Below are 144,179 nucleotides of genomic sequence, written 5' to 3'. Positions count from 1 at the left end.
TGGTTTTAGGCTATTAATTCGATAATATAAGGTTTATGATATGTTTTTACCATGATTTATAACATAATTATGCACGTTTAAATGTAAATTTATGAAAACCCCCAAATTAATTTTTAGGGTTACGGTTCATAAATTGAATGCTTTTATTCAACCTGACCAATGCTGGCAATTCTTGTGTCTGGAAGAGAGTGATTGATGGAAATTATGCATGTTTAATTGAAAATTTATCAAAACCCCCAATTTAATTTTTAACAATTAGTATTATTGATGCTGGGTGTTCTTTGATGTCTGCAAATTGTCCTCCTGTGCACCGAAACCTAGGTGTTTTGAATGTATTCATATGCTTATATATATATATATATATATATATATAAGGAAACTTGATTGTTGATGTTGTGTTTCTTTAATAAGATTGCTGTTTTATTTTTGTTTCTTCATTCATTATTTTTTTTCTTGCTGCTTTATTTGTTATATATATAATTAGCAGAATTGTGTAGTGAAAAAGGTTAGAATTCATGGTTTCAGCCTCCTTGCATGGTGATAAGTTAATTTCCCACATTAGCTATATATGCTGTCTGTTTTCATTTGATTGTCCTGTCTTGAGGTCAGCATGCATGATTTGGAAACTTTATTGATCACCAAATGGTTTTGGTGGCAGACTTTTAATTCAGTTCAGCTAAAAATGTTAGATGGTATCTAATTTCCTTAATTTAACTATTTTTTTATTTTATTTTTTTCAACTCAAAGGCATTCTAGATATAATAGGGAGTTTGGAACTGGCTATATAACTCATCTATATGTATGCTTCAGCTATTGAATTTTGGATAAAAATCTGTACTATTTACTCATTTTGTTACAGTACCTAATGCTTGCTTTGTTATTTGGCTTTTATTTGTTTTTTTTTTTTTTTTAATTTCTGGGTACTGACATGACTTTGTTCAATATGATGGCTTAGGTTTTTAAGCGTGGCATCAAGTTATCTTCCTCAATAATTAATCAGCCTTTGGGTTCTTCTTGGCACGAAAGCGGTGTGTTGCATTCTTACTATTATTTAATATGGTCTCCTTACTGCTTTGTCCTTTTGAGGTCTTGTGCTCTTATACTACATGTCATTTACATGGAACATCATTTAATGCATCCAGCTTCCTTTGTTCATGCAATTTTTCTACATGTCATTTACTGTTTTTATACAAACTGTTACCATTTTCTGCATCTGCTACCATTGTTAATTAGAGTTAAATATAATTTAGTCTATGCATTTTTTATGATTTTATAAGTTAGTCATTATCTTTTTGAAAACCATAAGTTAGTTCCTTGTTATAAATTAAATGTACACTAGTAGATTTATCAATGAATGTCTACTGGAATTTTGTTTGTTGAAGCTTATTTTAGAGTTATTTGTTATGACATTCCATTTCTGCAACTGACCTCATGTGTCAGTTATTAACTAAGAGGTGGACTTGTGTATTGTAGCTTCTTGGCAGGAGATCAAGTAGCATCCACTTATCGGCAATGTACAAAAGGAACTGCCACATTAGAGAACTACCCTTGATGGAACTCAATACAATCTCTTACTGTTAGACAGTGAAGGAATAAATGCCTATGATCAAACAGTAAGCGCATTTACCTTATCAAGATGAACTAATGATTGTTGTGCTGGTTTTATGTTTAACATTTCAAGAATTGATGAAATGGCTAGTAATAAATTTTATAAATTGAAGAATTTATTTTCTGTGATTCCTTCTTATTTATAATTTACACCATATCCTTTTTATATTCCCACACAGCTGCTGTTTGGATTATGCAGTAATTGTTGTTTTGGATTATCCTCTATCTATTTAATAAGCTTACTGAATACATGTACTAGAATAGTGTTATGAATCTACCAAGCAGCTTAGCACATTAATTACATGATATAATTGCATTTAGATATTGAAATCCTAGGCTAACAATGGCAAGTCTCGGTGTGGACATTCTAGAAAGGAAGCTATCTGTCAGGATTTTCCTTCTCTAAATTAAAAATATCTGTCTTGGAAGTCAGTAGTTTATACGAAGGATATTTACAATAAGCTGTGGGGGGGAACATTACAAGAGTAAATATCAGAGCAATAATTAAAAAAAATAAAAGAGTATTAGAAGAGTGGTTAATTAGAATGATTAAAACTAATTAAAAGTGAAAAGTTACAGAATATATAGCTAACAGATTATACAAGTGAGGTGAAGTAGTTTGCCAAGCATATAGGTTACATATTATTCTTGCTTCTAAAAGAAAAAGTAGGAGTTTGAATGCTTGTGATGGAAGAAATAAGACCAAACAAGATTCTTGATTAATTGATGCACATGCAACAATTAATAGCACCAGTCCCTTTTGCTTTATTTGTTGAGCCATCAAAGGACACTAGCTGTTAGTTCCTTGTTATTAAATTATCTGAAATTTTTCAGGTTAGATCTTAAATGAAAAAATATTTGTTATGAGAAGACAAGTGGCAAAAAAATATTAAAATTTCATACTTTAACTTGGATATGCTTTCTATTTTCATAGTTTAACTTGGATTTATATTTAAACATGTAAATTAACTATTAGTCTCTTGGATGAGGATTTGTTTTTGTATTAAAGAGTTCTACAGCTCTTTTGGCTTTTTTATAGTTACTATGTTGCATGAACTAAGTAGCAAATTGTTTGGAGCCAACTTATGTAATTGCAGAAACAATCGCATGTTTTTTAGCAGGTTTGTCTGTAATGATGCATGTAAAATGCACCAGCATTGTGCAATGGTTCATTATTTAGTCATTTATGTGTGAATGAAGCAAACTGATGCTGAAAATCTTTGCTTGCTTAGCCATTATCAGTGGATATAGGATCAGTTAACAAACTACAAGCAATCACATGGGCTTGTTAGAATTATTTGTGGAAAAGGCTAGGGTCAAGTGCTGTGAGGTCACTGGACTTGACCCTTTAAATTGTGAAATTGGAAATATTAGACACTCTTTTGCTGTTTTCGGTTCACAAGGTTGATGTTTACACTGTGAAGTCAGTTATAGCAAAGCACTAATTAGTATAGATCCATTTCCAATCACACAAAGGATAAAGGATTAGAGAGCAAAGCACTAATTTGTTTTAAAGAGTAGCAATTGTTATAACTTGATGAGTGTAACATACTGTTTATGTTTTTTATTTTTTCAGCAATATGAATGGCTTATTGGATCACAACATAATCAAATAGAGTTGGCTAAATCTGATTGGGTTGCAATAAGAAAACCTCCACCTTGTGCCATTGATTCTTGGGGCTTTGGTAAGTCTATTTTGCTCCATTTTTACATGGTAGCTTAATTATATGGTGCGTAATTTTTTTGTTGGGCATGTATATTGTAATCCTTTGAAGTTGTTGGAACTTTGCCTTTCATTGGGACAATATTGATAGTTTGTATAAGAAAACTAATGGAATGATTTTCTTTCATTAAATGTGATATTGAGTACAATCAAACTCTCAGAAACATGATTACACATTTAGGTGTGTAGTAAATAACAATACTTACATTACAATGATGGACAAGTTGATTCCTTTTACTATATGCACAACATAATTGATAAAATAAGAAAAAAGAAACCCCAGCAGTAAAAACAACTTGAAATCTGTTGAATTTGATATTGAATTCTGTTGATCGGATTTTGAGGGAGAGATGGGAGAAATGGGTGAGAGATATTGATGTTTGAAAGAAATGTTTAAATTGTTATTCAACACTTTGGAAAATGCAAAACCACTTTTAGGTGTTTTACGGAAAAGTAAGTATTCTTTAAATTCGGTGATTGCAATTATAATTACACGTGGAAAACATGTATACACACGCAAATTAAATAATGTCATGTGATTTTTAATTGAAATTATATTAAAATAAATTTTTTTAATTTTTTTAACATTGTTATATTAAAATTATTTAAAAATATAAAAAAATTAATTTGATATTTTAAAAAAATATATGTCATAATACAAAAACAAATCCTCATCCAAGAGACTAATAGTTAACATACATGTTTAACTATAAACTTTGATCACACAACAAAATATAAATAATAAGTATTTCATAGAAAGAGGTTTAACATAAATATATTCACACCTCCTTTACCTTAACCATAAATATTAACAATAATTATTGCTCGTCCTTGTAGAACCTGTAATCAACTAAATTGGATTGTGCCTTAAAGAATTTATAAAACAAATGTATTTATATTTTCATCCACCAATATTATAATTATTATTTAACTACGACATAAAAGATATATACAATGTATATGATAAGAGACAAAGATACAAATGTGAGTAACTATTGTAACTCATAATAAATTATGTTTTTTTTTAAATTGCATTTTAATCTTTTTAAAAAATTAAAAAAATTCTTTAATCTTGTATTACCTCGCATGTTTCTGATTTCATTTACCATTTCTTAGTTGAGCAAAAAAATATCTGAATAAAAATAAAAAGTTTGATGGATCCAATAAAAATAAAAGGATCCAAATTAAAAAAAAAAAAAAAACTATTTGAGGTGGTAACAAAAGTTAGAAAGAGCAATAAAAAAAATGAATTCCAAAACTATTATAAAGATAAATTTATTTAATATTTGTTCAACTAAATATTTTTTTTCTTTATCCTTTTATTCTGTATAAAATACTAACCGAACATAATCTAAAAGTCTACTTTTGTCACTAGTTAGAAAATATAAATGGAAATATAAAATACTAACCGAACATATTTTATTTTAAAAGATTGTTTAAGTACTAGTAGTTAAAGAAGTATGCTTATTTCAAAAAATACTTATTGGTGTTGTCATGTTAATTAGATTAACATGGATGATCGATCGTGGATGTATCGTCATCTTATGGATGGTCGCCTTCGTCCTGAATACATTATGGGTGTTAGAAGATTTATCAATTTTGCATTTTCAATTGATAAAAATATATATGGGGGAAAAATTAGATGTCCTTGTGTGAGGTGCAAAAATCAAAAGTTTTTAAAGGAAGATGATGTTTGTAAACATCTATTGACAAAAGGTTTTTTACCTTGTTATGAAAATTGGACTGTACATGGGGAGCCTTATGTCGTAGAACCAATATTGGCTGGACCTTCATTGATTGGAATGAGTCATGTTGTGAATGATGTTTGTCTAAAGAATCCATATAGGAATCTGGTTATGGATGCAATGGGGGTTGGTGATGCATTCTACAATGATAATGTGTCTAGTCCTGTGGTCGCAGGGGAAATTCCAAACCCGAAGGCAACTAAATTTTTTAAGCTTTTGAAAGCTGCAGAGGAGCCGTTGTGGGATGGGTGTACCAAGCAATCCAAATTATCTGCTTATGTACAATTGCTTAATATGAAGTCAACTTTAAATTTGACTCAGAATGCCTTCAACAATTTTATTGACTTTACAAAAAGTTGCATGCCTAATGATGAAAATTTGGTTTCAAATTTTTATGATGCCAAGAAATTTATGCGGCCACTTGGACTTGGTTATGAGAAATATGATGTGTGTCCTAATTACTGTATGCTGTACTATGGGGCAGATTCAATGAAAATAAATTGTGATTTTTGTGGAAGTTCACGATACAAACCTAGAAATCCAACTAGTAAAGGTTCCAATAAGGCGGAGAAGCAACTCCGATACTTTCCCTTGACACCAAGGCTTCAGAGACTGTTCATGTCTCCATATCATTCAAAAGATATGACATGGCATCATTTTCATAATTCTGATAATGGGGTTATGGTGCACCCATCTGATGGGGAGGCATGGAAGGGGTTTAATTGTGTCCACTTAAGCTTTGCATCAGATCCGAGAAATATTCGGTTAGGGTTGTGCACTGATGGGTTTTGTCCATTTGACATGTCTTCAAATACATACTCTTGTTGGCCAGTAATTGTGACTGTTTATAATTTGCCTCCGTGGAAGTGCATGACTAGACCATTCATGTTTTTGACAATGATGATTCCTGGGCCAAAGAATCCGGGTAAAAAGCTTGATGTTTTCCTAAGACCTTTGATTGATGAGTTAAAGAATTTGTGATATGTTGGTGTTGAAACATATGATGTATATAGAAAGGAAAATTTTCAATTAAGGGCAGCTTTAATGTGGACCATTAGTGACTTTCCAGCATATGGCATGTTATCGGGGTGGAGTACTCATGGAAATCTGTCTTGTCCTTATTGTATGGAGCATAGCAAGGCTTTTAGATTAAAAAATGGAGGGAAAACTACATTTTTTGATTGTCATCGACGATTCCTACCCATGAACCACCCATATAGATTTCAATCTGATAAGTTTTTGAAAGGAGTAATTGAAAGGCTCCCTCCTTTACCTCGTCCATCTGGTTTGGAAATGTTGAACGAAGTGTTGAAGTATACTGAGGGACATAATGGAGGGTCATCATATAATGATAAAATTCCTGGCTTTGGTGTTAAGCATAATTGGGTGAAAAAGAGCATTTCCTGGGAGCTTCCATATTGGCATACAAATTTGATTCGTCATAATCTTGATGTCATGCATATTGAGAAAAATGTCTTTGACAATATTTTTTATACAATAATGGATTGTCCGAATAGAAGCAAGGACAATTTAAAGGCTAGGTTGGATATTCAATTGTATTGTCATAAGCCAAATTTACATTTGCAACAAGATATGAGTGGTCGGGTTTTCAAACCTAAAGGCACTTATTGTCTACACAAGAAACAATAACAAGAAGTCTTGTCATGGATGAAGGAATTATCATTTCCTAATGGTTATGCTTCAAGCATTTCACGATGTGTGAAAGAGGCACAATGTAAGGTTTCGGGGATGAAGAGCCATGATTGTCATGTCTTCATTCAAAGACTTCTTCCAACCGCTTTCCGACCTTACTTACCTAGGCCACTGTGGGAGGCATTAACTGAACTGTCTGTATTTTTTTGAGATATTTGTTCAACAAATTTAAATGCCCAGCACATGGAGTTAATGCAGATGAATATTATTGAAATAATTTCCAAACTTGAAAGGATTTTTCCTCCATCCTTCTTTGACTCCATGGAACACTTGACGATACATCTACCTTACGAGGAAAAAGTTGGTGGACCAGTTCAATATCGATGGATATATCCATTTGAACGGTATGTTTCCATATTATGTTAATTTTATTAACTTTTTATTTTTTAAAAATAAACTAATTGACATAAATGATATAGGTATATGTTTTATCTGAAGAAGAAAGTGACCAATAAAGCTCAAGTTGAGGGTTCCATATGTGAAGCATACTTGATTGATGAAATTACCAATTTTGCATCTCATTATTTTGGTGATGACGTGCAAACAATTTGGAATCGAGTTCCACGGAATGATGATGGTGGCCTTAGAAGTGTAGATGGATGTCTCTCTATTTTTTCCTATACAGGGAAAAAATTATCCAAAAGATTTTATAAAAGGCAGTTGTCACATGCTGAAATGCAAATTGCACATAACTATGTGATATTCAATTGTCAAGAATTGAAGCCTTATTTAGAGTAAGTATGAAATATTATTTTGTACTAAATTTATAATAATTTATTATTAACTTTAACATTTTAAAATTTTAGGCAATGCCGACAAGAGCTAAAGTCACAACAACCACATGCGAGTGATGGTGAAATTGAAAAATTATGCGAAGCGATCTTTCCAAATTGGTTAAAAAATAATGTAAGTATTTTAATAAAATTAATTTATATTTTATGTCAATTAGCTACTTTAAAAATATTATTAATCTCTTTTAAATCATTATTTCTTATGGAGTTAACTATTATGCTAGGTGGAATACCAATCTAACGGAATTGAAAATCAGCTCTTTGGACTTGCTATGGGCCCTTCAACTTCAGTGAAATGTTATAATGAGTATTATGTGAATGGTTTTAAATTTCATACTCAACGTTATGGTCGTTTTAAAAAGACAATGAATAGTGGAGTTTGTGTGAAAGAAAGTTGCTATGATGATGATGAACGTGATTATTATGGAATGTTTAAAGAAGTTGTTTGGCTAAAATACTTGGGGAGTAAGTGCAAGTTATTTATGTTTAAATGTAATTGGTATGATACAAAACGAGGGATTAGAGTGCATCCTTTAAATGGTTTGGTTGAAATCAAGCATACATCTCGACTACACGGAAATGAAGATTTTGTGTTAGCACAACAATGTTAACAAGTCTACTATACATATCCACCTGGTAATAAATCATCTGAATGGTGGACGGTTATTAAGACAACTGCTAGAAGTCGTTATAATGTTGACATGGGTGAATTTATTGAAGATGCCAACAATGTGAGATCATTTGATGTTGATCAATCAGATGAGATTTCTCAACCATCTCTTGTCCTTCCTACTCAAACACTTGATGATCCAAATATACTTGTTGAATCATCTTATTATGAAGAAATCGGGTAACATGAATTGATTCAACTTGACATAAATTAGGGAAACAAAGATGATGAAGCAGAAGAAGAAGAAGAAGAAGAAGATGATGATGATGGTGATGGTGATGGTGATGGTGAAGAAGAAGAAGAAGATGATGATGATGATGAGGATGATTGTTATGGTGGTGATGGTTAGGAGTGATGATAATAATGAGTAGCACAAGTTAATTATATTTTGTAGTATATGTAATGAATTATCTTTATTATATGTATGGATGCTTTCATATTATTTGACAATATTTAGGCTTTCAATGTTTTTTTTTATTATTATTTTATTCAAGTGTGTGTTATGCATCACATTACATAAATCATTTTCATTGACCTTTGAAACCATTTATAACCTTTCAAGTATCAATCTTTAAATTGTGATTCTGATGTTATATTTTATTTTGTGATTCGTTTTCTTGCTTATAGGTGTTGAATCGTGAAAGAAAGGGTTTTTCCTACTCTATGTTTTGATTTGTAGGACCAAACATTAAGGTAAGCATACTCATAAATTTTGATTTCTGTTTAATTAGTTATTTAGAATTTTAATTTTTTTATTGTTTGTGTTAATTGGCTTTTGATAATATAAACTTCATGGCTGATTTTTGTCATTGCAAGGAATGCTTAATGAAATTGTCTTGATGTTGTTTACATATTTGGTTTTGTTACAGTAATTATTTTATTTGAAGTATAATATTTTTTGGAGTGATGGCTATTATTGTTATGTTGGATATATTCATATGATAATGTATATATTTTTTATGGTTTTTAGCATGCCTCGACGAGGATCCATATTAGATTCTAGGAGTGACAGGTCCACATCAAGGAGTGACAGGTCCACTTCATCCAAATCATTTCAAACTACATCAAGGCATAATAACAAATGATCCACAGTTCATCAACTTGTGTATCAGAACGCAAATGAGTATTATATACCTACTTTGGGGAGTACACATCCTCCTCAACATGATTATGGGAGGGTTGATGCATATCAATATTGTGAGGGATTTCGTTTTCAGGATTTGCTTCAAACTCAAGGAGGTTTCTCTCGAGATAACCAACTTGTTTATGGAGGACATAATTTATATGGGAGTCATGGGAGAGTTGATGGTGATGTTGATGATGTGAACATTAGAGATGAAGATGAAGGAGACGGTAGTAATGAGAGAGGTGTATGTGATGAGGATCAAGATGGTGTTCCATCATATCACGGTTCAACATCTTCTCCATATAATTATGATCAAATTGTTAAAAGGAAGGGTTTTGACACGTCAATAGATCCAATAACAAGAAAAAAAAAGCTTTGTTTGTATGGAACCACAAAGTAAGTTCAACTTTTTAATAACTAACTGATTAAGGTTATATTTTCAGGTATGAAAAAAATTACTTATTATTGTATAATTATTTGTTTAATATAAGTTTGTTATTATATATTTTCAGGTTCAATAATGCATCATGTGGACGTGCAATTGGAAATATTTTGAGGTCCAATTTTAAGGGAGCATGACACTTTTGGGAAAAAGTAGATTCAATGTGCAGGGATGAACTTTTTAGAGAGTTTAAGGTAAGAACCAACACTAATTGTCATAATATTCTTCTTAATTTTGATCACTTTAATGTAGCATTATGAAAATTATCAACTGAATAGCTATGACTGACTTGTGTTATAATTTGTTCTTATTTCTTGTTTACTCTTTAATATCATTTAATTTCTTTAGTTATTACATCATCTTGCAAATTCTGAACAAGATAACACAATATGATTAATTATTTGTATAATTTGAAATTTTATGCACTCTTTTTACTTGGTATATATATTATTTGGTAGAAAAAATATTCCTTTCCTAAGGAAGATGAGTCGATTGTTCGTAATATTTGGGAAGATAAGGCTAGGATAGCTTTGAATCAACAATTGACACGAGCTCGCAAGAAAGCCATGTCAAAAGAAAACACTACAAATATTATAGATTGCCTTGATAAAGGTCCTGCCTGGATAAACAATGATGATTGGAATCAAATAATCAAAGATGTTTGGTCCACCCCTGAATTTCAAAGGAGGTCTGAATCTGCTAGGAGGAATCGATTAACCCAAACAGATGGAAAAATAAGCACTCATTCTGGAGGAACAGTGTCATTTGCATCATATCAAGCTAACATGGTAAGGAATTTTTTTTTTATGCTTAAGATAATGAATTAAAATTTGTATATTTATCTTTTATAATATTTATTAATCTTGAAAGCAAGAGGAAGCTGGTGGAAAAGAACCTCCATGGGATGATGTCTTTTCAGCTTTGCATCAAAGTACTAAGCAGTCTGGTAGCTTCGTCGACAACAAGTCTAAAAAAGTGGTTGTATGTATTTTTATTTGATTATTTCTTAATATAACTTCAATATTATTTAACATTCAAATTAATTTATTGTTGCATGTATTTTATTTGTAGGAAAATTATAAAATGGAGATGATTTCAAAGTATGGAACTGATCGGGAAAATCATCCTTCATTTGATGGAGCAGCTTGGTGTGTGGCTTCAGGAGAAGTTACAAAGGGTAGGGTATATTGTGCACCTCGTATGCCAAAATCTATAGTTAGTACAAGCTCTTCATCACATTCCTATTCGGTGGAGTCATCATATCCCAGTTCATCGTATCGAGCATTGCAAAAGGAGATAAAGGATAAAGAAGAGGAGACAAAGAAAAAAGATGATTTTATTCTTGAAATGAAACGGCAGACGGATTCCATGAAAGAATATCTTGTGAACAATCTTGGATACCATGGTGGGATATCAAATATTGATCAAGGTATGCCACCACCTTTGACTCCATCAATACCGCCACATATGGCTCCTCAGATAATAACACCTATGGGTCCCACATCTCAACCAATTTATCGACCTACACCTCGACCTTTATATCCTGATCAATCTTGTGTTGATCCACAATATCATGGTTCGTCTTCGCAACCAGCACCATGATTGTATCTTTTGTTGTTTTTTTATTATTATTATTGTATTTGAACTTAATTGTATTAATGCAAGTTTAACTAAATTTTTATAATATGAATATTATTTTTATTCTTTTTTTATTAATTATATAATTATTATTAATATTAATTTATGTTGGTTATATATATTCTACAACTTTTAAAATATCCATAAATAATTAAATAAATTAATTAAAAATCATTTTAATAAATAAATAAAAATTTAATAATACAATCACCAACGGATTCTCCGTTGGTGATTGTAACTGATGCCCGAATCAGCAACGGATTCTCCATTGCTGATGCACGAATGAGCAATGGAGAATCCGTTGCTGATTCACAAAACTAGTAACAGAAAATCCGTTGCTTCAGTTAGCAACGGATTATCCGTTGTTAAAAAATCAGCAATGACAAATCTGCATCTGATTTTTGTCGTTGCTGATTCCGTTGCTAAATTGTTTTAGCAACGAATTTTAGTAGTATTTGCAACGGAATAGTCCATTGCTAATTACTACATTTTTTAGTAGTGTCGATTCTTCAAACCTTGAGAATCCCTGAGCTCGCAGCTGCATTTTGTGTGAGCGAGGAAAGGGTTAAGCGCGTCGATCGTTACGGCACAGCACGAGGCTGTTATATTGCCTTCAGCAACTGCAGCTCCACCAGATGAGGAGGAGCCGGTGGCCAAGTTTCGAGGCGCTAAATGTGATCAAGAGCTTTGGTATCGAAATGGTTATGGGTTTCGATTAGGGAAGAGTGAAGTGCAAAATAATGTTGGGGTGGTTTCACTTGCAGGCAAGCTAGAGTATCTTTTGGGGATAACTTTCATTTTTGCTTTTCTGAGTTCTTTTTTCTGCTTCGTTACTTTCAGAGTATGATATTGAGTTAATGAGTTTCACCCTAAGATGATTTAATTACATAGAAATTAAATACATGAATCGTTTCTAAAGTCATTAAGACTAATTTATTTATTTTTTCTTACAAACTAAAGGTAATATTATAGAGTTTGTAAGACTAATGTTATTGAGCTTTGTTCTTTTTATTTTTTATTTGGATTAATTTAAAAATTTAATAATTAAAACATAATATCTTAATAAACTTTAGTCATGTCAAAATAAGATGTTTCATAATTATATGAAAAACAAAGAGGTAATATATAGAGTCTATTAATGAAGTAAGATTAATAATTCATGAAATATGAATAACACTGGTACCAACCTTTGAATGAAACTCTTGCCAGTTAATTGCCAAACTCTATAATATTAGAGCTAATTGTAAGCTCTATATTATTATTTTTTCTTACAATTAGGGCTTGAGGAAATATTTAATAATTATTATTTTTTTAATAAAAACACTCCATTACAGAAAAAATGAGTAATTATAATAATAAGTATAAAAGAAGCGAACATACAACAAAAATAATCACTCCATTACAGACATGAACCGATGGAGTAATGAAACTGAAACAAAGAAAAAGTCTCTCCCTATATAAACACTGCGAAGCATCACGTTCACGTTGCTCGTTCTAGCTCTTGAGAAGGGCGTTTCATTGAGACAGAATGAATGAATATGAGCCACCAAGAAATCATTTCAGTGCTTCTTGCAGCCATTATTGTCTTCATAAATACACAACCTGCAATTCAAAACAGATCCTCAAAATTAGATGACACGACAGGATAAAACCAAGATAAAAGAAGAAAAATAAAATTATTAACAAATTAATGTCCGAAACAAAACTTACATGAATATAAAAAACATAATTTAATTTGTCTAGTAATATGGAGGAGGGGGTGGTGAGGGAGAAGGTGGTGGTGGGGACATGTAGTAGTAAGGAGGAGGGGGTGATGGAGATGGTGAAGGTGGGGATTTATATACACAAGGAGGAGGTGGTGATGGAGATGGTGGTAGTGGGGATTTATATACATAGGGAGGGGGTGGCGATGGAGATGGTGGTGGCAGCGAATTATAAACATAAGGTGGGGGTGGGGAAGGTGGAGATGGTGATGGAGGTGGTGGGGACTTGTAGACATAAGGTGGGGGTGGGGAAGGTGATGGTGGAGGTGGTGACTTATAGATGTATGGTGGTGGAGGAGATGGTGATGGGGGTGGTGGGGATATGTAGACATATGGAGGAGGTGGAGATGGTGATGGGGGTGGTGGAGACTTGTAGATATAGGGAGGCGGTGGTGATGGAGATGGTGGAGGAGACTTATAAATGTATGGAGGAGGGGGGGACGAAGGTGGAGGAGGTGGAGACTTGTACATATAAGGGGGAGGAGGTGAAGGTGACGGAGGTGGTGGGGACTTGTAGATGTATGGTGGGGGAGGTGATGGTGATGGAGGTGGAGGGGACTTGTAAACATACGGTGGAGGTGGGGAGGGTGATGGTGGAGGTGGTGACTTGTAGATGTATGGTGGTGGAGGTGAAGGTGATGGAGGTTGTGGGGATTTGTAAACATATGGTGGAGGTGGGGAAGGTGATGGTGGAGGTGGGGACTTATAGATGTATGGTGGTGGTGGAGATGGTGATGGTGGTGGTGGGGACTTGTAGACATAGGGAGGGGGTGGTGAAGGAGAACGTGGAAGAGGAGACTTATAAATGTACGGAGGAGGGGGGGAAGGAGATGGGGGAGGTGGAGATTTGTAAACATAAGGTGGAGGTGGAGATGGTGATAGAGGTGGTGGGGACTTGTACATATAAGGTGGAGGTGGTGGGGGAGATGGTGGAGGAGGAGACTTATAAATGTATGAGGGAGGGGGTGATGGAGATGGGGGAGGTGGAGACTTGTACATATAAGGGGGAGGAGGTGAAGGTGATGGAGGTGGTGGGGATTTGTAAACATATGTTAGAGGTGGGGAAGGTGATGGTGGAGGTGGTGACTTATAGATGTATGGGGGTGGTGGAGATGGTGATGGGGGTGGTGGTGACTTATAGATGTATGGGGGTGGTGGAGATGGTGATGGGGGTGGTGGGGACTTGTAAACATATGGTGGAGGTGGTGAAGGCGGTGGTGGAGGAGGAGACTTAAAAATGTAAGGGGGAGGGGGTGATGGTGATGGGGGAGGTGGGGACTTGTAGACATAAGGTGGAGGCGGGGAAGGTGATGGTGGGGGTGGTGATTTATAGATGTATGGTGGTGGTGGAGATGGTGATGGGGGTGGTGGGGACTTGTAGACATATGGTGGAGGTGGTGATGGAGATTGTGGAGGAGACTTATAAATGTATGGAGGAGGGAGGGAGGGAGGGAGATGGGGGAGGTGGAGATTTGTAAACATAAGGTGGAGTTGGAGATGGTAATGGAGGTGGTGGGGACTTGTAGACATATGGTGGAGGCAGGGAAGGTGATGGTGGGGGTGGTGACATATAGATGTATGGTGGTGGTGGAGATGGTGATGGGGGTGGTGGGGACTTGTAGACATATGGTGGAGGTGGTGATGGAGATTGTGGAGGAGACTTATAAATGTATGGAGGAGGGAGGGAGGGAGGGAGATGGGGGAGGTGGAGATTTGTAAACATAAGGTGGAGTTGGAGATGGTAATGGAGGTGGTGGGGACTTGTAGACATATGGTGGAGGCAGGGAAGGTGATGGTGGGGGTGGTGACATATAGATGTATGGTGGTGGTGGAGATGGTGATGGGGGTGGTGGGGACTTGTAGACATATGGTGGAGGTGGTGATGGAGATGGTGGAGGAGGAGACTTATAAATGTAAGGGGGAGGGGGTGATGGTGATGGGGGAGGTGGAGATTTGTAAACATAAGGTGGAGGTGGGGAAGGTGATGGCGGGGTTGGTGACTTATAGATATATGGTGATGGTGGAGATGGAGGTGGGTGTGGTGAGGACTTGTAGATATATGGTGGAGGTGGAGGTGGTGATGGTGGAGGAGAAGACTTATAAATGTATGGGGGAGGGGGTGATGGTGACAGGAGAGGTGGAGATTTGTAATAATATTCAGGAGGATAATATGGTAATATAGGTGGTAGCGGTGATGAATATTTGTAAAGGTCATCTTTATCAGCAGCTACTTGAGCAGCTATCAACCATAGTGCCAAGGCACACACTAGTTGAGGCCCAATGTTGGCCATGTTTGGAGAAATTGGCTACTCTTCAATTTCCACCACTATGGTCTGGAGATGGGAATCAATACAAAGTTTTCAGTTTTTATAGCTAAGGCCTCAACTACTACATATTTTTTTATTGTTTGATGTTTTCAACTAATTCTAACAAACCAAAAGTTAATACCATGTTCTCACGCTTCTGTCAACACCAGAAAAAAAAAAAAAAAAAAAAAAAAAAAAAAGGAAAACAGGTTTCCACTATATTACTGAGACGTGTTGCACATCTTCTGTAATGTATGGTTTACGAACAATTCCATTCAGTTTTACCAACAAAATGACGTGTTAGAGAAAATAAAAAAGGAAAAATCTGCTTCTTGAAACAAAAATAGTTGGCATATATCCTTGTCTCCCATCAGTAATGAGATCTTGTGCCAGCCATATCTAACATGTAATATTGCGAGTATTCTCATGTATATATATCCTAGTAATTAATTAATGCTAAGTTAAAGTACGTGTGGTGTCAAATTAAGCATCAGTATTTATATATTTTGGTCGATCAAACAATTCGGGACAAATGCATGGAACCTAGTTACATCATTGCAGAATCATTATCTAATTGATATTGTCAACAAATACTAATAAAAGGTGATATTCTAGTTTGTGTTCATTGAAGAGAAAGCATTCCTTCAGGTCCAGAAATTAATTCATGCGTACATGTTTTTATTTTATTTTGGTGGTTGGTGCGTTTCTAGAGTTGTAGGAAAAGGTCAGTGTTGTTGCTACCCAGTTTTTGAAAATGTTTTTTAAATTTTTTTAAAAAGAAGTGTTGCTACCCAATTTTTGACCCATATTTTGATAAATTTTTAGAAAAATCCAAAAATAGAGAAAAACAACAAAAATCCTAAAAAAATATGTTTTTTTAATATATTTTTGTCATTTTAGCATTTTCAACGTCGTCTAAAAAAGAATTTAAATTTTCAAAGGTCTTTCGAACGCGTTCAATTTTTCACGCGTCATTTTTAAAATAATTGATTTTCCTCATTGAGTCGACATTGATATTGCTCGTTTTCAAAAAATACAAAAAAAAATTAAGAAAAACCAAATTTACAAAAAAAAAAGAAGCTGAGGGACCAAATTTGGAAACCTAGCAATATTTTTGCCTATAAATACTGGTCTTCAGTACACACAAAAGGGAGGGGGCAATTTTGAAATATATAAAAAAAAACACAAAAAAGAAAACCCTAACCCTAAACCCATCTCTTTCAAAGCCAACAGCCACCCTCCCCGGTTTGGGATTTTTTGGAGACACAGCCGCCGCGCCCCCTCGATCAAAAAGAGAAAAACCCAACTCCCAGCCAACAAAAAAGCCAGTTGGCGGTCCTCTACCACTCTCGATCGCCTCCTCCCCTTGGCCATTTCGTTTTCCCTCTCCAGCCGCTTACCCAAAACCAAAATCGGTTCTCCTTCTCACAGTCGGCCACTCATTTTTTCCCTTTGGTCTTGCCAAAGAAAACCAGAGCCCTCATCTCCTTCCTCCTCTCGAGAAACAAACAGGCCAAACAGCTGCCCCCCTTGGTTCTGATTTTCTTCTCTAGCCAACCTACCGGTAGCCATCATAGGCTGCTACCATCGTCAGGGGTGAAGACCGTCCAGCAGCACACCCACAGAGCCATCAGCGCCGACCACATCGTCATCAAACAGCGCCGCCACAGATCCATCGTCGCCCTTTGCACACTGCAGTGCCTCCCGATCTGCCACCCGAAACAGAGGAGAAGAAGACAAACCCATAACAAACCGACCCGCCTGAAACAGAGAAGGGAGGAGGCAGAGAAGCGGAGCAGATCTGAAAAAGAAAAAAGCCAAAGCAGATTTCAAAGACAAAATGAAATAAAAACTAAAATCAACTGGTTGTTGCGGCTTTAGTTGTTTTTTTCAGGTAACCGCCGGCATAGGAAGACAGAGAAGAAGAAGACGTTTTTGAGCCACGGTTCTGCTCTTTTCATCGGCGGCGGCGCGTGAACCCAGCGCCGCTAGTGGCAGGGCGCGTGGAGAAGATGCGCCGCCTCTGTTCCCGTGCACTGTTCCTGCAGATTCCAGAAGCCTTTGGATGTTTTAGGGGCTGTTTTGTAATTTTAAATTGTTTTTTATTTTTTTTGTTTAGTAATGAATTTTTATTATTTGTAATGTGTATATAAAAGAAAAGAAAAGAAAAAAAGGAAAAAATATAGTAAAGTATGCGTGTGTTTGTATTTGTTTTATGGATGTTTTATTTATTTATGATAAAATTGTAAAGATTAAAGAAGAATTTAATATTTTGATTGGATCACGGTCAAGAATTATTAACTTATACGTAAGTTGTATTTCTAATATCCGATGAAAGGACAAAATTTTAAAACTTCTTTAACACGTCAAAGCCATGAAGCAGCTTACCTCAAGTAGGGTGCGTTAGGAGTGCTAATACCTTCCTTAACCACAACCAGTCCCTTACCCGCGAATCTCTGACAAGACCAGCTCATCCGGTCTCCTAGTAGCCTTCAATCAATTACTAGGTGGCGACTCCAACGAACCAATAAAAAAAAACGAGAAATGAAAAATCTCCAAGCCTATGCCGCGCGGATTTTGACATGCGACAAGGAGAAACAAATAGAAAAAAAAAAAACCCAATAGAAACCTAAAAAATATATGTTTTTGATGTATTTGCATCATTTTCAGCATCTTTTCTAAAGAATTTAAAACTTTTTAAAAAATTTACTTTCAACACGTTTAGTTGTTAATGTGTTTTTTAAGTCAATGATAAATGAGCAAAGGAACCAGAAGTGTAAAGGAAGAAAATAAAGGATCAAAGAAAATTTAGATTGCTTGGGAACCAAGCAATCGAGGGAAACATGACAAAAATCTTTATCTATAAATATGTTGTTATGCAAACACAAAAAGGAGGGAAGGTTTAGGAGAGAGGATAAAAAAACACTAACTGAAAAATACTAGAAAAAAACTCTATCTAGCTCACACACTTTCCAAAAAAAATACACTTAAAAAACCCTAAACCTATTTTTTTAGGCCAGCCGCCAGCAACCACTAGCAGTTCCTACCACAGACAAGAGATCTAGCTCTCCAAGCTCTCAATCATCCATCTAAGTGAGCTCACAAAACGTAGTATAAACTCATATGCACACAATCCCAACTTCAGCTCCTCCTCTCCCCCTGACAACACTTCCTCTAGTCCCTTATTCATCACCCAACCATAAAACCTCTCAACTGCCTTCCCTCACCCTTCCGACAAAGAGTAGCCCCCATCTCCTCCATAAACCCCCACAGTAAACACTCATCAACAAATGTTTGTACTCTTGCTTCATCGATTTCAAACAAAAAAAACCCTAGAAATCTCCTCCACAACTTCTACTAATTAAAGACCAATAGCGTCGTCTTCTTCTCCGAACAAGGCGTCTTGCACAATGTATCCTCACTGAAAAGCTAGTGAGTGGAACTAGTACCACCAGACCTCTCCTAAGCCAAAAAAAGCACTCTCCTCCATACCAAAACCAATGAGCTATCAACTACCCCTCTCAAACTGTAGCCTCCAACATGGCCAACAACCCATAGTGACCATCAAAACATCATACTATCTTCATAACAGACCCATAGTAGTTCATTATACCAACTATCTTTATTGGTGAATGTAGATGAAGCAATATCTTCATGGTCAAGGTGTTTTCCACTTTTTTATGGCTAAGTGCCATATCCACCCTCTCATGTTTCTGATAGTTCTGATGGTTTTTCTTTGAAAATCAACCCCTTTTTTTTTTTATTAGAAGCAATAGGATCAGCTTATTTTAAGCGCGTTACTCTCTTCTCTCTCCATAAACATCCTACATCTTGTGGTAAATTGTTAGACTTCTTCTTGTGTTTGGTGCACTCTTGAGAAAGCGCTTGCTTCTCCGTCGAATTCTCGTATTATGCAACTCCATGTGTCTTTTCAAGATCATCGGCAATGAGATGCTTTGGTTTACATACATGTAGCACGCCAAGTCATTATTTGATGAATTGGTTGCTACTGGCCGACCCCTTTCTCTTGAAGACTTCAACCTCTATATATTTCATGGTCTTCGTGGTGAGTTTAAAGACTTGGTAACTAGTCTTGTAACCAAGGCAATACTGTTGTTATATGCTGACCTTTACAACCATTTTCTTACTCATGAGTTTCTGCATAAGACCTCTCTTCAATCCTTAGCTGCAAATCCACCTCTGTTGCCTATATCATCTTTGTTGCCCTCTGCTCACCTTGCCCAGCAGCAGCACAACCCCCATTTTAGTCATCACAGAGGTCATTCTCGTAGCCATTGGTGCTCCGATAGCAACAAGTACAACAACTATTATAGGTCTAATTTTTGTGGTTCTCATTCCTCTACTCCCATGGGCTGGAAGCAGGGTCATTGCCAGCAGCCCAAACAGCCTGTTGCTGATGGGCAGTGGTTTCCTTACCGGTCCTTTGAGCAGAACATCAAGTGTTAGCTAAAGAGGGTTCGATAGTTTTCCTAGGTTCTAGGGCACCAAGGCCAAGCCCGTGGAGAAAATTCCTTCTACTGAAGGAGCAAGATAGACTACAGCAGCTAAAGAGAGTGGTGAAATTCCAACAACCACCTAATCAAGAGAAGCAAACAGCATGGTTGTTGTAACCCATTTTTGGGTCCCCACAAAAAATAAATAAATAAATAAATAAAGGAAGAAGATCGGAACGATGTCGTTTTGAACGACACTGTTCCTCTTTCTTCTTCCCCCCGAACGTGCATCAGGGGGAGAAGAAAACCTTTGTTTTTTTAAAAAATCTTCCCGCCTCTCTCTCCTCGCACCCACTGACCGACCCCATGACTTTGGACCACCGACCGAAGTCACTGGCCGACCAGCCGCCGCATGATTTGCTCCCAAGGCGCACTAGCAAAAGGACCAGCTCCTTTTTTCCCCCTATAAATAGAGAGCAAACAGAAAGAAAAGAGAGGACCCGAACAGAGGAGACAGAGGGGAAAAAAAGGAGAAAACCTGAAGAGAGAGAACGACCGGGAGAGAGGGAGAGTTATTTTTTAAAACTGAAAGGAGAGGCTTTTGCAAATTGAAAGGGGAGGGAAGTTTGAAACGATGAGAGGATGAGAGATACTGTGAGAGTGTAGAGAAGAGAGAAACCAAAACAGAGGGAGCCAGCGAAGAAGAAGCAGAGAAACAAGGTGACAGAAATGGAAAGAAGAAGCAACGACATAAGAGAGGAGGAAAAGTAACCACAGCCGGCTGCCGCGAGACCAACGCCACCTGGAGCACGAACACAGCGGCACTACCCACACCACCAGCTGCCATTGCCATCTCAGTCAACAACAGCCCCGTGAAAAGCAGGAGGAAACGAGAACAGAGCTGAAGAGAAAAATGCAAAGAAGAAGAGGAAGAAGGGCCGACCACCATCCAGGTCACTCCATAGGTCGCCACCACCAGCATCTCCACAAAGCTGCTGAAGAAAGAGAAGAACCTTGTTGATAGATGGAGAAAAGGAAATAAAGAGAAGAAGCAGCGCCAAAAGAGTAAGGAAGAGGAAGAGGAAGAGGAGCCGCAGCAACGCCACCACCAAACCAGCCACCAGCACCATTGTCAGCTCCTCTACCCAAGCTCATCGTCGCAGGTAACTCTTCCCCTTATCCCGTATTCGTCTTCTTGCATGCAGAACGTGCACTGTGCACGTTCTGCAAGTAAGAAATTAATTAGCTGGTTACTGTGCAGGTGCACAGTAATCAGCTAATTAATTCCCCGGTTACTATGCATGTCTAATTAATTAACAGGTACTGTGCAGGTGCACAGTATCCACCTAATTAATTAACTGGTTACTGTGCAGGTGCACAGTAACCAGTCCATGTTCATTTCGGGCTGGAATATCAGCCCAGCCCAGGTGGCTGGATTGTAGAAAGTAGGCTTGTTTTATTTCGGGCCTATTTTGGCCCATTCCCCTTTTGGGCCGGGTCTGGTGTAGTAAAAAAATTTAAATTTAAAAAAAAAACTTTCAAAAAATATGTGATTTTCCATAATTTTGTTACTGTATTTTGATCAATACCGGTTTGTATTTTTATACTGTAAATATACAAATTCGGTATTAAAATACCCGGTTTTCGTCAAAAAAAAGTTTATTAAAAAAAAAATGTTTTGTTTTCATGCATACGGCCTAGTCTCTCCAATATATATATAAATATTATAACATCGTATTTTCACACAACAAAGGAAATTTCAAAACAATATATGTATTAGCATGCATTTTGGCTTTAATAACCAGTTTATTCAAGCCATGAGAACTAGGCCAATATTTCAAAAATTCCAAAAAAATTATTGTGTTTTCTTTTAGTATTTGGGGTTACGATCTTATACGTAAGACGTATTCCGAATATTAAATTATGTTATTAACGTCAAAATTACCCATTAAGATAAGGATCTCCTTACCGAGAAGGACTTTTCTTGAACCATACCAACAACTAGGAAAACACGAAAAGACCTTAGGTTTTATCAGACAATAAAACAATGCAGCTTACCTTAGGTAGGGCGTATTTGGGGTGCTAATACCTTCCCTTTACGCAACCAGTCCCCGTACCCGATCTCTGAGGCCAATTAGGGTTCCTAGTGACCAAAATACTAGGTGGCGACTCCCATTCCATTTTCCACCCATAAAAGACAATATTTTCTTGTATCCCCATAGATATAGATAGATTTACATTGTAGATAAGAAAATGGAACAACTATATAATTTTCGCCGCGACGCCGCACACGTGCGACAATGGTGATGGAGGAATCTCTTGAATTCAATATTGGGACAAGAAAATAAGAAAAAAATGTGAAAATGGCAAATCCCCTGATTCATTCAATATCTATGATAGATGACCTAACTTTAAAAACAGCTATGGATGGATCACTACAATTGATGAGTCTTGAGTCAGATTTGATACTAATGTAAGGATAAAAACAAAGATAAAACAATTATCAAGGTTAGAGGATCCACTAATAATTTTAGAAATTAGTAAAGTATAAAATCATTATAAATTATTAACATGATCATATTAATTATCTTATTTTTGTAACACCATACTTGTAAATATCATCAGGCATTCATGTTGCTAACTTATGTTAGCAACAAATAAAGTTCCTCTCATAACAATGATGTCAGCCAAAGACTATGAAGGATCAAGCATTTGATGTACCAAGTATTATACAACACAAATCTAGATTAACCATTTAACAAGCAAGGTACTAAGAATTGATAAGATAAAAATGATAAGACAAGTTAATATCAATTTTTCTTGGATATAAGCATTGAAGTCCATATTAAGTTTATATTATACTTATTCTAACACTATTAGTGAAACATTTTCACCTTGACATAATAAACTTATCTAAACATCATGAAGAAGATAAACATGAATTAACAAGATAAGAACATGATTATGATATAAGTTAACTAAGTATATTAAAGGAAATAAAAAGCATAAACAATATATTAATATAACATGAAAGAAAACTTGAACATTACAAATAGAGAAAGCAAGAAAATGATCTTAATCTGAAAACAAAGATGCCTAAATAAATTGAAAATGCCTCTTTTATAGGCCAAAAAGAACTATTCATTTAGTAATTAAGTATTGAATTAGTGGCCAACTAATGACTTAGTGGACTTGGTGGTTTAGGTTTGGATTTGTTTTCTGGACAAAATGACATTTCTACAATCAAAATTTGGAAAAGTTATCTCCTTAAAGTTATAGGAATCTGTCTCAACTTTCCTCTAAAAGAAGAATGAGCTCATTTGGATTTCTAGAACTCGAGAAATGGACTGAACACTGAAAAGTATATGGCTGTAGGATAAATTCAAACTTCTCTTTTGATGCTAAGATTTGGACTCCAAAATGGCAGAATTAAGTCTTGGACTCTCATGAATGCTTTAGCCTATGTCTTAGCTTTCTATCCATATAAACCATACTTAAATCCAAGATCTACAGCTCCAAATATGACCCAATGACCGAATGGTGTTCCAGTTTGAATTGCACCAGCATTTCTTTTCTAAGCTTAGCCCTATCTTTGTCCTTTCACTTTCAATAGTTACTCACATCAATCAATCCTTTGAATTGTGAGATAGGACTGCATTTAAAATGAGCATTTACCATAAATTAAAGCTATCTTATATTATCAGACTTGTTATTATAAAACATACTTAAGTTAGGGAATTTAATGATACTTTAAGTGCAATATGATAATATAAAGCCTTAATAAAAATGCACTTTTAAGTACTAATCATATGACCTCTTATAAATTGGTTGATACTCTTATCTCTACTTCCAAAGTCACCATTCTACTAGATCCATTGTTTTCTAACCCTACGCGGTTTCGTCAAATTATGGGTGCTTTTTAATATATCACCTTTACAAGACCAAATATCCGCTTTGTTGTTAATAGAGTCTGCCAATTTATGCATACTCCTACATATTCTTATTGGGGTGTCTTTAAACTCATTCTGCATTATCTACGAGGTACGACCACCTATGGCTTACATATCACTCATAGTTCCTTCTTTGCTATAGACAGCTTTACAAATGCATATTGGGCAGGTAATATTGATGATTGCAAGTCTACAAGTGGTTATCTTGTCTTCTTTAGTCAGACACTGGTTTTATGGAAATCAAGCAAGCAACGCACTGGTTTTATTGAATTTTATCGTTCATTATTGGATTAATGGTAGTTTAATTTTGGCATTTTCTATCATATAATAAAATAAAATAAAATAATTTGACCTAATGGAGTCCTTAACCTAAATCATAGGTTGACTGATTGACTAAATATCCATATAAAAAATGCGGATTTTGTTTTTGGTAAAACATGTAGATATAAAGCCGAATCACAAATGCTTTTGATCCTCTCACCTTGATCTGATATTTCTCGCGAGAACTCAACTTGGTTTAACCAAACATGAGCTAGCAAATCCACAACTCTGCATGACTAACACTTGTTTCCCTCTAATCTCTCTTTCATCCCCTTTAGAAACCCAACCTTTCTACCCATGTTGAGGCACCAAGCAAGTGTAAATTTCACCTGCAATACAAAGCACAAGAAAAGCTAGCTAGCTAGCTTATTGAGAAAACTAACACGATTAGAAAAGGAAATAGAGTTATCCTTCTGTTGTTGCTTCTTGTGCTTTATTATAAGGTCATTATGGCAGTAGGGTTTCATAGAGAAGAAAAGGAAAACTGAAGAGGAGAGAGGGAAGAAATGAAGAGAGATAAGGAAGAGGACTAGTTCTTGTTGCAGGATTCAAAGTGTTAGTTATTAAACTTGTTTACCATGATTAAGTGTATTAAAGTTAGTACAATGAATGATCATCCACATCAGAAATATTATGAATCTAGAAATACTATGAATCTAGTAATACTATGAATCTAGAGTAAGTATTGAAGAGTCTAATATTAATGAAGTACTTTGAAGATTGTAAAAGACATTTTATAATCTCTATATATATTGTATGGATTTGCTAATGAAAGGTGTGAGAGTACCATTATTTAGTGTATTGTATTCCACCAAAATCGTGTGAGTACTAACAATTCTCAGAGGAAGAATTTGGTATAGACACTAAATAATGGTAGATCATTCAGAAATCAAAAATCTCATAGAGCACGAAATAAAAAAATTTAATTTCAGAGGCCATGGTTGAAGTAGAGGAAGAAGTCATCGAGGATATTCAAATTAGAGGAATAATAATGCAAATGTACAATGTTATAATTGTAAATAGTATGGTCATTTTGCTTCAGATTGTTCACAATACAAATTTGAAGACAAGAATGTCAACTTTGCTGAGAAAGAAATTGATTTTGAAGAGCCTGCATTATTGTTGGCTTGTGAAAAATTTGATGGCAACAACTCCAGCACCTAGTATCTAGATACAAGAGCATCAAATCATATGTGTGGTATGAAGGAAGCATTTGCTGATATCAATGAAAGTTATAGAGGTAACATTACCTTTAGAGATCTTTCTCAAAGACCAGTGAAGGAAGAGGCAGAATTCTTATTAAACTTAAGAATGGTGAGAAGAAGTTCATTGTCGCACCCCCAAAAAAAATCCGGCGCGCGGCATCGGCTGGCGATTTTCCGTTCTGTTTTGCTGATTTGGTTCGTTAGAGTCGCCACCTAGTAATTCATTGAGGGCTACTAGGAAACCTGATATACTGGTCTTGTCAGAGATCGCGAGTAAGAGACTGGTTGTGGTTAGGGAAGGTATTAGCACCCCTAACGCACCCTACCTGAGGTAAGCTGCTTCGTGGACTTGATGTGTTAAAGAAGTTTTAAAAATTTTGTTCTTTCATCGAATTTTAGAAAATACAACTTACATGTAAGTTCATGATTCTTTATCCGTGATCAAATCAAAATATTAAATTCTTCTTTATTCTTGCAATTTTATCATAATAAAAAAACATTCATCAACAAAAATACACAATTCTAAGGCTTTGATAAATCAGTTATTACTTTTCCAGACTATATGTAGATACATGTTCTACATTTCCATGGAAAATTCAACATGATTTTTATCTGTCCTTTAGATATTTGTGCATATAAATTAAATTATATGTACATAAAAAAAAAAACAAAATAAATAAATATATATATATACACATATAATAAATAGCTTGGGCTGGACTCAGCCGGCCGCATGGGCTGGGCTGGTGTTCCAGCCCTCTGGTAACAGGGCTGGACTCAGCCCAGCCGCATGGGCTGGGCTGATGTTCCGGCCCAAAAAATGCAACAGGGCTGGACTCAGCCCAGCCGCATGGGCTGGGCTGATGTTCCAGCCCGCCCAAAACAAAAAAAAACATTTAAATTCCTTTTTTTTTTTTATTCAATAACATACATAAAAAAAAATACAAACACACACCTCTTTTTCTATTATTATTTTTTCTTTTCTTTTCTTTTCTTTTTCTTTTACATCCATATTTATAAAATACAAATAAAAATTCAAAACCAAATAAAAAAATACATCAAACAAATTTTAAATTACAAAACAGCCCCTAAACAATCTAGAAATTACAGGGATAGCCTTCAGCAGCCGGAACAGTGTCCAACAAATTTTCTGGGCGCAGGAACAGTGGCAACGCGTGGATCTCACGCACAACCGCCACTGGCGGCGCGTGGTCCAAAACAACCCGAAACAGGGGGGGTCTGCAACGACCTCCTCCCCCTTTCTTTCCTCGCCAGAGGTGACCTGCAATAACAACAGAAAAACCCAACAAAGCAGTTGATTTTAATTTTTGTTCTTTGTTTTCAATTTATTTCTCTTCCTCTTCGTTTCGGGTCTGCTTCACTCTTTGCTGTTCAGTTTCGTTATTCTGCCATTTTTCTTCCGGCTGATCTGGTGGTTGTGGAAGGAGTATTGGAGGCGGTGGCTGCCGATCTGTGGACGGCGCTGCTGCGGGCCGCCGCTGGAGAAACGGCTGGAGGAGGGGAGATTGTCTCGCGGTGTGGCTGAGCTGGGTTCTTCAATCGTGGGGAGATCGGTGGCGGTGCTGAGGAGATCGCCTGCAGATCGGTGGCTTGGTGGAAGGGAGATCAGCGGTGAGGGGCGGCGTCTCGGTGTGCTGGAGGAGCTCGGCCGCCGCTGTGATGGGCTCTGTTCGTTGACCGGCTGCTGCTGATGAGATCAGAGGAGAAGAAAACGCTGCTCTTGGTTTATCCGGTGAGGGAGAGGAAAACAGCGGTGTGGGTCGGCTGAGAGAAAGAAAGAAAAAAAAAATATATGGCCAGGAGGGAGATGGAGGAACTGGGGTGTTGGCTGTGCTGGGTTATTGTTGCTTGTGGTCTGATGAAGAGAGTGAGGGGCTGCTGGTTCGGTGGCTGCGATGGGTAAAGTGGAGGTCTGGTGGAGGTGGGGTCTTCGGGAGGCTGAGGAAGAAAAGAAAAAATGGCTTTGGAGGGGGGTCTCGGCTGTGTTTTGGCCGGTTCAGGGAGAAGAAGAAAATTCAAAAGGTGAGGGACTCCGTGGGTCTCTGCCCACTGCTCTCGGGACCCCCGAAAAAAATTGACAAATACCCCCCATCTTCAAATCGCTGGGGATGAGAAGAAATAGGGGCTCTCCTCATGAGGAGGGGCCTCCATGTCGGCTAGAAACAAGGAAAAGAAGACCATGGGTGGGGGGCTAAGTCCCTAATTTTCAGCTAAAAGAGAGGGATTAAATGGTATTGGGCCAGGGGGAGCGGCTGCTTTCGGGTGAAGAGAAAAAAAAAGTTCTTAGGTTGCCTCCCCCTCTAATATTCAAAACTCCCTGCAAAAATATTATTTGGGTCTCAAAATTGGTCTCTTAACTTTTTTTTTTTTTTTTTGTAAAATTTGATTTTTCTTGTTTTTTTGTATTTTTTTGAAAACGAGCAATATCAACATCGACTCGATGAGGAAAATCAATGATTTTAAAAATGACGCGTGAAAAGTCGAACGCGTTCGAAAAAACAATTGAAAATTAAAATTTTTTTTGAAGACGTTGAAAATGCTAAAAACATTCCAAATATATTAAAAACATATTTTTTTGGATTTTTTTTGTTTTTCACTATTTTTGGATTTTTTGAAAAATTTATTAAAAAGATGGGTCAAAAATTGGGTAACAACAGATGCCCCCTCTTTACAATGCTTACGAAGCAAAACTCCTCAATGTTTTGCATAGTAAGCTTTGTAAAGAAAAGAAAAAGAAAATGATCTTATTATTTTGGGCGACATGCCCCTTTTGAAGAAAAGTGGTCTATTTTCAGGGGCGACCGGCCCACACAAACACACTGGTCTACTTTCACGGGCGACCTGCCCACACATACTTAAAGTGGTCTATTTTCAGGAGCGACCTGCCCACACACTCACACTGGTCTACTTTCACGGGCGACCTGCCCTTTTAATTGGGTTTACCTGAGATCCCATCTGGCGATCTAACAAGAACAAAAGTTGGTGTGTAGCTCGGTTAAACTAAAATCCCATCTAGTGATTCCCTTTAACCAAAGCTAAATTCTTCGTGGCTAGGCTAAACTGAGATCTCTTCGCCAATCCCCTTTAACCAGAGCCAAAATCTTTGTGGTTGGGCTGAACTGAGATCCCTTCGTCGATCCCCTTCAACCAGAACCAAAATCCTTTTCAATTAGGTTAAACTGAGATCCCTTCATCGATCCCCTTTAACCATAACCAAGGTGTGTGTGGTTGGGCTGAACTGAGATCCCTTCGCCGATCCCCTTCAACCAGAACCAAAATCCTTTCCAATTAGGTTAAACTGAGATCCCTTCGCCGATCCCCTTTAACCATAACCAAGGTGTGTGTGGTTGGGCTGAACTGAGATCCCTTCGCCAATCCCTTTCAACCAGAACCAAAATCCTTTCCAATTAGGTTAAACTGAGATCCCTTCGCCGATCCCCTTTAACCATAACCAAGGTGTGTGTGGTTGGGCTGAACTGAGATCCCTTCACCGATCCCCTTCAACCAGAACCAAAATCCTTTCCAATTAGGTTAAACTGAGATCCCTTCGTCGATCCCCTTTAACCATAACCAAGGTGTGTGTGGTTGGGCTGAACTGAGATCCCTTCACTGATCCCCTTCAACCAGAACCAAAATCCTTTCCAATTAGGTTAAACTGAGATCCCTTCGTCGATCCCCTTTAACCATAACCCAGGAATGTGTAGGGTTGGGCTAGACTGAGATTCCTTTCGGCAATCCCCTCTAACCAGAACCAAAATCCTGTGTGTGGTTGGGATAGACTGAGATTCCTTTCGGCAATCCCCTCTAACCAGAACCAAAATCATGTGTGTGGTTGGGATAGACTGAGATTCCTTTCGGCAATCCCCTCTAACCAGAACCAAAATCCTGTGTGTGGTTGGGATAGACTGAGATTCCATTCGGCAATCCCCTCTACCCAGAACCAAAATCCTGTGTGTGGTTAGGATAGACTGAGATTCCTTTCGGCCATCCCCTCTAACCAGAACCCAAATCCTTTCCAATTAGGTTAAACTGAGATCCCTTCGCCGATCCCCTTTAACCATAACCAAGGAATGTGTGTAGCTCGGTCAACCTGAAACCCCTTCTGGCGATTCCCTTTAACCAAAGCTACATGAGATCCCATCTGGCGACCTCATTCAACTGGAACAAAAGAATGTGTAAAAAGTGGTCTTATTATAATGGGTGACCTACCCAGATGGAAAGAATGTGAAAAGTGCGGTCTCATTGTCATGGGTGACCTACCCGGATGGAAAAAATGTGAAAAGCGTGGTCTCATTGTCATGGGTGACCAACCCAAATGGAAGATGTGATATGAAAAGTGTGAAAAATAGGACTTACCTGGCGAAGTCTTTGAGGGAATGACAGAAGAAGGGCTGGAAAACTTGGTGCTTCCTGATAATTCTCGATCATAGGGTTTGAAAACTCGGTGTTTCCTGACTGCAAGGGTTGAAAACTCAAGGCTTCCCGGTTGCAAGGTTGATCTATTCATTTCTTTGGGATTTTCCTAATGGTAGGGTTCATCCCATCTTCCCCTTTTATTCCATGATCAAAACCGATTCTTTATTATCACCACCACAATGCTTCTTTCTCTTTCCACCATCTTGCTGGACCTCATTAAGGATTTTCCTGTAACAATTCAAAAATATGTGCAAATGGTTTTTTTTTTTTTTTTTTTTTTTTTTTGAGGTTAGATGATATGCATGCATCCTTACCTGATTTGAAATATAGGTCCCCCCCTCTTTGATGCTCCATCGTCATAGGGTGCCTTTGTTTGTATCCCAAAGCTTTCTTTGTTCTTCCGATGTATTGGCTCATTCATGTGCTAGCCATCCACTCAGCTGTAAATGCAGTGCCCATCCCGGGCTGTCTTTGACAATTACTGCTTGCATCATTTATCAAGCTTGACCCTGCCCCCAAGTGTGGTACTGCTTGATTCATCATGAAGGATTTTCTCTCCTGGCTTCTTCTGAGAATTATCCTCTGATTGATTGTGTGCATCATGCCAATACCCATCAAGATTGTTAATCAGTCATAAACTTGCCTCTAGTTGAAACAGTACTCTTCAAGTACATGTTATCATCAGCCTCCTTGGAACTCAATCAGTCATCCAGACATGCATCTCATAGCTTGCAGTATAAAGGCTCATGGTTGTATGCCCAGTGCTCTTCTCATAGATTCCTTTCAACTCTTCTAATCAGATTGTGAAAAGAAATGCCTCGGCCTCATCAATGATGCTACTTCTATCACCCATACTCATGCGGTGAAGTGCTCATCTGGCTTCAAAACAAATTGTCCCACACAGTCAGTCTTCGGGGTGGGTGCCTTTCTGACATTCATTCAATGCAGTTGTGTGGTAACGTCTGTCGATAACCATGTTTCAAAGGATGACAATATGAGATTTTCCTTCAAGTGCATCATTGTTCCACAGTCAGTCTTGGTGGTGTGCATATGTTCGATGTTCATTCAAATGCACTCACCCGATAACATCTGTCAGGAGTCATAGCCATGTTTCAGAGGGTGACCCAAGATGAAGATATGAAAATATCCTTCAAGTGCAGTGTTGCTCATCAATTGCTGCTGAAGTTTACTAAATCATGGATTGTCTTTGAACAACATTGCCCCTAGTTGATCTGAACATGCTCATTCTTCTGTTTACAACCAAATGGCTTTTGTGAATGCCAGGGATGACTTTGATGGACTTTGATGACTCATCATGTGATTCTTTCTTTGCCCCTAGCTGATCTGGATACTGTTTGTTTTCCTTCTTAAGGTCCACTGTATTGCCCCCAGCTGCTCAACTTTTCAAGGAGTGTCGAGGACTTTAATGTCATTTTTATCAACGATTTTGCATACTCAATCAATGTTCTTCTGTGTTTGATAATCTTCCTTGTTCTGGAATCAACTCTCATATTTCAAAGATCATGTTTGTTCAAAGTCTAATTTGTTGAAATGAAATCAGAGATGTCCTTTTTTGAAAATCTTTTGAAAATCAAGTTTTTTTTTTATCAAAGACCCAACACACGTTATTCGAAATACACAGTCCTTTGATTGTCTTGTATTTTGAAAACAGAAATCGACCCGTTGTAGGATTAAAATGGCTTTTTCCATGGTTTTTTGTATCAATTTGAATCCTTGATATTGGGTATATCATTTGATGGTCTGTGATGAGGTGACATTTTTATGAATTTCAAAAACAAGATGCTCAGGCTTTATCAAGAAAAGTTGTTTCTTTTCTTAGCATTTATTTTATCAGCATGCATAATAACCAGTAGCTTAATTCATGAAGTCACGACCCTTATAGAAAAGCTCTTCAAGTTTTGAGAGTGCCATTTATCGGTTCAAATTGCTTGCTTGATTAAAAAGGGCTTTTAAAAGCACGTAATGCAGGCTATGGCTCATGGCTATGAAAGAAAGGAATTTTAAAGGCTCAAAAGGTGTTTGAGGGTTTCAAAGACCTAGGATCAACATCAACTAGTCATCAACTCTTTTATATCGTTGTCTTTGTAGAGGAAACGACATATAACCTTGTTAGCCTCAAAGTTCAGACTTTTCTTAACATAAGTCATAATGCAAATCCACATTTCCTTGATGAATAACCAACCTTAATCATCTGATAACATCAGAGGCTTTATAATGGACACCCAAAAGTCACGTTTATAGCTTAGTCTTTTTTTTTCTTTTTTCTTTTTTTTTTTATTGATTGAAATTTCTTTTGCTTTTCATAGACGTGATAGGCGTTCTCCTTCCTTTATCTTTAACTTGTCTTTAAGTGAAGGCAAATTCAACTCTTTTTTCGTTCTTTTTTTCATAGCCTTCCTAAAAACTTTCTTACATGCCCCCAGTCTATGTGTCTTCTTCTAGCTCTCTCTCAATCATTGGACTTTTGTTCTAAGCCTTCCTCTTTATCCATTAATCATATCAATGTCTTCAAAAAATATCTCTTATTTGCCCCCAGTGTGGGGTGTGATCCTAGTCAGGGTTTTCATGAAAAGATATTTTATCCAGCTCAAAATGGGACTACAAAGGATATAATCTTTAGAAAGTGAAGGGAATATCAAAGAGGGCCTTTTCTCATTTCAAGCAAGGTCGGTTAGAACCGATAAATTTTGACCTCATCCAGTGTAATGAGTGGGACTTGTAAGAATCATGATTCACGAGTCCATAACCACCGAATCCACTACATGTCATTATGCATACTGCTAAAACTTAGCTATATGCTGTGTGGTTCAGTTTTGTGTGAGAGTTCAAAATTGTTTAGTCACCTCATGTTATTTTCAAACATCGAGTCATTTCTGTAATCAAAACACTTTTAATCTTCCAGATTGATTAACCTTTATCGCATGTTGGAGTTTGATCAAAATATTTTGTCAGAATAAAATGCTAAACATCTGTTGATTTCAAAACAACAAAGAGACAAAAGCAAGACATGTTTCGTTGAAGGATGAGATGTAATCCCAAAACAAAATGCAGAATTTCATAACAATATGATTGACTGTTCATCACCATTCTTGAATAAGCTTTTCTGGCAATATGTGTGTTTTGCCAAGCATTTTCGATCACATGTCATTTTGATGATGTTCGGGGGACAATATAGCCAATGACACCATCCTTCACACACTATACTTGTCTCTTGCTCTCCAACTTCAAGACTCAATTCTTGCAATTCTTGAAACTGTTCACTTGAAATGGTTGAGGACCCCATCATGACATCACATCTCTTGTCTAGATTAAACCACCTAGAAAATGGTGGTTGCATGGGATTTGTCGGAGTCAGGTAAAAGTCTGAAATCTGGTAGATGCTGGTCGGCAAACTTAAATGGCAGAGGAATGTCAATTTTGGCAAAAACATTTGAGCAATTGATGCTACCGTGAAACCTGGCTAAACCACATAATTAAGGTTTCCCACCTTCAGAGTCTTCTTTGGATTCATCTCTCATCATTGTGCTAGAATCCTTGGCAGAACATTCAATCTTTCCCCTCTTCATAACTTGTTCAATTCCCTCAGCAATTCTCACAACATCATGTCAATCTTCTAATGTTGTTGTGGTTGTTTTAGGACTGTTGGAAACCTCTCCATGTCTAGGTAATCCTGGCAGTGCGCAAAAACAAACATGTATGGAATCATATGTTGTCAAAATTGGAAGAGAAACTGATGAATCTACAACATTTTCTGTTTCCTCTTTGATCCTCCACTAACGGTGTAACAAACAGCCACTCGAGTTTTAATGCCAATACTGGTAGGAGAAAATTATGGACAATCTGAAACCACTGCATCCCTTCTTGGATTTCCCAATTACAAATCCTCAAGTAGATTCCTGCCGAGAGATCTCTGCAACGTTGAAGTTTGATGTCTGCTCCATGTTTTCAAACCAAATCTGGCTCTTCAACATGCTACAATTTCTTCGTGCTGAAATTGACGAGAGAAATATTTGTAGCATATGTAATTAGTAGATCCTCTCTTGCACTCTCAACTTGCAGCATCATAAACAGATTTTTGTAGAGAGAGCTCTGCCACGTTGAAGTTCGACAACTACTCATATTTTCAGACCAGGCCTGACTCCTTTGCCTAGTACAATGTTTTACTCATGCCACTGGTGGGAAAAAAAGTTTCAAAGCATATGAAATTAATACATCCCCTTTTGCATTTCCCATTGGCAGATTCACAAATAAATCTCTACAGAGAGCTCTACCACGTAGAAGTTCAGTGTTTGCTCATGGTTTTTTCAGACCAACATCTTGTGCTGCTGAACTGGAATTGAGCTCATAATTGGGGTAACTTCAAAGCAGACTAATGCACTATGAACAAGAGGCTAGTAGTCATTTGGTTCCGTTAGATGATGTGGTGGCAATGAACACTTAAAAGCGCAACTGGACAGGAATCCGAGTTGTCATTAGTTGATGACTGAAGGCATTGTTGCTGTTGTTCATGACTGAAAAGGAGAGGCAGCTTCAATTGAACGTGGACAAGCAGTGTTCCCACAGAAGACTGTGCATACATTCTCTTGCCATTTAAATACTCCAACACTTGTTCAAGCAAATATGAGTCTAGCTACTTCATCTTTGATGCTCCCAACCTCAATCTGGTAATGAGCCTCTATCCGACATCTTTCTTTGCTCCCATCATCTTTCTTTAATCACGTGCAGCACAGATTGTGCGGGGGAACCTACTTTTCGACCCGGTACATGCATGATAAATGTATGAATATGTACTTTATATGACGAACTCGCCCTTCGAGGGGTGACAATATGGTCGTAACTCTTGTATGATGGAACAAGAATCATGATTTTTGCCCAAACTCTACAATGAAAATTTTCGGAGTGACGGCCAATGTGTCACCCACAAGTCTTGAGTTCAAGATGCTTCAAGAAGGGTTTGCTCGGATGCAAAACAAATATTTACGGAGCATACATCCTACAAGCAGGTTCTAATCTTTTTAAGTGAGACAGGGTAGGTTTGCTACTTGGTCTCTAAAAAGGGTCACTCGTTGTCCCCGTGATCGCCCTCGTGGAGGCAATATGGGGGCTTGTAGGCAATGAGATGGCACGTGTATCAACCATTACCAGTCTAAGCACTCAACGAAGAGTTGGGGTTTACACAAACTTAAACCTTGACTAAAAGTCATAAGGTAAGCTGCTAGTCCCCCTCCTAACATGAAGGTGGTGTGTGCTTTACAAATTACACTATGTGATGCATGAGACAATTCTACAAAATGCATGGGTAAAACAAAAATAAAATAAGACAATAATGCAAAAACATAAACACATCAAATATGCAAAGCTTAGTCCAATAATGTTGAAAACAATACCTTCCCCAGTGGAGTCGCCATTCTGTCGCACCCCCAAAAAAAATCCGGCGCGCGGCATCGGCTGGCGATTTTCCGTTCTGTTTTGCTGATTTGGTTCGTTAGAGTCGCCACCTAGTAATTCATTGAGGGCTACTAGGAAACCTGATATACTGGTCTTGTCAGAGATCGCGAGTAAGAGACTGGTTGTGGTTAGGGAAGGTATTAGCACCCCTAACGCACCCTACCTGAGGTAAGCTGCTTCGTGGACTTGATGTGTTAAAGAAGTTTTAAAAATTTTGTTCTTTCATCGAATTTTAGAAAATACAACTTACATGTAAGTTCATGATTCTTTATCCGTGATCAAATCAAAATATTAAATTCTTCTTTATTCTTGCAATTTTATCATAATAAAAAAACATTCATCAACAAAAATACACAATTCTAAGGCTTTGATAAATCAGTTATTACTTTTCCAGACTATATGTAGATACATGTTCTACATTTCCATGGAAAATTCAACATGATTTTTATCTGTCCTTTAGATATTTGTGCATATAAATTAAATTATATGTACATAAAAAAAAAAACAAAATAAATAAATATATATATATACACATATAATAAATAGCTTGGGCTGGACTCAGCCCGGCCGCATGGGCGGGGCTGGTGTTCCAGCCCTCTGGTAACAGGGCTGGACTCAGCCCAGCCGCATGGGCTGGGCTGATGTTCCGGCCCAAAAAATGCAACAGGGCTGGACTCAGCCCAGCCGCATGGGCTGGGCTGATGTTCCAGCCCGCCCAAAACAAAAAAAAACATTTAAATTCCTTTTTTTTTTTTATTCAATAACATACATAAAAAAAAAATACAAACACACACCTCTTTTTCTATTATTATTTTTTCTTTTCTTTTCTTTTCTTTTTCTTTTACATCCATATTTATAAAATACAAATAAAAATTCAAAACCAAATAAAAAAATACATCAAACAAATTTTAAATTACAAAACAGCCCCTAAACAATCTAGAAATTACAGGGATAGCCTTCAGCAGCCGGAACAGTGTCCAACAAATTTTCTGGGCGCAGGAACAGTGGCAACGCGTGGATCTCACGCACAACCGCCACTGGCGGCGCGTGGTCCAAAACAACCCGAAACAGGGGGGGTCTGCAACGACCTCCTCCCCCTTTCTTTCCTCGCCAGAGGTGACCTGCAATAACAACAGAAAAACCCAACAAAGCAGTTGATTTTAATTTTTGTTCTTTGTTTTCAATTTATTTCTCTTCCTCTTCGTTTCGGGTCTGCTTCACTCTTTGCTGTTCAGTTTCGTTATTCTGCCATTTTTCTTCCGGCTGATCTGGTGGTTGTGGAAGGAGTATTGGAGGCGGTGGCTGCCGATCTGTGGACGGCGCTGCTGCGGGCCGCCGCTGGAGAAACGGCTGGAGGAGGGGAGATTGTCTCGCGGTGTGGCTGAGCTGGGTTCTTCAATCGTGGGGAGATCGGTGGCGGTGCTGAGGAGATCGCCTGCAGATCGGTGGCTTGGTGGAAGGGAGATCAGCGGTGAGGGGCGGCGTCTCGGTGTGCTGGAGGAGCTCGGCCGCCGCTGTGATGGGCTCTGTTCGTTGACCGGCTGCTGCTGATGAGATCAGAGGAGAAGAAAACGCTGCTCTTGGTTTATCCGGTGAGGGAGAGGAAAACAGCGGTGTGGGTCGGCTGAGAGAAAGAAAGAAAAAAAAAAATATATGGCCAGGAGGGAGATGGAGGAACTGGGGTGTTGGCTGTGCTGGGTTATTGTTGCTTGTGGTCTGATGAAGAGAGTGAGGGGCTGCTGGTTCGGTGGCTGCGATGGGTAAAGTGGAGGTCTGGTGGAGGTGGGGTCTTCGGGAGGCTGAGGAAGAAAAGAAAAAATGGCTTTGGAGGGGGGTCTCGGCTGTGTTTTGGCCGGTTCAGGGAGAAGAAGAAAATTCAAAAGGTGAGGGACTCCGTGGGTCTCTGCCCACTGCTCTCGGGACCCCCGAAAAAAATTGACAAATACCCCCCATCTTCAAATCGCTGGGGATGAGAAGAAATAGGGGCTCTCCTCATGAGGAGGGGCCTCCATGTCGGCTAGAAACAAGGAAAAGAAGACCATGGGTGGGGGGCTAAGTCCCTAATTTTCAGCTAAAAGAGAGGGATTAAATGGTATTGGGCCAGGGGGAGCGGCTGCTTTCGGGTGAAGAGAAAAAAAAAGTTCTTAGGTTGCCTCCCCCTCTAATATTCAAAACTCCCTGCAAAAATATTATTTGGGTCTCAAAATTGGTCTCTTAACTTTTTTTTTTTTTTTTTTGTAAAATTTGATTTTTTCTTGTTTTTTTGTATTTTTTTTGAAAACGAGCAATATCAACATCGACTCGATGAGGAAAATCAATGATTTTAAAAATGACGCGTGAAAAGTCGAACGCGTTCGAAAAAACAATTGAAAATTAAAATTTTTTTAAAAGACGTTGAAAATGCTAAAAACATTCCAAATATATTAAAAACATATTTTTTTGGATTTTTTTTGTTTTTCACTATTTTTGGATTTTTTGAAAAATTTATTAAAAAGATGGGTCAAAAATTGGGTAACAACATTCATATCAGAAGTTTTTTATGTTCTAGACATGAAGAACAATATTATGAGTTTAGGACAGTTTCTGATAAAAGATAAGAATTTGAAGATTTTTTATGAGTTTGGAGCTGCAATTGCTTCAGTTAAAATGACTAGAAACAAGATGTTCCCTCTAGATCTGAGTATATATTTGTCAAAATTTTTAAGGCAGAAATCTCCAACATGATGAATGTGTGGCATCTGCGATATGGACATTTGAACTATTGATCACTGATGCTAATAGAGAAAACCAAAATGGTTCTTGGAATACCAAAGTTAGAGCACACCAGCAGAATGTGTGAAGTGTGTGTAATGGGAAAGCAGCACAGAAAGCCATTCCCAACGAAGAGTTCAAGAGCACCTCAACCTCTTGACCTGCTGTATTCAGATATGTGTGGCCCTATTTCGCCTGCTTCAATAGGAGGAAGCAGGATTTTCTCACTTTTACTGATGATTTTAGTGAAAGACATGTGTATATGTGTTCAAAGAAAAGAAAGAAGTGCTGAGCAAATTTAAGGAGTTTAAAATTTTATTAGAAAAACAAAGTGAGTGTAAGCTAAAATGCTTAAGAACTACTGGGGGAGAAGAGTATATTTCTCATGATTTTGTTGATTGTTGTAAGGAAAATGGTATTGTTCATCAACTCATAATGCCACAGACTCCACGGCAGAATGGAGTATCAAAGAGAAAGAACATAATTATTATGAACATGGTTAGATGCATGCTAAAAGAAAAAACTATCCAAAAGAGTTTTGGAGAGATGTAGTTGTATGTGTTGTGTATTTGTTGTACATATTTACAATAAAAAGACTTTAGAAGATCATGTTAGAAGAAGCATGGAGCCTGAAGAAACCAATTGTTGATAATTTGAGAATTTTTAGCAGTGTTGCTCATGCCAAAATTCAAAAGGAAAAAAGAACTAAACTTGAAGATAAAAGTTAGAAATGCATACTGCTGGGATATGGAGAAAACTCGTACGGTTACAAGCTGTACAATTCGATGACAAAGAAGGTGATCATGTCAAGAGATGTGAAGTTTGATGAAGAGCTATAATGGAACTGGAATTCTGAAGATCAACCACAGAAATTAATTATAGATGAAGAAAAGATTTAGAAAGATAAAGAAGAAATCATGTTAGCTCCATCTCCATTAACTAATAGTGTTGCTGGTCCTTCAAGCTCAACAACAAAAAAGACAAAGATCATACAAGAGATTTATGATGTAACAGAAAGAATCAATCTTGATGATGTTAATATGCTTTGCTTGTTTTTATGAAATGATCCAATTACATTTGAAGAAGCATATCAAGAAGACATATAGAAGAAAGCATTGAAGGAGGAGATTAATTCCATCATAAAAAATAATACATGGGAATTGACAACACTTCCCGAAGGACACAATGTAATAGGAGTAAACTGGATCTTCAAGATAAAGAGGAATGTAAAAGGAGAAATTGAAAAACATAAAGCCAAATTAGTAGTGAAAGGGTATAAACACAAATATGGAGTTGATTATGAAGATGTTTTTGCTTCAGTAGCAAGAATGGAAACACTAAGATTGATGATTTCCCTGGCAGCTCAGAAAAGATGGAAGATATTTCAGATGGATGTAAAGTCAACATTCTTGAACAATAACCTTGAAGAGGAAGTTTAGGTAGAACAACCAGCTAGCTTTATGGTTAAAGGATAAGAAGAGAAGGCTTGTAAATTGAAGTAAGCTCTTTATGGGCTCAAACAAGAACCAAGAGCATAGAACTCCAGAATTGATGGCTATCTTTCATAGAAAGGATTCACAAGATAACCTTATGAACATGCATTATATGTGAAGAAAAGTTTACAAGGCAGAGTAATGTTTGTTTGTTTATATCTTGATGATATACTTTTCATAGGGGATGATCTAACTATGATCTAAGACTTCAAGCAATTCATGGTGAAAGAATTTGAAATGACAGACCTAGGTCTCATGGCCTATTTTCTAGGATTAGAGGTGAAGCACTGTAGTGATGGAATCTTCATTTCACAAGCAAAGTATGCAACAGAAGTTTTGATGAAATTTGCTATGGAAGATTGTTGTCTAGCAGCAATCCAGTTGAATATAGAACCAAGTTAACTAAAGAAGGAAAAGGAGATTTAGTTAATCCTATATACTACAACGGTATTCTGGGTTGTTTGCGTTATCTAACATGTACCAGACCAAACATTCTGTTTGGAGTTGGCTTGATTAGCAAATATATGGATAAGCCAAGAAGTTCACATTTAAAGACAACAAAGAGGATCCTTCATTTTGTTAAAGGAACTACAACCTATGGATTGTTTTATTCATCTTCATAGAATCTTGAAATTACAGGTTACAGTAATAGTGACTGGGCAGGAAACTTGGAAGATAGAAAAAGCACAACTGGATTTATATTCTTTATAAGAGACACAACTTTCACGTGGATATCAAAGAAATAATATGTTGTTGTATTATCTACATGTGAAGCAAAATACATTGCTACTGCATCGTGTGTGTGTGTGTGTGTGTGTGTGTCATGCAATTTGGCTAAGGAAACTGGTGGAAGATTTGCAGTAGAAAAAGAGCAAGGCTACACGAATCTTTGTTGATAACAAGTCTGCTATAGCACTTGCAAAGAGTCCAGTTCATCATGAATGTTCAAAACATATTTATACTCGATTTCACTTCATCAAAGAGCACATAAAAGAAAGCGATGTGAAGTTAGATCATGTAAAAACTCATGAACAAATTGCTGACATTTTACAAAGCCATTGAAGATTGATTTTTTTGTTAGTTGCAGACAAAGATTGGAATCATGAAGATAGATGGAACAAGTTTAAGAGGGGAGAATGTTAGTTACTAAACTTATTTACCAAGATTAAGTGTATTGAAGTTAGTTCAATGAATAATCATCCACTCTAGAAATACCATGAATCTAGTAATACTATGAATCTAGAGTAAGTATTGAAGAGTTTAATGTTAATTAAGTACTTTGAAGATTGTAAAAGACATTTTATAATGTCTATATTGTATGCATTTGATAATAAAAAGTGTGAGAGTACCATTATTTACTGTATTGTATTCCACCAAAATCATGTGAGTAGTAACCCCTCCTCTGTTCTGTTATTATTTTTTCCAACACAAAGCATGTGATTAAAACTAATGATAGGGTTATAACGGTGCTCAGGAATTATGGTGGAAGGATTATAGATAGGGCTATGCATATTGGGTTCATTATTATCGAGTATAGAGCAGTTTTTATTCCTCAGTATATATCCACTCCAGCTTGATCCTCATCATTTGCACAGGTATCTACTTTTTTGTATAATCTCTCGATTTTGCTGTTTTCATATATTTCTATAAAAAATGCGATGTATATGCATTTACAATATAATCCGAAAGTGGATAATATTGACATACTTACCGCGCTAGAATTATCTTGAATTTTAATTTTTATGGCAAATATTAATGGATGTGCATTTTGAGTTGTAGGGGAAGTCAGGGTTGGATTGATCTACAGAGATAAGTTAGCAGATTGAAGATTGAAGATTGGGGATATCTACCGAATTCTTAGTGGCTCATCTTTCTACTTTATGAACACAGAGGAGGGGCAGTGATGCAAACCCTAGCGGAATTTAATGGAATTCACGACCCCAAGATCAATCTAATCCAAGTTTGTTGAGATTTGAATGAGCTTATCACAATGAAAGACTTGCTCCAAGGCAACAAGACTATAAACCAACTCAATTACAACGCCTACACCTGGAGACGAGCAAAGGAAGTATAAATTCACAACAAAGAATTGTCAATTCTTTAAAGAATTGAAACTTCAATCAAGAATCAAGATTGAGCAACCAAAAAGTTGGCTACAATGCTAAAAATATCATCATAAGTCTGCCATAAAATTATTCCTAAAGAATATTTAAATTCCAAGTCAAAACCTAGTTTTCCTAACGGGTCTCACATAAGCCCAATTTAAATAATAATAAACCCATGCCAAAACTAGCCCAAACTAATTAAAATAAACAAAATAAACAAGTTTAAGACCCAAATAAAATGTCTCCTCTCAAAATAAATAAAGTTTGATAGCCCAACTAATTAAATAAGACAAGTTCGTTGTTTCCGCATTCTGTCTGGCAGTAGCAAAAACTCTACTTAAAATGGATGGTTTGCTCTCGTCTTAATGAATTAGAAGGCGTTCCATACTATTTAAAATGTATGGAAGTCTAGTTTCCAGAACAACTAGAATCACATCAAAATTCGATCTGAAGCTCCAGTTATGACCAAAAGAGTAATGAAAGGTCAAATTGTTTGAATCTAGTCTTCTTTTCTTAATCCTTATATAATAGTCTTAGTTCCACCAACAAGCCTCTCTTAAACATGAATCAGATTAATCAAGGCTTTCTTTTTATTATTACAAATCTTCTTGAAGTCCACCTCAACTCATGTCTCTTGAAGAAGTCCATTAAAAGCTTCTTTAAACTTCTTAGCCCTAAGCCTAGTAACTGGACCAACTGGAACCTACAATGGATCCTTTGATGGTTGGATCACATCAGGCAGAGACTTCACATCATTTGCAACATTGGTCCATCTGAGAGCTTGGGATTGGGTGTTTTCCAGGCACAGCATCTCTAAAACGACTAGAGGAATATTTTCTCACTGCATCTCGAGGTTTTTTGGCAGCGCAGTTTCGTTCGTGGAGCCTGCGAGTCCAACATGGAAGTTCTAAAGATTATTTGGGGCTAAAATATGATTGGAGAGGTCGCTGTACTGCTTGTTTCTTATTTTTTTAGGTTGTGTGTTGACTTCCATCTGCTCGATTTCTATGTGCGCAGTCCTTCTTCATTGGTGGGGGGACCTATCCAACATCCATTCTTGCTGGTTTAAACTAGAAACCCTTTCAACTGCCTTCAATATAAGCAAACAGATCAAAGTTGCGTACTAAACATCGACTACTAGCCTCCTGCTTTTTGAGTGATTAATTTCTTTGTTTCAATAGTCTGAAATTGTGCATTGCAGGTAACAACAGATGAAGCTAGGGAAATGATAACCAGGCAACAAGAGGGTCCGATAGTTTTCCTAGGTGATTCTAGGGCACCAAGGCCAAGCCCGTGGAGAAAATTCCTTCTACTGAAGGAGCAAGATAGACTACAGCACCTAAAGAGAGTGGTGAAAATCCAACAACCACCTAATCAAGAGAAGCAAATGGCATGGTCATGGAGGAATCTCTTGAATTCAATATTGGGACAGGAAAATAAGAAAAAAAATGTGAAAATGGCAAATCCCCTGATTCATTCAATATCTATGATTGACGGCCTAACTTTAAAAACAACTATGGATGGATCACTGCAATTGATGAGTCTGATTACCAGCCTCTTCGCCACTCTGGTATTGGTGTCTGTCTGGTTAACCTCACCGCGGTAAAAATGTGAAAATGGCAAATCCTATGCATTTTTTATTCACAACAGAAGCAATGTCAGCTGAAGATTTCTCCATACTCTCTATCTACTGGAGTTTCATCCTCTTTAACGGCATCCAAATGGTCCTACTTATCAACTAACAGAAAATGTTAGCATTGCATCAACTGCGTGATACATTTGTTGACAAACACCCACATGTTCAATCGTAGCTGAATTAGTTAAACTCCTTGTTCTTATTTTCGTGTCAATTTTTTGTCTTAGGGATCAATGATGGCACCACATGTGAACCCAGCAACTACAGAGTATGGAATTGTTTTGAGTGGAAGCGGCAGAATACAGATTGTGTTTCCAAATGGAACACAAGTGATGAACGCAAGAGTAAAAGCAGAGACGATGCTTTCTGGGTCCCAAGATACTTCCCCTTCTGTCAAATTGCAGAAAGGTCAGGTTCTCTCGAGTTCTTCGGATTCACAACTTCAGCTCGCAAGAACAGGCCACAGCTCTTGATTGGTGCAAGCTCGACTCTTCAAACCTTGAGAATTCCTGAGCTCGCAGCTGCATTTTGTGTGAGCGAGGAAAGGGTTAAGCGCGTCAATCGTTACGGCACAGCGCGAGGCTGTTATATTGCCTTCAGCAACTGCAGCACCACCAGATGAGGAGGAGCAGGCGGCCAAGTTTCGAGGCGCTAAAGGTGATCAAGAGCTTTGGTATCGAAATGGTTATGGGTTTTGATTTGGGAAGAGTATCTTTTGGGGATAACTTTCATTTTTTCTTTTCTTAGTTCTTTTTCCTGCTTCGTTACTTTCAGAGTATGTTAATGAGTTTCACTGCATCGTTTCTAGAGTCATTATGACTAATTAATTTATTTTTTCTTACAAACTAAAGGTACTAGCTTACACTTGGCTCCAATATTATAGAGTTTGGCAATTAACTGGCAAGAGTTTCATTCAAAGATTGGTACCAGTTTTTTTCATATTTCATGAATTATTAATCTTACTTCATTAATAGACTATATATATTACCTCTTTGTTTTTCATATAATTATGAAATATCTTATTTTGACATTATTAAAGTTTATTAAGATATTATGTTTTAATTATTAAATTTTTAAATTAATCCAAATAAAAAATAAAAAGTATATAAATTGAAGCTCACAGATTTTAATTACTATATTATATTTTTTTTTAAATAACTATTTTATTGATATATAATATTTGAAAGCTCAAAAAAAAAAGAGATTATTAACAAGAAAAGAAATATAGTATAAGACCAAATTAAGAAAAAAAAAGTTTAATGATAAACAATGATTTATATGAGATAGAATGAAACAAAGAAAAAGTGTCTCTCTATAAACACCGCGAAGCATCACGTCCACGTTGCTCGTTCTAGCTCTTGAGAAGGGCGTTTCATTGAGACAGAATGAATGATATGAGCCACCAAGAAATCATTTCAGTGCTTCTTGCAGCCATTATTGTCTTCATAAATACATAATCTGCAATTCAAAACAGATCTTAAAAATTAGATGACACGACAGGATGAAAACAAGATAAAAGAAGAAATATAAAATTATTAACAAATTAATGTCCGAAACAAAACTTACATGAATATAAAAATCATAATTTAATTTGTCTAGTAATATGAGGGAGGGGGTGGTGAGGGAGAAGGTGGTGGTGGAGACATGTAGTAGTAAGGAGGAGGGGTTGATGGAGATGGTGGTGGTGGGGATTTATAGATGTAGGGAGGAGGTGGTGAAGGTGATGGTGGTGGTGGGGATTTATATAAATAGGGAGGAGGTGGCGATGGAGATGGTGGTGGCGGCGAATTATAAACATAAGGTGGGGGTGGAGATGGTGATGGAGGTGGTGGGGACTTGTAGACATAAGGTGGGGGTGGGGAAGGTGATGGTGGAGGCGGTGACTCGTAGATGTATGGTGGTGGTGGATATGGTGATGGGGGTGGTGGGGACATGTAGACATATGGAGGAGGTGGAGATGGTGATGGGGGTGGTGGAGACTTGTAGATATAGGGAGGCGGTGGGGATGGAGATGGTGGAGGAGGAGACTTATAAATGTATGGAGGAGGGGGAGACGGAGATGGAGGAGGTGGAGACTTGTACATATAAGGGGGAGGAGGTGAAGGTGATGGAGGTGGTGGGGACTTGTAGATGTATGGTGGGGGAGGTGATGGTGAAGGATGTTGTAACCCATTTTTGGGTCCCCGCAAAAAACTAAAATAAATAGCCAAAGAAGGCTAGAAAAATGACAAGAGGCAGAAGCGCTCGGAAAATGGTCAGAAAATTGGTCAAGGAGTATAAAGATACAAAGATTGGATTCTTGACAATATATTCTTGAAGGATGAGAACCCTATTGAGAAGGAAATTTTGAATTTTTAGGAGAGAAGCCCAAATTTGGATGTTTATGGGTTTAATTGATTTTTATTGGATTTATAGGGGATTTGATTGCAAGAAAATTTGATTTTTAAGTCAATTTGGGCTTTAAATTGAAGAAATTTAAGTTCTGGGGCCAAATTATAATTTTTAGGATTTTATTAAGTCAAATCAGGGGCTTAATTGCATAAATATTGAAGTTTAATGGCCAATTAGGGACTTAATTAAGAAAATCCGAAACCAGGGACCAAATTGGAAGAGGCGCGTAAATGGAGGGGCTGCAATTATTCGGTTCAGGGGCCTAATTGAAGAAATTGAAAGTTTATTAATCAATTGAGGACTCAATTGCATAAATCAGAGGCCAAGGACCAAAGTGAAAAATGCGGCCAACAAGAGGGGCGGAGACCGAATTTGAAGGACTGATTTGAAGTTTGGCCATTTAAATGAAACGGCGCGTTTTATCCAAAACGACGCCGTTTCATATATAAAAAAAAAAAAAAAAAAAAGAAGACTAGAACGGTGTCGTTTTGAACGACACTGTTCATCTTCTTCTTTCCCCCCGGTTTACCAGCAACAGAAGATGAAAAATTTGAAAACCTTCCCGCCTCTCTCTCCTCGCCCCCACCACCACCACCGAAAGCATCAATGGCCGACCAGCCGTTGCGTGATTGAAGGCGCACTAACAAAAGGCACGCCGGTCCCTTTTTTCCTTATAAATAGAGAGGAACCGAAGAGAAAGAGAGAAAAGAGAAAAAAAGAACCCAAAGAAAAAACAAAGAACCCGAAGGGAGGAGAGAGAGGAGAGACCGAACAGAGGGGAGAGAGTTATATTTTTTAAACTAAAAGGAGAGTGAAGTTTCAAACGAGGAGAGCACCATTGAAGAAAAGGCAGCACCTGCTCCTCTGCACGGGGAAGAAGAAGAAGGAAACAACCGTTGTCCTTAGGCTTCCCAGCCACTGTCACCGTCATAACCACTTGAGGCATCACCGGCTTCCTCTCCACCACCGCCACCACCATCAACGCTGCCAAAAAATAGCAGAATCACCGTGAGAGGGAAGAGCAGTGTGAGAAGCAGAAGAAGAAAGGAGAAGCAGAGGAGAACAGAGTAGAACAAAAACACAGAGAAAAAGGAAGAAAGGCCAGCCACCATCCCAGCCATCCTCCGGTCAGCAACCGCCAGCAAAACCACCACCAGCACCACTGTCAGCTCCTCTACCCAAGCTCATCGTCGCAGGTAACTCTTCCCTTTTATCCCGTATTCGTCTTCTTGCATGCAGAACGTGCACTGTGCACGTTCTGCAAGTAAGAAATTAATTAGCTGGTTACTGTGCAGGGGCATAGTAACCAGCTAATTAGGCACAGTAACCAGCTAATTAATTCTTCGGTTACTATGCAGGTCTAATTAATTAACAGGTTACTGTGCAGGTGCACAGCAACCACCTAATTAATTAAATGGTTACTGTGCAGGTGCACAGTAACCAGTCCATGTTCATTTCGGGTTGTAACATCAGCCCACACCATGTGTGGGCTGGGCTGAGTCCAGCCCTGTAGAAATTGGGCCCTAATTTATTTTGGGTTGATTTTTGGCCCAATTTCCTTTTAGGCCGAGTCTGGCCCGTTTGAAAAAATATCTTCAAAAAATTTGTGATTTTTGTGTAATTTTATTACTGTATTTTGATCAATATCAGTTTGTATTGTAAAGATACAAATCCGGTATTAAAATACCCGGTTTTCGTCAAAACATCAAAGATTTTCAAAATAAAAAATGTTTTTGCTTTCAAAAAAAAAAATTTCAAAAGGCCTTAAAAATAGTGTTGATTTTTCCTGCATATTTTTATTAGGGTGGATTAATATTGGTTTGTATTTTTATACCATAAGAATACCAATTCAGTGTTTAAAATACCCGTTTTCACAAAAAAAAAAAAATGTTTACAAAAAAAAAAATGTGTTTTTCTTGCGTGTTGCATACGGCCAATACTCTAACATGTTTTGAATTTTTTTTTTATATATAAAAAAAAATATTGGAAGTTTTGAAAATGTGTTTTCGCATAGATTTCTTAAACACAAAAAATCATTTTCTTTGCATTTGTGGATTTTACAACCTGTTTGTAAAACTCCAAAGGGTATTGGCCAATATTCCAAAAACTATAAAAATCTTATTTTGGGAGGAGAAGTTGTGGTTATTGTTCACCGCTAATGTTTGGATGAAGAAATCCTTAAAAGGACGAACATCCAAAATATTATCGGGAGTAATAAATCAACGCACATGTTTGAAAGAAGTTTTGGTTGCGATCGAGAACATTTCAAAATTTTAATTTTAATTTTTTTTCTCCACGGTTTACGAGTCGTGAAAAGTAGTTTTTTTTTAAAGAATCGTGAAAATTTTCTTCATTCTTTTATTCTCTTATCCTTGCGATTTACGAGTTGACGGGATTAGAAAACACCAACACCATAGACTATAAAGCAAACCAAACACCAAGCAGCTTACCTTAGGTAGGGCGTATTAGGGGTGCTAGTACCTTCCCTTTACGCAACCAGTCCCTTGCCTTAGAATCTCTGAAAGACCAGTTAGGGTTCCTAGTGACCAAATACTAGGTGGCGACTCCAAAGAACCAAATCATCAGAACACAACGAAAATCGCCAACCGATGTCGTGCCTTTATAAATTCTTTTTTTTGCGGGGGTGTGACAGAATGGCGACTCCACTGGGGATGTTAGGACTAAGCTTGATTTGTTTGTTTGTTTATGTTATATGTTATTGGTTTTTGTTTTCTTATGATGTTTTGTTTAAAAGCTTTAGCATATATCTTTACATTCTATCATACATGCCATAGTCATGCATCACTTTATTATTATTATTATGTTTTGGAGGGCACACACATGTAACTCTAAGTTTAAGTGGGGGACTAGCAGCTTGCCTTATGACTTGAGTCAAGGCTTAAGTTTGTGTAAACCCCAACTCTTTGCTGAGTGTTTAGACTGATAGTGATTGGTACACGTGCCATCCCACTATCTGCTGGACCTCCATATCGCCTTTACGAGGGTGATCACTGGAACAGCAAGAGACCCTCTTTTAGAGACCTAGTAGTAAACCTACCCTCTGTCTCACGTAAAAGAACTAGAACCTATCCTTAGGGTGTATGTTCCGATATAAATCTTTTGCATCGAAACAAGACTAACCCCCCCATGCATTTTGAATTGCAGGATTTGTGAACGAAATGACCATCACCAAATCTTCCATAGAGTATGGAAAGAATTCTGAACTGTCACAATTGATTGAAGGAGACTGCCTTAGAAGCGATGCTAAGAAGATGTCGCCAATCAAGAACCTGAATTGCATATTGAATGAGGTGAACAAGTTAACGACTCATTTTCAGAATGTGGATAAAGATGCATTTTTTAGGAAATACGGACGTTTGATGGAAATCGCAAAGGTAGAAGTTTTAAGCCCAGCTGTGCGAGCCTTAGTTCATTTTTGGGATCCAGAATACCGATGTTTCTCCTTTGGAAGCATAGACTTGTGCCCCACGATTGAGGAATATGGATTGTTGACCGAGTTTCCGAATGACCTGTATCGAATTTATTCTCCTTTGAGATCCGACAAGATCATCCCTGAGCTGTCAAAACTGCTCAGAATCCCCAACTTGGAAAAGTTTATGGAAAAGAATGGCACCGGTTTGAAATGGAGGATGCTAGAGTTGGAAAAGGAGTCAGAAGTAGAAAAAGAGAGATTGATTGCCTTAGGTATATTTGGCCTTGTGTTGTTCCCAAGTCAGACTGGTTTAGTAAGCTTGGAGGCCGCCGCTGCTTATGTGGAGTATGAGAACACACAGATCAATCCAGTGGTTGCTATCTTAGCCGAAACATTTTTGACACTTAACCATTGTAGAAAAGCTGGAAAAGGAGCAATGAGATGCTGCACGCAACTGTTGTATATTTGGATGGTGAGCCATATCGAAACAAAGAAACCTGTCTTCAATAATTTTTGGTGGTTCACTCAAAAACCCCTAAAGTTAGTGGAAGAAGAAGAATGGGGAGATCTAAACAACCAGGGTTGGGTTGATAAATTGGAAGGATTATCTAATAGCGATTTTAAATGGAGAGCACCATGGGTAACAACAACGAAGGTCCTAATGAGTTGTGGACAAAGGCATTGGGTACCATTGGTGGGGATTACGGGTTATGTGAGTTATGCTCCGACTTTAGTGGTAAGACAATTCGGGGGCATACAGTTTGTTCCCAGAACTATGGGAATTGCTCAATTCTTTGGTCTGTTCAAAGATCCCATGGCAAAAGAAGTTTTGGAGATCATCAAACAAGATTGGAAGCATCTAGTGTTGGTGGAAATAGAAGGTTTGAGAGATCCAAGTGTGAGCGAAGGATATGTAAAATGGAGAGCCTCAGCTGCTTCAGCCATGCCTTGCGCTATAGAGGAGCCTATTAAGGGAAAAGAGGTTAATATTGAAGATGATTTAGCTGCTTCAGCCATGCCTCGTGTAGAAGTCAAATCTCCTCAAACCATAGAGGAACCCCTCAAAAGAAAGAGGGTTAACAGTGAATTGAGAAGGCAAGTGGACAAACTAAGAATAGAGTTGAGCAAGAGCAGAAAGGACAAGGCGACGTTGGAAGGAATGATGCTAGAAGAGGATAAAAGGAGAACATTTCTAGATGAGCAAATACAGTCTAGAGATGCGAAAATAACCAAGCTTGAGTTAAAGTTGGTTGAGGAGAAGATTGCTAGGGAAAGGAGTGAGAATGAGCTTAAAGGGTTGAGTTTGGATTGGATGCAAAGTTGTTCTGAACTTGAAGCAATGGAGATGGACTTTAGCGATTGCCAAGAAAGTGCAAAATATTACCAAGAAAAAATTTGTGCAAATGCAATTCGAACTAATGGATAGGATTAGGAGGTATAAGGATTTGAATAAGAAATATATAGAGTTGGAAAGCAAAAGGGGAGGATTCGAGGATGTTAAAGCGGAGTTAGCAGCCAAGAGGAGTGAGATAAAAGTTGCAAGGATAAAGCTCGACAAAGAACGCGAAAAGTCGAAGTATTTGGATGAGAAGCTAGTAGCAACGGAAAAGCACAAGGATCGAATCGACGCCAACAACATTGCTTTGAACAGAACAAACATGTTGCTCATAGAAAAAATGACCAAAACCGATGAGCAAATGGACGAAGCTGCTGCACATGCTCGAATTATTAGAATCAATGCACGGAATGTGGGAGGAGACATCATTCGCTATCGCCGAAGCCTAGCCGAAACCGATGCCTTTTTAGGGAAGATTGAGAACCGCGGCTTTGCTTTCTTACCTTTGGCTAAGGAGTTTATGGAGGAAAGAGATTAGCATGTTGTATTTTTTTAAAATGTATTTTTATCCAAGCATTAATGAAAAGGGCGTTGACCCATCTTCTTATGCAAAATCTGTCTCTTGGTGAACATGATTCTAGCAAAACGACTCGAAAGGCAGAACTTCTATCAAAGCAATGTGACAAGAGAATGCTTATAATGGGATGGTTATTTTTCGTTCACAATAAAAACATGCATGCATCCATCACAATCATACATTTTCTCATACATCTATGCATGCATCTCCAGATCGTGAAACATAGGTCCCACATCCAGAGTCCACCAAACCCGGTCCAGATCAAGAATGGAAAACGAAGAAAGAGCTCAGTTAGAGTCACACTACCAGACCGAGTTGGAATCCGTGAAAAATGAAGTTTCCCGGTTGACCAATCTGCTTGAGCAACTTTTAAAAGCCAAGAATGGGGAGGGAACATCTACCCAACCACCTATAGGAGCACCATCGGCCCCTGTCCCGGGGGTATCTCAGAATATGGGGGCAGATTCAGCAACGGGGCAGCACTTTACACCTGTTATTCCCATTCAGCCCCCTCAAGCTCATATCACTGTAGATTTAACAGCCGAGGGGCCTTCCGATAATAGGTCCACGGGTTTTGTGAATGATGACAAGATATCAGCATTAGAAGGAAGGTTAAGAGCAGTCGAGGGAAATGATTGGTTTGACCCCCTGCGAACGTCGGAAATATGCTTGGTACCTAACCTCACGGTACCAAAAGATTTTAGGATACCAGAGTTTATAAGGTATACTGGGTTGGAATGCCCAAACACTCACCTTCGATCTTATTGCAACAAGATGGCTGAAGTAATTCATGACGATAAGTTAATGATCTACTTTTTTCAAGACAGTCTATCGGGATCTGCGCTAAGTTGGTACATGAGGCTGGATAATGTCAAGATTAAGAAATGGAAGGACTTAGTGGAGGCTTTCCTAAAGCAATACAAGTTCAATTTGGAAATTGCTCCAGATCGAACGAGCCTCATGTCGATGGAAAAGAGAAGCCAAGAGTCAGTGAGGGCTTATGCACAAAGATGGAGGGACGAGGCCACGCACTTGCAACCCCCTTTGATAGAAACGGAGATGGTGACTTTGTTCGCCAATACATTCAAGGCACCTTACTATGAGCATTTAATGGGTAGCTCATCTCAACATTTCTATGATGTTGTACGTGTGGCGGAAAGAATCGAGCAAGGAATTAAAGCAGGGCGCATAGCGGAGCCTTTAGAGAAGAAAGGTTTTATGGGAAGGAAAAGAGAAGGGGACGTTAACAATTTGGAAGGCGGGTATAAAGGCAAAAAAGTAAATTTCCACAGCCCACAAGCACCTACCTCTCAATCCCCACGCATAAACTTTAACCAATCTTTTTCACCTAACCGAACAAATAACCAACCAAACTACCAAAATCATTACCAAAGACCCCACTCAGGATACACCTCAGAACAATTACCACCATTACCCATGCCTTTGAAGGACATGTATGCCAAACTTTTGAGCATTGGACAAATAGCTCCTATCCCTACACTACCACTACAACCACCATTCCCAATTTGGTACAAGCCCGATTTGACTTGTGAGTACCATGGGGGTAATCCCGGGCATGGGATTGAAACCTGCTATGCATTCAAGAAGAGGTTATCGGAACTTATTAAGTTAGGATGGGTATCTTTTGAAGACAAGCCCAATGTCAATTCAAACCCATTGCCTAAACATGTTCCAAACAGTGGCGGAATAGGCATGATCGAAGTGGGAAATCAATGCAAGGTGTTGAAGGTGCCGATGAAAAGGTTGTACGACATGTTAGTACAATCAGGATTTCTAGCGGTGAAGGTGGTAAGCCAATTGGAGAGAGGTGACTACTGTGAGTTCCATGGAAGAGAGGGACATCACATTGAGGATTGCACCGAGTTTTGTGAAAAGATTGCTAAAATGTTGAGGATGGGACAATTGAGGATTGAACCAATGGAGAGCAGGTGTGAAGTAAGTATGATGGAAGGTCAAGATAAGATGGCAGGAGTTTGCAGGGTTCAACAGACTGCTAATGGGCCCCCAAGGCTGATCTTGGTTAAACCATCCTGCACAAAAGAGAATCACAAGGCCATGCCGTACAATTATGGGTATGCCTCCAACGTTCGAGCTCCTTTTCCTTTGTTCCAGACGGAGATAGGTGGTTTGACCAGAAGTGGTCGTTGCTTTACGCCTGAAGAATGGAGGAAGGAAAAGGGTAAAGAAGTGGTAGATCTGGACAAAGCACCAGAAGTTAATAAGCCAGTAACGGAAGAGGAGTCGAATGAATTTTTGAAGTTGATCAAGCATAGCGAATATTGCATAGTGGATCAACTAAAAAAGACTCCAGCTCGGATCTCCCTTATGTCCTTGATACTCAGCTCTGAGCCGCATCGAAATGCCTTGCAAAAGGTATTGAATGAGGCGTATGTACCCCAAGACATTGAACATAAAACTATGGAGCATTTAGTAGGGAGGATCCATGCAACTAATTACCTCTACTTCACATCTGATGAGCTTGATGCTGAAGGTACCGGACACAACAAGCCTTTATACATCACGGTTAGGTGCAAAGACTGCCTCGTAGGGAAGGTGCTCATCGATAATGGCTCGGCCTTGAACGTATTGCCAAAGCACATTCTGGAGGAAATGCCGATTGATGAATCTCATATGAAGCCAAGTACTATGATGGCCAGAGCATATGATGGCTCACCTAGGCCAATACTTGGGACTTTAGAAGTGGAGCTATATGTGGGACCGCAAATGTTCCTAGTGACACTTCAGGTTATGGATATTCACCCTTCCTATAGTATGTTGTTGGGAAGACCTTGGATCCACGCAGCGGGGGCAGTAGCTTCATCATTACACCAATGTTTGAAGTACATCATGAATGGGATGTTAGTAACCGTCAGGGCTGAGGAGGCAATAGCCATGACAAAGAATGTGGCTGTGCCTTTCATCGAAGCCTGGATATTGCAAGGAATAACAATATCCATGCTTTTGAGATCGTGAACGCTGACTGGGTACCAGAGAACTCCGTGTTAAGAAGACCAAGGATCTCAGAAGCGGCAAGGATGGCAAGTCTATGTTTCTTGAACCGTGGGGTCCCACTTCGATATAACCTCGCTTGCGGAATACCAGAAGGGGCTAATCCGACAAGGAAGAGAAAGGCTGATCAAAGATTTGGGCTAGGATATCAACCTAACCAAGAGGATTATCGTTGGGCTGCTGATCGGAGAAGGACAAGAAGGATGGCTAGAATTAAAGGAAGAGATCTTGAAGAAGAACAGCTGGAAATCCCTCCCCTTAGCGTATCATTCCCAAGAGCTGCATACATAGTGCAACATGATAAGGGAGCTGAAAGCCTGGGTCTAGAGCTGGCAAATATGAGCATAAACACCTTGGAGGGGAAGGAGAAGGAAAAAGGTGATGCGAAAGAAATAGCAGGAAAAGAAGATGAAGTGCTGCCACAACTAACTATCCATACACTAGAAGAAGTCTCCGCCAAGACCTGTGTGCGCAAGTTGGCTCAAGGCGAAAAGTTCCAGAATTGGGTGACCCAAGAAGCTCCAATGGTTTTCAAAATGTAAACCAACTTTGTTTGCTTTAGAATGTTTGTCATTTGCTTATGCTTGCTTTATTTTCTCTAGTTGACAATCGAGGCTCATGATGTCAGCTAGATTCTATGTTTGTCATGGAGCCCACCTTTTCCCTTTGAATAAATGTGAGATCATGCACTTTTTCAAAAATTGATTATTTATATATGCATTTACACCAAGCACTTCCCGCTTTCAGGAATCCTGAAAGCGGATCTCCTACAACATCACATACATCTAGCATCAAGAATAAATGGCCAAACTTGAACGAGCATGTAATATCTATGGAAGAAGAAGAGTGGGATGAAAGCAATATCAGTGAATTCACCAGGCTAGTAGAACAACAGGAACAGACTTGGAAGCCTGCCACCGAGGAACTCGAAACTATCAATGTGGGCAATGGTCAGCTCAGGAAAGAGTTGAAAATAGGTACCTTAATTACTTCTGAACAAAGGATAAAACTGATCACCCTATTACAAGAATATTCGGATGTCTTTGCTTGGTCATATGAAGATATGCCCGGTTTGGATACAAGTATTGTAGAACACAAGATACCGTTGGAAGAAGGGTATAAGCCAGTCAAGCAGAAACTGAGGAGGGCCCACCCGGACGTCTGGATCAAGGTCAAGGCAGAACTCGAAAAGCAATGGGATGCTGGCTTTCTAGAAGTAGTTAGATATCCGCAATGGGTATCTAACATTGTTGTGGTGCCTAAGAAGGAAGGGAAGATTAGAGTTTGTGTAGATTTTCGGAATTTGAATAGAGCTAGTCCTAAGGATGATTTTCCTCTACCACACATAGATGTTTTAGTGGATAACGCTGCCCGAAGTTCCACTTATTCCTTTATGGACGGTTTTTCAGGATACAATCAAATAAAAATGGCTCCCGAGGATAAGGCGAAAACAACTTTTGTCACACCTTGGGGACCTACTGCTACAAGGTCATGCCATTTGGGTTAAAGAATGCGGGTGCAACATATCAAAGAGCAATGGTGACTCTATTCCACGACATGATGCACAAAGAAATTGAGGTATATGTAGATGATATGATTGCCAAGTCTAAAAAGGAACAAGATCATGTGGAAGTTTTAAGGAAGTTATTTGAGAGGTTGAGGAAGTATGAACTAAGGCTTAATCCTGCAAAATGTTCATTCGGAGTTAAGTCGGGCAAGCTGTTGGGATTTGTGGTAAGCGATAGAGGTATAGAGGTGGATCCAGACAAAGTAAGGGCCATTCAAGCTATGTCATCCCCTAAGACGGAGAAAGAAGTAAGAGGATTCTTAGGAAGGTTGAATTACATTGCTCGATTTATAGCTCAGCTAACAACAACATGCGAGCCTATATTCCGACTACTAAGGAAAAAGAACCCTGGAACCTGGAATGAGGAGTGTGAGGAGGCGTTCAATAAAATCAAGCATTATTTACAAAATCCACCTCTACTGGTGCCTCCTGTATCAGGGAAACCTCTAGTATTATATCTAACCGTAACTGAAGTAGCCATGGGATGTGTATTGGGTCAGCATGATGAAACCGGAAGGAAGGAAAGAGCTATTTATTACTTGAGTAAGAAATTCACTGAATGTGAGTCCAGATACACGGAGATAGAAAAGTTGTGTTGTGCATTGGTGTGGGCGGCAAAGAGGTTACGACATTACATGTTATACTATACCACTTGGTTGATTTCAAAATTGGATCCCCTGAGGTATATTTGTAATAAGCCTTTTCTCTCAAGTCGAATTGCAAGGTGGCAGGTTTTGTTAGCAGAATATGACATAGTGTACATGACAAGGAAAGCCGTAAAAGGGAGTGCCATTGCAGACCATTTGGCCGATAATGCTGTTGAAGATTACGAACCTTTGGATTTTGATTTCCCTGATGAAGATATATCGTCAATAGAAAAGGAAGAAGAGAAGACAGAGTGGTGGACCATGTTTTTTGACGGGGCAGTAAATGTATATGGTAACGGGGCAGGGGCGGTAATAATCTCTCCTGATAAGAAACAATACCCAGTTTCGGTCAAACTACATTTTGAGTGCACCAACAATACAGCTGAGTACGAAGCTTGTATACTCGGTTTAGAAGCGGCATTGGAGTTAAAGATAAAGAAGATAGATGTATATGGGGATTCAATGTTGATCATCTGCCAGGTCAAAGGGGAATGGCAAACCAAAGAGGAAAAGTTGAGGCCGTACCAGGAATACCTATCTATGCTAGCAAAGGAATTTGAAGAAATTAGATTCACCCATCTAGGAAGGGAGGGGAACCATTTTGCGGATGCTTTGGCCACACTAGCTGCTATGACTACCATTGACCTCAAGTGCAAGGTACAACCGGTACACATTGATATTAGAAATGATCCAGCGCACTGTTGTTTAGTCGAAAGAGAGGTGGACGGACAACCTTGGTATTACGATATCAAGAATCTTGTGCAGAATCAGGAATATCCAGTGGGAGCTTCTAACACGGATAAGAAAACCTTGAGAAGGTTGGCTATAGACTTCTATTTAGATGGAGAGATTTTATATAAAAGATCATTTGATGGTACCCTGTTAAGGTGTTTGGATGAGGCAGATGCTAGAAAGGCATTAAGAGAGGTCCATGAGGGGATTTGCTCAACCCATGCTAGCGGGCACATGATGGCAAGGAAAATCCAAAGGGCTGGTTATTTTTGGATGACACTAGAAAAAGATTGTATCGACTATGTCAGAAAATGTCACAAATGTCAAATTTACAGTGATAAGGTCAATATGCCACCAACTCCTCTGTTTAACTTAACATCTCCATGGCCTTTCGCGATGTGGGGAATTGATGTGATTGGACCTGTAAACCCAAAAGCGAGCAATGGTCATAGATTTATCCTCGTGGCTATTGACTACTTCACAAAATGGGTAGAAGCCGGGTCATTTGCTCATGTGACACAAAAAGTGGTGAAGAAATTTATTGAGAGAGATTTGATATGTCGGTATGGTCCCCCAGAACAGATTATAACTGATAATGCCCAGAATTTCAACGGCAAGATGATAATAGAGCTCTGCACTAAATGGAAAATCAAGCATTCCAATTCTTCGCCATATAGACCAAAGATGAATGGGGCGGTAGAAGCTGCTAACAAGAATGTCAAAAAGATTGTTCAGAAGATGGTAGTCACCTATAAGGATTGGCATGAGATGTTACCATTTGCCCTTCATGCATATCGCACCGCAGTTCGAACCTCAACAGGGACTACCCCATATTCTTTGGTGTACGGTATGGAAGCAGTGATGCCTTTGGAAGTGGAAATCCCATCGTTAAGAGTGTTAATAGATTCTGAGATAGAAGAGGCCGAGTGGGCTAGAGTGAGATACGAGCAATTGAACTTGATCAGTGAGAAGAGGATGGCCGCAATATGTCATCACCAACTTTATCAGAAACGAATGGCTAAGGCGTATGATAAGAAGGTTAGACCGCGTTTGTTTCAAGAAGGGGATCTAGTATTGAAGAAAATATTGTCATTACCAGGAGATGATCAAAGCAAATGGGCACCAAATTATGAGGGTCCTTATGTAGTAACAAAGGCATTCTCAGGAGGAGCGTTGAAGTTAGCTAGAATGGATGGAGAAGACCTAGCTCGGCCTGTGAATTCTGACTCTGTAAAAAGATATTACGCTTGATGTAGTTCCCTAAATTAATAAAGCAAAGTTTGGCCATTGATTTCTTTCCTTTTGTGCATTGATCTCACAACAATCATTTTTTGCATTAATCCCAACAGTGCATCTCCTCACGCATTTAAAAAGTTTAGCATCGACTGAACGAATTTCTTCTCTATATAAAAGCTCAAACTAGGATCACACCTCTACACTGGGGGCAATACAAGATGTTTTATGAAAAGTTTTTACGGAAGCCTATAGATTTGAAAACCAAGCTAAAGCAATGACATAAAAGCAAGAACAAGTCTTACATTTTGAGAAAAGGACTACTTGAGGAAAGTCAAATACTTTTTCTCCAAGAATATGATAAGAAAAAAGGCAACACGAGAGATGAATTCGGCATACGACTTCAAAAGCACGCTCATGTTACGAGGAAGTCTCATGAACTAGAAGAGGAGGATGGGGGCCTATGTTTCAAAACCAGGTACGAATGCATGCATTGCATCTAATCATAAAGTCATTGCACGTATGTTTTTTTTTTTTCTCGTTACAGGAGGAGATCTTAGTGCATTCCAACGAGATTGTGGACGAAGAAAGAATCATTGAGTTGAGTCTAGAACAGAAAGAAGAGAAGATAATATTTTTCAGACCCTGCCAGCAGGAAGAACGACATCGATAGCAATTGGTAAAAGGGAATCGTCAGATGAGATTCCAAGTTGTTTGGTTAAAAGAGATCGCAAGAAGGGATCTCGTTTTTCGATGAAGATCGCCAGAAGGGACTTCATATTTCAGCTTTGAATAAAAGGGAATCACCAGATGGGATTCCAGGTTGTTTGAGATCGCCAGAAGGGATCTCGTGTTTCACTATTGTGGAGGTCGCCAGATGGGACCTCACACTTCACGTTGGTTAAAAGGAGTCGCCAGATGGGATTCCAGGTTGTTTGAGATCGCCAGAAGGGATCTCATTTTTCACTATTGTGGAGGTCGCCAGATGGGACCTCACACTTCACGTTGGTTAAAAGGAGTCACCAGATGGGATTCCAGGTTGCTTGAGATCGCCAGAAGGGATCTCGTGTTTCACTATTGTGGAGGTCGCTAGATGGGACCTCACACTTCACGTTGGTTAAAAGGAATCGCCAGATGAGATTCCAGGTTGTTTGAGATCGCCAGAAGGGATCTCGTGTTTCGCTATTGTGGAGGTCGCCAGATGGGAACTCACACTTAATGTTGGTTAAAAGGAATCGCCAGATGGGATTCCAGGTTGTTTGAAATCGCCAGAAGGGATTTCGCGTTTCACTATTTTGGGAGGTCGCCGGATGGGACCTCATACTTCATGTTTGTTAATAGGAATCCCAGATGGGATTATAAGTTTGATTAAAGGAGATCGCCAGAAGGGATCTCGCATTTCGATATTTTTCAAAAAAGGGGTCGCCAGAAGGGACCCCATATTTCATTTTCGTTGAAGGGAATTGCCAGATGGGATTCCGAGGGCCGAAGAGGATTGTTGTAAAGAAAGAGTTTCAGATCGATCAAGCTTCGACTAGATCAGTTTTCGGGAGTTTAGTTGGGACTATCTTTATAAAACTTACTGCGCAAAGCCTTCGCTCCGTAAGCTCTATAAAGAGGGGGCATCTGTTGTAACCCATTTTTGGGTCCCCGCAAAAAACTAAAATAAATAGCCAAAGAAGGCTAGAAAAATGACAAGAGGCAGAAGCGCTCGGAAAATGGTCAGAAAATTGGTCAAGGAGTATAAAGATACAAAGATTGGATTCTTGACAATATATTCTTGAAGGATGAGAACCCTATTGAGAAGGAAATTTTGAATTTTTAGGAGAGAAGCCCAAATTTGGATGTTTATGGGTTTAATTGATTTTTATTGGATTTATAGGGGATTTGATTGCAAGAAAATTTGATTTTTAAGTCAATTTGGGCTTTAAATTGAAGAAATTTAAGTTCTGGGGCCAAATTATAATTTTTAGGATTTTATTAAGTCAAATCAGGGGCTTAATTGCATAAATATTGAAGTTTAATGGCCAATTAGGGACTTAATTAAGAAAATCCGAAACCAGGGACCAAATTGGAAGAGGCGCGTAAATGGAGGGGCTGCAATTATTCGGTTCAGGGGCCTAATTGAAGAAATTGAAAGTTTATTAATCAATTGAGGACTCAATTGCATAAATCAGAGGCCAAGGACCAAAGTGAAAAATGCGGCCAACAAGAGGGGCGGAGACCGAATTTGAAGGACTGATTTGAAGTTTGGCCATTTAAATGAAACGGCGCGTTTTATCCAAAACGACGCCGTTTTCATATATAAAAAAAAAAAAAAAAAAAAAAAGAAGACTAGAACGGTGTCGTTTTGAACGACATTGTTCATCTTCTTCTTTCCCCCCGGTTTACCAGCAACAGAAGATGAAAAATTTGAAAACCTTCCCGCCTCTCTCTCCTCGCCCCCACCACCACCACCGAAAGCATCAATGGCCGACCAGCCGTTGCGTGATTGAAGGCGCACTAACAAAAGGCACGCCGGTCCCTTTTTTCCTTATAAATAGAGAGGAACCGAAGAGAAAGAGAGAAAAGAGAAAAAAAGAACCCAAAGAAAAAACAAAGAACCCGAAGGGAGGAGAGAGAGGAGAGACCGAACAGAGGGGAGAGAGTTATATTTTTTAAACTAAAAGGAGAGTGAAGTTTCAAACGAGGAGAGCACCATTGAAGAAAAGGCAGCACCTGCTCCTCTGCACGGGGAAGAAGAAGAAGGAAACAACCGTTGTCCTTAGGCTTCCCAGCCACTGTCACCGTCATAACCACTTGAGGCATCACCGGCTTCCTCTCCACCACCGCCACCACCATCAACGCTGCCAAAAAATAGCAGAATCACCGTGAGAGGGAAGAGCAGTGTGAGAAGCAGAAGAAGAAAGGAGAAGCAGAGGAGAACAGAGTAGAACAAAAACACAGAGAAAAAGGAAGAAAGGCCAGCCACCATCCCAGCCATCCTCCGGTCAGCAACCGCCAGCAAAACCACCACCAGCACCACTGTCAGCTCCTCTACCCAAGCTCATCGTCGCAGGTAACTCTTCCCTTTTATCCCGTATTCGTCTTCTTGCATGCAGAACGTGCACTGTGCACGTTCTGCAAGTAAGAAATTAATTAGCTGGTTACTGTGCAGGGGCACAGTAACCAGCTAATTAATTCTTCGGTTACTATGCAGGTCTAATTAATTAACAGGTTACTGTGCAGGTGCACAGCAACCACCTAATTAATTAAATGGTTACTGTGCAAGTGCACAGTAACCAGTCCATGTTCATTTCGGGTTGTAACATCAGCCCACACCATGTGTGGGCTGGGCTGAGTCCAGCCCTGTAGAAATTGGGCCCTAATTTATTTTGGGTTGATTTTTGGCCCAATTTCCTTTTAGGCCGAGTCTGGCCCGTTTGAAAAAATATCTTCAAAAAATTTGTGATTTTTGTGTAATTTTATTACTGTATTTTGATCAATATCAGTTTGTATTGTAAAGATACAAATCCGGTATTAAAATACCCGGTTTTCGTCAAAACATCAAAGATTTTCAAAATAAAAAATGTTTTTGCTTTCAAAAAAAAAATTTCAAAAGGCCTTAAAAATAGTGTTGATTTTTCCTGCATATTTTTATTAGGGTGGATTAATATTGGTTTGTATTTTTATACCATAAAAATACCAATTCAGTGTTTAAAATACCCGTTTTCACAAAAAAAAAAAATGTTTACAAAAAAAAAAAATGTGTTTTCTTGCGTGTTGCATACGGCCAATACTCTAACATGTTTTGAATTTTTTTTTTTTATATATAAAAAAAATATTGGAAGTTTTGAAAATGTGTTTTCGCATAGATTTCTTAAACACAAAAATCATTTTCTTGCATTTGTGGATTTTACAACCTGTTTGTAAAACTCCAAAGGGTATTGGCCAATATTCCAAAAACTATAAAAATCTTATTTTGGGAGGAGAAGTTGTGGTTATTGTTCACCGCTAATGTTTGGATGAAGAAATCCTTAAAAGGACGAACATCCAAAATATTATCGGGAGTAATAAATCAACGCACATGTTTGAAAGAAGTTTTGGTTGCGATCGAGAACATTTCAAAATTTTAATTTTAATTTTTTTCTCCACGGTTTACGAGTCGTGAAAAGTAGTTTTTTTTTTAAAGAATCGTGAAAATTTTCTTCATTCTTTTATTCTCTTATCCTTGCGATTTACGAGTTGACGGGATTAGAAAACACCAACACCATAGACTATAAAGCAAACCAAACACCAAGCAGCTTACCTTAGGTAGGGCGTATTAGGGGTGCTAGTACCTTCCCTTTACGCAACCAGTCCCTTGCCTTAGAATCTCTGAAAGACCAGTTAGGGTTCCTAGTGACCAAATACTAGGTGGCGACTCCAAAGAACCAAATCATCAGAACACAACGAAAATCACCAACCGATGCCGTGCCTTTATAAATTTTTTTTTTTGCGGGGGTGTGACAAAGGAGGTGGCGGGGACTTGTAAACATATGGTGGAGGTGGGGAGGGTGATGGTGGAGGTGGTGACTTGTAGATGTATGGTGGTGGAGGTGAAGGTGATGGAGGTGGTGGGGATTTGTAAACATATGGTGGAGGTGGGGAAGGTGATGGTGGAGGTGGGGACTTATAGATGTATGGGGGTGGTGGGGACATGTAAACATATGGAGGAGGTGGTGAAGGCGATGGTGGAGGAGGAGACTTATAAATGTAAGGGGGAGGGGGTGATGGTGATGGGGGAGGTGGAGGTGGAGGTGGAGATTTGTAAACATAAGGTGGAGGTGGAGATGATGATGGAGGTGGTGGGGACTTGTAGACATAAGGTGGAGGTGGGGAAGGTGATGGTGGGGGTGGTGACTTATAGATGTATGGTGGTGGTGGGGATGGTGATGGGGGTGGGGGTGGTGGGGACAGCTTGTAGACATATGGTGGAGGTGGTGATGGGGATGGTGGAGGAGGAGACTTGTAAATGTAAGGGGGAGGGGGTGATGGTGGAGGTGGAGGTGGAGGTGGAGGTGGAGGTGGAGATTTGTAAACATATGGTGGAGGTGGGGGAGGTGATGGTGGTGGTGGAGATTTGTAGTAGTATGCAGGAGGATAATATGGTAATATAGGTGGTAGCGGTGATGAATATTCATAAAGGTCATCTTTATCAGCAGCTACTTGAGCAACCACCAAGCATAGTGCCAAGGCACACACTAGTTGAGGCCAAATGTTGGCCATGTTTGGAGAAATTGGCTACTCTTCAATTCCCACCACTATGGTTTGGAGATGGGAAACAATACAAAGTTTCCAGTTTTTATAGCATTGGCCTCAACTACTACACATTTTTTTATTGTTTGATGTTTTCAACTAGTTCTAACAAACCAAAAGTTAATACCCTGTTCTAACGTTTTTGTCAACACCAGGAAAAAAAGAAAGATAACGGGTTTCCACTGGAATCCCCCTGACTGATCTCGTGTATGAAGTTTATAATTTATCTTGAAACTGTCAACAACAGTGAATATTGCCTGCAGAAACATTCACAATTCTATAAGAATATCGCAAGAACAATTCTAGGTTTGTGAAGATGTGATGTATGATTATAGAGATCTCCTTAATTAGAAACTTCCATTTGTAGTTTAATAAGCCGGAAAATATATTATTGAGACGCGTTCCACATCTTTTGTAATGTATGGTTTATGAACAATTCTATTCAGTTTTACCAACAAAATGACGTGTTAGAGAAAATAAAAAAGGAAAAATCCTTGCCTCCCATCAGTAATGAGATCTTGTGCCAGCCATATCTAACATATAATATTACGAGTATTCTCATGTATATATATCCTAGTAATTAATTAATGCTAAGTTAAAGTACGTGTGGTGTCAAATTAAGCATCAGTATTTATATATTTTGGTCGATCAAACAATTCGGGACAAATGCATGGAACCTAGCTACATCATAGCAGAATCATTATCTAATTGATATTGTCAACAAATACTAATAATTAAAAGGTGATATTCTAGATCGTGTTCATTGAAGAGAAAGCATCCCTTCAGGTCCAAAAATTAATTCATGCGTCCATGTTTTATTTTAGTTTGGTGTGGGATGGGTTTTTAGAGCTGTTGGAAAAGGTCAATGTTGTTGCTACTACCCGGTATTTTAACTTGTTTTTTGAAAAATCTTCTTTCAATGCGTTCAGTTATTAATGCATTTTTTAAGTCAATGTTAATATTATCCTTTTTTATATATATAAAAAATCAAAATATAATAAATAAATAAAGAAACCAAAAGTAAAAAGAAAAAAAATAAAGGATCAAAAAAAAATTTAGATTGCTTAGAGACCAAGCAATTGAGAGGAAAAAAACAAAAATCTTCAAAAAACAAAACGAAGGGAAGGTTTAGGATTTTAAAAAAAATAAATAAATAAATAACTGAAAAATATTGGAAAAAAAAAACTCTCTTGTTCATACACTTTCCAAAAGAAAAACACACTTAAAAAACCCTAAAACTATTTTTTTTTTAGGCCAGCCGCCAACAACTACCAGCAATTCCTACCGCAACCAAGAGATCTAGCTCTCAATCATCAATCCAAGTAAGCTCACCAAACTCACTATAAACGCATATGCACCCAACCCCAACTTCAGCTCCTCCTCCCCCGTAACAACACTTTCTCTGGTCCCTTCTTCACATGGCAGATCATCTCGCTAAACAAGGAGTGCACAGAATATCTGATTTTGTGGCTTGGTTATGACCCTCATAGATAATTTATCGGTACTTTGTTTAATCCAATGCAGATTATGTTGATTGGGGCATTCTTTTGGCTCCTATGCAGGAACCAGATGGTGGAAGGTTTTTATTGAGTTTGTAGGGTTTATGTTATATAGGTTTGCTAGCTAATTCAGCAAACTTTTTCTCTGTGTAATGATTGCATTGCACAATTTTGCATTTCTTAATAATAACAGCTTCTTTCAAAAAAAAAAAACCAACCATAAAACCTCTCAACTGCCTTCCCTCACCCATCCAACCAAGAGTATCCCCCATCTCCTCCATAAACCCCCACATTAAACAGTCATCAGTCAATGTTTATGCCTCTTGCTTCATGGATTTGAAACAAAAAAAGAAAACCCTAGAAATCTCCACCATGACTTCTACTAATTAAAGACCAGTAGCGTCGTCTTCTTCTCCTAATAGTGGCGTCTTGCACAACGTATCCTCACCAAAGATCCAGTGACTAGAACCAGTACCACTAGACCTATCATAAGCCAAAAAAAAAAAACACTATCCTCTACACCAAAACCAATGAGCTACCAATTACCCTTCTTAAACAACAACCTCCAACACGGCCAGCAACCCACAGCAACCACTGCAACGTCATTCCATCTTCACAACAGACCCGTAGTAGTTCAGTATAGCCGATAATAAAAGATGAAAAACCAATAAGGAAGGAGAAAGAAACGAAGCTAAGAGATGAAAGAAAACACCAGTTAAGAGAGAGAAAGTCGAAAGTTCATGTCCCTTGATCTCATCCCTCCAACACCAGTGAGCCACATTGTCAGTCTAGAATGAAGAGGAGATAGAGGAGCGCAAGATCCACCAGCCCACTCTCCTCCAACGGTGGAGGTACGTGAATCCACGCGCTAGTAGAGCTGGCAGCGCGTGGTACATGCACCGCCAATGTTCCAACGGTCCTCTAGCTTTGATTCCAATAGATCCCAGATACTTCAAACACCTCATAAGGTTGATTCATAGCTGCAAAATATTTGTTTGAACAAATTACTAAAATATTGTGAAAGTTAGGACGAAATCACTTGTTATTTTCTATAATATTTGGACTATTAATTTGGTTTAATTTGTGTTTGGATTTTGAAATAAATTAATTATTTGTGTTGAATCATGAGTTTATTTTTTTGGGTTGTGATTGTTTTGTGGACGTTAAATATCAGCGCATGAGTTATGTTCAGTCGGTTTGATTTATTTGAATTAGCACGAAATTTAAACGAAGTAGGTGACATTAATCATTTTTGCGGGGATGTTTAGCGTTTTCGGTGTTGAGTTGATTAACAATAATTTTGATATCGTGTTAAAATAGCCTTGATAAAAACATTTTATTTGTGTTTTGTCAAACATAGTCTTCATCCAATTCTTAATAAATTATCAATTGTTGGAAGTTGATTTTGCAATTAATTTTGAATTTTCTACTTTTTTCTACCCTCGCATATTTAATATTTAGAATTGTGACCTACATGTGAGGTGTTTTTTTAGTATTAAACGAATTAGTTCCCTTCCACAAAAACAACAATAGAAAAAGCAATGTTTCCTTTAAAAATATAATTTTTATTTTAAATTGCATGTGGCCAAAAATCCTAAAAGTTATTTGAGCATTATTTCAAAATCTAAAATATTTCTAGCATTTAAAAAAAAAAATTATTATACGGATTTTACAATAATTTTGTAAAATTCTAAGGGATTTAATTTGGTCAATATTTCAATAAACTTAAAAATTTTAATTATTGAAAATTAATGGTCAATATTTTAGTATAAATATTGGACCTGCAAGTACGGTAATATTTAAAAATTAGGAGTTGACTTTAAAATTCTCAAAATTATTTGGATATTCATCAATTTTAATTGAAAGTATTTTTCATCATAATATACAAGTTGTGAAAAATATTTTTGCCTTCTAACATGAATTTTTCTTATAAGAATTTATCTAGTCATACAAGCCCATAATAATTCGAAATGCCAATTTTATCAGTCTACCCAAGTCTCCTAGTAACCCTGAACTAAATAACTAGGTGGTGACTCCCCGATCCCGACATCCCACCACGCCGCGTGCACACATGTTACAGAATCACCCACACGCAGAGACCGATGACGCGGACATGAAGGGAATGTGAAGAGAGATCGGAGTAAGTCTCTCTCTTTCTGTACTGCTACTTCAAGCTTGAATTGCTTTGCTCAGAAGCTCTCTTAATCAGAAAGCCAAAACCAGTCTCCCTCAGAAGCTCTCTTAATCATCCCCTCACGCAGAGACCGATGACGCGGACATGAAGGGAATGTGAAGAGAGATCGGAGTAAGTCTCTCTCTTTCTGTACTGCTACTTCAAGCTTGAATTGCTTTGCTCGTTGCTAGATGATGCTGTCTGGTTTTCTTTGAGAGTTTGGTTTTCTCTGCTTCTAAGTTACAGCAGCTAGATCTCCTCATCATTGATGTTTATGCGTGTCACTCGCTATATGAGAATCTAGTATGTTTTGCTAAGTGTTATGTTCGGGAACAAATATTGGGCCATTAACCTTTTCAAGCAGTGATGGAGTAGGAGTGCAGTTAAGAACACACCCTAGCTGTTTGACAGAATGCCGATGAAGATGATAGTCATTTTAGTGTTGCTGCTTGTAACAACCCAGGAGGTGGTGCTAACCAGAGAAAGCTAAACAATAATGCTGTAAGCATAGAAACAAACAATAAAAAATCCATAAAAACTCAGAATGCTCCCCTCCAACAAGCCTCCAATTCTGTCTATCCTCCCCTCCCCCTCAAACAAACCTCCAATTATGTCGATCCTCCCCTCCCCTGCTTCCCAGGTCTTAGCAACCTGCTTCAAACCTCCCCCTTATAATCCAACCACACAAACACCTGCTAATGCCCTTATTAATCCCACCACCCTGAACTTTTTGCAACCTATATGTTACACAAACAACAGCCAAAACAACAAGCACTTACCTAAAACAGCTCTCACTCCCTCTGTCTCTGCTAAGATTTATTTTGAACGTTTCCCGTCTTGGCTTGATTACCAAGATCTCAAAAAGGCTTTCTCAAAGATAAGTCCTGTCACCAACCTCTTTGTTTCCAGGAAAAAAACAAAACAAGGGAGACGGTTTGGTTTTGTATCTTTCTTCTCCCTTTTAGAAGATACAGACCTTTGTGATAGATTGAACCTGGTATGGTTCGACTCTTTCAAAATTCGTGCTAACCTAGCAAGATTTCAAACACCTATAGATTCCAAGGAAAAGACAGTCCACTCTACAAAGCCAGAAATCAAAATCCCACCCAAACTAGCCCTTAGAGACAACAAGACCTTTGTTGAAGCTCTTTTGGTCCAACAACCATCAAAGAAGACTGTGATGTATGAGTCCACTCAGGATGACAAGGAATGGCTGTTGAGAAGTCTGGTCGGTTCTATAGCCACAGAAGTGGACTATGCAAAACTGGAGCATATGGTTTTGAAAACTGTCAAGAAGGCAATTGGATTTCGCTTCCTAGGAGCAAGCCAAGCAGTTATCACCTTTACAGACAGAGAGACTATGGAGAAAGAGTTAACAAACAGTAGCTCTGCCTTGGCAAACTACTTCTCTAGTATCAAACCATGGAAGAGGGAAGTAAAAGCAGTGGATAGATTTGTTTGGGTGTCTATTATGGGACTTCCTCTAATTGGCTGGAACCGAAGATGTATTGAATCAATGGTTGAAGATGCAGGCAAGATGATTGGTTACGATATTACAAGTGTGAGTCAAGGTTCACTTATGGGAGTCAAGGTTCTTTTGTGCACAACCTCTTTCACGACTTTAAACAAACAGCTTTCACTGATTCTAGACGGAGAGAAATTTGATATATCAGTCATGGAAATGAAGCCAGGTTTTAGCCCCATGCTTACCACAATTAAATACTCAATGGATACATCAGGCACTGAAGAATCAGATGAAGAGTCATGCAGTAAAATCACACCTTCAGAGGAGTTTCCGCCAGCCAGTATAAATGAACCAGAAGCTGACCGAACCTCAACAGAGCAACATGACAAGGACATGCAAAATGACCCCTCTCTCATTCTCTGCACAAGATACACTGAATCACTCAACAACCAAGACCAAACTGACACAACATACAAAACCTTCTGCCTCTTTCCTGAAACTAAGGAAACACTCAAGCTACAAACAAAAAACCAGCAACTACACATTGCCTCTCACCAATTGTCCTTTATAGAGCCATGCTACGACACCATCAAGGAAAAAATTCAAGTGGTAGAAACCAGCTACAGCAACTCAGATGACTCAGCATCAATATCCTTTTCGAGAGTGGGCCTCGATAAAAAACAAACACAAACTAAAGCCTCCTCTGTCCAAGTTACAAGGCCTACCCCGAAACAAACCAGACCCATGATACTAGCCAAAAGCCGGAGCCACAATACACATCAGCAATCTTTCTCTGCCTTCATACGTGACCTAGCAGAGCCACAAGAAGTAGTGGAAATGGAGTTGGAAGGAAAGATGAAAGATAAAAAGCTTAGAAGAGCTAGAAGGGTTGCGCCTATATCTTCTTTCAACAAAAAGAAGAATGTGTTGAAAGTTAAATCTTTTGCAGCTCATATACCTAATGGAGCACCCAACCTTTTTGCAATGAAGGTAACCAACACCCAAAACAACACACCTCTACAAGACACCACACCATCCCCTGTTATTAAGTCATCCGGCATTGGAAAGAACCATAACTATGCCTCCACGGATGATGAAACCAGTGTCATGCATCACCATTTACCACCCCTGTTGAACCCTCAAAGCAACCCACAAACATTTTCAGACGCAACCATTAAAAACACAAACGAGAAAAGCAGCAAAACAAGAAAACTAAAGTTGTTGCAAGCCAGTGGTAGTGTTGCTAACACTATGGAGGATTGTGATTCTTCTGACTCCTTAAACTCAGGAATCCAACAAGGAAATGTTCGGTTTCAGATCACTTGTACGAAGCATCAAGACAATGGGTTTGACAGTGAAAAGGAGACTCAAGAAATGATACAAGATGCTGTGGCTCTAGGTTTGGGAAACCCGCAAGAACTAAAAGGGTTCAAAGAAGGAATAATGAGAAATATTGATAGAGAAGTTGATGAGTGGACATCAGTTAACCAGTTGTAAGTTCTTTATCCTGATAAGTCTAGCCTGCCTTGGTCTTTTGCTCTTTTTATGAATATCTTTGCTTGGAACAGCTGTGGTTTAGGCATGTCACACAAGAAAAATTCAATCCGAAATAGGCTTATAAAAAATAATATTGGCATCTGTTTTCTTTTAGAAACAAAGAAAAACAACTGTTGTGACTCCTTCATTAGAAATCTGTGGAATATTGCAACTGTCAAATGGGCTTTTCTAGAATCTATAGGGAAATCAGGAGGGATTATAGCAATGTGGGATAGCTCTGTCTTTGAAGTTAGCTCGGTAGAATTTGGGGGGCAGTGGATCAGCCTATGCGGCACGCATATTCCCTCTTCCTTTACTTGTATGATAATTGGTGTATATGCTGCATCTTCAGTGAAGGACCGTGCTAATATGTGGGAAGAAATCACCACTCTTAAGTTTGCTTTCGAACTGCCATTGGTGGTGCTAGGCGACTTCAACGAAACTTTACACGCTCATGAGAGAAGTAGTGGTCACCTCAATTCATCAGGTTCAACTTCATTCCGCAAATTCATATCAGACTGTGAACTGGTTGAATTCAATTTGCAAGGGCATCGGTTCACTTGGTTTAGGGGTGGTTCTATGAGCCGCATTGACAGAGCTTTCGCTTCCCCGGATTTTCATCTACAGTTCCCGTCTCTATCTCTCTGCCGCTACCCTAGAGGGCTGTCCGATCACTGTCAGCTGATTCTCCAAAGCCCGGAGGTAGACTGGGGGTGGAAGCCTTTTCGTTTCATAAATTGCTGGCTGTCGCACCCTTCTTTCTTAACAGATTTTGAGGCCCTCTGGTCTGAAAGCTGCAAGGAATTTCCAGGTGAGTTTAGTTTGATTAAGAAGTTGGGGAACATGGGAAAAAAGCTGAGACAATGGAATAAATCCACTTTCGGGGATCAAAATTTAAAACTTGCAGACATCCAGAACTCCATCACAACGCTTGAGAACTTAAGCGAAGTGCGTCCCTTATCGGAGACCGAAAAAACAAAGCTCCAGGGGCTGAATTCTGAGCAATGGGAAGTTAACAGAAGGGTGGAAGATATGTGGAGGCAAAAATCTCGTCAAAATTGGTGTAAAATGGGGGATAAGAACACTCGTTTTTTCCACATATCAGCAAGTCTAAGGAAGGGCCGCAACTACATTAGTAAGATTGATCATAATGGCAGTCATCTAGTCTCCTCAAATGATATAAAAGAAGGCGCTGTCAACTTCTTTTCATCCTTGTTTCGCAAACCAACATGCAAAAGAATTGAAATGGGAGGTTCGGGGTTCTCTAAAATTTCAGAAGCCAAATCAATTTGGCTAGAAAGACCACCTTCAATGGAAGAAGTGAAGCAAGCTGTGTGGGACTGTGATGGTTCCAAAGCCCCTGGCCCTGATGGTTTCACCTTTTGTTTCTATAAAAAGGTATGGAATATCATCAGCTCAGAGGTTTTTATGTTGGTTAAAAGTTTTTTCAGAACTGGTAAACTTCCAAAGGGTATCAACTCTTCTTTTGTAACTCTGATTCCGAAATCAAAGGAACCGAGCAGATTCTCCCATTTTCGTCCGATAAGCTTGATTCACGGGCTATACAAAATAGTGGCAAAGCTACTGTCCACTAGGCTTCGTCATGTCATGACAGATGTGATCAGTGTTAACCAGTCTGCATTTATTGCTGGGCGTCAGATTCTAGACGGGTTCATGATAGCAAATGAGGTTGTCCATGGTGTGCGTAGCAAGAAGAAGCATGGTCTCTTATTGAAGGTAGATTTCCATAAAGCCTTTGACTCAATTTTATGGGAACATATTGACACAAGTATGGGATACATGGGTTTTGGCTCACACTGGAGGAAGCTGATATTCGAATGCTTATCCACTTCAAAATTAGCCATCTTGATAAACGGTTCTCCTAGTAGAGAATTTAGTTTGGAGAGGGGTCTCAGGCAAGGGGACCCACTCTCTCCATTCCTATTTGACATTGCAGTTGAGGGATTGACAGTTTTATTCAATAGGGCATCAGCTTCAGGTTACTTCAAAGGCTTACAGACTACCCCAGGTCATTACTTAACTCATTTGCAATATGCCGACGACTCTCTGATTTTCTTGCCAAATGATTTTCCCTCTCTTCTACATGCCAAGAGGATTCTACGTTGGTTTGAGATCATTTCCGGACTGAAAGTTAACTTCTATAAAAGCTCACTAATAGGTATCAACTTGGACAACGACTACACCTCTAGCCTGGCGAACTCAGTCTTCTGTCGTAGTGATACTTTCCCGGTTAGGTACCTTGGACTACCTCTTGGAGCCAATCCCAGCAGAATCTCTACTTGGAAACCAGTGTTGTCCACTATCAGAGCAAAGCTACTCACATGGAAAGGGAATTTTTTGAGCATGGCGGGAAGGTTATGTCTAATTAAATCAGTCTTGAGCTCTCTTCCTCTGTTTTACATGTCAGTTTTTGCTATGCCAAAGGGTGTTACTAAAGCCATCTCTTCTCTAACCCGGTCTTTCCTTTGGAAAGGAAGCTCAACTTCTCATGGCCTTTTTAAGGTGGCTTGGCATAAGGTAATAAAGGATAAATCTTCTGGTGGTCTCGGGTTGGGATCCATCCACAACAAAAATCTGGCTTTGCTCTTTAAATGGATATGGAATCTAGACAATGGAGTGGCAGGAGGCTGGCAAGAACACATTCTTCTAAAATACCGACCTCACTTTATAAATGGTGTCCCTGAGTTTGCAGGTTCTTTATCTCCAACTTGGCATGGCATTGTTTCGGCAATCTTCTCAACACAAAACATAGCCAATCTTTTACATGCAAATGTCGGGTTCAAGGTGGGTGACGGGAGGAACATCCGGTTTTGGACTGACTCTTGGCTCGGCTCTGCAACCAATCTCCAGCTCTTATTCCCCAGACTTTATAACCTCTCCTTGCAGCAAAACACCAACCTTGCAGATATATACAATTTGACAGATGCATCTTTAAACCTTTCCTGGAGAAGAACCCTTCGGCCTCGTGAGATCTGCCAAAGGGAGAGCTTGATCGCAGAGGTGCAGCGTGGTCTCCTTTTCTCAGATGGTGCAGACTGCAAGTTATGGAAATTCCACAGCTCTGGCATGTACTCAGCTCAATCAGGTCGCCTCTTCTTTGATAGTCTATCGGTCACTGAAAATAATCACTCCCTTACTCTGCTATGGAATGGTTATGCCCCCCCAAAAGTGGATGTGTTCATTTGGCTTCTTCTTCATGGAGGTTTGAGTACAAGAAGTTTTTTAGCTGAGAGGAGAATCATAAATTATGAGGAATCTCACTGCCCATTCTGCTGCAACGAAACCGAGACAATTAATCATCTTTTCCATTGGTGTCCTATAACATGGTCTCTTTGGGGTCGTTTCTTGAAATGGTTCGGGTGCTCAGGTTGTCTGCACAAAGACCCAAATCAAAATCTGCAGGAATGGTCCGGATTGATTAATGGAAAATTTCAGCGTCGTGCTATTACACTCCTCTGTAAAGGTCTGTATTGGTCAATTTGGATAGCGCGCAACCGCCTAATCTTCGATTCCAAGGCTCCTGATTGGGATATGATTTTTTATCTCACTTTTCACCGTTTGGCTTTCTGGTTGAAGTCCTCAGTTACAAATTTCAGCTATACAGGCTCAGATCTTTTTAGAAATCCTGAATGTATTATGAACTGGACTAACTAATTAAGTCCCTCATCACTTTGGTCTTTTCTTTCTTCATATTCCCATTGTATTCTATCTTTCGTTCAGCCCCACTTACTTGATGGGGCTGCTTATTTAATATATAATTATCTCGTTTACTATCAAAAAAAAAAAAAAGAATCACCCACACGCGCGACAATTGTGTTGCCGGCTCGCAACCTTGTTCTGGAGTCTTTCTTCTCAGCTGATGATGAATAAAATATAATGGTTATATATATGTTTACATCAATTTCTGCTTTGACAGATTCATACCTAATGCCGTGGTTATTATCTGGACAATTTTTTTTCCTTATCACTGACTAGGAATTTCGTTCCTACTGTGCAGAATGTCTCCTCCGTTTATAATATTCTACTCCCAGTTGTGGATACATACCAAAACAAAAACGAATATAATAAGAGCCAGGTGATTTACCTCCGAGTACAATCTGATTTTTATGTAGAAAAATACCAAGTCTGAAATGAAGGTCGCTGTTATTTTCGATTGCTGACTAATCTACCAGACTGATTCCATGACAAGCAAGTAATTAGCCGGTTTGATAATGACGATACTTTCTCTACATGACAAACAAGTCCGTGATGTTATAATTTAGAACTGTAATTGGACCAAAACACTTCTAAATTATAATTAACATCATGGACTTGTTCGTAGTATGATTTTGTCTATAAAGTAGTTATATATCAAGTTAGGTAAAGAGAAGAAAAATAACCAACGAGCATATTAGATGGAGCGGCCAGGCTGTGAATGGGTCTTAAAATGCAAGGTTTCAAAATTTATTGCCGGAATCATTTTGATTTGCCAAAACAGAGGACTAATTCTACTGAAGGATTAAGAAGTTGGGAGTATGGCGAAATTAACCTGGAATGACCATGTCCTTGCAATTACCAAATTTCTAATTTCGTTCTCAAGACATTTTTTCTAGCGATATTACTGAAGGAGTATGCTTTGAACTGTTATAGCTTCTTCTTTTTTATGGTGAAATCGAGAATATATATATATATATATATATATATATATATATATATATATATATATATATATATAATAGAATTAGAAAACCTGATCAGTGTTGGCAAAACTTAAACTACATAAATAGCCTAGGCATTAGCCTAATTATAAGGAAACATAAAACCCTACTAATAAAACAAGCAATATAAAACCACACAAAATCAAAACTTAAGCAAACCAAGTAAATATACATTCGCGATTCCTATACATATTAGCACCAGTATACCAATTTATATGTTCTAGCTCTTGACAAAACATGTTACGAAAAAGACAGAGAGATTGCTTAGGAATCATGATTTGGAATTTTTCTTTCTTTCTTTTTTCTTACAAAAAGAAAACAAATACATCATTTTTTTCCCCTTCTTTATACGGTTGCCCTACCAATTCATTCCAAATCCTCTATTCTACGGTTCAGAATTTGATTTTAATCCAATTCCAAATGAGAACAGAAGCATTAAACCTAGAAGTAGCTGAGCAGAACGAATCACAGTCAAACTGATCGAGTACACCAATGAAAACTATCTTTCGTAAATATGATTTAGAATCTGGTGGTGATTTTCCTCCCCTTTGACCAATTGAAATTTCCAAACCCTAATAAAGGTCAAGCAACTCAAATGGGAAAGGAAAACTCTATTTCGTTGCCAGTAAATAACATTTAACATATGAAGTCTTTGTTTAACAATTGCGGTGGCAACCGGGGAAGAAAACTGTTGTATCCCAGAAGCCGTCAAAGTCTGGTTATTATTATTATTGTCTATAATTAATTAACATACATCTCGTTTTAAACTTTAAACCATGTTTTCTAATTTTAATACACAGCTAAAGTTAAACTGTCAGCGTCAAATTCTTTCGTCGAGCTTGGTGAAAGTCTTTTGATGGCAAAAAAGACAGCTGAAGCCAGGAAAAATGGAGGGTCGTCAACGGCTTTAGATGAGTGTACGGCCATTACATTTGGATGACCCTTCCAATTACCAAAGAAACCAAAATGGGGAAGTAAAGTTTGAAAGCATTGTTAAAATCTATCTTCAACACAAGCTTTTCATTAACGAGAGACTTGGCCTATTAAGTGAATATATGGAACAGCAAGAAGATCTGTTGTAGCAACCATAATATCAGAAGTAACAACTTCACCATTAATAAAAAAAGGTTCCAAATGTCGACAAGCTTTCCCTTTTACTTCACAAACAAGTTTTTATGTGGGCATGGAAAAGAAGAAAAAAAAGACATCAGACATGATCCAATCAGTTGCTAGAAGTGGAGAAACAGAGAGACGATCCATGCCAAAGGGACCGTAAAGGAAAAAAGAAGTGATATCTGAACCATCCAGTAACAAGGAAAAGCAGGTGATGAAAAATATACCTTAGGAAGTGAAGGAGCTAAAATTCCCTGTTACACAGCTCGCAATAAGTTTAGATCAATTCCAAGATGTGATTGGTAGGTATATTTTTTTTATCTGCCAATTATGATTAGAGCCGGCTACTACTTGAATAATAGTATGATAAAACAATATTTTATAAGGCTCTATTTATAATTTCGTTCAAGGCTGTATTCATCTTAAACCGGCCTTGTTTACTATAGATATATTTGAGTAATTAGATAAAAGCTTAAATAGTTGCATGTTATTCTAACAAGAGATTAAAGAAACTCACGAATGGGGCATATGCCCATTACATTTCCAATCCCCAAAACACACACGCACTTGTGTGCGCATAAAAAATTTACTTTAGAGGAAAAAAATTAAACAAACCTAAAAAAACCTTCTAAATTTAGTTTAATTTCTATAACTTGTAACCCGTGAAATCTTAGATCTAGGTTGAATCAAGAAACTTAATCCTTAACTAATTTAATTTTGAATGATGAAATCATAAAAAAAAAAAATAAAAAAAATAATGGGGATTAAATCTAATAAAAAAAACCCATGGATGATTAAAATCTAAAAAAAATCTAAAAATAGATCTCAAACAAAACAAATAAAAAAAAAAACAAGTTTGAACGATAAAAAAATAAAAGAGGTTGAAATTGAAAAATATTTGTAATTTTATGATGTAAGTGCATTAAATTTGTTTTTAATAACATGTGACTCGGGGCATTGACGTGACCGAAAAAAAAATTATATATGGACAAACCAAAAAAAAAATGTGAAACAACAAAAAATACAGATTAATGATAAAACTTTTTAAAAAAATCAGCTTTAAAGAAGGAAAAAAAATAAAAAAATTTCGGGTGAAACTTTTAAACCTGGCTAAAGATCTTAATTGCACCACCCATTAAATTTAAAGAATCGGCAAATTAAAGGACTATTCTTGAATTTTTAAGGGGCTAGTGTGAAAATCTAGGTGGAAGAGAGAAAAAGAGGGGAAGAAATGGTCACTGGCGCCGAATTGTCGTTATAACAACCCCAAATCTTTTTTTTAATTTTACCAAAATCTCAGTAGAATTCTTTTAATATTTTTAATATCAAGTTATCAACTCAATAATATCACAACCTACAGTAATCAATATGATACTTGTCCTACTATCCGTAACTCTCACAATTCAATCATCATCACAACATTCATTCATTAAAAGTCAAGAAATAATAGTGTTTACCATAACTACTAATGAAACTATTACTTGAATGGATAAATCTAATGAAGTGTCACCAAAATATAAACACATTCAAGTGTATGTATGAATATATGTACAACATCCATAATTATATTTGATACGTAAACATGATTAAATTACAACAGAATATTTGTCTAGATCATATTACATCATTTAATTAAGTCAAAAATATAAATTCATGGCGATATTAATCAGTGTGATGATATGATCGAGTTGCCTGAAAAATTCATTACATATTATATTAGGTGAAATCAAGGGCGGAGGGAAGGTAAAGGCTTGGGTGGGTTATAGCTCAGGTCAAGATTTTATTAATATTTTTTTTATTAGTATTATATAAAATAAATTTGTAATTCTCAATTGAGTAATTAAAAAATTTTGAAAATTTACGTGGAGCGTTCTAATATAATGCTTTAGCTTGTGTTAAAATTTTAGAATTTTTAAAGAAATTCAGAAATTTAATGAAAAAACACAATTTGACCAGTTTTATGTTATTTGGTGTAATTTTCAATACAACCATTAGATTGAGCTAAAATTTTACAAGGTATCTTAAAATATATTGAATAAAATCTATGTAAAATTTTAGGATGAACGGAGCTTGATAGTATTAACAAAAAAAAATATCGTCAAATAAAAGCAAAACAACTCATTAAGAGTAAAATGATTATTTGTCATTAAAAAATAAAACAAATCAGCTCTTCTTCCATTTTATATGTTGCCGACTAGACAAAAACATAATAGGCAAGGAAAGAAAAGAAAAGATGAGAGAGAAAGAGAGAGAAGTAAAGGAAAAACATAAAACAAAATCTAAAGAAAAAAAAAAGTGAGATAATAATCTTGTAAACTTACAAAGTCTAACTTATAAAACACTAATCTAAGGAAGAATCAAGTGAAAGAATGAGGAATTGAGAGAGTGAAAAAATTTAATTATTTTATTTTCCAATTGACATGAGATTGTTATTTTATCCTGGTTGAGGGGTTATTACAATATTGATTCAAATTCGATTATAGATGAATTATATTTCAAAAACCATCAAAAGATTTAACTTTAATAATGAATTTATTTTTACTTTAACTTTAATTTTATGTACTTTCAAATTTATTTTTTAATATTTTAAATAAAAACTTTATTGTTAACTTCAAAAATTCATGTATATTTAATAATTAATTTTAAAAAAAAATTATATATTTATTTAATAGTTCAAGGCAGGAAATATTCCTGGCTCCGTCCTTGGGTGAAATCTGCATTACAATTAATAATGATTAATTACTATGGCCTACACGTGCATAACTCGTGAATTCACATAATCATTTTTCTTCATGATTCGATGCCATTAATATCAAAACTTTCAGACTTGTCAAAATTCATCATTCAGTTCATTCCAACATTTATTTAATCACTAAATCATCTAAATTGTCTAATTACCCAATACTAAACCCATCACTCTGGAATTTAGTTTCTTCAGTTGCTTGTTCAACGGGGCTCCAAACCCATTATCTAGGACATGAATCTTATTATCAAGAGAAATCAATCCATTTAGTAGCTGGGGTATTAATCTCATTAATCAGGGATTTAAGTTCCTCACTTGGCTTAGTAAACAAGGCACCAATCTCATTAATTAGGGATTGGTTTCTTCATCCATCCAATAAGTAATGCACTAATTTCATTAACTCGGGATTAGTTTTGCAAGGCATCCAGTAAGCATGATACTAATCCCATTAGTCAGAGATTAGTTTCTTTATCCGTCTAGCAAGCAGGGCACTAATCTTATTAACCAGGGATTATTAGTTTCTACAGTTGATTGTTCATACCTTTATAATGTAACTAGGATATAATTAAAAACACATGTTATTATTGATTAAACAACTAATTAGATTTTGAAAAGATATCAGACACTTGCCTAATTACTACACATATGACGTGGTCTTTTTCTGTTTATTGGGCCCTGCAGTCTCTCATGTGCAATCATAATCAATAAATCACTAATATCATTCGTTAACCATATGATTAATAAATAATCTTAATTTCTCACTTACCCATATTAACACTTATTTTCCACCCAAATTTGATCAATCTCATTTTCCATATAATCTCAATTTCTCATTTATCCATATTAACACTTTCACAATCTTGTCATCTATAATGTTTATGACTGTTTTCTTTTTCATTCAAATTTCCATTTTAAATCAACATCACTTAATACTATTTATGTATCTTTTAATTTAACCAAACTCAATATTCAAACATATACTTAGCCGAATTCCTTGTTTATAAAGGGAGTAAAATTTTCTTTTTGATTTTTTAAGATTTTTACATTCCTAAACCCTAGAACAAGTCCAAATAAACATATTTCCCTACATTGACAAGGTCAAGACTTAAACCCTCCTCTTTTTAGTAATCTTGGCCAAAACCCATTGGAGAAGGTATGAAAGGATTTTATTTTTTTTTTGAAGATTCTCATTTTTTTTCCATCCATTTACATTTATATTCATGCCATTTAACACAATTTTAATTAATTGTATCAATTCTCCAATTTTCCCCAATCGCATCCTCTCGGCCGAATATGTTCATTAAGGGGAAGGGATTTTGTTTCTTCTTTTTGTTTTTGAAATTAACTAATTACAAAAATCATTCAAACACGATTTGCAGTATTACAAAAATCCACACCACAAATCGTCAATTTCACATAATGTTAACAATTATATTTCTTCATCAAAGCATAAAATCAAAGCAATTAATCACATTACCTTAATTGGATGATATTTCAAGGATTGAATGCAAGAAAATTCCAAGTTCTCTTCTCTTCCTCTTTAAAACCCTAACTTTTTATTTTTCTCTTCAAAATAACCCTACAACCCCTAAACATCCATTTTGATTTCTAATTATGCCTTAACTACTCTAATTACACATTTTTCTTTTGATGTAATCTAGTAGAAAATGAGCAGAAAAGATTAAGCAATTCTCCCCTCTTTAGCATGAGGAATTGCCGACCATAAGAGAAGAAATTGAGTATTTATATACCCAAATTCTTATTATCTGCATATTTACCCCATTATTCCATATTTCCCTTTTTTCCCCACTAGCTTTTTCTTTTTTACATACTTTATACCGTAACACTTTTTTTTATTCAATCTTACCCCTCCCATGTTAACTAAATTTCTTATTCTTCTTTAAATCTAAACCTAATTTTACTTCTAGATTGGCAGAAAGAAAAATTTCTCTCATTGTTTGTTACTCGGGTTAGGTTTTTATCCAGGTTTTATACAGGTTTTATAGTTGTAAATCTTGAAATAGGTGTCATCTTATCAGGTCAAGGGAGCTAAGATCTTCCAGATACCACCTTGAAAGGTGGCTTTTAATGGCCGAAAAACTCCGCACATGTTGTCTAAATATATGATGCAATGGGTGTCCACATGTTGCATGCATTAACAAATTTAAAAGAAAAATATTTATTATATGTGAATTATTATAATGTCCCTAAGCAACCTCTAAAGGTAATATTTTTATATGCGAATTACAATAAAATTAATGTAAAATGAAAAAAAAAAAAAAAAAAACCCTATGAAATAGTTATATAGTTTTTGTTTTCAAGAACATCAAAATAATTACACTATTTTGAAATATATAAAATGGCTAAAACTCCTTACTGAAAGGTATTATAATTTTTTTATTTCAAGGTTGAAGTAGTAATTTTATTATAAAAAAGAAAAAAAAAAAACAAATCTAACCCTTGTATAATATGTTAAAGATGATTGTATTACGGTGAAAAGACAATATTATCTCTAAAACCTAGTTCAATGGGTTTTTTTCAAGGATAAATTTATAATTAGTTACTCAAGAAATTTAGAAATTTAGTTTTTTTTGTTAATATAATTTTACCAATAGTTGACGACTCCTTGTGTACATTTCCAGGGAAAGTTAATGCCTAAAAAAGCTTGGAGAACGTGGAGATTGATATTCACCAATGCATTCTCCTCATTGATAAAAGTAAAGATGAAGGAATCAAACTATAGGAACAAGCCAGAGTTTTACAAATACAAGAAAACAGTTATATACAAAGAACACTATAAATTATTACTTACCAAGTCCATAATCAAGCTATCATACACGTCAACAGATCATTTCTGAGCAGATGAAACCACTTTCCCGTCTTTGTTTTCTTTCATTATTATTTATTTTTTTTCAGTGACAGGCTCCACATCCAACAATTATCTTGGAAGGAGCCTCTGCCTCGTTCCTTCCGATAATATGAAATTGGTTGCAGGCGTAGAGCGATCTGAGTCCGATGATTGAATAAGAATTTGCATAATAATTGTCACGAGGAACAAGAAAGCAATTGAAAATGCAATGACTTCCCATGAGGCTAGGAATAATGAAAGCCATTGGAATAGCCTGACAGTGGCATAGGCAAGCAGACTTGACCAGAAAATCATAACCTGTTCCGATAAAACAACATGAACAGATGAGAAACAGAGAAAAATGAAAGCTGCAGCTAAATAAAACTACATTATTGTGGCATCTTCTTACAAACAAAGACTTTTTAGGTCGGCCAATGTCTTGAAGTTTCTTATCACTGAAGATGTCCTTGGAAAAATATTTCTCCAACACAGCATCCTGTTTTGATACAAAAAGAAACTTGAACATCCAGTTACATCTATGACAAGGGAAGTGAAAAGTGTCTGGTATATCTCCTTAGTGGCATGGGAACACTTGGAGTAATGTACAAAGTTAACTTGAGCAGGAAATGCAGTGGATTCAAATTTAAGGTGGTTGGTTTCAAGCTGTGAAATGGGAGTGTATAAAGTTCTCCGACACCATTTCCTGGGACAACTTTAGTTTAAAAAACAAGTCTCCATTCAATAAAATGATTTTCCACCATCTATTTTCTCTTGATAGCAAAAATTTATTTATTAGCATTCGGTGCTCCTTGCTTTGCAATTCAAAAAGATGATTTCAACCAAGTGTGCATTATGAAATGAGAAGTTGTATGGGAAACCCAAATCATGCCCGGCTGATTGTATTCGGGTGGCGTTAAATTACAAATTTAACAAGAAAATGAAATCATATTAGCTGAAGAGCAACCTCTAAATGATAAACCATATGGAAATGTTTTGCTATAGCTTTTTCTTTTATGAAAATCGCACAGTAATATATCATTAATCCTTCAGTGGAAAACATGTTTCAATTCTCAACTTTTAGGTGAGAAAAACATATAATTGCAATTAACTTCCATACCTTGGTCACAAATGCATCTTTGCACCATTGAGCTATTCCATCGGCTGTTTCTGGAAGTTCCTGCATTGAATGTCGCTCCAAAAGCACCTTTATCTGTAAGAAAGGGACCACAAATTAGCCACTATCATGATTCAAGAATGAAACACAGAGGGTAATAGAGAAAGGGAGAGAAATTGCTGCGAGCTATAATCTTGTAGTAGTTGTCTTGTATTCTCCTCAATAATTAATATGTACATGCGTGTGTGTTAGAAAACTAATCCTAGCTATCACCAATAGGCTTTGTATAATAGGCATGTGCCCAGAATTATGTTTGATCATACTGCTTTAACAGAGGGGATCCAATGGCAAATTCAGCATTCTGTAGGATCCAGCTTGAGGTGTCCAGAGTGGTTACACGGTAGTATTTATTCCTTCACTTGGTTTGGAGCATCTTAGTTTAGTTTGGCATTCCTGGTGGCTTTATTGATAATCCATCTTAGATGACCCTACAGCTGCAGGTTAAGTTATTGCACATATGTTTGAAAATAAATGCATGTACCAGCTTGGCTGGATATTCTTATCCAGCCCAGTCTAGCTAGACATGCTAGAAATTTTGATGCCCCAGGGGAAACAATTATAAATTCAAGACAACAGAATCCAATCATTCCAACAGTCTGCGATTGTTTTTCAATCTAAATCATTAGCACATATTTTGAAGAAAATATGGAGATCACTCATTTCAATGACAAGTTGAAGCACAAGTAAATATTTCCCAGAATATTTTATGAAACTGAAAAACCCAGTAATGAATAAAAAATCTGAAGGCAACTTTGGAAGTATATAATTCACAAATTTGTTAGACCTTTTTTTAGTGTTGTTATATGCAAAATGCAAAGCACAATAAACATTCTATTTTCCCAGTATTATTATTTATTATGGTTTTGTTAGCCTACCACAGAAGATTGACCCCTGAATATTCTTAGGAATGTTGGTGCAGGCTGACTATTCGCAACAGCCACTGTTGCATCATAAATTGCTGGAACAAATGAACGCAAATGAGTTACTGCCGACACGAAACCCTGAAAGCAACACAGCTCAATTATAAGTGGATACTTGACTGAAACCTCAAATTATACATGCAATATTGTTGGGGAATCCAACCAGTGATGTTCTGATTATTGCTCATTGGAGGCTAAGCACACTGATATAATATTTAACGTGCTTCGGCAAATCACTTACATTCACAGGAGAAGCCATTCTTATTATATAGGAAGAAAACAAGATTTTACAACAATGGAGGAGGAGGAATCATTCACTCTACTCTACTCCCATCACTCATCTTCTCTCTTAGCAGTGCTGCAATGGCTGCCACTGCTTGCTACCCTTGATAGCTCACTCTCTTCTATATTCCTTACATCTTTGGCTCAATTTCTCTCTCTTCTTGTGCTGCTCTCTTGGTGCCTATTTATAGGCAAGAATGGTGCCACCAGCTACAGCTCATCTTCAATAATAGTGGCAACACATGGGTTGCACCATTTTATCAATGGTTGGTGCAACTTGTTTGATAATAACCCATCTACCATTGTAGCCTTTTGACAATGGCAACCTTCTCCTAGAGTAGGGTTGCAAATGTTGTATGATTGCTGCACATTAATGGCAAAAATCCTAACAATTGTTGGGATGTTGTCATTAGTGGGCAATAACATTTGCAACCTATGTCATTATCAAAAGGCTACAATGGTAGGTGAGTTATTGTCAAACAAGTTGCACCAATCATTAACACAAATGGTGCAACTCATGTGCTGCCACCATTAGTGCCATAATCTATGGCCAAGTTGTCTTACCATTCATGCCTATAAATAGAGGCATAAATTAGAGAGCAAAGTGAGAGAGAGTGTGAAGTGAAGAGAAGAGAAGAAGAAAGAAAGAGGAGTGGCTGCCATGTGCAGTAATATGTGAAAGCATAATCTATGGCCAAGTTGTCTTACCATTCATGCCTATAAATAGAGGCATAAATTAGAGAGCAAAGTGAGAGAGAGTGTGAAGTGAAGAGAAGAGAAGAAGAAAGAAAGAGGAGTGGCTGCCATGTGCAGAAATATGTGAAAGCATAATCTATGGCCAAGTTGTCTTACCATTCATGCCTATAAATAGAGGCATAAATTAGAGAGCAAAGTGAGAGAGAGTGTGAAGTGAAGAGAAGAGAAGAAGAAAGAAAGAGGAGTGGCTGCCATGTGCAGGAATATGTGAAAGCAATGGAAGTTGAGTTTGAGTGAAATGATCCTTCTCTGTATGTGTTGTAATCATTTATCTATCTCTAATAATATTGGCTCTTCTCCTGTGAATGTAGGCAATTTTCTGAACCAAGTTAAATATTGTGTCAGTGTACTTAACCTTCAATAAACAACTATCAGAACATCACCGGTCGAAATCCCCAACAATTGGTATATCAGTCTGCTATGCATGTCTTGACTATAATTTTCTTAAGCAATGAACAGATTGGCGACAGACCACAGATTCTGGGTTTAACTAGAAGTGGTGGTTTTAGTTTCAAAAAAAGAAAAATCAAAGCACTTGCTAACTTTTGGATCATTTCTAGATTTCTGCAGGAAGATGCAAACAGGAGGTAAATCCTAAATGCAACTCTACAAGCTTGGCTTGAAGGATCTACTATTATAACATGCAATCTGAAAAGTGCAAACCGCTACTTCACTTGACAAAATGCTCAACTATTATTCACCTTGGTACGTGGAATCAAAACATTTCTAGGAACAGGAATTCCTCTGGAAGCAGCAAATTCCTGTGCCGCTAGAAGTTTAGCCTGTGTGAAGCGAGTTCCCTCCACAAAAAGAGCCAGCCAAAAAGGCATCGGAAAATCTACTAGCCGTTCAAAACCTGACTGCAATGCCAAATCCCATATGATATAAATAAGAAAAACAGAGAAATTATATGAAATTCATGTGACATCCATTGCAATATCCGTACCTGCAATGTTCTTTCATCCTTACCCCAGCTTCTTTCCAGAAACACATAATCAGAAAACCACATTGACCAGCCTATTATCTGTGTCAATTAAGATGAATGAAAATTCAATTCAACCAAAAAAGTTGGGATACAATAGAAAGAAGGGAACGGTTTCCTAGAGAATTGCTCAAAGATTTGGTCATTTCAAAACTTCTATAGGAAAAAATAATGCCTCAATCTTGATCATAGATGATGATTATGAGTTAATAAATAAATAACGCATGCACATCAGTGTTTAAATTCAGGAATGGGAGAGGAGACCATGGCTTTGAGGCCCAAGCAGAGCAGAGTCAAGACTTCTATTCCTCTTGTATTAATTTGAGACAATTAGTTAACTCCCCCCACCTGATGTGAGTGTGTTAGCAAGCCACAAGTCAGAACATCACCGAGTTGCAAAACATATCGATGAGGGGAAATCACTTTTGTTTGGCTATACAGATACAGGCTATGACGTATTTGGTAAAAAGAAGAAGCATCATTGATAGAACAAATTATTTACAAATTGAGTTTGGCGAAATAAGTGATCTTGTCAGCTAAAGAAACATCCTCGAAGGCCTCTGAAGCTTAAAGCCAAATTATGCATTAAATAATAGCCTATTTCGTAACAATTGTTTGTGTTTGACTATTTCGTAAAAATAGTAGCCTATTTTTAGACGTGAAACAACTACTATAAATCCTTGCATTCCTGTCCAAGCAAATACACCAAAACACTACTCTGAAAACAAAATGCCATAAAATCAAGCAATATTTTGGTGTTTCAGTTTCCAAAAGAAGAAGAAGAAGAAGAGAAGCAGCATTCAAATCTTTCACATAGGAAAAGAACTCAAGTGGGATCAATGAAACTGCAGAAGTCACAACCCCTCTGTAGTTTTTCTAAGGTTCGGAATACTGAAATGATCAGACTTAAAAATTTGTTTCTCCTTGTCAAAAAAATAAAAAGTCTTTCCATTATTCCAATTACCAAAGCACAATCAACTTAAAACTAATATGTTTGAATTTAACTTAAAACTAAAGTCTTGCCATAACGGTTTTCTGTGCACACAAATTATATAGAATGGAGAATTCAACGAAACCACCTTTTCTAAATGCAGACAATGGCTTTAAAAACTCTAGTGGCCACTGCCCTGACTGCTAACAAATTTCAGCAACTGGGATAGATTGTTTTCTCTTAGTTATTATAGTAATATTATTACAAGGAATCATCTCATATCAAAGAGAATGAAGGAATGCTGGTTCAATTGAAAACTCACAGGCAGGACTTTAGCTTCTTTCTTCATGACAGCCAGTGCACTGCCAAGGCAACCTGAGCGCTGTTAAGAGTTCATATTCAATAAGAAAGGGTGAAAGTTAGAAAAAAGAAAAGCATTCGATGAAACTTAGAGAATCCCAAATGTCTTACAAGAATACTTTAAACAAGGCATAATAAATCACTATAATCACGGTCACAAAGATATCCACACACAATGCTGTTAAATCACTACAATACTCTGACCATACTGTTCCTAAAGCTATCCGTGTATTTGGAAACTTTACCACTGAAATCATTCTTGGCCAACATTACAACAACTTCCCTTTCAAGACAAAAGAAAGGTTTTGCGACACCAGATCATCTTATTTGAGAGCAAATTATTTCAGGAGAGCAGAAAAGAAGTTACGTGGAAAATTATGAATCCTCCCACAGATAGGCCAATTTATTTCTTCCTAGAAGATTTAGATTTCCATATTTATAGACTTGATGGACATGCAAATCAACCATTCATAGTAGCGGCCAGAGGTATAAATGTTGGTGGGAAGAGACAGACTATTGATAATTAGCCCGTTGATCTTCAGAAAGCAACGGACAGGAGTCACGATTACAGGCATACATGCAACGAATACAAGTTTTACTTAATTGCTTAAAGCAGAATTCAGCACCTGAGCTAAGATCCATCCGACAAGCCAATCAAGGTCACAATTATGATTGCTAATGACAAGCGCATGCTCTTTACCTGGAAAGTTCTCAAATAAAAAATAATTCTGAACATGGGTTAAAAGTTAAGATTATACTATGGAAAGGGAAAAAAAAAGAGAAACCTCAGGGTTGCACCTAGCAATTCAAAAGTTTCATCATCTGCATACACTTCAATCTGCATTGAGAAATTCTAACTAGTTAGACCTCAAAGGGGGAAACTCATCAGGCAAGTCGGGGAAAAATCTGCAGATTCATGGTTACATATAGAACAATCCGTAAGCACTCAATTGCAAATTTTCCAAGCCATCAATAAAGTAGGTGGCAATGGAGTACATAAGAAAATTTGAACGATAATAAAATATTAACTCCCACAAATTATTCGCCGAATAAGAAATTAAAGAAATGCCAAAATAATAAAAAGGAACTTTCATCCCAGAGGTGCATGCCTTCTATTCTCTAATGACTTCAAGAGCATCAAGGGCATTGCATGAAAAAAAAATGCCGGAGCTAATGCACATTACATGTTGAAAATCCTGTTGGGATGTTGCTGGGCAGCAACTTTTCAGCCTATCCTAAGATGGAGGGTTGTTATTGTCAAAAGGTTATAATGATAGCTGCACCAATCATTGACAAAAATGGTACAACCCATGTGTAGCCACCATTATTGAAGATGAGCAGGAGTTGATGGCACTATTCTTGCCTATAAACAGGCACTAAAAGAGAGAGCAAAATAAGAGAATGGTGAGTGTGTGTAAAAGAGAAGAGAGAAAGAGTGAAAGGCAAAGGCAGCAGCTACAAGTGTAGCAATGAGAGCTAGGAGTTGAGGTTGAGTGAAGTGATCCTCCTCCTCCATGTATTTGTATTATATTATTTCTCTATCTCTAATAATATGGATCTCTTCCATGGATGTAGGAGATTTGTCGAACCATGTTAAATATTGTGTCAGTGTGCTTAGCCTCCAATGAGCAACTATCAGTACATTATCAGTCGGATTCCCCAACAAATCCTCTCTTTCTTTTCTTTTCTTTTCTTTTCTTCATTTTATTTTATTTTGTTTATTTTTTCTGTGGGTAAGTAGTGGTGGTGCGGATTCTAATGGGGATACTCATGTGAATGACATGAGTTCCTGACTCTAGAAATTAAGGAGGTTTTCTTGGAACTTATTGTATGGATGATCTATGAATAACTGTCAGATAAGATGAGAATCAAAAGCTTAACACCATAAAAAGCAATTTAAAGAAGAATTTAAGCACCTTCAGATTTGCCCACCAATCAACGAGCACTATGAGCTCCAACCAAAGCAATTCTGCAACTATTTTGTTGATCCTTCTGTGCAGACTCTTGGACACGGGACGAACAAGGATGAAAAGAACTGCCTGCGAAGTGCAAGATATGAGTAAAAGCAAGAAATAAATTACGATGGCAAAAGGTTAAAAGATATCATTTATAGCTTTAATTTAACGGGAAAAAAAGAAAAAAAAAACAAAAATTATGTTTCTTATTTATGTTTTTATTTTCCCCTGCCTCGTGAGGGTGGTGTCTTGAGAAGGAAAATAAAATAGAGAAATATAGACCATGTTAAAAATTTCATAAAGAAGTGAAAACTAAACCCATGATTGACAGTCATATTCAAGACTAAGGATCCCTGTTTTTCAAATAAACAGAAAAGCATTGGAATTTCAGAGGAGATAACTAGAGACATATATTATGAAATGGAACAAAACCCACATAACCTTGTTAAATAGACAGAGTCATTAGAAAGATACCATTAGGCCAAACAAAATAAGTCACCTATACAAGATATTCATTCACCTCATTACAAGATCTGCAAGATCTTATTTTGTTTTTGCTGATGTGGGCAGAACAGACAAATCACATCATTGTTTTTTATTGTTCTAGAGTTGCTTTCTAATGAAAAATCCCAGATCAGAGATCGTATGTTTCATTTCCAATGGGTTCATACGACTCTTCTTAATAAAATTCTGAAACCAAAATCGTATACTTCAATAATGGGTAGAATAATCAGAGCCAATCGAACACGGAAGAAAGGCATTTTCCTTGGATGAACTAGATTTAGAGATTGAACAATCAGAGACAAGAAAATTATAGGTGCGTGACCCAGAGTCATCAAAGATCACAGCTCTATATCCTTAATTGATTATGCGTCACTCCCAGAAGACCCATTCAACTTGCAAAGGCATATATTACCGTTTGCCTCAATTGGGGTGATACACATTATATAGATCCGAACTTCTCCAGTATTGACAACTTCCCAAGTAACGCAAACTTGATAAATCCCAGAAAGACAAGAAAGCATCAAAGAAACATCCAAATAAAAACCAAGCATAACTAACGACAAAGAAACCAAGAAAGTAAAGGGTGATTAATAATGAATGACCTGGATGAGATTAACAATGAGACCAGAGAGTATGAAAATGATTCCAACAGGGACAATAACGAGTACAGCTGGCCACGCCATTAATATTCCTCACCAAGCCTGCAATATGCAATGCCAACGCAGTGATGGAGCGAAAAAGAGAAGGAAAAGAAGGTGAGATAAAACATGAAAAACAAAATATGCGGTTTGTGTTTGAAGGAGATACCGATTTCGATGCAGTTGCATGGAGTGGGATGGGAGGGAGACTTTCTTCGCTGTTGCCAGCATTTTTATATTTTAGCTCTCAAATTATAACACACTCCCAGTACAGTACAAAACCAGCTCCTCTCTCTCTCTCCCTCTTGCACTCACTCTCTGTATATAAATAATTTTTCTTCCAAGTCCTTCATAAAAATTTAATTTCTCGAAGAAGAAAAATTATTAGCAATGTCACATTTCGATTGTGATTAGTAGTTTTACCATTTTTCGTGCATCTTTTAATAAAAAAGTACATTAATTATCACCCGTTAATTTCTTTTTTATTATCTACGAAAATAATTTTTCTTCCAAGTCCTTCATAAAAATCACGCTTCACAAGCACGATAAAGTAAAAATATGCTGAAGTTCTTTTAAATGTTGTTATTCTGCCAAAAATTTATACATTACTACTATTACTGTGGTTATTCCTTGGAAGCAAATTGTAATTGGATTACATTTATATTTACTTTTCAACAGATGCTCTAGTTTCAAATTTTACCTTGAAAAAAATCGTGATTGGTGCTAGGAACAACTTGTTTACCCTTTGAATGAAACATTTTTATATCCCATTTAAAGTGAAACTGCGTCCTGGAAATTATGGTTTAAAACAACTTACACCTTAGGAAAATGTACGAGGTTCTGCAAGTTAAATATTACTGAGCATACATGGCCATACCAGTCCAAGTGGTTTCAGCAGATAGTGACGTTAATTACCAATTCCACAATATGTTAGGCAGACTTCAGTTTTTTGCTGATTGTTTCTTGTGTATTTCTCTGACTATATTTTCATATTGCATATCTTTGTTGGTAACTTGGATCCTATAGTCACAGAAGAGGACTTGAGGCAAGCCTTTCTGCAGCTTGGGGAGATTGCCTCTGTCAAGATTCCTGCTGGCAGAGGATGTGGTTTTGTACAGTTTGCAACTAGGTTTGTTAGTGTAGTGGCTGTAAACATTTTATCTTGCTACACTATTGTCCTCAGATAATATGTCATAGAAGTAGCAATATTGCTGCATCATGGCATTTTCATTTGTCCTTTTGATTAAGCATTTGGTGGTTGAGTTAGAATGTTGGTTCAAGATCATTTCTTTTCAGCAACACTATCGTATGGGTTAGCCCTTCACTTCTCATATTAGTCAGAGAAAAGGAGAATCACAAGTAAAAAGGACGAAGGGGGCAGACAGTATTATTGTGAGGATAGTAAAATGGGGCACCCCTTATTACTGTCAAGGTTTCTCCAAATACTAATTTTATTATTTTTTATTTTTATTAACATGGATGTCCGAGCCAGTTTGTGCACATTTTGACTACTCGTATAAGTTATGAAGTTAACGACCATATAAGCTTCTAATGATCTAAATTATTGGGAAGCAAACTATCTGAAAAGGTCATACAAAGAATGCCGGGGAATAACATTTTTGTGGGCCAGGTGTGTAAGAGAGTAATACGATACAATTCTAGATGACTTATCTAACCATGAAAGTTTTTGGATTGAGATAGTATTTTAAGTCGATCAATAGTAATTCCTTGTAAAATACCCTGAACTTTTTCAGTGCTTTCTGCATAGGACATCAGCTGGAGAAGCAATACACAGGATGCAAGGGCATGTGATTGGTCAACAACTGGTGCGCATTTCTTGAGGCAGGAAACAAGTAGGTTTCACTTCCAGCTTTGAGAATGTTTGACCATGTACACACCTCATCATGCTATGTGTCTTTCACATCCATAAAAACAACACAATTGTTTAATTTCCAACATCCAGCTCAATACCATGAAGAAAGTACTATCGTGTCAATATTTATTTGTTTAATCGGTGAATTAATCATTAATGGCCTGTTTTGAATATTTAATCAATGTCTCGTCTCTCTAAAGAAAGTTGAAGTTAAAACATCAGCATGGGTTGAAGTCATTATGGAAGAGACTATCTAGTCTTGTATTTATTGGCAGCCTTTGACTCTAACATGCAATTTCAAATCATTATTCTTAATTTGCTATACTAGCCTCGATAATATTTGATATTCCGTTGCTGTAGGACTTGAGTACTGCTACTTGGGGTCAGCAAGTAGATCCATGGAATGCTGATTATGGTTATGGACAAGGTTATGATGCATACAGTTGCTCTCCATGATGATATTAGAACTTCTTGATCTTGTCCACTTTGGCCATTTTAAACCTTTTTGCTTCTCCTGCATGATTCAATTTTGTTAGAGCTTGGGATGGTCATAGTGCTGGTTTAGGATGAATCTGGCATTCCACATCCTTACCCCGGTGATATCTTGTGCCTTCCATACTGTCTGTTTTAAATGAATTGGGAAGGGTGAGCCAAAAATGTATGGTTCAGGCCTCATGGCCCCGTTAGGGTTTGCATGTGTAATGATAAATTTTAAATGTTCTACAGTTCTATCAAGCATAATCTTTATAGCACTGTTACTGAGGATAACAGAACCTGGTCAGCAAGTGCAGAATGATAGTTTTCGAGTTAAATGATATATTTCCAAGCAGGGGAGAAAAGTCTTTAATTTTACGATAGCTTTCATGCCCAAGGCAAAAGATGGAAGGAGAAGGGGAGAGGATAAGAAAATGATGAGTGGTATCCATTATTGCCATTCCATATTGCGCATGTAAAACAGACAAATATCAAGAAACTAATTTTGGATTACTTTGTCTTCATGTTGGAAAGTTAATACGCATCTACTAGGAGGGGGTCAGACATGATGTTGAAAACAACAGCCTATGTTTTTCTAGTCGTCTTACGGAGACATAAGATGTACAAATGTATCTGATCACAGCTTGAAATGGTAAGAATGGACTCTGCTACATGAGTTTTTGTTGTGAATATTGGACCGAAAGCAAAACACAAATATATTACAAACAAGTATGTAAAATTATGTGATTCCCCAAAACAATATGTCTACAGAGACAGCAGATTATATATTATTAGAGGATTGATACCAGCACTCAATTTAACTCAAGACAATCCCAGAAAATCTAATATTTCACTTTTATACTTGTTATTTCTCTCTCAAATATGCTTTTTCTCACTCTTAAAATTGCATTTGCACTCACTCCACACACTTGTTCTTTACACTTGCCCTCTTACTTTCTCTGTCTTCATTTATATAAGAGAAATAAGAGTTTTGACAGCAGGTTGAAAAAATATTGACAAATTTGCTACAGTTTTGACATTTTCAGACTGTAAATACAATATCTGAATTCTGTCAAGGAAGAGAAGCTTGTGCTTATTTCAGTTAATCCTTGGTTTCCTTAAATTGATTATACAAAGATGATGCGCAAGAAGTTCACGGGAAAAACCGGAAAAAAATGAATATAGCCTGGACCTATCGCAACCAAGAAGGTATCAAAAGGCAACTATCTGAAAAAATTGCAGTGCTTTCTCTTTCAAGAGGATATCCCAACCAGGAAATGCTTCTGCGTTGCTTGTACAAATACATGAAACAGCCATTGCCAACTGCATATAGAAGCAGCTTTCAGCAACATCACACAAATGTGTCTTGAACCATGCATCAAGATAGAGAGCATTTATATAAAACACAGTCGGAGCAACAAAAAGCGGTTACAGTGGATCATCCTATATTGCGAATGAGTCTGGACTATCTCCTATTGGTTACAGTTGATCAGATATGGTTAAAAAGTAACCATAATTTAGTCAAGTTGCCTCCAGCTACAGCTAAGTTTCCATAATGTCCACAGTTTGACTGTTACTATTGTATGCAGAAAATGTAGTTTTAAGAGATGAAAGATTCGAATATTAGCTTGTGAGACTTCCTAACTTGGCTAGGACACATTCATGGTGTGGTCAATACAGCATTTAGTTTCAAAATATGCAGCATTTAGTGTGGTCAATACAGCATTTAGCTGGAAATCTGTACAGAATGGTTTGAATGTTGAAGATGATAGAAATTTTATATTGGTCTTGATTTATGAAAATTATAATTTAGTTCCTAAACTTTGAAAAATTATAATTTGACCTCTGAAACATATTTTGGAATTCTTAACGTATTCTTAAGAGGTTAAGGATACAAATCTCATATTGATAATTGATTTGTGTTATTTTTATTTTAGTCCCCTTATTTTAGATATTTATAATTTAGTCACTGAACTTTGAAAAATTATAATTTAGTTCTTGGAACATAAATTGAGATTTGTACAGATTTGAGGATGGATTATGAATGAAATTTCAATATAATTATGTATTTTTGACATTTGTAATTTGGTCAATTAATTTAGATAAAATTATGTTTTGGTCCTTAATTTATAGAAATTATTGTTTGTCCCTAAACTTGGTTTTCTTTTATGCATTGGAGTCTTTCATTTGTGTTGTTTTAAGTTGTTTTTTAGTATATTCGTTGTAGGTACTTCAAACAATCTTTAATAAGATTCTTAGGTCTTTTATCTAATATTCCTTTTACTTTTATATTTTTCGGATGAGTTGGATAATCTTTAATATAAATGTAATATAAATAAATATATATGTTGATTATAGAATGAGTCCAATTAGTTAATTTCTTGAATATTTATATATTTTATTTTATTTTTCGAGTACTCTTTTATTCTTGAATTTATACTCATATTTTGTCAAACTAAATTCTATTTAATATGATATACATTGATTTGATAATTATATAAATATATATTATATCTTGATATAAGACTTGTAAATAACTCTATGCTAACAAAGAGTAGATATATAGTAATTTGTATATTTAGTTAACGAGAAAGGCGCCAACATGTATTCTGGGATTCAGAAATGGCTGAAAATGAAGAAGGAGATATGAAGATAGAAATTTCATAAGAAAAAAAAATGAAGATAACACTGGAATTAATAAATAGACCAAAAAAAATTTAAGTTGTCTAGGAAGTATACACGTAGTCCTTGCCGGCACTGGAATTAATTGGATTGCTTGTCTGGGCTCTGGAGAATAGGTAATTAGGATGTGGCAATGCGTGGACTAGCTGAGCAGTTCTTTGTATTATTTTGCAACCAAAAGAAATGGAATTTGTAACACAATTTCTCAGCATCCAAAACAATCTCCAGCATCAATTTGGACTAGATTCTGGTTTTATAGGAGTATGGTCATTAGTACAAATGGCTAGAATTGTGAACAAGATACAAAGAAGATTTGCAGCAGTCCAACAAAGGAGTCTTAAACTTAAGGGGGTGTTTGTTACCCGGTAAATAATTTTCTGAAAATTATTTTTTAAATTTTTATATGTTTGTTTGTCATTAGACAAGTAAGTCAACGAAAAACACTTTTCAGTCAAAGAAAAATTTAACTTGATTTTTAAGAAAGTATTTTTCTTTTATTTTAGGTGGAAAACACTTTCTAGAAGTTGTGAAAAATTTAAAAATATAATATTATTTGTTGATTATATTAAATTTGGTCCTCAAAATTTTGATTAATATATATTTTATTTGAATTTTTTTTTATTTCATCCCTTAAAATTTGATTTAATTTGATTTTTATACTAACTTTGGTCTTCATTTTTATTATTGTTATTTGCTTTTCTCTTATCATTTTTTAATTCAAATTTTTTATCGATCAAATTTGGTCCTTATTCTTTAATTATTACTTATTTTATTTGAAATAATTTATGAAATTGTAATTATTATTATTTTAATTCAATTATCTTTCAATTTTTTTATTTGTTAGATTTGATTTCTATTATTTTGATTATTATTTATTTTATTTGAGATAATTTATGAAATTAGATTTTTTTTCAATTTCATTCTTATTCAACTTTTTAATTTGTAACATTTGTTTCTTATTATTTTAATAAACTTGAAAAAAAAACATTAATAAGCTATTTTCCAGCTCATTTTCCATAACATAATCAAATACTGAAAAATATTTTTCAATTTATTTTTCATGATACTACCAATAGTGGCGGAGCCACATGGGTGCAAGAGGGGGCAATTGCCCCCTTATTGTTTTTTTTTTCAAAATATTTTTATATTAAAATATTAATATAATAGCTTTACATAATTAATTTTCTTTGTTAGTTACTAATTGTTAGCTTCTTTTTTCTATATTAATTAGTTATTGAAAATATTAGAGTTTATAATAATTTATGGGTTTGTTGAATTAATATATGTATGAGTAATATTATATGCTAATGGATATAAATTGAAAAGAGTTTTGATGAATTGATAAGTATTTTGCTATGAATTTCATATGAAAAATGATGGTGATGAATTTATTAGTGATTAAAAGTGAAGTACATGACAACTTAAAAAATTAGGGACATAATAAATAAATTAAAAAGATAACATTTAAAATTTATGTTTAATCCACTTGTATAAAATAACAAGTCAGCAAGAACAACATCAATTTGTGACAATCCTTGTAAGCTATGATTTTAGATGTTATGTATCATATGTCGGCATAGAATTGTTGCTAAGAACTTTCGTAGTCTTTGAAAGATTTAGAAATAGATAAATAAAAGATTGTTGTATATATTAAAAAAGATATTATTAATGAGATTAAAAATAAAATCATTATGAAACAATTTTAAAATATAAAATCTCAAAAAGAACAATTATAATATAAGTTTTTTTTCATTTTAAACATTCTTAAATTAATTTTGCTTGACTTGAGTTGATACATATATTTCAAATTAATTTTTTTATATAACACATATCTGTATAATATATAATATCAAATATTTGTTAATAATTTACCCTCTTATTTAAAAAGTTTCTATCTCTGCCACTGACTACTAAATATAAAAAAAATAATTTATTTTTTAAGAATTAACTTTTTAAAATAAATTATTTTTCAACAAGCAAATAAATAAGCACGGCCTTAAATAGAATTCACATTAACAAGCACGACCTTAAATAGAATCCGCATTACGAGAATGAATATAATAGGAAAAGGTTCATTGACTCTATTCCGGAGTCATTATTGCTGATTTTGGCTGTGCAGAGTCATCCAGGGAGACTCAATATTTGAGGCAAGAGAACTGCTACATGGCATCGGAGTCCTGTCTATCTTCGCCTCTTTAAGCCAAGAATGACCAGCAGCATTCCAAGATAGTCAGATTTGTAAGTCCCTTCCAAAAGCAACAGCTTGTAATCATTCCATGGAGGAAATCTGAACCAAAAATCAGTCAGGAAGCTTCTTCTTGTCACTGCCTTGTAGTGGCTAAACGTGTCGAATGAGAATTTCCCATGATACTTGCCCAGCCCACTTTCTCCAATCCCTCCAAATGGTAAGGCATCAGCTGCATACTGCATTTGCATTTAAGAGTTAAGAACATAAAAGGAATGGGAAATTTTTATTTTAGAGAAAACTGGCTACGTTTTCTCTCTGTTGCAATCAAGAAATTTAAAAAGAAAAGAAAAGAAACGAGAAGATTAGTCTGGTACTGGATGAATCGAAGTACCTGAATAACTGCATCGTTGAATACCAAGCTTCCTGATGATGTTTCAGATAACATTCTTCTCTTGAATTTTTCATTGTTGGTGAAGGCATAAATTGCAAGTGGCTTAGGCTTTGAGTTGATAAAAGCAATACTGTCCTCAACCTTGTCCAGCTGTAGAAGCAAAAACTGAATTAATCATTATAAACTAAGATTAATTATGAAAATAATTGGTGGTTAATACTCTGGTTTTCTTGATTATTGCTGGATGGAGTTCTTGAAGAATACAGGTATAAAGATAAAAGGAGATGACTGGTATGTAGCTCACTGTGATTATGGGAAGCAAAGGACCAAATATCTCTTCTGTCATCATTGCTGCATCAAGTGGAGGATCTACCAGGATTGTTGGCTCGACGAACCTGCACGGAGGTTACCACGAACATGTTATCAAGAGCATTTTGTAAAGAACAGTGAGTTATAATTAAACACCCACTGAACAGATCAAGACAATCTACGGTATAATTAAGTCTAATAATGCATGTTTGTAATGGAAAAGAAGGGCGGAGAAAACTGTATCATAGCATTTAAAATATATAGAAAGTGTAAATGGTGCATCATACAGATTCTTTTCATCCATTGAACCTCCATAGACAATGGAATTTTGCACGGCTGAGTCGCTTAGAAGATTCTTCAATCTCAAGAAATGCTGTTCGTTGACTATTCTTGCAACAGTATTTGTCTCTCTTGGGTTTTCACCAAACATTTTCTTGACCATAACTTTCATTAATTCCACCTGACAACACCATAGACACAAGTTCAAAACGGATCTCTTGTAGAGAAGACAGTACGAGAAAAGCTCAAGTGAGTTCAGAAACCTATATTTCCCTACAAGCTCACCAAGGTGGAAGCAAATCTTTTTTCCACTAGGATATAATCAATTGCTATACATGCTTGACCAGCACAGGCTCCAAATTTTGACACTAAAATTCTGTTCACAGTCACCTAGCAACCAACAGGGATTGTATTTTAGCAGCAGTGTAATTAGTTCCTACTACATTACATATTAACCGTGTTCATTACAACATGATGCATTTACATATTTTAGATAAAAACCAACCTTTGTATCCCATGAAGATGATACAGAATCCACAACAGCAGGGCATTTACCTCCCAATTCTAGAGCAACAGGTGTGAGATGTTTCACAGCTGCTGACATAATTATTCGTCCTACTCGTGCACTTCCTAGGATAGATTTGTAGGAAAAACATGAGGAAGAAGCATGAAAATGAATATCAGATAGTTAATGAAACATAACCATGTAGGTAATATTAGTCTATTTCAATAGAAACGAAAAGCTGGTCATGAGTTTTCTAATGTTATACAAACAAACATGGCATTTTATGCAGACATTCACATTCACTCTACATGTATGCTCATGATTCATATGTTTATATATATGTGTTCGTGTTATAACTGTATGTACACCTGTAAAAAAGATCTTGTCCCATTTCTGCTGTAGGAGACGTTCACCCACAGCTGGTCCTCCTTGGATAACCTTGACAGCTGAACTGTCTAGGTAAGTTGGCAAAACATTTGCTAGAAGAGAAGCACTTGCAGGAGCTAATTCCGAAGGTTTTAAAACCATCGTGTTACCAGCAGCTATTGCTCCTATCAGTGGTTCCAAGGATAGTCCTGCATATTTGTGATAACACATCGATCATTGAGCATAGCAATCTTAGACAATATCCAAGGACATAATAGCCCTGTCCTTTTTCTTTTTTCTTTTTTCTTTTTTCTTTTTTCTTTTTTATCTTCTTCTCAGTTACGTCACAAATAGCTTACCAAAAGGAAAATTCCACGATGAAATAATTAGGACAAAACCAAGAGGTTCAGGTACCAATTCTGCAGACGATAACAGGGCAACTATTGGCAACTTGGCCTGTCGTCAATTATGAACGAACACTGTATATAGTTAGTAACTTACACACAGAAACATGAATCTATAGGCATAGACACAGAACATGGTGCTGTTGAATGTTGACCCTTTGATATTGACAACATCAAAAATTAATTTAAATGAAGGTCAACTTGTAAACACATAACACACAACATGAAATCATTCCTTGAGAGTGCCATTGGTGGGAAATAAGAAATTATAGCAATTTACAAGAGATCATCTGTTGCCGAAAGAGAGCAATGCTTACCTTCTTGCTTGACATCCATTCTTTTAACCCGTGCAGTGCAAATTTGATGGATTTTGTCAATATCCCTACCTGCAAAAACAATCCACGTCTTTTTGGATTTCCAAATCACAAATCTTATTTTCTTTTTTCCTGAACCAAAAACATCTCTCTCTTATGACAAGAAATAATCCTACATTTACATTCGGGAACCCTTATTTTTAAGAAGATGATTCCATGTATCAAATAACAAATGGAGCACTGTGAGTTCTAGACATAATAAATAATTGGTCAACCATAAGAAAATAATTAACTGTCATGTAATAAATTTGTGTACCATAATTTGTTTATTTGTAGCATGACTACCTTTAAACCTGGAAAGCCACCTGATAAAATCTAACGATGCAAAGATAGAATAATAGGAGGGCGGTCTTTAGCATGCATTTAACAATAAAAAGAAAACTAGTATGAAATTTTCAGTTCACTGATGAAAAAACAAGATCGCAGCATATTAAGAAACAACATACTTCGTCTCTGTATGCCTCAACATGATGCTTCCCTAAATCTTCCTTTAAAGCCTTGAAGATGTCTTTCTCTTTTTCCTTGATAAACGAGAGCAATCCTTTCAGCTGAGATTGCCTCCAAGCTACATCTTTGGTCTTTCCACTCCTAAAATACTGTCTCATGGCCTCTAAATCACTCTCCAAACCCTTCACACCCTCCATATTGCTCTAATTGACAAGAACACTCTACTTACCTGACCTTCGATGCTGAAAGTGTGTGTGTGTGTATAATTCCTTCTTCTTCTGGCTCCATGACGTAAAGCTGCTAGCTTTAACTTGCCATAAATACATATAGATGACATGCCCTCGTGATGCCGTGGGCCTGTGGCAAACTTATGTGTTATCATGAATTTATGAAAAAATTTAAAAAAAAAATTATATCGAGAAAAATTGTTGTAATCCACGATATTTTCAAGAAAAAAACAATCATGCTAGATTCTTAACTAGCTTAATATTTAAAAAATAAAATGAGCAAAGAAAATTTTGAAAAAAATCATAACAAAAAAAAAAAATAATGTAGGGAAACATTGTATGAAGCTAAATTCTCAACCAGCTCAATATAAAAAAAATAAAATCAACAAAAATGAAAGGAAAAAAAAACTATACAGAAAAACACTGTAATAATCTATAATGTTTCATGAGAAAATCTACAATTGTAATTCTCAACCAGCTCAATATTAAAAATAATAAAATCAATAAAGACAATTTTGAAAAAACTAATAAAAAAAAATTATTTTTAAAGAAAATAATAACAATCTACAGTATTTTAAAGAAAAAACTACGAAGCTAAATTCTCAACCAGCTCAATATGAAAAAAATAAAATCAACAAAGACAATTCTAAAAAAAAAATCATAAAAAACAATCAAATGGGAAACACTATAGTAATCCATAGTGTTTTAAAGAAAAAAAAAACTTCAAAGCTAAATTCTCAACCAACTTCATATTAAAAAAATAAAATCAACAAAAACAATTCTGAAAAAAAAAAAAACACAAAAAAATTTTTTTTTTAAAAAGGAGAAAATTTTGGGGAAAAAAGCAAAAAAAAAAAACAAAAAAACATGTGCGGAAAGTTAAAGCTGAATTCTCAACCAGCTTAATATTAAAAAAAAAAATTCATAAAGATATTTTTTGAAAACAAAAACATGTAGGGAAACACTATAGCAAAACAAAAACCATGTGGTGAAACATTGTAACAATCCACAGTGTTTTAAAGAAAAAAAATATAAAATAAAATTCTCAACCAGCTCGATATGAAAAAAAAAAAATCGACAAAGATCATTTAAAAAAAAGCCATGTAGAAAAAAAAAAATACAAAACTAAATATTTTAAAGAAAATAAAGAAATAATCCAAAAACTAAATATTTTAAACTAAATATTTTATTTCAAAATAAAATCGACAAACATTGTAATAATCCATATTATTTTAAAGAAAAAAAATACAAAACTAAATTTTCAACCAGTTCAATATTAAAAAAAAATCAATAAAGATTATTTTGAAAAAAAGAATAAAAAAACAAAAAAAAAAAGATCAACAAAGATAATTTTGAAAAAAAATACAAAAACAAAAAAGAAAAAAAAAAGAAGAAGAAGAAGAAGAAATTTTTGGGGAAAAAAACAAAAAAACCCAAAAAAAGGGGTAAATGAAAAAACAAATGTGGGGAAAAAAAGACAAAACAAAAACAAGAAAAAACAAAAAACATGTGGTGTGCCCCACGCTTTTTAGAGTATTAGACCAGTTACATGACCCATGCGATGCCGCGGGTTAATTTTTTTAACATAAAAAATATTTTAAAAAAAATTAAGATTTAAAAGTGTTAGGTCTTTCTACAAAGTTATACCCAAGAGTCTTGGGTTTGGCTACAACGCCTAACTCAAGAGTAATATTTATAATATTAATAATAATATTAAATTTACATGGTTAAGTTTAAGTGAGTCTGGTTGCAACACCGGATCAAAGAGTATTGGATGTGGGTCTAGCTATAAGGTCATGTCATAAAAATGTGATAATTAAATAAATTAATTAAAAAGAAAAAAAACAATAGGAAGAAAAAAAACTAATGAAGAAAAAGAAAAAAAATCTGAATTAAGTGGGTTAATCGTTCAAATTGGATTAACTCTTAAACTTCCGAGTCATGAAAGTTTGATAACTAAATAGAAAAAAAAAATTGACGTGTTTACCTAGAATTAACTGGGTTAACCTGTCAAGCTCAGGATATATATCATGAAAATCTGATAATTAAATAGAAAGAAATTTAACATTAATAAACTAAACTAAATGAAAAAAAATAATTAAAAAGAAAAAAAATTACAGGTTAACTCGTGAATTCCAGGTTAACCCATCAAACCCGAGATTCGTGTCATAAAAGTCTGATAACTAAATTAAAAAATTAATATTAACAAACAAAATTAAAAAAAAAAATCATTAGATTAGAAGAAAAATAATAAAAAAAATCAGCTACAGTACTTTTTAGGATATAATATAATATAATAATAATAATAATAATATAATTATAATAATGAGGAAAGTTAAAAGAGGTGGGAAAGCTACAATATTTTTCCACGCCTCCGTATTCTATAATATAATAATGATACGGGCACGTCCATTAATGTTGTAAAACTAACAGGGAGAGTGGGACAACTCGTTTTCAATTGTAGGACCTTCAGAATTGAATCATGTATATATGGCATGCAATACGCATGCCTGGATAAGTTCCTCTCCATTATCTGAGTATATAGTTAACACCAGTCATTGTCCCCTTGCCAGTTTTTTTAAAAACGTTTTTTTTTTTAAAAGGGGTAAGAGTAAGAATTTTTTGATGGTATCTTTAAAACTAGCAAAACAAGGTAGAGGGTATTTAGCTATGCCGTAGCTGTTGTTTTTTTTTTTATTATTAAAATTCAATAATTTAGTGTTTGGTTATAAGTAGTGGTTATAGTTTGGCTCATGAGACCCACAAAAAAATAAGGTTTAACCATAGGTTTAGCTGAAATAATTTTTTCATGCTTTTTCCTGCTATGTTTTTGTACAATGAAGAGCAAACTCTCCATTGCTCCACTGTTCAGGTCAGCCTAGGTCCGGTTCGAAGCTAAATGTATTGAACTGGATCCGACCCAGTTAAAAAAAATTAATTTTTATTTTTTAAATTTTTTTTTATTCCGAAAAATTAGAAGAAAATCGTTTGATGGCGTAGCATTTGCAGAATTTGATTGCAATCCCAATTTTGTTTTTGCCGGGTCCACCCAATTAAAAAAAATTCAATTTTTATTTTTATTTTTAATTGTGTTTTATTAAAAAAAAATAAAAGAAGATCGCTTGATGACGTAGCATTTGCAAAATTTAATCACAACCTTAATTTTGTTCTTGATGATATTTTACCTGATGTTGCGCGCTTAAAAAACTATAATCCTTATTGGATAGATTTCATACGTTATGAAATTGCACATAGTTTAATGGAACAATAAAAAAATATTTGATATCAATATTATTTATTTCATGATGTAATAACAGTAGTTAAATCTACAATATTTAAAATAAAAACCATTAATATATATATATATATATTTATTTTATAACCTCAATTTAAAAAGCATTCTTTTAACCAAACATATTAAACTACTTTTTGTTCAACCTCAGTTTTAACCACACAGATATTTTTTCAAACCAACCTCAACTAAAAGTAATTTTTATAAAACAACTTTTTTCAAATTACAACTATAATAGCTACCACAATACCAAACATACTCTAATCTTAAAATTTCTTGACTTAGTTTTTTATCGAACTCAAGTTTCCAATTAAATTGTTCGGGAACAAATACAACATTGATAATTGGTAAAAACATAATTTAACTTTTAAAAAAAATAAAACAATGACAGATTAGATTGATCTTGGTACTCTCACAACTCGGGTTATAAACTCTATTGGATTTAATAACATTTTTTATAAACTTTTTTTATTTAATTATATGATAAAAATAAATGCTCATAAAATTAAAAACCATTCTAAAAATACATACATTTATATGAGTAGGTGATAACCCTATTAAAAACAAACAAAAATAAATGATCCAGTCATTTTCACAACCTATTCAATATTGAAGAGGTGAAATAGAAAAAAAAACAATTAAAAAACCTAAAAAAATATTATGTTGGTGGGTAAATTCATCAAACTTGTGAATCATATAACCAAAGCTAGCAAGTCAAACTTTATGAATCGGGTTATGGACTCCACTAAAATTATACACTTTTTAAAAAATATATATTTTTTATTTAACTATATGATAATAAAAATAGATGATCGCAAAATTGAATATCAACCTAATATCGAGACTTTTTTATAGACTACGATAACCCAGAGAAAGTGAAATAAAACCAATTATAAATATGAATTCCTAATTAATTAAATATTTAAGAATGAAATAAAAAATTATATATATATAAAAATTAAACTTATCAAACTCACGATCTAGATCAATTAATGAAACTTGCAAGCTAGGTCAACTAGTTAAACATGTGAACAAGTCTATAAACTTTATAAAGTTTAATAATATGGTTGTTCTCTAAAACTAGTTTTTTTAAACCATATAAGAAAAAAAATAGACGATAAAAAGAAATCAAGTTCAATTAAAAAAAAACACCCCATCAAATCTGTAAATAAAAATAACTTGAATTACTCTAACAAACCTGAAAACCAAGCTAACATTATGGAAAGGAAAAATTAAAAAAAAAAAAAAAAAAAACACCCTGCAATCTTCAATCAATTCTTCTGTTAAGAACTTTATTTTTGTTTTTGTTTTTTTTTTAAAATTATTTTCCATGTTTGAGATGGAGTAATGAAAAAAAAAAAAGGGTGCCAGCTCAACATTTCAATAAAGGAAAAATAGGTGGAACAAATTACAATTTTCTTAGAAATAGAGGGTTTAAGTTATAATATAAAGCAATATGATAGATTCAAATCTAAGAAATAATTATTTAAATTGTGATAATAGGAGTTTAAATTTAACAGAATATTTTAAAAGTTATTTAAAATGTTTCGAGTCACAGTCCAATAGGGATCACCTAGTACACCTACCACGTGAGCCGTTATTAACTACCGACACAAAAAGAGAGTGCCGTTAAGTTGCACCGTTTTTTGACCGACACAAAAAGAGAGTGCCGTTAAGTTGCACCGTTTTTTGGATGAGGGTCTGGTTGGTGACCATAACTCACAAGCAGCATGGGACCATATTCAATGTATGTACGTCTCTCTCTCTCTCTCTCTCTCTCTATATATATATATATATATATATATGTGTGTGTGTGTGTTTGCCTGCGTGTGTTTTTAAACTTAGTTTAAAAATTATTAGGTTAATATTTTTTTTAGTTTTTTTATGATATTAATTTATTGATGTAAATAAATTTTAAAAAAAACTAAACAAAATTATTTTAATATATTTTTAAACAAGAAAAATGATTAGAGAGAGAGAGAGAGAGAGAGAGAGAGAGAGTAGCATTCACTCTATTCTCAAACAACCACGTTCGGCATTGATAAATGATATCCAACTACGCGTAGAGTTTCATAATGGCATTTACTACTCTTATCTTGAAAAAAAGCTAACAACCACCTGTATTGATGTAACACGGGTCACTTTCTATTTTTATTTCAACGAATTTGGTGGTGTTTGAAATTATAATTATAGTTATTTTTTAATATATTTAAATTTTTTTTTAATAGTAACATATAAAACAATTCAAAATAGATTTAAAATTAAAATTATAACTGTTTTTTTTTTTAAATTATTTTTAAAATGCAAAAATAAATAAGAAAAGATTAAAAATCTTTGCCCAGTGCTCCTACACCACATGGTATTAAATTTTTTAACATTAAAGTGTTATTAATGAGGTTTCAAGTGGTTAATTTAATATAATCTAATTAATTTGACGGATTGAAATACAACTCGAATAAGAAGTAAAAATATAATTTAATTAAATGAATTGAAAATTATATTTTTTTTAATATTAAGATGACAATGTATTGAGTTGATATATATCAACCTAGGTTAACTTATCAAATTTACAACTTGGATCATGAGATTATAATAACTGTAACACCCTGTAATTTAATATATTTGTAAAAAAAACCTTGAGCCTTAACTTTAAAAAAATGAGTATTTTTTTTTTACGCCTAACTTATCAGAGGCTTGCCAAAATTTCTGTCGAAAGTTTAGTAGAGTTTCCCTTATACTTGGAGGTCCTAAGTTATCAACAACTATATTGTACAGTTATATTCATTTTTCAATCATATCATAATCATATAGAACCTCAACATCACATCATTTTATAGTACATGCATAACATTTTGCATGTTCATTTCTTTCCCATTAACACACATAATTCATAATAATTAAAAGAAACAAACATTAAGATTACAAATACAAAATAATACATTTTTAATCTAAAAAGAGTACTATTACATATTAAGTCATTTAGTTTCTTAAAGATAAAATACATTAATATTCATTTTCATATTTAATCATATAAAAAGAGACTAGAGGATCTAAAACACTACTCCTTGTGTGAATCTAAAGACCTTCAATTTCATAATGTATAGAATAAATATTTGAAGAATAAAATATAGCATAAAAGGAAAATTAGACAATACATGCATAGGTAATTAAACAAATAGTCAACGATATGCAATCATAATTCCTTGAAATTCTCATTTAACCTTCCATTATTACGTCTTTATTTGTCATTCTTGGAATTACTTAACATATTTGTTTTGTGTCTTGTTTCACCTCACGAGCGCATTTAATTCATTATAATATCTACCATGTGATTTTTCTCTCTCTTACTTTCTATGTCTTTATATCAATTTCAATCACCACGTCTATTATACTCATTATGGCTTTTCCATATAAATCGTCAAACTTGTCATGTTTTCGATCCAATTTTGGTTTATAAATATATTCAACTTACATATTTCTTGTGCCCATTTCGACACATTCGAATGTTTCTTTAGATTTTCAATGAAACCTCCCCTTATCATGGAACCTACCATCATTTTCATAATATTCATATATGAACCATCTTCAAATAATATGAATACCATACATACATCAATCTATTTAATTCATCAACCTAATCTCATTTGGCCACCATAATTAAGGCCAAATTTCATTATCTATCACTATTATTGGCATTTTATTATACTGTTATAATTACCACTGAATTCTTTTCGCGCTAGCAACAACATAAAACCTCAATACAATGTATTTACATTATTAGTCATAATTTATTTGACATCCTCCATGTGCACAGTACACGATTCTCAAATTATATCAATTACAATTCATCAATTAATTTAAAATACATCGTATATGTATGTATTTATGTATGTATGTCATTGCATTCCTCAAGTGTATAACACCTACCATAGTTAATGAACTTTTATTCACACGTCCAAAGCAATACGATATTTGCTTCCATCCTTTACAAGGATTAGATCTTCATCAATTTATTATTATTATTTTATTTATTTCTTTAATAATCCATAACATAAACACATTTTACCATTTTTGGTTAACAGTAAGGTATCATCCAACATTCCATTTATAATCTGACAAGTAAGTCATCCCGACAATACTAACACCACACAAGTAAATTTAACAAAAGTTGTATATTCTAGTTATTAGAAAACAAAACTGATGTCGCTAGTCCATTACCGAGTAACTAGTTCCTCTGCCCATCTTATTCCATAATTTCCAATCAATATCCGCCTCTTCAAGATCGAATGAATAATCCTATCAAGATGTAAATCCTCATTTCATTAACACTTTTAATTATTCCTTATCAAAAATACCATTATAATACCTCTCCCCCAAAACTTAGAAGGGAATGCTGACACTAATGAATTTTTATTAGTGTCATTAGTCGCCCATATCAAGATCGAGTAATCAAGTTCATTGTAAATGTCAAAATCAATGTCACTGATTGATGTCATTGACTATTTCTAACATGAAATAGTCAATCAAATTTTTTTTTCTTTCCATAATACCTTGGAATATTTCTGGAAATGTTGATGTCAAGATTCTTGACATCATTAACTTTCACTTTAGGAATAGCTAATCAAGTTTCATGTTATTGCCAATATCGATAGCATCGGTCAATATCATTAACTATTCTCACTGGAATAGTTAATCAAGTTCAATATCCCTTATTTTCAAGGATGATTATGCCAATGTTAATAAACCTTACTAACATCATTGGCCTCCGCATTTAGGATCTACTAATCAAGTTAAAGGAATGATCATCAACAAAGTCCATTAATGTAATTCATATTCTTAAACCAATCAAGTACTCAAATCCATTTTAATTTCTTGTTTATTCCACTTTATCCTTTCTCTTTGTGGTTTCACCTATAGATGTAGAGACCAAGAATTTAATAAGTTAGTAAATTAAAGTTATGTAAAAAGTGTAGGTATAGAACACTTACCTGTTGTAGAAGCTTGGCTTGTGCTCTCTTGTTGTTGTTATACCCCTCCTGTGGTCCTTCCTCAAGCTTTTACTATACAAGTTCTTAAGAAGTTGGGTCCCCCTTTTCAAATGCTTCTCCTACGTTTCAATATAACATCCTAAATTAATATTTGAATCTTCATGATTTATTCTTAAATTCATAAAATCAAATACTTTCGTAAATAATTTCCATGGATGTATTTTATTTTCTTGCTTTTCATTTAAATTCATTGATAGTAGAATTTATTTACACTAATATTAAATATCTAATTAACTCAATTCTTCATCAATGATTTTCAATTTCCAAAAGACATGACTTTTTGTTATTGATATTTTTTTTTCTTGGTGTCTACAGCCATGAATTCTCGTCATCAATTTTCTAATGTCCAAAGACATTTAATCTATCACCAAACAATGTAATTTAGCTTAAATTTAAGCAATGACTACCCATGCCAAATTTTTCCAATGCACTCTTAAAAAGATTCCTTGTATCATAAATCAATTTACAACATCCCTTACCATGATTTCCCATTCATTTCTTTATCAAGACACGTAATTTACCAAACATTCTAGCGCTTATTTAACTAACATAGCTAGTCAGAATAGGGGTTAATTTTTCAAAGTTAGTTTCAATTTATCTCAAACTATTTTCCCATATCATGTTTTCCATTCCAACACAACCAAAGTATTAATCCACCACTATTTTTCTTTTTATATAGAATTTAACTATACCATCACTTATCAACACATCAAACATGACTCAAACACTTCCATCATCATTAAACCCATTATAATTATTCTTAGTCCCAAAACATACTTTTTATGCTAAACATCATATTCTCACTCAATATTTTTCAAACAAAACTTAAAACATAATTTCTAAATTTAGAATTCAATAAATCCAAATGGTGTAATTATACATCATTATCATTAGAATAACATATCCAAAATTAACATACATCCAACAATTAAATCTCCCTATATCAAAACAATACCGAATTGACATGAAAATTGGAGATCTATTGTTCGAGAAGTACAATATCTGGTAGGAGTGTTTGTTTCTAATCTTAATTGTTCAAAATTATATAACATTTGGATGAACAACATATCCAAAATCTAGACCAATCCAACAGTGAAAAGATGATATAATGGCCAACGAACGAGGCTGTCTTGAGGGTGATTTTCCAAAAATGCTCCTTCGATGACTGCTTTCAAACAAAGTATGTTATTAACAATCCCTCTGGTTAGAATGTAAGTGACATTGATCATAATAACATATCCAAAATGCAACCTAATTCAAGGATGGAAAGCCAAGATATGGTTGCCGAAGTTCTTGCCCTGTTGCCATCCCAAAACTCATAGTTTCAAATCAATTTATTCCTTCTATTTTTCTGCAAATCAAGCCATTATCATGCAATTAATGTCGAAATTCACAAGAACAATCATTCCTCAAAAATATTTACATGAACCCTAGAATTTTAAACTTGGAGGTTTTCTTCTCATTATGCAAGAACAAGGGAGAAAAATAAAATTACTTGAGGGTAAGCTCCTTACCTTTGCTACTTTAGCTTATTTGAGTGAATTCTTACAAAAATCTCTAAAAAATCATGTCCTCCACTTCCAATTTCCGGCTACTTCTCTTTGTTTTTCTCAAGCTTCATAACTCTCTAAGTTTAGTCACTTAATTTGTTTTCTTGGATATAATTCTCCTAAGAACACTTGCTCTTGATTTAGCTTGAAGAAATGGAGAGAAGATGAAGAAAATGGGACAAAAATATGGTCTACCTCGTGTTTTCCTTTTGCAGAGGATGTGGTCTGTCTTTAAATGAGGAGAGGAGAATATTGTTTTATATAAAATTACCAAAATACCCTTATTAATGCCCCTTGTGTCATCTTCTTCAATTTATCCGATTTTGAGCACTCTCGTAAAGCCTTTCCAAACTCCAATTGACATGAAATTGTAACCTAAGATCAATCAATAAATCTAGAGATTTCTTATAAAATTTCAGCCCGGTCCAACAGTCGGATTATGATATATTGATACTATAAAACTAGACAATCAATGTCTTTTACACTAAAATCTAAATTTCATGCATTACTTTATTTAATTAGATTCTCATGACATTTGCTCTTAATTTATTCTCAATAAATTCAATATTACCATATTTATCACTAATTTTTCAAAATAATTTTTTTTATCGAGGTTTACATATCTTCTCGTTTTTCTTATTCTTTTATCCATTGAAACTCGTCACTAGTTTCATCAACGTTACAAGTTTTAAACTAAAAATCATGAATCATTTCGACTTTAACAATACCTTTAAATTTGTTTATGGAGATCATTTTCTTTCTCACATGACACATTTATTATCATTCCTACTATTTATTCATTTCTTTCATACTGAATCTCTATTACTCATCGAGACCTCATTACTTCAATCCTATGTGTTTTTTTTATTATTTATTTTTATTTATGGGGGTTTGCAATAACCCAATAAAAATCAATTAAAAAATTATAAAGTTCAATCCCCAATGAACTCAATATTAAATGATAAAATAAAAAAAATCAATTAAGAAAACATAAAAAAACAATATGAGTCAACCTAAATTAAATTATCAGACATGTGGTTTAAATTATGAAATCATGATAAATTCATAGAAAACAAATCAAAACAATTATAAAATTTATTTTCTAATCAATTTAATGTTAAATGATGAAAATCAATAATATTATTTTAGTAAATAATAGTTTATAAAGGGATGAAAAACGAAACCACCTTCTCTTTTAATTTTGGTTAATTCTTCCCTGGCTAAATTACCCAATCAGAACAGCTATTAAATTATTGATAGGCGTGGAACCTACCAATGGTTTCCACAAAAACGCTTGGATTACTGGATGCCCCCCCCCCCCAGTGACAATTGTATTGAGTTTTCAATTATCTAACAGGTAGAGAATTTAAAATATTTGTATTTTATTTATTATATTTCAAGTATTCTAATGAATATTTAATTTTATTTTTTTTCTATATTTTTACTCTTTGTATACTATTGAAATTCTTAGTTTGTATTGATTTTGAGGCCAATTTAATTAAATAAAATTTAAATTTGTAATGAAAAAACAATTAAAACAAAAGGAGGTTTTTTTTTTCTAGATTCACGTGAAAAAAAATTTTATATAGAAATTTTCCGATCAATCATTTTTTATCCTATTAATTTTAGGATTTACGCAGTTTTTTTTTTTTTTTTTTCACTTTCTAGTTTCTTAATTTTAAAAATAAAAGAAAAAATGGTTAAAAAATAATGGATAATATAAGAAAGTAGCCATTGGTAATTCCAGCCATAAAAAATATTAATCTTGATATGATTAAATTTCTATTAACAAGAGGATTGTTATTGAAATTTTTTTTGAACATTCATCTCATTAATAAAAGTAGATCGATGTTCAAAATATTATTTTTATTTAGTTTAATTTGAGGGTGTTTTGGTGATTTAAAAGCATTTTAAAATCATAAATGAATTTATTAAGATACTGAAAGTATTTTTTTAAATGTTTTTTATTATAAAAATAATTAAAAATAAGATTTCAGAGTTCAAATTCTTGAAACCCAACTTTATATCCATTGTAAAAAAAATAAATAAAGGAGAAGAAGGCTAGACTGTCTGGGTTTCTTTGTATTGGGCTAGGTGTACTAGCCAGTAGCCACCACCACTCAAGCCCGGGTCACTATCCCTTTTCTAGATAGCCATTTAGTTATAGTTTTTTTTTTTTTTTTTTTTTTTTTTACTTTTATCTTAATTTTTAATTAAAATTAATTATAAATAAATAAGACTATAGCATTTGTTTTATTAATATTAGCAATCACTTGGTTAATTATTATACATGAGCCTAATATGTAAAAACAAAAAATTGAGTTCATGAATATTTAATGAAAATAAGATTTTTTTTTTTAATTAAGATTTTTTTTTTCTTTCATTGCATACATAATACCAAAATTGTCAATATTTTTTAATTAAAACTTTATTTTCATAACATGACAATTCCTTTTTCTTTTTCTTTTTTTTAAATAAATGCATTAATAAAAAAACATGGTTTAGATTAAAGAGATACACTTTCCCCTACTTATTTTAAATTATTATTTGTTTTACAAAAAAATAATTTAAATTGCCTTTACTTTTAAATAAAAAAACATGCTACTAATAATAATAAAAAATCAGTAAAAAATTGCATGTATTAGAAAAGAATAATTAATTTTTTATTACTAATTTAAATCATAGTTTTTTAAACAAATATCTATTTTAATTGTAAAAGAACTAAATAATAATAGATGTTGAAAACTACCTGCGATATCGCATTGGTAAATAATTAGTGGGAAGCTAAAATCTGATTGTACATACACATATACAAGCCTATGCACCACTTATGGGTGGTTAATTCATTTTTTTCCTCTCATTGTTAGCTAATTGCTCAGGTGGTAGGGATGCATGCTCCGTCCATGTCACAGCAAGAATTTGACCTCCAAAATTTGTATACTTTTTAAGTCGATTATTTTCATGAAACCACAGGTATATCATCAAGGAATGTTCTAATTATACACAGCCCGACCGGTTATAAATGCCGGTTGGCTCTAGTCTCTAGGTAACTACAGCATGCCCTAGGATCTAGAGGGTTGATTGGGAGACCGATGTGCTAAAACCTCCACTTCCATGCACGAACTATTCCTAACGATTTGAAGACTGTAATATCTGCAACCAACTCTGCTTCAATTTTTTGCAACCAACTTGCTGGGAATCCAGATATTGCTTCTCATTGAAATATGCCCGACTTGTTTTAACTTGTGACAGAAACCCGCGGTTCAGCCAATCCTTTATCAGGTTCTATGCCATCCTTCTGAACAGATTCCTGGTCGGAAGTCTCTGGTTTTACCTTTATCTTAACTGGTTTCCCAAGCTTTGATTTATCTTCTAGTCTAGCTAATTCAAGAGCCTTTTGACATACAGGAAAACCTTTATCATCCCAGGACTCCAAAATCACACCAGAACCTATGCAAGTTCTTCCCTGGTAGAAAGCTGTAAACTGCCCTGCTGCTAGACCTTGATCATCTTCACATAAGTGGACAGCCACAACCTCTTCAGGACTATCTCCACCAAGTTCTATCTTTACACTGCAATCATAAAATGTGGGGCCATGTCTGACCTGAAAAGTTTCAAGGAGAGTTGAGCTTCAAGGTATTAGCAATTGACCGCGACGTACTCTAATAGGCAAGGCATAAATGACTCAAATGTTGGATAAATAGGACTACAGGGTTGCCAACCAAATAAAAAGGTAAACATTCATGGAGGGAAATGTGCAATATTGGTTATCAAATAATGAATTATGTAAAACACAATTCTTCTACCTTACACTGAAGCTGACTGGTCATATCAGGTGGAGACCCGCTAAGCCATTTCAAGGAGCCAACACGGAATGAGCGCCTTCTTTTGTCTACTGAGAAATAATTTCTTGAGACAAACACTACATTGTTTTTAACATCCTTCTCAACAACATACCTGCATAAGATGCACCACACAGAAAAGCCTTCAGCAAACAAAGTGGGCGAAGAGGAGCCCAGCATAAGATAAACCATGGCTTTATAATTCAAAAACAAGATTGGAGAAAGCACTAGAGGAGAAATATGGCATCTTTAAGTGCACGAAGTTAACAATGGTAGAGAAAGAATTTTGGCAAACTTCATTATTAGAACCATCACAATATATCCTATGAAAAGCATAACATGAATGTTGCCATGGCTAAAGATAAGCTATAGATCAACAATTTGGCAAAGCATACCAGGGTCCCCCAGGAAGGCGTAAGCCTTGACGTTGACCAATTGTGTAGAACCAAAAACCCCGATGAATGCCAAGGAAATCTCCTGTCTCAGCTTCCAAAATCACACCTTCACTCTCTCCAACATGTCTCGCAACAAATTCGCTAAATTTTATCTACAAAAAGAAGAGTTCTACGATAATGCAGTCTCAAGTCACTATTAAGACCAGGTTCAACATTTTAAAGACTAAGCATGTTTCAAATTTGAAATGGCCACTAAAAATAGAATAACAGAAAATAAAGAAAGTTTAGAACCGGTCAAGGCTAATATCAGAAAGTTCTGGAAAATGAAGTTCAATGAAGGATATTTCTTTTGTCATCCATCCAAATTAACAAGGCATTACAAGCTAATAAAGGACAAGGTTATATGCAAACTAAACTTAGCTATACATTAGTTAGAGTTAACAGGCATAAATTTGCTTGGTTTTCATTAATGGGTCTGGTTTCCAAAATAAAATGTATTGCTATCAACAGCATATTTGTTGAGCAGATATAGCACATAAAATATCACATCTTAAAAATGTTTCCTGTACTAAGTAAGGAATGTGGCAAAAAAACTGCCATTAGGAAGTACCTTTCCAAGGAAGCATATTCCTTGTGAATCCTTTCTGTCTTTGTTAGCCAAATCAAATTTTGAGGCAAGATTGCGAACTTCTTCCTGCAACAATGGAGACAGAAATATTCATTTTTTAGAAATAGAGGAAGAAATAAAAAAATACTTTAGGAAGACTTCTGCAATCCCAAGAAATAGAGCCATGCAATGAATTACAACTGTAGCATGATATACTGTAATATAATTTCAAAATGAAGAACATAAAAAAATTAAAAATAAATAAATAGATGGAAACTTCAGCTCCAAGAAGACTTTCCAAGAAAATATCAGCTTTAAATTACAAGAATTTCATGTTCTCATGTTAGACAACACATTTAAAATGATATAGTCAAGTCAACAAGTCATTTGAGCACTTGCATCTATCAATTTACTATTATAGTGTATGATGGAGCCACATTGAGCTACCTTATTGTTGGCATACACTGCAATGCTTCTTTATCTCACCTAAGTTTTCAAATCAGATGCACAAACTAAAAAAAAAAAAAGGGTAGAAAAACTAAAAGATCCATGAGCTAATTGATGAATACATAACTATATAAAAAAATACAAACTCTTAAAAAAATTTCTGGATGATTATAATACTCTTATATTTTCTCTTTAATATCCATCAGTACTTTTCCCCCCATTTATTATTTTGCTAATGACAAATATGTTACTTTTAAAAGTGCTATGTGAATTCTTCACATCACAGCAATCTAATACAATTTTTTTAAAACTTAAACAGAGAATCATAATAAGTATTCCAATACCCCCATGTACTGAGAAACTAAATAATAGTCTTCTAATTGATGAGTTAATGATATAAATGCATGGAAGACTGTCAAACTCATATCATAAGTAAATATATGGCACCTCAGTAAGCATATAAACAACTCACCTTTGGAATACAACCAAGTGGAAAAATAAGACGTTTAAGCTGAGCTTGTGTCAAATGTGAGAGAAAATACGTTTGATCCTTGAGCTGTAGATCATACTTATTGATATTAACAACACACAATAGACAAATGCTTCATGTAATCTGTTAGGCACCAATCCTCATGATTGAAATAACACAAAAACATCATACAAGCATAAATGTAATTTGAACATGGGCAGTTAAATTTATCAGAGTTTCAGGATAAAGTTTATGGAACAAATATGATAAGTAGAATTTTTAGTCATCAAATGACGTTGAAGATCCAAGTGATCTCTCAACCTGATTCCCCAGTTTTACTCTTGGTGAGAGATAATGCAGAACTTTTGGGGAAAAAAATTAATGATTTCTGTGCACACATTGCAAGGAAAAAAAATGCTGAAAACAACTATCTTCTTTTCTTATGTGGGCAACTAAAACTCTTAACAGTACCTAGATTCACACATTACAAATTCTAATGACTTTAAACCATATAATGAGAAAAATTCACATATTGGATTCGAAGAAACTACTAAAATATGATTGTAAATTTAAAACACCATTTACCATAAGGTTTCCACCTTAAAGCATCAACATTGTTGTGATTGTGTTGATGGAAGAATGTATCAAGCATCTTAGAAAATGACACACAATTAACCAATTACAGTTTTAAGACAATACTCAAAAGACTGATAATAATAAAGCAAAAGATCAGAAGATATGTTCTCACTTAATTACCTTGTCCTTTGAGAGTTCTAAAACAGATGGCTTATTTATTTGATCCGAAACTGGATGAATGACATGGGCATAATGCCCTGAAGCAACATAATCAAATTCCATGTTGTTGATGGCATCCATGAATGCACCTGAAATTTTTATATTTCAATGAAAAAGTTAAGCACAAAGATAGTCTGAATCAACTAATCAAAGGATAATTCACGTGTTCAAGCTCAGCTAGAGGTACCAAACTTAATTCTTGTATTGCAAAGAACATCAGGATTGGGAGTGCGACCACATCGATACTCTTCAATAATATATGACACCTGGAAAATTAACCATCAATTTTCATTACTTCACTGACCATAAAAAGGTCTTCACAGCTTAATCCGGATTCTCCAACAAGAAGACAGACCAGAAAAGGCAGATTTTCCACTATACAACAAACAGAGCTAATAAAATAACTGAGTTTCCTTTTCTTCATTTTTAGGGGGAATGGTATCTATCAAAAAAGCTCTCTATTCAACTATACAGAAATAACCAAGTGAGAAAGCAAAAAAATAATCGAAGGAAATGTTCTTTTAGTGGAATTACATACCACATTACTCCAATATTCGTCAGTCAAATGGACAACTTCTAATGGAACACCAACCTGAAAGCCAATGCCATCAAGCTTCAGTTAAACAATCTCTCTCTCTCTCTCTCTATCTCTCCTGTACATGCTTATAGATTATAAACCAAGCAAAGAACTTCTCCAACCTAAAAAGTAAGAAAGAAAAATCCTTTCATCGAAATCTTTCATTTCAGAAGCATTATTTTATGCCAATTTTGTAACTCATAAGAGCAAAGAAAAGGTAGAATTCCAAACAATGAAATGAAACCGCTAAAACAGAATATATGTAAAACATCATCTCAAGCGTGACCAAACGAAAAGAATTTGATCAAAGCTTGGCTTTCGAGAAGGCAAAAGAAGAAATCTACTTTCTTAAATGCAGCTGTAAATATTAAAAGCTCGATGTAAAAAAAATGAAGAAAAGAAAGTGATTAACCTGATCACAGACGCCTTTTGCAAACTTCAAATCCTCTTCCCATGGACATTCTGACCAAAAGTTGTTAAAATCTTCCTGCAAAACACCAACTCCGAATTAAGACTAATTTCAGACAGTTTCAAACTTTGGAGCAAAAGAAAATTGAAAGAAAGAAAATGGGTTACTTGGAACCAAATTTTGAGGTAGAAAGCAGTGCAGTGGTGCCCAGCAGCATGCAACAGCCGAAGGGCAACGCTACTGTCAACGCCGCCGCTGAGGAGGACGGCAATTCTCAGAGGCTTATCTTTGTCAGCCATACAGCAGGATAAATAATAAGGGTCAACAGAGATGGCATTCTTGCCACTATCGAAGAGGGTTGCTGGTTTTGGATTGAAAGAATGAGATACCAAAGACGATTGAAACGGTGCCGTAGAGAAGAAGGAGAGAGAAAAGAAGGGTTTGGGGGTTATTAAAGGAGAACGGAGGATGGGTTTCGGAGAGAAGAGAGACGGGCGGAGAAGCGGTGTCAGCGCTCCCAGTCTCAGCAACATTGCGGTGACAGGAAGCGACTATCTGAGGTTTTTCTGTACCCCATGAGATAAGGAGGCAAGGGGTGAAAGGTGGACTACGTGTCTCCTAATGTGCTCCCAATATTTTTTAAATGAACGACATGTCGTTTCGAAGACAAAACCCTTGCTACATAAGCCGCCTGTTTATTTGTTATCATTTCCTTTATTTCTCTCTTAAACCCTAGAGAGAGGGCCTCCTGCTTGCGGCGCCCTTCTTCTTTCTCAGTTGCTCTCAACAAGGTGAGTGAGAGCTTCTCCTCTTTTCAAACTTTCAATTATTTCTGCTATTGCTAGATTCTTTATCTTCGGCAACTGTGTTCTCGCTATGTTGTTATCAACTATTTTTTCCAGTTTTTCAAAAAAAAATTATGTTTTTAGTTCCTTCAATGGATATTTTTTTTTTCTTAATTAGTATATATATGTTTTTCATCAAGAAAATTGCTAGCGATACCATTTATTTGAATATGTATGTGTGTTTTACAGTGTAGAAAGAGTATAAAGATGGTGCAGTATAATTTTAAGAAGATTACTGTGGTCCCTAATGGGAAGGATTTTGTTGATATCATCCTTTCTCGGACCCAAAGGCAAACACCAACAGTGGTCCATAAGGGTTATGCTATTTCTCGACTTCGGCAGTTTTATATGCGGAAGGTGAAGTATACTCAGCAGAATTTCCATGAGAAGCTTTCAACAATCATTGATGAGTTCCCTCGTCTTGATGACATCCATCCGTTTTATGGTGACCTTCTTCATGTGCTGTACAATAAGGATCATTACAAGCTTGCCCTTGGTCAGATTAATACTGCCAGGAATCTTATTAGCAAGATTGCTAAGGATTATGTCAAGTTGTTAAAGTATGGTGATTCGTTGTATCGATGCAAGTCTCTGAAGGTTGCTGCTCTTGGGCGAATGTGCACTGTTATGAAGAGGATTGGCCCAAGTTTAGCTTACTTGGAGCAAATTAGACAGCATATGGCAAGGCTACCTTCAATTGATCCAAATACCCGGACAATCTTGATTTGTGGGTATCCTAATGTTGGTAAGAGCTCTTTCATCAACAAGATCACCAGGGCAGATGTGGATGTGCAACCTTATGCATTCACTACCAAGTCATTGTTTGTAGGCCACACAGATTACAAGTATCTGAGGTACCAAGTGATTGATACACCAGGGATTTTGGATCGGCCTTTTGAGGATCGTAACATTATTGAGATGTGCAGCATCACAGCTCTGGCACATCTTCGAGCGGCTGTGTTATTCTTCTTGGACGTCTCTGGGTCATGTGGATATAGCATTGCTCAACAGGCTGCTTTATTTCATAGCATTAAGTCTTTGTTTATGAATAAACCATTGACCATTGTCTGCAACAAGACCGATTTGCAACCACTTGAAGGGATTTCTGAGGAAGACATGAAGTTGGTCATGGAGATGAAATCAGAAGCTATGAAGACACTGGTTGCTCAAGGAGGTGAAGCTACCAATGATGATGATGTGCTTTTGACTATGAGTACCTTGACCGAGGAGGGGGTGATCTCTGTGAAGAATGCTGCTTGCGAGAGATTGCTGAATCAGCGAGTGGAAATGAAGATGAAATCCAAAAAAATTAATGACTGCTTGAATCGGTTCCATGTAGCAATGCCAAAGCCACGTGATCAAAAGGAAAGGCCACCTTGTATACCTCAAGCAGTTTTGGAAGCTAAAGCTAAGGAGGCAGCAGAGGAGAAAAGAAAAACAGAAAAGGATTTGGAAGATGAAAATGGGGGTGCTGGTGTATACTCCGCCAGTTTGAAGAAGAATTACATCTTAGCCAATGATGAATGGAAAGAAGATGTACTCCCGGAGATTCTTGATGGCCACAATGTGTATGACTTCATTGATCCTGATATTTTGCAAAGGCTCGAGGAGTTGGAACAAGAAGAAGGTATCCGACAGGCAGAAGAAGTAGATGAAGATTTTGAGATGGATGGTGAGGAATTAACTCCTGAAGAGAAAGAAGCCTTGGCTGAGATCAGGAAAAAGAAAAGCTTGCTCATTCAAGAGCATAGAATGAAGAAAAGCACTGCAGAGAGCCGGCCTACTGTACCTAGAAAATTTGACAAGGACAGAAAGTTCACAAAAGAAAGAATGGGCAGGCAGCTGTCAGCTATGGGAGTGGATCCTTCTAAAGCAATTACTCGTCTTCGTGAGAGGTCACTCTCTAGGAGGGGCCGCAAAAGAGAGAGGTCAACTGACAGGGGACATGATGATGGTGGTGCTATGGATATGGATGTGGACCAGCCAAATAAGAAGCTGCGTTTGAGATCCACATCTCGGTCTAGGTCAAGGTCACGGCCTCCAAATGAGGTTGTTCCAGGAGAGGGCTTCAAGGACTCGGTTCAAAAAAGCAAGGCTCTTAAGCTTTTCAAGAACTCTGCTAAAAAGAGGAACAAGGATGCTAGACGTGGAGAAGCAGATAGAGTTATTCCTACACTCAAACCAAAGCACTTGTTCTCTGGGAAACGTTCCATTGGAAAAACACAGAGGCGTTAAATATTTAAGGTAATATTGCATGTGTTGCTTTGGAGTGTTTCCCTGATTACCCCCCTTCCCCTTCTTAAATGTATTGATAGTACTGTGTTGAGGTCTTTTTATGCGAATGGAATCTCTAGATCAGACCTTTATATGATTCAAATTAAGACATAATAGAAGGTTTTCAAGAGGGAATCCCCCCAAAAAAAATAAAAAATAAAAAAAAATAAACAGGGCATTAATTTTACTAGTCTCAGTCAAATTTATGTTGTTATCTTCCCCGCCTTCATTTTATTTTAAAATTCTCCATGCCATATTCATAACATGTTCTGCTAGCAATCTTGGTGAAAAGAGCACAACTAAAAAAATTAATGCTGGTGATGTGCTTTTTGTTCTTGCAGGGATTGTTGGTATAAACTGCAACAGATTATACTGAATCATGGGATGCACATCCATGCTTGCTGTTTAGGCAATTTTGAGAGAGATTTAGTTGATGCTAGGTTCTGGACCTTCCTGGATAATGTATTTTTGTTGATTGCTTTTCAAAATTTTGCATATTTGAGATTTATTTGGGTGAATCTAGGTTTTGCTGCATGTTCTTTCCATAACATGTTTTTGCTCATGAATTTTGGGTATCTCATGTTTTCAATTGATAATCCCGTTGTTCTACTTGTTTCATGCGCCCCCCCCCCCCCCACCTCGTTTTTTATGCCATCTATTAGTACTCTTATCAGTCACTGTTCTGTTTCAGTTTCTTGGTTCAATTGTTTTATGTCGTTTCTTAGTATATCCTATGTAAACTTTGGTCTTTGGAGTTTAAAGTTCTTTGCTGTTTTTAGTTTCTCGGTGATTTTGGAGGATCTGTTTTTTTATTGAGCCATCAAGAGGTAAAACTTGTTGAATTTGGGTATCCATGGACATCGACTGGGGTAGGGCTAGCTTTGAGGGTTAATAGGTGTGTTCTTCCTGCTGCCTCAATAGCTGTCGCCGCTGCCAGCTTCTTCAATTTCACTGCTTGCTGGTTCTTTTTAAAGTAAAGATCCATTTTCAATTTTGAGGTGTTTTCATGGTTTTCTCCGTAGTAAAGATCCATTTTAATCATTTCGAGTTTGAAGATTTTAGAGCCTTTCTTATGCTTGGATGAAATTGTTTCATCTAGGACTTGGATTAATTAGGTTGTTTAGGCATTAGCCATGTTAGATATGTTGGATGAATTTCGATAGAAGTGCCTCCACAGCTCATAGAGGGTGTTAATCTTGCCTATTTTACGTAAACAATTGCTTCTATTGTAATATGCTTTACACTCGACCTCGGATTTCAAGGAAATAATATTTTTTTTTAATTTGATCATTAACAAGAAACTGCGAATTCAGGGAACATGTATCCAAAACATTGTTTAGAAATTGATTGACAGCCTCAATCCAGCAGCAGCCTGCTGTGTTCTTCGACTCCACGCTTCTCATTTCATTACATGTTTTAGCAGCATGACTAGATAAATGGCCAGTGATATGTTGCCATATTTTGCGGACAAATTAATTTTCTGTCAATATAAAAAAAGATATTCATGTGTTAATGTTTTAAAATGAGTAAGAAAAATCTAAGATTTTGATAACGGAAAAAAATCTCACGGGTTATCAGGCTAATGAATCGAGCATAAAATAATTAAGGGAAAAAAATTAGAAATCATAAGGTAAATATCAAATCTATAACATTAAAACATGATTAAAAAATTGAACTTTACATTAAAAAATTTCAGATATAAATTGAAAATTTTATGCATGCATTTAACTAAATAAATTAACAACTATTATGTAAAGAAATAAAAAAAAATTATTAACAACAAATAAAAACAAAACTAAAAAAAACTAAGAGACCGATATAGATCAAGATATTAATATCGCAACATAGGTAATTTATCCGGTTGTGTTTAATAAATTTATTAATGAAAAATAAATTTGTAATAAAAAATGACACGTAATATAAAATTTATTGAATACAATAAAAAAAAAAAATATTGTGCAAACTACACATTAAAAGCCTTATGAAAAAATCAATATTTTTTAAAAAGGAATTTGATCTATATAATTTTTTTAAAATAACAATACATCATACCAACCTTTTTAAAATTTAAGCACACTCAATATCATTAAAAAAAATAATCACAATCTAAAAAAGAATAAATAAGTGAAAAAAATCACATAGAAGGGGTATTAATTAAAACATAAATAAAAAATTATTTTAAAAATACATATGAAATAATGCATTAATTAAAAAAAATTCAAAAACATTAAAAAAAAAAATAAAAATTACGCTAGACACTATGGAGCCTACCAAGCTAAGCCTAGCACCTGGCCCATCAAGCAATGACTTGCATGCAAGCCTATTGGGCTAAACCAAACGCATAAATCTAATTAAAAAAAAAAAAGTTAATGGGATGGATGTCATATATGTTGTCTGCCCATTCATTTAAAAAAACAGATGTGTCGCCTACATCAATTGATCTGGTCACTAAAAAAAAATGGACTCCTAGGATTTTTTTTACAAACAAATCCATTTTAAAATTAATTTTTTAACTCAAAACACCTAGAAAACACTTGAAATCCAAAATCTTCCCATACTCGGATATGTTTTTTTCTTTTTTTGATACTTTTAAGGTAAAAAAATATACCTCATCTCACTCTTCTTACATGTGGAACAATTTGATACAAAAATTAATTGTTTTGGTAGCCATAATCGTCACCAATGATCACTTTCTCTTTCTACGTTGGAATCCAGTGACTTTCTCTCTCTCCTCCAGCAAAAAAAAAATGAAAACTAAGGAAAAAAGGTTGGTTTTTGTTAATGAAGCTTCTATTTAGGTTTTTGTTAAAGCTTCAATTGCATATTTATTTTAACAAAAGCTTTATTAACAAAAAACTAAAGCTTTATTTTATGTTAAAAATCATTAGAATAAACAAACAAAGCCTCATGACCCAACATGAGGCTTGTAATGATTGTCAGGCCCATAACTACTTAGAATTGGCATGATGCCAAGACCATGGATGATGTGTGTAGCTGAACCTAAAAGTGTTAAGTTTGGCAGCTTGCCAAACCCATATATATTTAGACTCAATGCAAAGCTGAACCAAAAAATATTGGGTCTAACAGTTTGTGAAATCAATTTATATTTGGGCTTAGCATGTAGGTGAACTTAAAGATATTAGGACTGATAGCTTGCCACACCCATGTCCACTTGGGCTCAGCACATAGCTAAACCTAAAAAAGTTGGGTCAGATAGCTTGCAACGATTATGTCCACTTGGGCTCAACACGTAGTTGAACCCAAGAAGGTTGAGTTTGGCAGCTCGCCATACCTACATATACATGAGCTCAGCACGTAACTAGACCCATGGATGTTGAGTTGTACAGCTCAACAAACCCATGTATATTTGGACTCAGTGCGTAGTTAAACTCAAGTACATTGATTTTAACAACTCGCCATACTGATCATATGTACTTGAGCTCAGTACGTAGTTAAACCCAAGGATGTTGATTCTAACAACTCGCCATCCTTATAAGTACTTAAACTCAGCGTGTAATTGTATCCAATGACGTTAGGTCTAACAGCTTGCTAGATCCATGTATGTTTAGGCTTAGTGCTCGGTTAATCTCAAAGATGTTGGGTCTGGAAACAAGTTAGAGCCATGCCATTTAGGCCTTGTAGTTTTTCAAGTTTATCTATGTTGGGTTATCATTACCTTAACCCTTTTAATTTAGATTTGATTTTAGACTAAAAGTTAAAAAAAAAAAAAATTAAAGGGATCAATTAACTAATAGCTAAAAATTATTGGGGATTAAAATGACCTTTTATAATAAATTTCAAATCCGTCATTTATTCTACTCGTTTTTTTTTTTTTCATTTCGGTCCTAAATCTTTCAATTCAATGTTCCTTCATAAAATAATATGCAATTAACAGCTAATTTGAACTAAAAAAAATTATGCAAAATAAAAGTTGAAGAATAAAAATAAAAAATAAAAAAAATACTACTCAAATCCACACTGTTATAATTATACGAGGAGGTGAACAATAGCATCAAAAACTGATCTCATTGTATAATAATAACAATCCCATCAGAACTAGCATTGGAATTTGATAGCCACGCAAAACTACTAGTTCCTCTGCTCATAACGAAGTGCTGCCTATTTATTCAAAGAGTCTCTCTCTCTCTACCATGGGTCTTACGAGCATTAAGCAGAGCACCCCATTGACCCCAACATGTTTGATAAAAGCCACTGCTCCCTCTAGAGCCCACAATGCTATCTCTAAGCATGTTGATCTGATCAATTTGATCGTGAGCTTTGATCCACTATCCCTGCATGGCTACATGCGGATCATAAGCCAGCAAATGGTAACGAACTAGAATGCGGCCCTTGCTTTCGCTGTAATCTGATCTCAGTGCATTAATTCCACCTTTTGCTGCCTTCTCATCATGTTACGTACTCTTGCAAAAGCAAGGGCTGTCTAGTCTCAGTCAATCCATGATTGATATAAAAGGATTGCTTTGATTTTAATAAAAATATGAACACTCACGAATCCGGGCAACACAAACGCTCACATCAAAAGAAGGAAATCCATAAAATTGTGCATCACTACAACTTCTGTCACTGAGTATAATTTGTGTCAAATGCTTCGTGATACGTAGGCTATAAGGCACCCTTTATGTAGTGGATTGGAGAAGGTTACTTGAGAAAATGCTGCAAAGAAAGTGACTCATAAGTTTTTGAGTACTTTGGCGTCTCATCATATACTTCAGAGGTGAAAGAAGACGCTTTAAATCTTTTTTCCTTTCTCCTTTTCTTTTAAAAGAGTATATAGTACTGACCTTTTTAGCTTGCTATATTATCCTTTTTCCCTTTGTACGTATATGGTGAGATTATGACGCATTATCTATCTGTGAGAGGAAGCTTATTGTGAAATGCCCACTTTTGGTGTCCATTGTGCAATTTTCAAGTTGCCCTTAAGTTAGGCTTATGCATTGGGTCAGCCCTGTAAGTCAACCTTCAGTTCGTGGTCTAACATTGTTTTTCTTTTTTCCAGTTAATTTTCAGGAAATGCTGCTGTCTCTGTTGACTGACGCTGAGAGCAATGGAAGTCAAGAATTAGGTGATGACTATAGGTTTGCAAGAAATTTCATGGTGCAAACGTCCTTGCGTGGTTAACTTGAGTGAGTTCCTCCAAAACATGTGTCAAGATTTCTTGCCAATCAAACATACAAGTAAGGTCATTTGCGCGGTTATGTCAATCATTGTGGATTCATGTTGGATATTGCTCCAAATTATATTACATCCATGGAGTTTAGATAACAGAGTTAAGTAAAAAAATTGAAAAATTAATTAAATTAAAAAAAAAATTAATTGAAAAAACCGAATCATGAAAAAAAAACAATTAAATTTATTATAATATTTAAAAAATTGACCGGTTCGGTTTTGGTTTTATATATAAGCCTAAAATAAAAAAACCAAACCGAACTAAAATTAATAAAAAAACTGAACCCAAAATTAACAAATCGAGCCAAACCGAAACCAAATTTATTATAAATTACAAAAAAAAAAACCCAAATAAGAATATAGTTTTTTTAAAATATAAAATAACCGAACCGAAACCGAACTGAACCCAAACCAGTTGATTATGTTTTAATTTTATTCTAAAATAACCGAACCGAACTGAAATTGGTCGGTTTGAACTAATTTTGCTTTTTTTTTTTTAATTCAATTTGGTTATTTTTTAAGTAAAAACCAAACCGAAACCGAATCAAACCGAAACCGAATCAAACCGAACTGAATCCAAACCAGTTGGTTGGGTTTCAGTTTTTGTTCTAAAATTATCGAACCAAATCAAAACCGGTCGATTTGAACCGGTTTTGAATTTTGTTTTTTAAAAAAATTAATTTTATTATTTTTTAGATAAAAATCAAAACAAACCAAAAATAATCATCCAACACAAGGCATCATCAGTAATTTAGGATGTTCCTTTTGAATCAGAATCAAAGATTCAAATCGGCTAGCCTTAACCAATCATAGCACTTGTATGTACATAATCATACTCTCACAGTTTGGTCAAACTATATATTGTCCCAGATTCATAAGATAAGGGCACCACCAGGCCCCATATGATTTATTGAGCTAGCTTTCAGGTGCAGAAAAATGCTCCTACTTGGCTTTCCTGTCGACACAACCTTGTTATATGCTTTTAAACCCTTGCAAGTTTTTCCTTTTTCAGCTTGATTTCCACCAGGAACTTCAACTATTGCCAAAACCACCTCTAGCTTGTCCTTCTAAAAACAAAATTTGAGGCATACCTCTATTTTATTCTGGTGCCTCTCACGATGGAAAGAAAGGGTAGCACATTGAGATTTAGCTCAAGAGCAACTAAAACATGAGATTTTTTTTTTCGTAATTTAGTAGGTACAGTAATTTTTCCTTCTTTTTAATGCAAAAATAAAGTGTTTAGTTTCTACCAACACTGTGATTAATATTTGACAATGACCTAATATTTTGTATTAAGAAATTGAGCACTTCCAATTACTACTTTATGGAAAAATTACAGAAGGCACTTATTTGTTGGAGGTGATTTCATGTGAGCCTTTCTAGAGTTATCTTTCATGATAATTAACATTTGCCTAAGTTTTGCTATATATATTTATATACTGATTGTAGTTTTTTTTTTCTTCTGTTTTTTAAATTACTTCAGGTTGATCCCACTATTCCTGTTAAGCTATGAAGAAGTTGGAGAGCCTATTTCCTTTGAAAATTCTCTCTACTAACTATTTTTTATGCCGTGAAACATCATTATTGTGGTCATATCCTGTCCTTGTTATTCAAAATGAAAGTGGGCTATTGGAAAAAATGCATACACCACATTCATTTGGCATACCCTACCAATATCTCTGCCTTTCCATGGGTTTCTTTTTTAGTTGTTTTAACTTAAATGATCGAGTATCCTTGTCCTGCTGAGGATCTTTCTCGTTTGATCCTCCATCTTAATTTGCTTTTGTGACTTAGAAGGCCTTCCTCACTGGCCCAGTCTCATCACCTTAAAGGCGAATCGATCTTTACTAGTAACCATAACAGGTAGAGACAAAGCTTTGGAGAACAGTGAAGAGAAAGCATGGAAAAAGTTGGAATACTATGAGTACCGTCCAATATTTCCCTAGACCTTTTCTCCTTTCATCATTTATGTACGTGTCTTTTACTCTAGATAGCACAGGGATCGATACTGCTGCAAAAATAAACGTTAAAAATATAATATTTCTAATGGTTGATTTATTTTTTCCACTACTTTTTTTTCTTCAATTTGGATACCGTTCGCTCAGTAGAAGTCTTAATTAATATCTCACCAGAAATACTGTAATCATGAAATTATTTAAGTCAAAGCAATATGATGTGTCATATGACTTCATGGATCAAATGGTGAGCTGGCTATATATTATGATTCTTCAACCCTAAACCCCACAAATTATAAATTTCCATACATGTTAGTTCAATAAGCACTTAATGTGATGGTAGAATCCCTATCATCTTCTCCTCTTCATTGATTTTTGGCCCTCACAGGTGATGATATTTTAAAATTCAATTTGCTAGTAATAAAGTTTTTTAGTATTTAGACAATAGATAATTACACATTTATATCAATATTTTCTTCTCTAGAATTTATAAAGTTGATGGTTGGTGGTAAAAGACCTAATACCTGCAAAACAATCCCTTTTAGTGGGGTTTAAGGACTCTCAAATAATAAATTCAAATGATTTTTAGTAAGAGATTATAATAAATAAATAAAAATAAACTTTAAATTCTAAGAATAAGAGTGTTTGTTCTTGTTTTTATATGATAAATACTATAAGAATTAAAATATGAATACTTAAAAAAAAGAAATTGTGAGCCCTTTACCTGATTAGTTCAAATAATATTTATAGCTCTTGAACTTGTCATGTTGCTTGAATTAAAGAGTTTAAAATGTTATTTTTTTTCTTATAGCATTAATGAGAGATAAATATATCTTATATAACATTAATAAGGGATAAATATATCTTACACGACATTAATAAGGGACATATATCCCTTACACAATATTGATGTTGATGGAAATATGGTAAGCCCTTAAAAGACCTTTATAACCCCAAAGGTGTAGATATATGGGTATTCTTGACATTAACATTTTATGTTAAAAGTTATAAGAATAAACAAACGAAGCCTCATGACCCAACATGGAGCTTGTCTGCATCGAGGAGTAGGTCTTCATCTTTTGATTTAATTAGAGTTAGAAATGGAGTAGAGATGGAATACGATCCCATTAATATAATTGGTTTTTTTATTCCTGAGGAAATAATTAACGGCAGGAGCCATTACTCTCGTAGAAATGAAAGGAACCACCATTGGCTATGGGTCAATTGGAGTTGACCCCTCCTGAGGTGCTTGCATGTGCTGCTACTCGTTTTTTTTTTAAAAAAAAGGTATCTACCTTTGTGGAGTCTAGTGTTGTAGACTCAACTGTTAAGACCTCTGTCCAAGGTATTTTTAAAGAAGCTGGACAACCCGGGTGTGAGGATGACTTTACTAACCTTGTACTTAGTTAAGCCCCTTATGCTTTTCACACATTGATTGAGAATGAAAGGCAAGTCATAAAAGTTGTTATTGGAGGGAGGTCTGACCTCAGGAAGAATGGCCTAGAGGTGGTAAAGCACCTGAAGAGGGTTTTGGCAATTCTTTTAGACATTCTGATGATGTTTGATCAGAGCTACAATGTACTTAATTTTTATCAAATAAATGGGAGTGGTGAGATTCAAACTCATGACCGCTTGGTCATCAAGGCTCTGATACCATGTCAAAAAACCAATTCAACCTAATAGCTTAAGCTGTTAGGTGAGGTTTCAGGATATGATTTATATTATTCTCTAACAAGCTACAATTGTCAACTAGCCTTTACTAAACAAACAACCTTCAATGTAAGAACTATTTTGTCTTACCTCATTATTTCAATCTTATGACTATTGTTTCTAAAAAATATTTTTAGTAGACTTTTATGACACATGTTCTTTTTAAAAGGCATTGGATGATTGAGAGGAGCCAGGTGAGAAAGGTCATTGCCCAGCACAATTTAAAAACCAAACTATTCTTTAAAGGCTAATTAAGGGATAAAAAGGTTGTAGTAGAGGATGAACTAAGGAACCTTAAGGCAACCTATGCGATACTGAAAGATGATATGATGAAAGGTGTTGTCTTTTAATCGAGCTCCTTTGAAAATCAGCTTTGTTTAGCCTATAATGAAATGGACACCTTGAAGCAAGGGATAATTAAGATGAAGGCATTCCAATATACTCTGAAAGCTTAGATCATTATTGTTAGGGAAGAAGCTTATAGCTATTATATGTGGTTGAAAGCTTTAAGGAACTATTTTGATAAGTTCTAGGAATTTTTTGAAGGGTCTACATCACTGACTAAGAAAGCTGGAGACGATATTTCTTATCATATTCAACTTGTATTTCTTCAATCAATCAAGAGGAATACTGGTAGACTTTAGTGCTACCTTCCATTTAGTCATTATGTCTGACTTTGCAGATGTCTTCCTTACTAAGGCTGTAAATGTCCAATATGAATAATACCTTATTGAGAAGCATGACCTAAATATTTTAGCCTTAGCCCCCTAACTCTCTTTAGCCTTGTAAATAACAACGGTCTTATAGGGTTTGCCCTTTTATAATATACTAGAATTTTATGAAAAATGCTCTTTCATTTCCATGTTTTTATTGAGAAATATTTGGTAAACTTGTTTAATTTGGATGGGTATAATGCCCATAGTAAAATATCTAGGAGAATATAACCTTTAAGCAATTTGTATAGGCTCAACGCTCATACTTAGAAAAAATATTTAGATGGAAATCCTCCAAGTATGTATTGGTCCAGCACCTATACTTAGAAAAATTTCAAAATATTGCCTTCAAACTTTGGAAAGATTTGAATTTCACTTAACCTTATTAGAACTCGCCCCCTGCCTGGAACCTAGAGGAAATCTAGGTTGCAGGTATACCTTTCTTCATGAGTTCTTGCTCCATTAATCTAGCTATCTATGAATATATCCTTAGTGAATTGGTGAGAGGCCCTTAGGCATCACCTGAAAGTTGGTGTTATTATATTAAAAGGTCTCAAATTCATCATTTGAAGAGTTGTACAATAACACTAGGGAGATCAAGTTAATCCATTGCTTCAAGAAATATGCAATCGTACTATGAAGATTCTTGATCAATCCCTTCCAGGGTAGTGATATCGTACTCAGATGACCATGTCAATCCCCTAAAGAATTGTGTTATTATATTAAGAAGACTGAATCAACCCCTTCCTTAGAGATATGAACAATCGTATTAGGGAATACTTGATCAGTCCCTTTTAAGGTGAGTTATGCTATCACACTAGGAAGACCATACCAATCCCTTGAAGAATTGTGCAATTGCAATAAAAAGACCGAGTGAGTCCCTTTCTTGAAAAAATATGCAATTGCATTAGGAATATTTTTTTTATCAATTCATTCCAAGGTTAGTTGTTGAAAGGCCCTTAGGAATCACCTGAAGAAAATTAAAACATAGTCATTTTGAATAAATCATTCATATATAAGAAACTTACATTCTATCATTGACTATCAAGCATGATGGAGATTCTTCACTTTCATATCTTGTAAATGGTAAGTATTTATCCTTACCACCCTTATGACTTTCAAGAGACCATCCCATTTTAAGGCTACCTTGCCCCTACTTTCTTTGTTGTTTGTAGTATTAGGAATAAGGCTTTTAAGTGTATGGATAGTGGGTAATCACACATTCACATCAATATTTCCTTCTCTAGAGTTCATAAAGTTGATGGTTGGTGGTAGAAGGCCTAACACCTGCAAATCAATCTTTTTTTTATGGGGTTTAGAGACCCTTAGATTAATAAACTGGTGACTTTTAATAAATGATTGTGTTAAATTAGATAATGAACTTTAAGTTCTAAGAACAAAAGTGTTTGTTCTTTTTTAGTATGGTAAATGCTTTGAGAATAGAAATTGCATACCATTTACCAGGTTGGTTCAAGGGGTATTTATAGCTCATGAACCTTGTCATGTTGTTTAAATGAAGGGGTTTGGAATATCATTTCCTCCTGATAGCATTAATGAGAGATAAATATCTCTTACACAACAATAATAAAGGACAAATATCTCTTATATAATATTAATGTTGATAGAAATATGGTAAGCTTTTAAGAGATTTTTATACACCTAGGGGTGTGGAGATATGAGTTTTCTTGGCATTAACATTTTATGTTAAAATTCACAAGAATAAGCAAATGAAGCCCCATGACCCAACATAGGGCTTATAATGATTGTTAGGCCCATACCTACTTGGACTTAGCATGATGCTAAACACACGGGCAATGGGTCTAGCAGTTTGTCTGATCTATGTTCATTTTGGCTTAATACGTAGTTGAACCCAAAGGTGTTGGGCCTAGCAGCTTCACAGACCCATGTCCATTTGAGCTTAGCGCATAGTTGAATCTAAGGGTGTTGGTTCTGGCAAATTACCAGACCTATATGTACTTAAGCTCAACGTGTAGCTGAATTCAATGATGCAGGGTCTGACAGCTTTTCATACTTTTATTCACTTGAGCTCAGCACGTAAATGAACCTAAAGATGTTGGGCCTGGCAGCTTGCCAAACCTACGTTGATTTGGACTTAGCTTATAGCTGGACCCAGAATATTGGGTTTAGCTGCTCATCAGATCCATGTTTGTTTAGGCTCAGCACGTAACTGAATTCAAAGATATTGGTTTTGGTAACTCATCAGACTCATATGTACTGTAGCTCAATGCTCAGCTAAACTCAAGAATTTTGGGCTTGGAAGCATGCCAAACTCATATTATCTAGACCTGGTATTCTACCAAACCTAGATATATATATTAGGTTATTACCTGTTTTTTACCCTTTTAGATATGGTCTTAGGCTAAAATTTAAAATTTTAAAAAATACACTTATCTGATCCATAAACAGGTAGTTTCTTTAGCTTTTCAGTACTGACTTGAACAACTTTATGACCTTCCTTTAACCTTTTGGACTCCGGAGAGGAAGTGGTGAAACAATGAAAAAGAACAATCATGCAAAGAATTTAGCATGGACAAAGTACATGATCATGTATGTATGGCACCTGTCATCACATTATTCATGTTTCTCTACTTCAATATATCCTTACTTGTTTTGAGCCTATAGGGGTCTACATGTACGTATTCAATTTGTTGGTTAGAGAGATTTGGTGCAAACATGTCTGAGTTTAGACAATCATATTCTCATGCGGTGTCCACCATCTATGCATAACATGTATGATCTAGCCTTTATATCTTGCCAATCCAGCGTCGAAAGGCGTTGGAATTTTCCCATTATAACTTGAACTACCACAGGTATTTGTCTGGCATAAGAGATATTATTTGCATACAGTAACCGATAGGAATACAGCTGCGTTCTTGAATAATATCAATTCGGGGCTATGGGGTATGTTTGGTAGAAGAGAAATAATTCAAGTATGTATCACTTCCTCGCCTTCTAGAAGATGATTTTCCAAGTCCAGAACGTAATTAGAGAAAAACCTACCCCATTTGCTGCTGGCTGCCGTCAATATTAACATAGCTCTGCATTTTCATCATAGGTTTAAATGTCAAGTCTGCTATTCTTAAATTCTTAGATAAAACAGATGTGCTTCTTTATGTTTGGTTGGCAATGAAACAGAAGCAAAGTGATTTTGTTTTGTATGGAAAAAGTCAGAAAAAAAAGGTCAATTGTTTGTTTCGCCATTTCTTTCATCTTTATTTCACATCATTCATCTCTTGCGACTGTATATTGAATATGTCAATGGAAAACTGAAAGTTTAAGGGAAAAAAAACCTCACTTGCTTGAATTACAATGCATTATTATACTTTGTTTAAACGAATCCGAGAAATGTCCACATATGGAATCCATGCAACATCTTAATTAAGAGCTACATATATAGCTCAGTAGAGCCTTGGTAGAGAATTTTGCCCTTCTATTTTAACATTATTTATTTTGTTAGCTGCTGATAAAGATATTTATTTGGAGCACTGAACAGTTAAGGCAAAGATAGAATCTCATTTTCTTGGACCACAATGCATTTAATTAGTCTATTCCGTAGAATCTTGTGCAGATTCTGATATTTTCATTAGATCAACAGATGAGTAATTGTACAATATATATACTACAAGTGATCAGCTTTTTTATTAATTTAGTGTTCACTAGATCTCTCACAAAATAGTATGGATTAGTAGTGTTTTTTTTTAAAAGAAAAAATTAATTTGATCCCCAAACTTTTATTTTGCATGATTTAGCAATTTTGAGCCCAAATTGATCTCCAATTGACATATTTTTTAAGGAAAGAGGATTGAATTAAAAGACAGATGATTGAAGTAAAAAAGGCAAGTAAAATAAGGGTCATGTTTGAAGTTTGTTGTGGAAATTCATTTTCATCCCCCATCTTTTGAGATATTAGGTTATCGGTACTTATAATTTTCAAAAATCCTATTTTGATACCAAACTTCATTTTCATTTTTTTTTGTTGGAGGAGAGAGAGGGAGTCGTCGGGTTTCGATGTAAGGAGATAAAATTGTTGTTAGTGACGATTAGAGCTACCAAAACAGTTGTTTTATTATCAAATTGTTCCATATGATGAAGGAGGTTATGATTAGGTGTTTTTGTACCTTGAAAACACCTAAAAAATAGATATGGACTTGGGAAGATTTTTGGGTTTCAGGTTAAATTTGGGGTTTCGACCATGTGTTTTTAAAGGTCATGGATTGATTTAACAAGATTTCTAAGGTGTTTCCTAGGTATTTTGAGTAAAAAATAAGTTGAAAATAAGTTTTTGAGTAAAAAACCTCATTTTTTTCCGGTCATACCAGTAGCCGGATTGTAATATCTCACATCAGCAAGTGAGGAATTGGTAGTTGGCCTTATTAGTAGTGTTGGTTGCTAACTTGTCAGACGCATTTTAGGCTATACCTAGCTATTAAAAACAAATTCATGAGGGCGATAAGGCTCAAAACGGACAATATCTGGCAAGTTGGGCTGGACTGTAACATTTGGTATCAGAGTCAGTCTCACTAGCTATTTGATAGTGCCGATGGGGTCGTCATGCTCCTTAAAAATGATGGATTGTAATATCCCATATCGGTGGGTAAGGAGTTGGTAGCTGGCCTTATTAGTTGTGATGATTGCTAACTTATCATACACGTTTTGAGGACATGCGTGGCTACCAAAAACAAATCCATGAGGACAATAGGGCTTAAAGTGGATAATATCTGGCAGGTTGGGCCGAGATGTAACATGGATTCTGGGCTTAGTGGACGACGTGTCGTCTATTGATTTAAAGGACTTTTTTTTTTTTTTGGAAATGGTTGGGGCGTCGTCCGCCCCATTATTAAATTAATCAAAATTTAACCTAGTTATCAAATTTCTATTACTTGTTTAAAAACATAAGTGTTTCCTAAACTTTTTTCTTTCCGGTTAAATAAAATTGGAGCTTAGATGTTTTATGAATAGTGTACAAATAAGTTCATTAAAATGTTTTATGAATATTGTACAGATTTATTTTTATCATAATGAAAAGTATTTATCTTTTGCATTGAATTATTGTTGTTTTTTCCTCTTTATTTGTTATTAATATCTTATTTTTGAATCATATTATTAAATTAACCGAGTTTATTAATCTCATCCAACTCAATGATTATAATTTTAGATTTTATTTTTTCTTTTAAAAAAATATTTGTATCATTTGATTTTTTTTTTAATAAATAAATAAATTCACAGCATATCACGTCATCATGTCAATAATGTGCTAGCTTGATTAATTTTCTGTACAAACTCGAGAATAAGCTACCCAACAGAAAGGAAAGTCGTAAATCACAGGTCGGGGTAGGTAGATAACTACTTTTAAATGGTTTCCATGGATGGAAAAATGGTCTGAAGGTTTCATATATATGCAATAACTTGGCGATTTATACAACTGTGAGTATTTTAACATATTATATATAAGATGGTGATTGAAAATGTCATCTCTCTCCTTTTCTAACCTTTCTCACATGAAAATAATTAAAAGTTTGTATTTCAAATGTTGAGTCTTTTCTACTCTAGCATGCCTTTTGATGAACTGAGGCCTCAACTTTGTGCATATCCAACGCCAAATTAATCACCAATAAAGATGCATATTGATTCTGTGGTCCATTAAGCATTTCCCGTGTGTTTTTGCAAAATTATTCTCTTATCCTGTTCGCTGTCTTCAATTACACGTGTGGATGCTGGGCAGGGAGAGAATGGCTAAAGATTATGTGAAGTGGAAGCAAGTATCTTGGCTTGGTTATGAAACAAACCCCTTTTTTTTGCCTCCCTTCCGTGCGTGGGTGTTCTGGCTTCAGTCTATCTTACGGTACAATGTATGGTGATTACCTTGGAGTGAAGAAAAATGTAAAGGAAAAGGACAAGAAGATCACGCAGTCAAAGACAAGACAAACACCTCTCTCATTTTCCCCTGCAGTCCCTCTCCAAACCGTTTTACTGCTCAGACTCTTTCATCAACCAACCCCTCTCTCTCTCTCTCTCTCTCTCGCTCTCTTTCCTATATTCTAAGCAATACCCACAACCATCATCACCATCATGATCGGCATGCCCACTCTGCCAAGCTCCTCTCTCTCTTTCTCATAATCTGCCATTCTATAAAGCCTGAACTGATCTACATCAAACCAGTTGGGAAGAGATATAGATCACCTTTCTAGTGACAGGGATCCAAAGGCTCTCAAAATGAGGAAGCCAGAGGCCTCTGGGAAGAGCAACGATACAGGTAACAAGTTCAAAAAGGGCTTGTGGTCGCCGGAGGAAGACGACAAGCTCATGAACTATATACTAAACAATGGACAAGGTTGTTGGAGTGATGTAGCAAGGAATGCTGGTTTGCAGAGGTGTGGCAAGAGTTGCCGGCTTCGTTGGATTAATTACTTGAGGCCTGATCTCAAGAGAGGTGCATTTTCACCCCAGGAAGAAGAGATGACCATCCATTTGCATTCCCTTCTTGGCAATAGGTAATAATTTGCTTATATCCCTAATCACTTCATATCACGACTTGCTTTTAATTATATTCACTTGCTTATTAACCTTATACCCTTAATTTCTATCTATGTTAATTAGTATATTGTTTCTCTCTTTCGAATTCTGTTAAAAAGGTTCCTTCACCCTTTTTCCACTTCTTTTTAAATATTGAATGAATACATGAACTTGGTTTTAATTACTGGGTAGGTTCAAATATATATATATATATATATATATATATATATATATATATATATATATATATATATATATATATAATAAAAGAAGTTTTCAGGAGATTTTTTCTAGTTACATTCTCTACACAGATAAGGGTATATATATTGGAGGTTTTTCAAACTGTGTTGCTAATTCTCATGACCAAAAGGAAGCTATAAACAAAAAGCTTTTATTAATCCCATAAGATACACCTGTGAAAGGAAAAACATGTCATCAATAATTCAATGATGATGTAAGGAGACCGATGTAGCAAGAGTGTAAATATATATATATATATATATATATATTGTTCTGCCTAGTGGATCGAATACAAATTAAGTCCTTTTTCTTTGATCAATTCTTTAAATCTAATAAAAAATAGTGGAGAATGGCTACTAATCATGGAGAAATATCTTAGTTTCTCCCCACTTACTCAAGCTTTCACGCATAAATCTCCATCCTTAAAGGCATGCAAGATAAATGCAATCAAATCAATCGAGAAAGTTCATACAGTACGTACAGCATAAACAACTTGAGCATTTCTTTTTTCTCCCCCTCTACGCGGTATGTTGGACAAGCATACACGGATTAATTAGCTGTCATGTTTTGATTATCTGTGAAGCATACAAAGATTAGTCAGCTCTGCTGCTTAATTAGATCATGTTAGGAGTAACATGAGGGGATAGTCAAATCCCTTGTTATATTATGGAAGAATATAATTAAGCTCATGACAAAGACATTCCTCTTCTGATCTTTATTTGTCTTTATAGAGTTGAAGACACTCCATCTATAACTGTTCTTTTTTTTAGGATTCAAGCATCCAGGCTATACATTCAAATCATGCACGAGTAGAAAAATTAATAACACGTTAGTTGAAATTAACTGAACTGTTGATCGTGTAATTTCTTTTCCTAAATTTCAAAGGTGGTCTCAAATAGCGGCTCGCTTGCCAGGAAGAACCGACAATGAAATCAAGAACTTCTGGAATTCAACAATTAAGAAAAGACTAAAGAGCCTGCAGTCATCCAACGCATCACCAAACACAAGTGATTCATCCTCGGAGCCTAGCAAAGAAGTCATGGGAGGGTTCATGACCATGCAAGAGCAAGGCATTTTGCCCATGAACATGGATCCGTCACTTTCATCTTCATCATCGTTGGAAACCTCCATGCAAGCAATGATTCTAAATACCATGATGGACCCATTATTACCTATGCTTGATCATGATCATGGCCTAAACATGTATATTGGTGGTGCAAGTGGATACGAATTCAATGGTGCACCACCATGCATGACTCATCAAGTTGGGGTGAACAGTTCTGATCATGGGTTGTATGGGCCAGAAGGGATCTTTGGAGGTGGTAATGTTGGGATTCCTCCTTTAGAGAGTGTAAGCTGCATGGAGGAAAATGCAAAAAGCCAAACTATACAGGATCATAACAGCACTGACAAGCACCCATATAGTAGCTACGTGAGTAGTCTTAACAAAAACTGCAATAGCACTGATCATAACAAGACAGATAACGCAGCTGCTGAGATGGGGAATTTTTGGCACGGAGAAGAGTTAAAAGTAGGGGAGTGGGACTTGGAAGAGTTGATGAGAGATGTTTCGGCCTGCCCTTCTCTTGATTTCCAAAGTTGAGTAAATGGTTATTCCCCCAATATATATATATATATATATTCAATTTTCTTTCTTCATTCAAGTTGAGAGAGCTTTGCTATATAAGCACCCTTCAAATATTGTTCTCTCTCAACCTTTGTATTCTACCGGCTTTCATCAAGAGATTTAGCAAGTTTATGTATAGCTTCAATTAGGAATAGGACAAAGGTGATCAGGAGAGTACTGCACTAATTGATGACCAGATATTTCTTGTATGTAGTAGATGTATCTTGCGAAATGTTGCAATTTCATCATTACTTTTCGAGCACTGATATATTCTTCTTGAGAAGACACCATATATATAAAAGCTTGTGTAGACAAGGACCATATATATAAAAGCTTGTGTAGACAAGGACATGATGATCAAGAGATCAGCCGGTAAGTGCATAAACTATATATCATTACATGTAAACAGGTCAAAAAGCCAGGAGTGGAAGTTGTTGTTAGCTAGTGGGATAAGTAGCTAGAGCTGGGCTGGCACCATAAATTGATTATAAATACATGGAAATTATTCTGTGCATGCCTCCAAATGTTTGTGGAAAATGATGGTTTCTTCTAGTGAGTAGTGAAGTTCAATAAAAAATTAGATGAGATAAAGCAATCAAGTCAGCTTGCTTTCATTGTACATATGACCACTGTTTATTAGTTAGTTACACCCATTTAGGGTTTGCTTCCAAGACTATATAATCAATCATAACTCCACCTTAATTTCCTATTAGCCAATAATGTCTAAAGATTAAGCAAGGGAGAGTTATCATATTTAATTATTGCTGTCAAAAGAATAAGAAGATGAGGGAAATGTCATTATAACTATGGTGATGCAAAACCTAGCATGAGACTTGAATATAAAGCAAAGACAAGATAAAGACTTCGTATGGTTTAGTTATATAACTATATATGGATACTGCGAGCAGATTAATAAGTTGCGTTTCAAGTTGAATTAATGCCGACAAGGTCCCGTCCTGTATATAAAATGGATCAGAGCTTGTCTGAATCATTTCTCTTCAGAATTAATATATGTTTTCTAACAATACAGAACTGACTTGTGCATGAATTGATATATCATTTGATATGGGAATGGAAGGTTCCTTTTTGGCTGTAAATGACGAGATTATATCCCAGATAGTTTGCCTCCAGCACCTAACTTTTCAATGGCATTTGTCGTGCATCTGCCTCTAGTGTGTGTATAACGCCGCATGTTTCGCCTCATGATGAGATAAATCCGATTTTAAAGATGAAAGAAATGGTGTAGCCTTGGGTGACAGTAACCTTCTCTCTTTTTCTCAAAGCAGATAAAATAAGGCTCCTTTAAAGCTATAACAGTAACCTTCTCCTCATTGGGCTGGAATGGGCGAACTCTGAGATACATGGGCTAGTCCAAATTTGGTTAAACAATGAAATGAAATTACTAAAATATTACTAGAAGCAAACAAAACAATAAAAAGAGAGAGAGAGAGAAGCCTAAAAGGCTTTCTTAAACAATGAAATTAAATGATTAAAATATTACTAGAAGCAAAAAATAAAAATAAAACTAGCCCTAAAAGGTTTTCTCATTGTGATTTTTTTGTTATTATATCAATTTGATATTTTAATAAATATAAATAATAATAAACAATTAAAAACACAGTTAAATCAATTAAAATACTTATAAAAACAAAAAAAAAATTATACATGGAATTAGGGGTTTTTTAGTTTTTTTACAATGATTTTTGTTATTATTAAGTTTGTTTAGGAGCAATTTGATATTTGACTAAATATATATATAAAAAAAGTTTAGGAGTGTAAAGCGCATTCCTCGATGTACGGGAGACGCTTGTACCTTTTAAATAGCGCATGTTACACCTCTTCATGTCCAAAAATATAATTCTATCATATCACTAGAAGCATTGCATGCACGTCCTCTTTCTAACAGAGGAACTCATGTTAGGGATGGTGATCTGATATGTAGTTGGTAGATCTTTTTTTTTTTTTTTTAATCTTTTTTTCAATCTTTTTTCTTAAAAATTATAACTTGATTTTTTTTATTGTTAATATTTCAACTTCAATCCTTATTACTTTGATTTTTAATTTTGTTCCTGGCTCTTTCATAGAAGTTTTTTTGTTTTAAATTTCATTCATCGATTTCATTTTGATATATATTATTTTTTTCCAAGTTGGTCATTATTCTTTTTTTATTATTTTTTGCCTTGATTTTTTTGTAAAAGTTTTATTAGTTTTTCAATTTCATCCTCCAACCCAAATTTATGGTACTATATTTTTCAATTTGGTCCTCATTGTTTTGATTTATAATTCTTTTCTTGATTTTTTTTTGTAAAAGATTAATTTATTTTTAATTTCATCATTCAATCTAAATTTATAATATATTATTTTTATCAATTTGATCCTCATTATTTTTATTTTTTTCTCATTTTTCTAAGGTGATTTTTATTTTCAAGTTCACTCTTCAATCAAAAATTTATTTATATTTTTATGTCAATTTTGATCCTCATTCTTTTTATCTTTTTGCAAAATTAATTTTTCTTTCCAATTTCACCTTCAAATCCAATATAAAATTTATTTTTTATTCAATTTTGATCCTTATTTTTTTAATTATTATTTTTTTAATCCTTCTTTATAATTGAAATTATTTTGGGGGAATTGGATAACATGGTTCTTTCAATAAGATATTTTGGATCTAATAATCCGAGTCATGGAGTTTGAAAAGTTAACACAAGTTAATATTTAAAAAAAAAATGGACTTTGTAATTCTCTTTATTAAAGAAAAAGAATGTGGGGCTTTTATTCTAGTATTTCACAGTAAAAGCCTCACAAAGAAACTATATCAACTTAACTACTATTGAGAGTGAAATGGTTTTTTTATAAGGATACACTTGTCATTACCTAATTAGTGGGTTAGAATGACCTTTTCATATTATTTTGGGATAGTGTAATGAATAAAATAACCTTGAGAGCGAGAAAAAAAAAAAATTGGTTTCTAGAGGCTTTATTGACATTTTCATTTTATAAACATAAGTAAATTATTTAACTACGCTCAAAATAAAATATATCAAAACATCCTTGGTGCGTTTTTGTTTTTTCTTTTATTCCATGTGTGTTTTTTTTTTTTTTTTGTTAAAGTCAAGTTGAATGGGGTGATTTGGTTTTTTTAGTAAGATAAAATATTAATAAAAAGAAAAGGTGGCTTTTATGCACAATGAAATTACTTAAATGTCATTGGATTAAAAAAAATTAAAACTTCCATGCGTTTTGGTATTTTTAGCTTGGAGTTTTAGTAATACTCACATTGAACAAGGAGTGTTTTAGTCTTTTAGTAAAAATAAAATATTCATAAAAAAAATAAAAATGGTAGCACATTTGTTACACGCATTAACAAATGAGTGCTATCAGTGTTTGGCTATCAAAAACCACCTTCCACAATAGTGTTGGAAACATATTGACATTCTCTATACCGTGGTGTGATGCATGTGGACGATGACATGAGAGTTAGGCTCAAGTTGATATATATTTTTTTTTCTTTCTCTCTCTTCTCCTTGGCAAATTATAAAGGTCCAATCATTAAAGTTTTATATTCAATTTAGTCCTCCTATTGATTTTCATTTGTTTTGTTTTTTTTTACTTCTTTTTTCTTCAATTCTATCCCTATGATTTGTTTTAATTTAATATTTATATCAAATTTGATCTTCATTCTTTTAATTTTTTAAACTCTTTAACAAATTAAATTTTGTTTTTAATTTTATCACATAATATTTAATTTTAATTTATTTTTTATATTGAATTTGATCCCTGTTTTGGGTATTTTTTATTGCATTTTTTTTTTCCAATTTTATCTCTCAATATTTTTTTTTATTGGGCGTTTTTTCTTTGTGTTTTTGTTGTTTATAAGGTTAGACCTGACCTTATGATCAGAGTTATAGGTTTTAAAGGTTAACATAGTTGACTTTGATATTTTTTTTAGGTCTTTTCATAAAATTAATTTTTTTTTTAATTTCATCATTTAATATTAATCTTTTATATATATATATAATTGATCTTTGTATTTTTTTTTTCCACTTTTCTTCATGTGGGGCTATTCCAATCTTGTGCTCATGATAGTAGGGTTTACAAGTTAACCTTGATCTTTTGTTCCTTTTTCTAAATTAATTTTTTTTTCTAGTTTTGTTATTCAACATTGGATTGTTTAATAGTTTGGGCTTCATAGTTTTATTTAGTTTGCTTTCATTAATGATTTTTTTTACCTTTTACTGACATGGATAATTGTTTTATTAAAAAAAAATTATTCTAAGAAACAAAGTTACTAGATGAATTTTATTAGCACATATATTTTAAAAATATATATTTATTTTTGGATGATATTTCTAATATGTATAACCCCACATAATTTTTTTTTCCTTTTATCTTGTTCAACAAATTTCATTTGTTTTCATTTCTATTATTGTTTGATCAAATAAAAATTTGATTTTAGTAAATAAAGTTATTAAATACAATTGGATCAAAGACTCGTATTGCAAGATGAAATACCTTAATCTATATGTCTCTTGATTTTTCTATTTTCATCATGGTTTATTGTTAATGATTTTTTTTTCATTTGTTAAAATAATTCTCGATTTATTTGATTACATGCATGCATTAACCTTTTTATTTACACTTAGAATTTTTTATGTATAAATACGCATTGAAAAAACATGTATATATACTTTTTTTGTAGCAAAAAATATCTAACACGCAGCAAAACACGGGTCAAATAACTAGTTTTTTATATTAAGGTATTCCAATCTCATGATTTAGGCCATCAATTTGGTAGGATATTCCATGTTAGTTTAGCCCTGATTGCTCACATTACATATTTGTCATGCTATCTCATATTGACTATGGTCAATTTTCTTATGTTATTTTTTACTCCATTTTGTTTATATGTGTTTAATAGGTTATGAATTGAGTTACATAGTTTGTTCTCTTTTGAAAGAAAATAATTTTTTTAGGTTAT

General features: G+C 35.4%; 6 protein-coding genes and 2 pseudogenes across 9 annotated transcripts; 3 read left to right on the top strand and 5 right to left on the bottom strand.

Moving 5' to 3' along the window:
- Positions 1 to 12,334, top strand: part of LOC118033027 (vicilin-like seed storage protein At2g28490) — a 19,123-nt pseudogene extending 6,789 nt beyond the window's left edge.
- A 451-nt stretch (positions 12,335 to 12,785) lies between these two features.
- LOC118032952 (uncharacterized) lies at positions 12,786 to 15,536 on the bottom strand (annotated as a pseudogene).
- Positions 15,537 to 44,570: 29,034 nt separating this feature from the next.
- Positions 44,571 to 63,574, bottom strand: LOC118033014 (uncharacterized). Its single transcript, XM_073412283.1, has 3 exons — positions 62,789 to 63,574; positions 44,913 to 45,507; positions 44,571 to 44,804 (listed from the first exon to the last, which is right to left on the bottom strand). The coding sequence occupies exons 1-2, from the start codon at positions 63,537 to 63,539 to the stop codon at positions 44,942 to 44,944; spliced, it is 1,317 nt and encodes a 438-aa protein (XP_073268384.1). The 5' UTR covers positions 63,540 to 63,574; the 3' UTR covers positions 44,571 to 44,804; positions 44,913 to 44,941.
- Positions 63,575 to 81,491: 17,917 nt separating this feature from the next.
- Positions 81,492 to 90,493, bottom strand: LOC118033015 (1-acyl-sn-glycerol-3-phosphate acyltransferase 3). 2 transcript variants are annotated; one of them, XM_035037853.2, is made up of 12 exons: positions 90,336 to 90,492; positions 90,131 to 90,229; positions 88,986 to 89,108; positions 87,868 to 87,907; positions 87,696 to 87,769; positions 87,032 to 87,091; positions 85,743 to 85,820; positions 85,498 to 85,656; positions 83,714 to 83,839; positions 82,782 to 82,874; positions 82,074 to 82,160; positions 81,531 to 81,982 (listed from the first exon to the last, which is right to left on the bottom strand). In XM_035037853.2, the coding sequence occupies exons 2-12, from the start codon at positions 90,209 to 90,211 to the stop codon at positions 81,755 to 81,757; spliced, it is 1,149 nt and encodes a 382-aa protein (XP_034893744.1). In that variant the 5' UTR covers positions 90,212 to 90,229; positions 90,336 to 90,492; the 3' UTR covers positions 81,531 to 81,754. The 2 variants fall into 2 exon arrangements, with proteins under 2 accessions (XP_034893745.1, XP_034893744.1); XM_035037854.2 differs by lacking the exon at positions 83,714 to 83,839 and having other exon boundaries at positions 81,492 to 81,982; positions 90,336 to 90,493.
- A 6,643-nt stretch (positions 90,494 to 97,136) lies between these two features.
- Positions 97,137 to 100,784, bottom strand: LOC118033016 (aldehyde dehydrogenase family 3 member F1). 2 transcript variants are annotated; one of them, XM_035037855.2, is made up of 10 exons: positions 100,458 to 100,782; positions 99,955 to 100,023; positions 99,593 to 99,689; positions 99,236 to 99,442; positions 98,868 to 98,992; positions 98,648 to 98,752; positions 98,371 to 98,543; positions 98,079 to 98,169; positions 97,775 to 97,924; positions 97,138 to 97,619 (listed from the first exon to the last, which is right to left on the bottom strand). In XM_035037855.2, the coding sequence occupies exons 1-10, from the start codon at positions 100,653 to 100,655 to the stop codon at positions 97,377 to 97,379; spliced, it is 1,458 nt and encodes a 485-aa protein (XP_034893746.1). In that variant the 5' UTR covers positions 100,656 to 100,782; the 3' UTR covers positions 97,138 to 97,376. The 2 variants fall into 2 exon arrangements, with proteins under 2 accessions (XP_073267230.1, XP_034893746.1); XM_073411129.1 differs by lacking the exon at positions 98,648 to 98,752 and having other exon boundaries at positions 97,137 to 97,619; positions 100,458 to 100,784.
- A 12,697-nt stretch (positions 100,785 to 113,481) lies between these two features.
- Positions 113,482 to 118,717, bottom strand: LOC118033018 (uncharacterized). Of its 2 annotated transcripts, XM_035037857.2 has the most exons (10): positions 118,284 to 118,716; positions 118,120 to 118,194; positions 117,669 to 117,722; positions 117,318 to 117,396; positions 117,092 to 117,219; positions 116,339 to 116,422; positions 115,423 to 115,506; positions 114,813 to 114,964; positions 114,382 to 114,532; positions 113,482 to 114,179 (listed from the first exon to the last, which is right to left on the bottom strand). In XM_035037857.2, exons 1-10 carry the CDS (start codon positions 118,647 to 118,649, stop codon positions 113,814 to 113,816), a joined length of 1,539 nt encoding a protein of 512 aa, XP_034893748.1. In that variant the 5' UTR covers positions 118,650 to 118,716; the 3' UTR covers positions 113,482 to 113,813. The 2 variants fall into 2 exon arrangements, with proteins under 2 accessions (XP_034893748.1, XP_073266273.1); XM_073410172.1 differs by lacking the exon at positions 117,669 to 117,722 and having other exon boundaries at positions 118,284 to 118,717.
- A 102-nt stretch (positions 118,718 to 118,819) lies between these two features.
- Positions 118,820 to 121,743, top strand: LOC118033017 (nucleolar GTP-binding protein 1). Its single transcript, XM_035037856.2, has 3 exons — positions 118,820 to 118,907; positions 119,151 to 121,205; positions 121,577 to 121,743. Exon 2 carries the CDS (start codon positions 119,169 to 119,171, stop codon positions 121,194 to 121,196), a length of 2,028 nt encoding a protein of 675 aa, XP_034893747.1. The 5' UTR covers positions 118,820 to 118,907; positions 119,151 to 119,168; the 3' UTR covers positions 121,197 to 121,205; positions 121,577 to 121,743.
- A 14,931-nt stretch (positions 121,744 to 136,674) lies between these two features.
- LOC118033019 (transcription factor MYB46) lies at positions 136,675 to 139,331 on the top strand. Its single transcript, XM_035037858.2, has 2 exons — positions 136,675 to 137,312; positions 138,460 to 139,331. Exons 1-2 carry the CDS (start codon positions 137,035 to 137,037, stop codon positions 139,175 to 139,177), a joined length of 996 nt encoding a protein of 331 aa, XP_034893749.1. The 5' UTR covers positions 136,675 to 137,034; the 3' UTR covers positions 139,178 to 139,331.
- The last annotated feature ends 4,848 nt before the right edge of the window (positions 139,332 to 144,179 follow it).

Source organism: Populus alba, chromosome 1 (assembly GCF_005239225.2).
Source record: "Populus alba chromosome 1, ASM523922v2, whole genome shotgun sequence".
Classification (NCBI taxonomy): Eukaryota; Viridiplantae; Streptophyta; class Magnoliopsida; order Malpighiales; family Salicaceae; genus Populus; species Populus alba.
This window is presented reverse-complemented; position numbering and strand designations above follow the sequence as displayed.

Bases quoted from the DNA above. Each gene is read 5' to 3' on its own strand.
- LOC118033018 (XM_035037857.2), bottom strand. From the start codon at position 118,649: ATGTTGCTGAGACTGGGAGCGCTGACACCGCTTCTCCGCCCGTCTCTC. The intron at 118,195-118,283 runs GTAACCCATTTT...GGTGTTTTGCAG, and splicing joins ACCTCAAAATTTGGTTCCAA to GAAGATTTTAACAACTTTTG. The intron at 114,533-114,812 runs GTATGCTTTGCC...CATCTTATGCAG, and splicing joins CGCCTTCCTGGGGGACCCTG to GTATGTTGTTGAGAAGGATG.
- LOC118033016 (XM_035037855.2), bottom strand. From the start codon at position 100,655: ATGGAGGGTGTGAAGGGTTTGGAGAGTGATTTAGAGGCCATGAGACAG. The intron at 98,993-99,235 runs GTGTACATACAG...AATCTATCCTAG, and splicing joins GGACAAGATCTTTTTTACAG to GAAGTGCACGAGTAGGACGA. The intron at 98,544-98,647 runs GTGAGCTTGTAG...TGGTGTTGTCAG, and splicing joins AAAGATTTGCTTCCACCTTG to GTGGAATTAATGAAAGTTAT.
- LOC118033017 (XM_035037856.2), top strand. From the start codon at position 119,169: ATGGTGCAGTATAATTTTAAGAAGATTACTGTGGTCCCTAATGGGAAG.
- LOC118033019 (XM_035037858.2), top strand. From the start codon at position 137,035: ATGAGGAAGCCAGAGGCCTCTGGGAAGAGCAACGATACAGGTAACAAG. The intron at 137,313-138,459 runs GTAATAATTTGC...TAAATTTCAAAG, and splicing joins CATTCCCTTCTTGGCAATAG to GTGGTCTCAAATAGCGGCTC.
- LOC118033015 (XM_035037853.2), bottom strand. From the start codon at position 90,211: ATGGCGTGGCCAGCTGTACTCGTTATTGTCCCTGTTGGAATCATTTTC. The intron at 87,908-88,985 runs GTGCTTAAATTC...TTCTCAATGCAG, and splicing joins ATTGGTGGGCAAATCTGAAG to ATTGAAGTGTATGCAGATGA. The intron at 82,875-83,713 runs GTAGGCTAACAA...CCTTTCTTACAG, and splicing joins TCAGGGGTCAATCTTCTGTG to ATAAAGGTGCTTTTGGAGCG.
- LOC118033014 (XM_073412283.1), bottom strand. From the start codon at position 63,539: ATGGCCAACATTTGGCCTCAACTAGTGTGTGCCTTGGCACTATGCTTG. The intron at 45,508-62,788 runs CTCCTTTGTCAC...ATGGGTTACAAC, and splicing joins TGTTTACAAGTCCCCGCCAC to ATCCTTCACCATCACCTCCC.